The following is a 144,179-nucleotide window of genomic DNA, read 5'->3' on the forward strand; positions in this document are numbered from 1 at the left end:
TCTTTTCATAAATCTTTAAAAGAATACCATGCTCTTTTTATGTATTATAATTTCATATTTCTTTATATGTATTATTGGAATATATATGCAAATGTAAGTCAGTGAATTAATATCTCTTAATATTTAGATTTTTCAGCATGTTAGTATGATGGTTAATCTTAACTGTCAAATTAATAAGCTTTAGAATTACTATAGAAATATATTTGTATGCATCTGTGTGAAGCATTAATAAGAGGATATTAACTGCCGTGGGTAGATCCACTCTAGATGTGGCTTGTAGAATTCCCTGAACTTGAATTTCAGACTGAATAAAAAGGAAAAGGGAGCCGAGTGAGCATTCACTGAGCATTTGACCAGCCTGCAGCCATCGTACCTTCCTGACATGAGGCACTGCAACCCCTGGACCTGTAAGCCCAAAGAAACCCTTCCGTCATTAAGTTGTGAAAAAAGAAGAAAAGAAGGAGGTGGAGGAGGAGGAGGAGGGAGGGGGAGGAGGGGGAGGAGGAGGAGGAGGAGGAGGAGGAGGAGGAAGAAGAAGAAGAAGAAGAAGAAGAAGAAGAAGAAGAAGAAGAAGAAGAAGAAGAAGAAGAAGAAGAAAGAAGAAGAAGAAGAAGAATAAAGAAGAGAGGAGGAGGAGAAGGAGGAGGAAGAGGAGGAGGAGGAGGAGGAGTAGGAGGAAGAAGAAGAAGAAGAAGAAGAAGAAGAAGAAGAAGAAGAAGAAGAAGAAGAAGAAGAAGAAGAAGAAGAAGAAGGGAAGAAGTTGTTGTTAAAAAAGTTAAAACCATTCACTTAAATTTGATTTAACAGATGACTAACAAGTGAAAGACCTATAAATACAACACCTTGTCATCAAGTTCACAAAGCATTGTTCACATGCTCTCAGAACAGACAGCTGCAACAAATGACAGTGACATTTATCAAATACTAAACTCATTTCATTGTAGATTGTGCTTGGGAGGAATAATAAATAAATTGCTAGATTAAGTCTAGGACATTCTTGACTTTTCTTGTAATAGTTCATGAAAGAGAAAGTAAGTGACAGAGGTGAAGGAGGAAACATGTATTAAACTAAGGAAAAATGTTGATGTATTGAATATATATTGGTTAACTATGAAGTCATTTCATCAAATTTATATAAAAACAAAGAATCTACTGGTTAACTGGGTGTTGCATCATTAGTAGAACATTTTTGTTACTAAAGGTAACAGACTATTTCAAATTCTGTAATTTAAAACAAGATATTTATTATTGTTTATCATCATACCAGTACTTTTCTGGCTCTGACTCTGTTGGTCTTGGCCGATCTTACTGGGTAATCTGTGTTTAGGTGATCAGTTTGCTGATTATTGGATATTGGCTAGAAGTTGACTGTAAAAAAAGTTGGTAACTAGATCAGAGAGCATTATCTTCCCTCAGGTGGCCTAGAATTCTAAGAATGAGAGATTAGAAGGCAAAATGTATCTAAGGCTTAGGATGAGAACTACACAGCATCCCCTGCCCTGTACTGAGCGATCCAAAGCAAGACACTAGAATCCACCAGACTCAAGAAGAATATAAACATGGCCATCTTCTTTAGAGGGAATGCTGCTGAAAGACACATGATACCAAGCATAGAGACAAAGGAGTAGCAAATTAAAGCCATTTTACAATCCATCTGCCTAATTGGCCAAGGAGTATAGGTTCAGTCCTGTTACAGTGTGGCTGTGGAAAACAATCAGAATAAACCCAAGGAATATGTAGAACAAAAATCTGTATGTGGATGATTCATGAGATTTGATGATAAGACCAAGATATGGAGATGATCAGGACAGTAATCAAAACAGGTGGAAGGAAGGGTATCAACACTGTTGTGAGAGTCACAGCACAAGTTATTATCAACGCTCATACTTTGTGTGGTATTGTATGTGTGCTATGTCAGAAACTCGGGAGGTCATATTTTGTCTTTCCAAAATGTCAGAATTTATTGAATAATATTAAATTCACAAGCTATATTGGTTTCCTTGGTTGAAATTTGCCAAGGATTCCAGATTTCCCTTGGTGGCTGGCTGTTGGCAAGCACGGGTTTTCTCATTCCAGTGTTAAATACTACTACTCGGATCACACATCACACAGAAATATCAATGTATGTATATTTGTAGGTTACATCGTATCTATACCATTCTTTCAAAGGACATATGGAGGTAAAACAGTTTAAAGGAGCTTACACTTGAAATAGAGACAAAAGGCTGATGAAGATGTAAAGAGCACCTTTCAAGGATTGCATATTGAATACATCGTAGAGTCAAACTGCAGGATCAGAACTGAGACCAGCCTCAAGGTTGAACCAAGCTGTATAAGGGAGGTCCAGCACCATGGAGGCAGCAGAAGTAAAGTGCAGAATCCAATTCAGGTAGACAAATATGTAGCCAGCAACTGGAATGGGCTGCCTCACTCGAGTGACCAAGGAGAGATGAGTCTTTGGGGATAATCAGAAGTTCTGTGCCTACAGTCCCTTGGCACACACACTGAGTGGTCACATGACAATGGTAGCCTTAGCTACTACACTAAGAGATTTCCTCCTCTTTGTGGGCTTCAGATTATGAGAGTGTACTCTTTTCCCAGTCTGGGGTGTTTTATATGGACTCTCTGTAGTTCATTCTATGTGGTTAAGGTATAATGTAATTTCCCCTTTCCCATTAACAACATTTTTGGTATTGCCCTTGTTCAGGTCTTGTTTGTAACAATAATTAAAGAGATAGAGATTATGTTTTGAAAGAGAACAAGGGGGGAAACATGGGGGAAAGTTGAGGGAGGAAAGGGGAGGGGAAATGATATAATTATGTTTAAATTCAAAAATGAAAAAGGGAGTCACCTAGTTCAAGATGAAGCCTGAAAGTCACTGTTTTGTACAATATAGCAAATATAAGAGCAGGACACAGTGTGATATCAGCCAAATGTAACTATACTTGCCAACAGAGTTTAAGGCAGTGCTGCAGCCGAGGTATGTCCCCCTCACGCCCAGTAAGTCAAGCACAATGCCAAGTAATGGTGAAAGCATGGGAAAAAAGATCATCAATGTGCATGTTGGAAAGATAAAAACCATTGAGATGTGGTCTAGGTAGCATCAAGCACATCTTTGAGATCTAGATATTAGCAAGAAGCTTAGGAGGTAGATTTGGGGCACTGAGCAAGAGGTAGAAATAACAAAACAGTTTGTGACAAGCATCGTCTTGATCACTGTCTCAGCTCTGGCTTTGACAGGGGTCCAACCAGAAGTGCTTACTGCTGAAGAAGATAAGCTGACTTCTCCTTGAGGGTGCAGCCTGTCCCCCAGGACAATTGCCCTTCTCGAGGTGTGGTCAGTGGTGTATGCTGCTGCTGCTCCTGAAATCAAAGTGTCTGTCAGCTTAAGATTCTGACAGTAGAACTTTGGGTGCTTTGTATGAGTGTTGGGATGGAGAGGTTGGGGTTTTGGAGGGGGTTTCCTTCTCATCTTATTGCCTTCAATCATGAGAGGAAATGGTGTAGGTTAGATGTCAACAGTTTCTGTGTGGGCATTTCTTGAGGGATTAATATTACTGTATGTAGGTATAAGCAGGTAACCCCAAAGTAATAGAAACAACACAAAATGTAGGTGGAGATGCAGTGTTTTATCTGTTTTTTTTTGTTATTTTATGGGCCCAACTGAGTAGTCAGTGCTTCCTAGCAAAAGCAGTTTCTAAGTGCTTATTATCTTATTTCTAAGGGCATATGAGAAAATGAGTGGCTTCTTGAAAATTAATTTTACAAGATTGTTAGGCTTATTAATTTCTAGGAAGCAGAAATAGAAGGATCTGATTATGTCTCTCTGGTATGTTCCATAGTTGAAGAAAAATACCCTGTATTGTGGTCATCTCTTCATGCAGAGGGGCTTGTGAAACTCAAAGTAAGTCCCAAACGTCTAGTTCTGCCTTACCACGGTCACAATAAGAGCATTGTCCATGGTAAGCCAATCTTGTCCATATTTAGAAGTCAATATGCCATGCCCCCCCCAGTCTTCACCCCACTTCAACTCAACCTCTGTGGCAGCCTGAATGGCTTTCTATGTATTTCTTCACACACAGTAGAACCCAGCAGAAAGAAGACAGTACCCACTGAATTTGAGTTGACCATATTTGTACTCCCTATTTTCTGCATTTGCTGCTATATCAATTCTTCTACTTGATGCAGTTTTTGGACTCCAAGGAGGTCCTGTTAGTGTATCTGAACCAAAAGGATAGGCTTTTGCCTGTCTAGAAACAGAACTTGTTTCTTGTTAAGCTTGAGCTCAACCTTTATCAGCTATTTCACAGGCTTCTGTTTTCTTTTTACTGCACTATCATAAATGTCCTCCTATCATGCCATAGCTGAAGTGATGTCTCCTAAAGGCACTCCTTAACACAGTTGCAAGTTTGGAGACACAACTCACAGGCTTAGCACATTACAGTTTAAGTGTCTCCCCTGACTTGAATGCTGACCCAGGAAGCATGATCTTTCCATGTCCGTTTTCAAAAGGACATTCTCCAGGACAGTACCACAGTCTCCCTTTGAAAGAGTTACTAGATGCCTGGGATTTAAACTAATATTGTGGTTTGTTTGTATTAAAGAGGATGAAAAGGTAGAAGGTTTTGCTTTTAAGGGTACATTGGAGAGGTGGAAGTTAACATTGCAAACCTATTCTACAGAGGTCATAAATCTTAATGGCCCCTGAGGTCAGGGATTGCCTTTTTTCTCCTCTCCTGGGAATAGCCAGACAAGAAATATTTTAAACTTTGCAAGCCAGTATCTCTTGTAGTATGAAATCATCCACAGGCAAAGTATAAGCTAGAGACAGTAACTGTGTTCTAACAGTGCTCTTCTAGATTTGGATTTACAGCCCAACTATCAGTAACCTTCCAGAACCACCCTTTTCAATCTGCATGTTAGGTATGACCTATTTGGGGTTGATTTAGTGGAACAAATGTAGTAGTTTGATTAAATTCATCTCAAAGAAACTGAAATATACTACTACTACTACTACTACTACTACTACTACTACTAATAATAATAATAATAATAATAATAATAATAATAATAAGCATAGAGCTTGACCTTGGTACTCTGTGTCTGCCTCCCACATTCTAGGAGGGCAGGCTTGCTGCCACACCTAACAGGTTTTTATGTGGGTTCCGTGAATTCCAATCTCTGATCTCCAGCTTTAACAGCCAAAAAATTATTCACTTAGATAAGTAGCCAATCCCCTAGTGAAAATTGTTTTTACAGTGGCATGAAAAATAGATATAGAACTCACTTTAACATGCAGGAAAAAATAAAATAAAATAAAAGCATAGAGCCGAAAGATGTTCATCTGACAGAATGTGCATGTGTAATATAGATTTAAATCCATACAAAGAATTCATCTCTAATTGTAGATTTTAGTTAATAAATGTTTGCAGGCTGCTGAACAGGAATGTTAGGGCTGAAATTCTTTGCCGTATATAGTAATGAAATTAACCTTGATCAAATAGAAGCCTGCCTGTTACTCCTGGGGGTTGTCTTCTGTAAGCCCTTTGAATGGCCTGCCCAAAGGTAGTCTCTTTTTACCTGGGGGAATTGAGCCATGCCAGGAAGTCTGATATGCAATATCAACTTGATTGCCACAGTGTGTGAAAAGTTTAGCCAGTGGATCCTACAGCCCCAGCAGACTCCTTTTTAGGAAGGCTTGGGTGAGCTTCTCTTTTGGATATACTCCAAAAGTGTACATTGTGACTCTAAGAGGCTGTCCATGTTTTCCCTGGAGTAGACCAGATGGCGACTTACACTTAGAAGTTTCTCAGACTCTTCCCCATGTATCTGTTTGATCAGCAACTTTTTATTGGTATTCTTTAGTTTTAATAAACTGTGAGTCTACAAACTTTCACTATGTTTTGAGTCCTATGATTTTTGGGACTCTAAGGGTGCCTGGAGGGAATGCTGAACTTGTAATTGGCATCAGAAGTAAAGTCAGTTTTGCAGACTGTGTACACTTGAACTTCTGAAATAGAGGAGGAAATCAGGAGATGGTGACCTTTATAAAGGTCATGCAGCAAATTAATGGCAGAGCCACAATGAGATACAGGGTTTGTAGTCTCCATGTTTAAAGGTTTCTTCCTATGGCGATGCCTCTTCGAGCTGATAGCCAACATTTGCCCAGTGTATCCGACTGAGTGCCAAGGGTCCAGTATACATTAACTTGCTTTAGCCTCACAATGTCTGTACACAATTTGTGCAAGGATTATCTTCCTTTTATAATGACAAAGCTTATGTCTGAAGAACTAAGTCAACTTCTCTCTCTATGAGTTTTAGATGCCTGAGCAAAGATCCAGAGCCAGGGCTTTGATTCAGTCCGAAGTCTTCTATGATTCACCAACTGTATAATGTGCCATTGAGTATTCCACTCTTAAAATAAGTAGATTTGAATTCTTCCACTTCACAGGGCTATTGGTATAGATAATGTGACAGACATTTACATTATTGGGTCTTTTGTTCATGACATAGTCTTTCTAAAGAGGTTAAATTAATCAATGAGGATAAAAGATATAGAGCATAGGTCAAAAGCTTTCTTAAATCAAGACCCATTAACTATACTGTCCTTGAGTAGATTTGAGTTTAAAGAGTTTTCTTAGTTAGGGTTTTATTGATGTGAACAGACACCATGACCAATGAAGATTTATGAAGTACAACATCTAATTAGGGCTGGCTTACAGGTTCAGAGGTTCAGTCCATTATCATCAAGGCGTGAGCATGGTAGCATCCAGGCAGGCATGGTGCAGGAGGAGTTGAGAGTTCTATGTCTTTATCCAACAGAAACCAGAACAGACTGGGCATCCTCAGGCAGCTAGAAGGAGGGTCCCCATGCACACTCCCACAGTGACACACTTCCTCAACAAGGCCACACTATTCCCTGGGCCGAGCATATTCAAACCATGACAGGAGTCAACTAAGTTTCTGAAATATAATTTCTAATATATAGTGTACTCTCTCCCAAAATGCATTCATAAGATAGCCTACCTTTTATCTAATTTTTAATAAAGAAAAAAAGTGGTCTGAATCCTCTACCTTAAGAGGAAATGTGCCTGTGAGTCTTTCCAATTGGCCAGGTATTGATTGCTATGGGCCATTAGTTTGGGTAGTTGCTGTTTCCCTATTAATCTGAGTTGTCAATTTGATGAAATCTAGAATCACTTAAGAGATGGCCTCTGGGCATTCTTGTCAGACATTTTCTTTGGGTAGGTTAATCGAGGTGGAAATGCCCATTCACTGTGGATGGTGTCATCCTGGGCTTGGATCATGGACTGTACCAGAAAGACAGAGTAGGTGAGCACAAGCATCAACCACTTTGCTTGACTGTGGAAACGATGTCCCTGCAATCATAACCAGAGCCTACTGCTGCTTCCGCACCCTTCACTTGATGAGCTGAATGGCTGAGCTACACAGCCTTCACTTGTGAACATATGAAGTTCCTGCTATTGGCTTTGGCCACTCTTGCATCTTTCCTGATCAGACCCATGCTCAGCTCAGAGATTTCTGTACTTCCTTGCTACATATTCCATGTCAACTTGAAGGCCTAAGGGGACAGTCCTTTTACAATTTAACCTTGAATGTACTGATCTCCTTAACTTAAGTAAACAGGCATGTATTAAACTGTACAGTACTAATAGCACCCTTCTACTCCTCCAGCATGTTGTAATATTATAAAGCATCCCAATACTAGTATTTTCAGAGCTGATCACAAGATTGCATAAAGTGACTATCTCTTGAGCTGCCGTAAATAAAGATTATAGTTGCCCTGTAACATGACTGAATGTAAATATAAAGTGGATTCTGGTATATAGATAATACTTTAGCATTGAGTAGGGTCCCTAAAAATAGTTGCAAAAATCACTTATGGTTTATTGCAGTCACTATATATTTAATGTCATTTAAAAGTGTCCTGCCCTCATCTCTCTCATTTAAGTCATTTAGAAGCCTTCTGAGATTTTAAATTTTGATTTCCCTGGTTAATGATGTAGTCAGTGTCCTCTCTAACATTTTAGCCATTCGAACTCCCATAGCCAGTTTGTACTGTGTGTCCTAAGGTTCGTGATAGAATTTTCTTTTAAACTGTGGGAGGAAGGGCACTAAGGAGTTTGGGAGATCTCATGATAGGGGATTATGGGAGTACAAGGAGTCACACAGGGTAGGAGGTCATTGCCTTGTCTCATTCCCATGCCATCTCTGTAGACTGATTAATGATGCACTTTCCTCTTATTCCAAGCCTGACAATTGTCAGGGGCCTGACCCATAGTACTCCTGGATGATTTATTTAAAGCGTGACTTTTCTTTATCAATCATCAGAGTCAGAAGGTCAAAGGCATTGAGGGCCTAGATCCTGACCCTCTTCCGGGAAAGCATCACCTTGGGCAGAATATAGAGTATGATGACAACCATATATTGCTTTATGATAAATTATTAACACAGATATCAAAATGGAATTAGTGTCCTTTTATTTCTGTGTCCAGACACTACTTGGTCTCTTTTATCTTCTTTTCCTCTCTGCCACTCTCAGCACTGGGATGTTTTAAACTTCTGCTTTGATTAAGCTTGGAAATTCCTAAGCCTCCATATTTTTTTTCTTTTCCTTATGCAAGCTTTGTCTGTATCACATTCTTTTTTTTTGTTTTTATTAACTTGAGTATTTCTTATATACATTTCGAGTGTTATTCCCTTTCCCTGTTTCCAGGCAAACATCCCCCTCCCCCCTACCCTTCCTTATGGGTGTCCCCCTCCCAACCCTCCCCCCATTGCCGCCCTCCACCCAACAGTCTAGTTAATTGGGGGTTCAGTCTTAGCAGGACCCAGGGCTTCCCCTTCCACTGGTGCTCTCACTAGGATATTCGTTGCTGCCTATGAGGTCAGAGTCCAGGGTCAGTCCATGTATAGTCTTTGGGTAGTGGCTTAGTCCCTGGAAGCTCTGGTTGCTTGTCATTGGTGTACATATGGGGTCTCGAGCCCCTTCAAGCTCTTCCAGTTCTTTCTCTGATTCCTTCAACGGGGGTCCTATTCTCAGTTCAGTGGTTTGCTGCTGGCATTCGCCTCTGTATTTGCTGTATTCTGGCTGTGTCTCTCAGGAGCAATCTACATCCGGCTCCTGTCAGCCTGCACTTCTTTGCTTTATCCATCTTGTCTAATTGGGTGGGTGTATATGTATGGGTCACAAGTGGGGGAGGCTCTAAATGGGTGTTCCTTCAGTCTCTGTTTTAATCTTTGCCTCTCTCTTCCCTGCCAAGGGTATTCTTGTTCCCCTTTTAAAGAAGGAGTGAAGCATTCACATTTTGATCATCCGTGTTGAGTTTCATTTGTTCTAGGCATCTAGGGTAATTCAAGCATTTGGGCTAATAGCCACTTATCAATGAGTGCATACCATGTATGTCTTTCTGTGACTGGGTTAGCTCACTCAGGATGATATTTTCCAGTTCCAAACATTTGACTACGAATTTCATAAAGTCATTGTTTTTGATAGCTGTGTAATATTCCATTGTGTAGATGTACCATATTTTCTCTATCCATTCCTCTGTTGAAGGGCATCTGGGTTCTTTCCAGCTTCTGGCTATTATAAATAAGGCTGCAATGAACATAGTGGAGCACGTGTCTTTTTTATATGTTGGGGCATCTTTTGGGTATATGCCCAAGAGAGGTATAGCTGGATCCTCAGGCAGTTCAATGTCCAATTTTCGGAGGAACCTCCAGACTGATTTCCAGAATGGTTGTACCAGTCTGCAACCCCACCAACAATGGAGGAGTGTTCCTCTTTCTCCGCATCCTCACCAGCATTTGCTGTCACCTGAGTTTTTGATCATAGCCATTCTCACTGGTATGAGGTGAAATTTCAGGGTTGTTTTGATTTGCATTTCCCTTATGACTAAAGATGTTGAACATTTCTTTAGGTGTTTCTCAGCCATTCGGCATTCCTCAGCTGTGAATTCTTTGTTTAGCTCTGAACCCCATTTTTAATAGGGTTATTTGTCTCCCTGCAGTCTAACTTCTTGAGTTCTTTGTATATTTTGGATATAAGGCCTCTATCTTTTGTAGGATTGGTAAAGATCTTTTCCCAATCTGTTGGTTGCCATTTTGTCCTAACCACAGTGTCCTTTGCCTTACAGAAGCTTTGCAGTTTTATGAGATCCCATTTGTCGATTCTTGATCTTAGAGCATAAGCCATTGGTGTTTTGTTCAGGAAATTTTTTCCAGTGCCCATGTGTTCCAGATGCTTCCCTAGTTTTTCTTCTATTAGTTTGAGTGTGTCTGGTTTGATGTGGAGGTCCTTGATCCACTTGGACTTAAGCTTTGTACAGGGTGATAAGCATGGATCGATCTGCATTCTTCTACATGTTGCCCTCCAGTTGAACCAGCACCATTTGCTGAAAATGTTATCTTTTTTCCATTTGATGGTTTTGGCTCCTTTGTCAAAAATCAAGTGCTCATAGGTGTGTGGGTTCATTTCTGGGTCTTCAATTCTGTTCCATTGGTCTATCTGTCTGTCTCTGTACCAATACCATGCAGTTTTTATCACTATTGCTCTGTAATACTGATTGAGTTCAGGGATAGTGATTCCCCCTGAAGTCCTTTTATTGTTGAGGATAGTTTTAGCTATCCTGGGTTTTTTGTTATTCCAGATGAATTTGCAAATTGTTCTGTCTAACTCTTTGAAGAATTGGATTGGTATTTTGGTGGGGATTGCATTAAATCTGTAGATCGCTTTTAGTAAAATGGCCATTTTTACTATATTAATCCTGCCAATCCATGAGCATGGGAGATCTTTCCATCTTCTGAGGTCTTCTTCAATTTCTTTCTTCAGTGTCTTGAAGTTCTTATTGTACACATCTTTTACTTGCTTGGTTAAAGTCACACCGAGGTACTTTATATTATTTGGGTCTATTATGACGGGGGTCATTTCCCTAATTTCTTTCTTGGCTTGTTTCTCTTTTGTGTAGAGGAAGGCTACTGATTTATTTGAGTTAATTTTATACCCAGACACTTTGCTGAAGTTGTTTATCAGCTTTAGTAGTTCTCTGGTGGAACTTTTGGGATCACTTAAATATACTATCATATCATCTGCAAATAGTGATATTTTGACTTCTTCTTTTCCGATCTGTATCCCCTTGACCTCCTTTTGTTGTCTGATTGCTCTGGCTAGAACTTCAAGAACTATATTGAATAAGTGGGGAGAGAGTGGGCAGCCTTGTCTAGTCCCTGATTTTAGTGGGATTGCTTCAAGTTTCTCTCCATTTAGTTTAATGTTAGCAACTGGTTTGCTGTATATGGCTTTTACTATGTTTAGGTATGGGCCTTGAATTCCTATTCTTTCCAGGACTTTTATCATGAAGGGGTGTTGAATTTTGTCAAATGCTTTCTCAGCATCTAATGAAATGATCATGTGGTTCTGTTCTTTCAGTTTGTTTATATAATGGATCACGTTGATGGTTTTCCGTATATTAACCCATCCCTGCATGCCTGGGATGAAGCCTACTTGATCATGGTGTATGATTGTTTTGATGTGCTCTTGAATTCGGTTTGCCAGAATTTTATTGAGTATTTTTGCGTCGATATTCATAAGGGAAATTGGTCTGAAGTTCTCTTTCTTTGTTGTGTCTTTGTGTGGTTTAGGTATAAGAGTAATTTTGGCTTTGTAGAAGGAATTCAGTAGGGCTCCATCTGTTTCAATTTTGTGGAATAGTTTGGATAATATTGGTATGAGGTCTTCTATGAAGGTTTGATAGAATTCTGCACTAAACCCGTCTGGACCTGGGCTCTTTTTGGTTGGGAGACCTTTAATGCCTGCTTCTATTTCCTTAGGAGTTATGGGGTTGTTTAACTGGTTTATCTGTTCCTGCTTTAACTTCGATACCTGGTATCTGTCTAGGAAATTGTCCATTTCCTGAAGATTTTCAAGTTTTGTTGAATATAGGTTTTTATAGTAAGATCTGATGATTTTTTGAATTTCCTCTGAATCTGTAGTTATGTCTCCCTTTTCATTTCTTATTTTGTTAATTTGGAAGCACTCTCTGTGTCCTTTCGTTAGTCTGGCTAAGGGTTTATCTATCTTGTTGATTTTCTCAAAGAACCAACTTTTGGTTCTGTTGATTCTTTCTATGGTCCTTTTTGTTTCTACTTGGTTGATTTCAGCTCTGAGTTTGATTATTTCCTGCCTTCTACTCCTCCTGGGTGTATTTGCTTCTTTTTGTTCTAGAGCTTTTAGGTGTGCTGTCAAGCTGCTGACATATTCTCTTTCCTGTTTCTTTCTGCAGACACTCAGCGCTATGAGTTTTCCTCTTAGCACAGCTTTCATTGTGCCCCATAAGTTTGGGTATGTTGTACCTTCATTTTCATTAAATTCTAAAAAGTCTTTAATTTCTTTCTTTATTTCTTCCTTGACCAGGTTATCATTGAGTAGAGCATTGTTCAATTTCCACGTATATGTGGGCATTCTTCCCTTATTGTTATTGAAGACCAGTTTTAGGCCGTGGTGGTCCGATAGCAGGCATGGGATTATTTCTATCTTTCTGTACCTGTTGAGGCCCGTTTTTTCACCAATTATATGGTCAATTTTGGAGAAAGTACCATGAGTAGCTGAGAAGAAGGTATATCCTTTTGCTTTAGGATAGAATGTTCTATAAATATCTGTTAAGTCCATTTGGCTCATGACTTCTCTTAGTCTGTCTATGTCTCTGTTTAATTTCTGTTTCCATGATCTGTCCATTGATGAGAGTGGGTTGTTGAAATCTCCTACTATTATTGTGTGAGGTGCAATGTGTGTTTTGAGCTTTAGTAAGGTTTCTTTTACGTATGTAGGTGCCCTTGTATTTGGGGCATAGATATTTAGGATTGAGAGTTCATCTTGGTGGATTTTTCCTTTGATGAATATGAAGTGTCCTTCCTTATCTTTTTTGATGAATTTTATTTGAAAATTGATTTTATTTGATGTTAGAATGGCTACTCCAGCTTGCTTCTTCCGACCATTTGCTTGGAAAGTTGTTTCCAGCCTTTCACTCTGAGGTAGTGTCTGTCTTTGTCTCTGAGTTGTGTTTTCTGTAGGAAGCAGAATGCAGGGTCCTCGTTGCCTATCCAGTTTGTTAATCTATGTCTTTTTATTGGGGAGTTGAGACCATTGATGTTGAGAGATATTAAGGAATAGTGATTATTGCTTCCTGTTATATTCATATTTAGATGTGAGGTTATGTTTGTGTGCTTTTCTTCTCTTTGTTTTGTTGCCAAGACGATTAGTTTCTTGCTTCTTCTAGGGTATAGCTTGACTCCTTATGTTGGGCTTTACCATTTATTATCCTTTGTAGTGCTGGATTTGTAGAAAGATATTGTGTAAATTTGGTTTTGTCATGGAATATCTTGGTTTCTCCATCTATGTTAATTGAGAGTTTTGCAGGATACAGTAACCTGGGCTGGCATTTGTGTTCTCTTAGGGTCTGTATGACATCCGTCCAGAATCTTCTGGCCTTCATAGTTTCTGGCAAAAAGTCTGGTGTGATTCTGATAGGTCTGCCTTTATATGTTACTTGACCTTTTTCCCTTAACGCTTTTAATATTCTTTCTTTATTTTGTGCGTTTGGTGTTTTGACTATTATGTGACGGGAGGTGTTTCTTTTCTGGTCCAGTCTATTTGGAGTTCTGTAGGCTTCTTGTATGCCTATGGGTATCTCTTTTCTTAGGTTAGGGAAGTTTTCTTCTATGATTTTGTTGAAGATATTTACTGGTCCTTTGAGCTGGGAATCTTCACTCTCTTCTATACCTATTATCCTTAGGCTTGATCTTCTCATTGAGTCCTGGATTTCCTGTATGTTTTGGACCAGTAGCTTTTTCTGCTTTACACTATCTTTGACAGTTGAGTCAATGATTTCTATGGAATCTTCTGCTCCTGAGATTCTCTCTTCCATCTCCTGTATTCTGTTGGTGAAGCTCGTATCTATAGCTCCTTGTCTCTTCTTTTGGTTTTCTATATCCAGGGTTGTTTCCATGTGTTCTTTCTTGATTGCTTCTATTTCCATTTTTAATTCCTTCAACTGTTTGATTGTGTTTTCCTGGAATTCTTTCAGGGATTTTTGTGACTCCTCTCTATGGGCTTCTACTTGTTTATTTATGTTTTCCTGGAATTCTTTCAGGGATTTTTGTGACTCCTCTCTATGGGCTTCTACTTGTTTATTTATGTTTTCCTGGAATTCTTTCAGGGATTTTTGTGACTCCTATCTATGGGCTTCTACTTGTTTATTTATCATTTCCTGGAATTCTTTAGGGATTTTTGCGATTCTTCTCTGTAGGCTTCTACTTGTTCTCTAAGGGAGTTCTTCACGTCTTTCTTGAAGTCCTCCAGCATCATGATCAAATATGATTTTAAAACTAGGTCTTGCTTTTCTGGTGTGTTTGGATATTCCATGTTTGTTTTGATGGGAGAATTGGGCTCCGATGGTGCCATGTAGTCTTGGTTTCTGTTGCTTGGATTCCTATGCTTGCCTCTCGCCATCAGATTATCTCTAGTGTTACTTTGTTCTGCTATTTCTGACAGTGGCTAGACTGTCCTATAAGCCTGTGTGTCAGGAGTACTGTAGACCTGTTTTCCTGTTTTCTTTAAGCCAGTTATGGGGACAGAGTGTTCTGCTTTCGGGCAGGTAGTTTTTCCTCTCTACAGGTCTTCAGCTGTTCCTGTGGGCGTGTGTCTTGAGTTCACCAGGCAGGTCACTTGCAGCAAAAAAGTTGGTCTTACCTGTGGTACCGAGACTCAAGTTCGCTCGCGGGGTGCTGCCTTTGAGCTCTCTGGGGCAGCAGCAACCAGGAAGATCTGCGCTGCCGTTTCTGGGAGCTTCAGTGCACCAGGGTTCCAGATGGCGTTTGGTGTTTTCCTCTGGCGTCCGAGATGTGTACAGAGTGCAGTCTCTTTTGGTTTCCCAGGCGTGTCTGCCTCTCTGAAGGTTTAGCTCTCTCTCCCACGGGATTTGGGTGCAGAGAACTGTTTATCCGGTCTGTTTCCTTCAGGTTCCGGCGGTGTCTCAGGTACAGGGGTCCTGCCACTCCTGGGCCCTCCTCCACAGGAACCCAGAGGCCTTTTACAGTTTCCTCTTGGGCCAGGGATGTGGGCAGGGGTGGGCAGTGTTGGTGGTCTCTTCTGCTCTGCAGCTTCAGGAGTGCCCACCTGACCAGGCGGCGAGGCCTCTCTCCCAGGGGGTCTGGGAGCAGAGAGCTGCTGCGGGCCGGGATCCGCTGGTGTGTGACTCCCGGTAAACACAGGAAGTGCCCGGTCCTAGAGGAATTCTGCCTCTGTGTGTCCCGAGTTCACCAGGCAAGTCTCTTGCAGCAGAAAAGTTGGTCTTACCTGTGGTCCCAAGGCTCAAGTTTGCTCGTGGGGTGCTGCCCACGAGTTCTCTGCGGTGGCAGCAACCATGAAGAAGCTCTGTATCACATTCTTTCATCTTTCTACTTCTCCAAACTTCTCCCCATTTTTGATTTCTTTGTACTCCACATCCTACATGATATGGTCAGCCATTTTAATGAAATACAAAGATATCACTTCACTGTCAATTAATAATCACATTGTCATTCAGGATTTATGGATTAACATTCCTAGTTCCCTTCTTGTTCCAAATTCTATTCAAATCCATCCTCTTCCCACTTACCTCTTACATCTCACTTCTGTTCTCCCATGATTCATCCTTGATTCCCCAATGCTGTTTGCATAAGAAGGCTTTATATGTCACAAATAATTTGTGAAAAAGTGCTTATAAGACAGAAGAGGAAATAAAATTAGATTGACTATCAGAGGTATCCGTCTATGGTATTGATGTATCTACAATCTGCCAAGCTATGCTCTTCATTCCAGATACACGTTTCTCTTCCCATCCTTATTTTCTATGGTTTCACTTCCCAGTTACGGTTGATTTTTAATGTAATTCAATCATCTGAAGTAACTTGTTGTCTTTTCCACTCATCTACATTTATGAAGCCATTTTTCTTAAGACTCCTTCCCTAATATGAACCTTTACCCTTTCTGATATACTCATGACCCTTGTTTTTAATCTTAATTTATTTTTCCAAACAAATAATTTTTGATTCTCTTAATTTGTCATTGCTACAAATATATTCCCAAGAAGCATGAGTAAGACAAACTGCTTCAAAATCTAACCTCATATATTCATCTATAATAAATATCTGCATTCAGTTATATACATTATCTTAATTGGAGATAATTCAGTTCTCTGTGACTTTAAATTTCATTGGCAATCCACACCTCTAAGACTGTTTTACACTGGTTTGGTTTGAAAGTCTTCTTAACCCAGCCTTCATCTCAGCTTTGATTATTGGAGTTTCGCTTGAGAATTTCAACTCTTTCAATAGCAAGTCTTTGGCACCAATTTTTTACTGATTGCTGCATTTGTTCTTTGACATTGAGTGGCCTGTTACCGGGATACACTTCTTGGCCCTGCAGCCTGTTTTTCATTCTATCTTCAGCTTCATTTCTTGCTAGATCAGCTCATGTCTAGGAGATTGTCTTTGATGTATTTGGTAGCAGCTCTTCCATAAAGCCAATCCCATACTCACCTCTGCTTTTCATGCCCTTCTATATACCTTCTCTCTATTCTGTAAGTCAAAATATATTGAATGTGAATCATAACCATTAAAATTTCAAAGATAGCAAGATGATTAAGAACACTTCTATTTCTGAGGTAGGTCCTCACAGTTCACTGGAAAAGATATGTAGACAGGTAATTTACAGAGCTGGAAGAAGTCTTCACTGGTTCTGGATAGCAGTGTGCTATTTCCCTGTTCCTTCAACACATTTTTTAATGTCTTTTGCTAATATATATATATATATATATATATATGTATATATATATACTACAATAGTATAAGACACGCACATATATGCATATATGTATTATAATAGCATAAGACATGTATATATGTAAAATCCATTGATTCTACATTAATAATTTTAATCAAATATAAAAAATATAGTCAAATTTTGTTTTATCATAATCTCATACAATAGTTATTTTTATGTTAAGACATTGGAGAAGTCTCACTTCCATTCTAGAACAATGCGACTCCTAAGCAAATTGGTTCAAACCTTCCTGTCAGCTTTGGACACCAATAAGAGTATGAGAGATCATCCTTACATCAAATTTAACTGATCAAATAGAACTTTCCAAAATAAGATAGTTTTGAAGGATATTTGTTTTTGTCTTTTTTGGCAGGAGTCAAGTATGTACTAGTACAAATCACTCATAAATGAGGTACTGTATTAAAGAAGTCATACCTTTCATGCTTCTATTTTTATACTCCTTAGAACATTGCCTGTGTCATTCATTGTCTTCTCTTACTACTAACAAATCTTCAATTCTGTTCTTTGAAATATTAAGATCTGTTTCCATTCCCTTTACCAACGTTCTTCCTATGATTCACCATCTGCCAAGTTCAGTACACTCAGATCGTCTTGCACTAGTTTGTTTTGGAATTCTTTTCAGGGTCTTAAAGGCATGTAACAACCCCTGATATTTATGCTCCTATTCTAAGGGATATCTCCAACCATCCAGTAATATACTTCCTTTATCCTAAACTCATAGTAGCTTTTCTTTTCTCCTAAAATAAAAGCAAACCACTTAGTGTGTGGCTGCATGGTCAACACCACACAGTTTGAACCTACTACTATGCTAGAATTTTCTCCCTTTTTCTTCTGTGTATAAACGTGTGTGTGTGTGTGTGTGTGTGTGTGTGTGTGTGTGTGTGTGTGTGTGCAGCTACAACAGTAATGTTCAGTCAGTCAGAAACCCTGTTTTCTCTCCTCTCATTCCTACTTGTCCTGGTAGTTCTGAGATCAGGTCAGAATACAGACCAATCAAGGGCACAGTAAAAAGTTTTGGATTAATCTAATATGAAAACTATTTACCAGCTGTGATGGTTAATTTTGGACAGCCTGTCATAAGAGACGGTCATCCGGGAATGGGAAACCTCCATTGAGAAAATACCTTCTTCAGATTGGCCTTGAAGCAAGTCGGGGGGGGGTATTTTCTTGATTAATGATTGTTGTGCAAGATCGCAGCCTACTATAGGCAGTGCCACTCCTAGACACGTGGTCCCGGGTAGTATGAACAATCAAGCTTAGCAAGCCATGAGGAAAATTCCATATCAGCTTCTTCATGATCTATGCCTCAGTCTCTGCTTCTACGTTTCTGCCATGATAGACTATACACTATAAGCTATAAGCTAAAGCAAACCCTTTCTTCCCCAAGTTTTTACTGGTTATGGCATCTATCACAGCAACACACAGAAAACTGGAAAAACAGCTAAGATGTTTTGATATGCTGCTATTCTTACCTTCAGTTTTTCTCTCTCTTCCTTTTAATGTTACCTTTTCTTTTTTAGAAAAGAAACAATTAAATTCTACTCTGTAGTGATCTCGTATGATTTTAGAAATGAAGAATGAAAAAGCCGTCATCTACCCTTTTTTTGTGGGAATGGTGAAACGGTGTTAGCTTCTGCCCCACACTTCCTGGTTTCTCTTCTCTTTTATTTGGATCACATGCTTTGCTGTGTTCCGAAGAGCTGCACTCTACATTAGGAAGCCTGTGGGTGGTAGGCTGTTCATGACTGTGGCAGTGCAAGCTCCATCATACTGTTGATAGCTTCAGCTTAGACAGTAGGAAACATCTGGCCATTCTCGGATATTTATCAAGGCAGGGCTGTGTTTCCTTTAAAAACAGTTTTTCACGGACAGTACATTACACAATGGCAGAGGAATTTTATAACGAATATAGAAAGCAATAATGTGATTCTTAAAGACAGAAATTACTTTGGAAATGTTCATTGGAAAGTTACTTATATTCTCAAAAATTTCCATGCATGTATTTCCAGTTTATTTACTAAGGTGACAGGCTTCCTCATTTTTTTTTTTTTGTCATCGAGCAAATGTCTCTCTCCAGTGAATATCTATGTTTTGAAGCAAATGTAGACACCAACTATCTCCTGTCCACATACTCTGATCTCTTCATAGGTGGTTGATATTGGTATTATTGATGGGGCTGGATGCTCTGAAAGATGTTCTCCATGTTGACCTCCTGTGCTCTGCCTCCCTGTACAGGTTCCTTTAGGTAGAGATAATCTCACTCTTCTTTCTCTCCCTTATTATATTCTATTTTAACCTCCTCTGAGAGCTTTAAAATCTAGGCTGCAGTACTTTGCTTCTTCAAAATGAGTTGGAAAAGCATTCTGGGATGGAGAGGATGTTGGTGTTAGCTTCTTAACCTTTAAAGTTCAAGTATATTTACAAGCCAGACTCAAATGAACTTGGGAGGAAAGACTTTGAAACCAGAGCACAGATTGATGAGTAGAATCTGCCTTTTTCTATTTCAAAACTCCACTCCCATCAGTCCCAGCCTTTCAGATAAACATTTTTTAAGGAAGATGCTTCTTTCAGGCTTTTCCACCTTCGTGTAAACTGTGATGAATGTCTAGACAACACCTCGCTTCTGACCTATATATCAGAAAATGTGACTCAATAAATTACAGTTACGGTTTCAGAGTTAGCAAATAGATCAACTCCTTATGCTTGGACCAAAGTAAGACATTACTAATCGATCTCAAGGCTTTCTCCTGCTGCACTAGAAGGGTTTTATAATCCTTCCCAATAGGCCTGCAGAATTCTTATTGATTGAGCTGATATGACATTACATCCATTTGCTCCCCCAGGTTTAGGCTTTTCTGAATATAACAGATAGAAAATCATCTGGTTAATGCAAAATAGTAGTCACTTTCTAACAGGAAAGCTGAAAAGCTACTTTGGCTAATACATGACTCCTTGAGGAGGGCATCCCTGCATGGGATCCGAGTCTTCCCTTATCTCTCTTTTGCAACACTTGCTATAAACATTATCTCACCTGGCCTGCATAGGCCTGAATAGACTTCTCAATGTACCTTTGTTGGGTCTTCACAAGCAATCTATTTCCAACCACATATAACCTCCACTGTCTAGGCTAAGCTGTCCTTCCTTTTCTCTGTGACTTATATTTCCCTCTTCCCTCAGTGCCTTCATCCTCCAGTGTGTCAATCTTTTAATTTTCTGATCTTGTGTTTCCTTTCACTGGTGCTCACCATTCTCAATATCTGAGGTTGGCATCAGTTTTTCTCCTGCATAAGCCATACATAACGTTTTCACCAACTCTGCTCTAGACTTAGTTTAGGATGCTGTCACTCTTTGTGCTCACTAGCCAAAACACTTCGTAACCCTTTCATCCATTTCCTCTTAGCGCCTTGAAAAGATTGGCAAACCCTCAGAATCAGTCAAATGTTTTTCTGTGCCCTTGGTCTCCTGGAAGTATCTAGAACACATTCCCTTTCTTCCGGTTATTTGGTCTTACGTGAATGAAACACCTTCTTTGCTTGCTATGAGTTTCCTTTGGTGACAGTTTGTTTACCCCGTGGATTCTTATCCTTGACTTCTCTTCTCCTGCTTGACATGCGTCTCCTTGGGAATTTGACTTTAGAAAACTCTCTTTTCTTATGACTTTCAAATTAATTTCATCCCCACAGGCTTCTATCTTTGATTCTGGTTTTGTGTTCTTAGCTTCCCATTGAAGTACTAAATAGGGGGTATTTTTTTTCAGTTAGTTTTAACCTTAAAGAACTGTGTGTGTGTGTGTGTGTGTGTGTGTGTGTGTGTGTGTGTGTGTGTGTGTTTAGAGGTCATAACCTGGTGTTAGTCATTAGTAACATTCTTCCTTTTGCTTTTGAGATGGGTTTTCTCACTGGCCTCAGGCTCACGAATTAAGCTAGATTGACTGGACAGCAACTGCTGGGATAAACACCTGTATATACTTCTCCAAAGCTGTACAAATATATGCTAGCACTTTCAGCATGAAATCTCACTTTTCCTGTGAGGTTTGGGAAGGATCAAACTCAGGTCCCTGTGCTTGCAAGGTGAACATGATGGCAGTAGGGTGTTCTCTTTAGCCCCCAAGGAAAACTTTTAGCCCAAATTTTAATCTACGAAGGTTTCTTCACGTCAAACCTAGTTGCTATTTTTAAAGTATGTTTATTGGGGCCATTTCTAGTAAGTAGCATTTCCATGCCATCTTGTAAAGCCATTATCATCTCAAAACAAAACATTTAAAGTAGTTATATTTTAATTTTGTATCTATGATAGTCTTTCTTTAAAAATCCATTATGTAAGCTGCTGTGGTTTGTAATCTGAACAAGACATGTGTCCCTGCTGAAAACTACTATATTACTGTTTTCTCTTGGATGGGTGACTGGGTTACTGATCTGTCAGTTCAGTTTATTTGTTTAGGAGTCAAGTTAAACCTAATCATAAACTAATTACTCCAGGTAATTAGTAAATCTCGTCTATTGCTTCTCTTTCTTCTATTTCACCCCTTTTAATTTCTGTATTGATTCCTCCTACTTATATTCTCTAAACTTTTTTAAATTTTATTTAACTTTTAACACCAAAATAAAATAGTTTTAGCATTTACATTAAAGCAGAGGTGTGGCTAAGTCCACATAAGGAACTAACCAAGGGGGTGGTGGAGGGGAGTAGGCAGCTGTGGAAGATGCCTAAGGTCCAAGTACACAGTACCACAGAGAAGATGGTAATTAAAGTCGTGAGCTGGTAAGAGAAGGATGTAGGAAAACCAGTTCTGCGAGTGCAAGAGTATCAGTACTTAAAGAACATCAAGTAGTTATACCCACATAGAGGAAGAAAATCAGGAAAAATTTGATACTGTCCAATTCCAAAGAAGGAAAGTTTTATAGAAAGACATTAAGTGAGAAAAAAAGGTGAAACTCCCAGTAATCCTGAATGCTCCTTAGAGCAATATGCTTGCCACCATGACCTTGGTGGGGGTGCTTTTGCTGGTGTGCCGAAGTTTCAATACAGATTAGCATGGTGGTTGGAGATTAGGACTGCAGGAATATAGACAAATAAATATGGAAGATGTTTTCGACAGTTTGTCAGAGGTGCAAGGGATGAGGGCTCTCCCTCTTCTTTGGGAGAGGCTACAGACAGCTTCAAGGCTGTTGAAAAACATTCATGTTTAAAAGGGAAAGAAGAAAAATATGCCATGTTTAAAGTTCTCCAATAGACAGGGGAGGAGGAATTGAGAAACCGTAGCTGAGAGCTTTGACCATAGCAAGGAGGAAGACGGCAAATTCTGTTAGAGAGGAAAGCATAGCAGTGGATACAGAGAGAGGGAGAGTGTCTTTGGTGACCTAGAGCAAGCATGAGGAGATTCAGATGTCAACTACTGACAACAGGGAAGTATGAAAAATAAGAAATGTAGGGTAACATGAAACTCTATGGCTCTAACTGTCCAATGAACCTTCTGAGAAATCATAAAAGAATTTGACAATTGTTGGCAGGTTAGAAGAGCAAACAAACAAGGAGAAAACCAATTGATTTATTGCTAGTGTTCTAAAAGACTAAGGTGATCAAAGTACAGGGTCATAAATATATTTAGAATGCTGCTAAAGTACTCTTGGGAGTTAGGGAGGTTAGGAGTAAAATGAAAAGAAAAAATGCAAAACAAATAGGGGGAGGAGCTGTAAGTGGGTGGGACATCCTGAGGAGGTTCAAGACTGTTCTTCATGTCCATCCTCATTATCCAAGAGGAAGTCCTTTCCATCTAGAGCCACCTGCCAAGATCACTGGAGCTGCATGGCATCCAAAAGCCATCTACTCCATACTGTCACATTTCTATATGCTACCCTAGCTTTCTTGGATGGCCTGGTAGCACAGTAGGCATGTTCATATGCATAACTTTGTCTGCTGGGTATTGAGAATCTCAATACATATTTATTAAATGAATCCAGGAAAACAGGAAGGACAGAAACATCCAAACAAGGACACTTGGGAACAATGTACTGCAGTTTCCTTTCTGTTCACAGGTTGTCTAAATGGGTCTTGCTGAGTCCATTTCCTTTTCTTGTTAAGTTTAAAAGTTAGTGGAAGGCGTTTTGGTCTTTTATTGATCAAAAGATTGAAACATTAGATTAGGCCACTCGAACCAGCAAAACAAATGTGTTAGCTGTTCATTAAGCATGCGTTTGTTCCTTCTTTTTATTCACAACATGAGGCAGAAAATTGTGAAATTTTCCAGCAATTACGATTCAATTCAGCAGGCCAGTCTGCAAATGAGTCACCCGCTTGTCTGGGCAGTGAGAGGCCATTATTCATGTGGCTATGTCCTGTGGCTTTGCCTGCAGCTGACCATGAATGGTAGCAAATGTCTGATTTTCCAATTCCTTTTTAATTTCCTCCTTTAAGAAGAAAACAATTTAACGTAATAGGGTAAACTGCTTTGAATATCAGTGCTGATGGTGTTTTTTTTTTTGAGTTAGCTGTTATTCCTATTACAGTAATAATTAGTACTTTAATAATTACTAGTCATCATCATCTATTAGAGTATGATTTTTTTTCAACTCAGCTCTTAATCGGTAAAGAGTCAGAACAAAACTTTCCTGTTCTTACTTCTTGTGGCAAGGTATTAATACCTTTCAGTCAGGTAAGCCTCTCAGAATTTGAAATGAGCTATCCCTCTGCAATTTACAGATTTTCATGATGTGTCAAAGAGATGGTGAAAACTACAAAGTTCAAGAAGTAAAAGAGACAAACAACTGTGAGCTAGACTCTGAAATGCTGCTTTAATGACCGCCCTGAATCAATATGTGTCGTTTTGTAACTGAACTGAGTGGATTTTTCACACAAGAGGCTAATGGCCTAATGGCGCTAAGTAACACCGTGTCCTGTGAGCAGAGCTTTCGTGTTTTTTTTTTTTGTTTTCCTTTTTTCCTTTTGAACACTATTCATCATAAAATCCATCATCGCTCCTCAGTCCTCCTCGTCGTCATCGTTATCTACCCAGGTACTTCAGATCATGGGTGTCACCGACAGATGATGTTGTGTATCTCCTTATAAAAAGTATCCTTTAAAAAATGTAATTAATTTTTTCTAAAAATTCTGCTCAGTGTATCTTGGTATCTTGACCAAATTTATTCCCCCTTCCCATAATCCCCCCAATGCCTCCTTTTTCTCTACCTCACCCTCCACTTTATGTCTTTCTTTATTATATTATTTATCATTTTAGAAGGTGCCATTTTAAGCAGCTGTCCTGGTTCTTTGGATCTTGGGAAATTACATTATTTAACGTTTACTTAGAAAGTACTCTTAAAGGCCTTGTGAAGGCTGTGATGTGATACATAATCCCTGAAGGAGCAAATTTTTTACATTGCTTTCTTTTTCTTTTTGGAATTGTGTTTTTAGAGTCTTGTTTTTAGCCTGACTATACAAGAACTCACTATGGAGCCCAGGCTGGCCTTTAAGTCACAATTCCTTCACATTAATGCTCCAAGCCCAGCAATAACAAGTTGTTATCTACCTCTCAATCTCTCTCTCTCTCTCTCTCTCTCTCTCTCTCTCTCTCTCTCTGTCTGTCTGTCTCTTCCTCTCTCTCCTTCTGTCTCTTTCTGTGTATGTTTCTCTTTTTTCTACCTGTCTCTCTCATTTTTACTTTATTCCTCACTGATTTTCTTCCAATCAGGTTCAAATAATGTGATATAAAAAGGAAAAGAAAAGAAAAGAGAAATTTGGATTCAACGTGGTCTTTTTAAAACCTCGTGCACAAGGTTTATTCTCCTGATTCTGAAAGACCAACCAACGTCTTCTTGTGCCTTTATTTTCCTCAGGTTTGGTTCCTCATCTGTAAATGATTGATGACTACCTGACCTCAGAAGTCATTCCACTTTTGTCTTAGAAACCTGCTGTGTGCTTTTAGGGCTCGCTAACAGGAAATAACTGGTGCTACTAGGAAACCTGCACTTGGAGGGCAACCTTAAGCAAATGACTTTGAGTTGATACTGTTGTTTTTTATTTAACAACTCTACTAGTTCTTATTATGACCCAGCCAGCCCCCCAGTAATCAAGACAGCATCCTAACAGCTTTAGCACAATTATTGGATGATTACCCCTAAAGTATTTTTTTCCCAGCTGAGTTCCCCAAGTTACTTGCCTATAGTTGTCCTGTCTGTGCTGGATTCACTCTGTCAGGCCATTTCTTGGTTCTCCATTGTCTTTCCTTGGACTCAAGGTCCCTACCTGAAACCTCGAGCCTGGGAACTGAAGCCATGCCTACCTTTATTCTCCCCTGTAATTGGCTCTCGGCCACTTTTATTTGAGGAGTCTGTTTTACTTGGGGTTTTACTGCTGTGAGGAGACACCATGACCAAAACAAGTCTTATAAACGACAAGGTTTAACTGGAGGTTAATGGAGGTTCACTCCATTATCATCGAGGTGGGAGCATGGCAGCGTCCAGGCAGATATGGAACTGGAGGAGCTGAGTTCTTGTTTCATCCAAAGGCAGACAGAAGACTAGGAGGAGGGTCTTAAAGCCTACGCCACAGTGACACATTCTCCAACAAGGCTATACTTATTCCAACGAGGCCACACCTCCAAACAGTGCCACTCCTTGTATCAAGCACATACATCCCACCATAGAGTTAGAAAATATTTGGTTAACAAAATTTACACAGCATCATTCAGTGTGTGTGAGAATGATAGACTGAACCAGATCTTGGGGGCCAGTATTTAGCATTTGAGTTCACAGCAACATCAGACCAAACCCCAACATTGTACATCTTTGTTCATATCTCCCCTTTGCTGCTCAACAGCAACACATTTTATACTGGCTAGTCTTCCTGACACCCAGTCTTCTCCTCTGTATGGAAAATATTGGTGTCACGGCAAGGCATTGTGGTGAAGGGCCTATGGATTGTGATGGATGATGGCAGCTTTTCTCTTTCCTTCTGATGAGAAGATTAGAGTCCAAAGAACTGAATAAGAATTTTCAAGAAGCTTAAGACAACTTCATAATGGGGGAGGGGGAGGGGAGGAGTAAGATTAGAATTCCAAAAAGAAGAGGACATCACAATCCTGTCTGTAGAATTTTGAATTTTAAGGTCTGTCATGGGAATTATCACTGGAGCACAAAGGTACAAGTGGGCCTAATGGAGGTGTGTAATCTGAAGTTACATGGGGGAGGACTAAAGGTCCTTGAGAGAGAGAGACACAAACGAGGAAACATTAAGAGAGGTGAATGGATCATTCCACACTCATTCTCTCTCACAGATCACATAGTCACACACAGGCTGGTAGTTTGCTACAACAGGCTTTAGGTTATGAAAAAATATGAAGATAGTATTAATGTTTTAGATAGGAGAAAAAGTGTGATCGTTCTGAAAAGAATTTTGTAATCCCCTCCTATCTTTTATCCCCAAATACTGAAGTAGCCAAATAGCACCAAGTTCTGAAAACCAAACACAAATTTTCATTTTAAAACTGGTAATGGGCCAGAGAAAAATCACTCCGTTGTTAAAAACATTCGCTACTCAAGCCTGGTGCCCTGAGAAGAGTGAGAGGATGGACTTCACGATTTTCTCTTTGAGTTGCCACGTGAATGTCTTGGCGTGCACGCACACACCTCAGCAGTGGCACTGCACCAAACCACACTGTGCCACACTTCACTGCGCCACGTCCCTCCACGCAACACCACCTCAAACCACTCTGCTCTGCTCTTCAGGACACCACTCCATTATGCACGCACACAGACACACATGCATGGGCAGGCACACACATGCCATAGCCGCTATTACTTTCCCCCACTACCATCAACAATAAAAATAAGTCGACAATCTGAAATCACAATCATTCAAAACCAGATCATGATTCACTGAATATCTGACTTTCAGAAAATGCTGTTATTTCATACCATAACATCAGTTTGTACAGGTAGAAATGTTAAGCTTTTATGAGTTCAAAACCATCTCTCTGTTTATGTTCTGAAAGTGCTTCTCGAATTTTTAGTCACTGCATCCTGATAGTTCATTAAAGTTCATGATGCAGATTCTGGGCTGAGTGTTATTTTTGTTAATGAGGGTAAATCCCATTAAAAAAAATATTCTAAGTAAAATGTAGTGCTTTTCTAAGCATCACTGTCACCTGGTAATCATTTCAAACCAGATGTGCTTAAGCCTCTCTCCAATAATTTCCCAGGAGACAATGCTAGTGTTGATTTTCTGTACACACTGTGAAAACTATTGCTTGAACAGTTAGCATCAGGAACATTGTGTCATATGAGATCACTATTGACACCACCTTTCCAAAATTCAGAGATCCCTGGCACAGATCATAAAGTATAATCTAATCTCTTCAGAAAGTGCTGTGTTGTGTCTGGAAACCTGGCCAAAGCCTACATACATCCTGCCTCAGCTTTCCTGATCTTCGGGTTAAAGCATCACTGATTTGTGACTTATACGGTGCCCTGGCTTCAAGAAGATCTTTCTCAGTTATCTTTCTCTTCCAATGATAAGAAATTCTCCTGCATTATACAGGTAGGGATGGGTATGGCACCTTTTGTGGGAACGAATGCTCTTAGCTTTACTCCCAGGAGGAGGGTCATAGACAAGATGATGAATGCATGCATGATTAATTCTTAATGCCTAAGTCATAGCACTATGAGAATATTCCTCTTATTGGGAAGGTCTCTGTACTACTTATTTTCCTAAATATCCTGACACTGTCTTCTTGAAGAAAAGGGTTTATTTGGCTCTCAGTTCAAGGACAATCCATCATGACATGATTGAGGAAGCTAGTCACATTGCATCCACAGAGAGGATGCAGAGAATGATAACGGTCTGCTTAGCTTTCATTCTCATTCTCACAAGCTCACAGAATGGCACCATCCAGAATTACGGTGGCTCTTTCCACCTCAATGAATCTACTCGGGCAATCCCTTTACAATCATGACCAGAAGCCTGTCCTTTAGGTGATTCTGGATTTCCCAATTTGACAAGCAATATTAACTTTCTAGGGACATTCCTTTCCAGGAACAGTTTGAAAATGAAAAATAAAAATATCTTAGAGCTGTATATAGAATTGAGAGCACAAACCAAGGAAGGACTGACTTCATTAAGGCATACATGACTGCTGTTCTATCCAAATGAAGCAAACACTACAAGATGGCCTGGGGAAGAACTTTGATTTTACACAGAAAGGGGGAGGCAATTCTTTATGGGGCACGTAAGCCTTTAAAAAGTACAAACGTACCACATCAGGCAAGCTTTTTCTTTTTGCTTATTACATAGAGGTATGGCCAGGCTGAGGTCCTGGATGATACTGTGCTTAAATCTAGCTCAGTGCTTTGCACTGGTGATCAGGAACTCTGCATCTGGATGGGTAGAATGGATTGGAGCAGCAGACATTAGAGTGCAGCTGATCAACATCACACGACAGGTCAAACACGCCTTCTGTTTAATTACACCTATGAATCTGAGCGTAGGCTAGCCCCCACAACTTCAATCCCAGCTCATTCAAAGTATCACAGCTCATCATATGAAAAGCAGTCAAGCGAACTGGAAAGTGCATCTTCCAGTTACCTGCTATGGGTCATGTGCAAAACAAAAAGGATTTTGCACAAAAACTAGAATCTTTTGAACATCCCCACCTGTCTCCTCCACTGCTTCTCTGTGGACTTGAGATCCTACAATTAGACCTCATCGCCCTGTAAGGCCATTTCTGCTTTCGTGTATTGATTGCTCATTTTCCTTTTGCTTCTTGGAGTATTTTCTTCTGTAAATCGTATCCAACTCTCTTATTACAAAAACAAGCAAAATGATTCTTGGTAGACCAGCCCCATAGAGGTTCATTTGTGCCTATGGAGGGGACCCATAAGTCTTTGATTAGGGTGTTTGCTGAGAGGTACTTACTTTCTCAAGGTTGAGCAGAACAGAGAACACCACTGTTTTCTCCTCTGTCCCTGGCACAATTCTTGTACAAAAGCACAAATAAACCTGCAGTTTTAGCACCAGGGAAACTGAGGCAGGAAGAACTATTGTTCAAGGCCAGCCTTACTTGCACAGTGACTTGGAGGCCAGCCTAGGTTAGTGACACTCTGTCTCCAAAGGCTAAAGAAGCTTAGTCAACTGCCACCATCACCAACAAAGAACACAAGTGAAAATTATTAGAAATATACAGTGTGATTTAAACAGCACAGGTGACTGTGGAAAGATGCTTCATACATGTATAGGCTGGTTTTCTGTATGACACATGCTAGAGTCACCAGAGGGAAAAGATCCTCAGTTGAGGGAATGTCTCCATGAGATCTGGCTCCAAGGATTTTTCTCAATTAGTGATGCATTGGGTAAGGCTTATCCCATTTGGGGTAGCTCCATTCCTGGTCTGCTGGTCCTGGGTTGTATAAAAAGTAAGCTGAACAAGCCAGGTAAATGCAAGCTCATAAATAGCACCCCTCCATGGCCTCTGCATCAATTCCTAACTCCAGGTTCCAGCCCTGCTTCAGTTCCTATCCAGACTTCTTAATGATGGGCTATGATCTGGAAGTGTGAGTCTTTTTCTCCCCAACTTGCTTTTGGTAATGGTATTCTTGGTAATGGTTGCAATAGAAACCCCTAACTATATAAAATATAAGAGATTCCCTGGGAACAAGGTAGGAGAAGCCATGGTAGAAAACAAGATACTCTACAATATAGATAAAATGCATGTAGAAAGTGTGTTCCTTTCTCTAACTCCTTCATTGGGGACCTAGTTCTCAGTTCAATGGTTGGCTACAAACATCTGCCTCTGTATTTGTCATGCTCTGGCAGAGCCTCACAGGAGACGGCTATACCAGGCTCCTGTCAGCTTGTACTTCTTGGCATTAGCAATAAGGATTGAAGGAGCTGAAGGGGTTTGCAATCCCATAAGAACAACAATACCAAACAACCAGAGCTCCCAGGGATTAAACCACCACTCAAAGAATAAACATGGACAGACCCATGGCTCTAGCTGTATATGTAGCAAAAGATGGCTTTGTTGGGCATCAATTGAAGGAGAAGCCCTTGGTCCTGCTACGGCTCCATGCCCCAGTGTAGGAGAATGTCAGGGTGGGGAGGCAGGAATGGGTGGGTGGGTAGTGGGTGGGGGAACACCTTTATAGAATCAGGGTGAGGGGGATGAGATAGGGAGTTTATGGATGGGAAACAGGGATAACATTTGAAACGTAAATTTAAAAAATCCAATTAAACAAAGACACATGCTCCACTATGTTCATAGCAGCCTTATTTATAATAGTCAGAAGCTGGAAAGAACCCAGATGCACTTCAACAGAAGAATGGATTAAAAAAAATGTGGTACATTTGCACAATGGAGTACTACTCAGCAATCAAAAACAATGACTTCATGAAATTCATAAATATCATCCTGAGTGAGGTAACCCAATCACAGAAAAACACACTTGGTATGCATTCATTGATAAGTGGATATTAGCTCAAAAGCTCAAATTACCCAAGATGCAATCCAGAGATCACAGGAAGCTCAAGAAGAGGGATGACCAAAATACAGATGCTCCCACTCCTTCTTAAAAGGGGGAAAAATATCCATAGGAGGGGATATGGAAGCAAAGTTTAGAGCAGAGACTGAAGGAAAGTCCATTCAGAGCCTGCCCCATATGTGACCCATATAATATATATATATAATATATATATATATATATATGTATATATCCACCAAAACTAGATAAGATTGATGAAGCTAAAAAATTTATGCTGAAAGGGGCCGGATATAGATCTCTCCTGAGAGACCATCCAGAGTGGGACGAAACCACTACCGAAAGACTATATACATGGACTGACCCAGGGCTCCAACTGCATATGTAGCAGAGAATAGCCTTGTTGGGGCGCCAGTGGAAGGGGAAGAAGCCCTTGGTCCTCTCAAGTTGGACCCCCAGTGCAGGGGACTATGAGAGAGGCACACTAAGGAGGATGGATGGGGGGAATACCCTTATGGGGGAGGGGGAAGGGATGAGGGTCTACGGACAGGAAACGGGGAAAGGAAATAACATTTGAAATGTAAGTAAAGAAATATATCTAATTAAAAAAATTAAATTTAATTTAAAAAGAAAAAATCCAATTTAAAAAAAGAAAAAAGAAAGTATGTTCCTGGTGGTCAAGAAAAGTGAAATAACCTTTAAGGACTGATGCTCCAAATATATAGTTCTCTACAAGAAAAACAAAAAAAAAAGAAAAAGAAAGAAAGAAAGACAGATAGATAGGCAGATAGATTTGGGCTACACATACATCTTAAAAGGAACTGTTTCCTCTGCTGAAGTTTTCATGCATTTTAATCTTTTGTTTAGTTACAGACTTTAGTCCAAAATTTGCATATGTATTTTGAAAGACTTTTTGCATTCATCTGAATTTTACTGATTATTTGCCACCTCATAATTTCCTCATGACTCAAATTTTTGGTTCTTAATTCAAATGAGTTTTGCCAGTGTTCTCAGATTCCTGATAGAATAATTATGTATTCTGCATCTTAGTGTACTTTCTGTGATAAATTATATTATAATTGTCCCTGCCAGAGCTGCTTTAGTTAAATGCCCAGTAGCATTTTCATTACACAAGTCATTTTCCTCCCCAAGGCTTTGTAACTCTACCCTTCCGAAGTTTATTTTTGTTATTCAGTTGCTAGTAGCATATTCATATTGGAGAAAGGCAAAACAGATCTTCCTAATATCTGGACCTAACCCCAGTGGAGTACTTTGATTAAAATTCCTATAAAGGAAAAGAAGAACGCTCTCTTACCACCTTAAAAGAAAAAAAAAAGAAAAGAAAAGAAAAGAAAGATTTTGTTGATTGTACAGATTGTTGATTTGTAAAACAAGGTTAAGTGTAGAAAGTATCCGGAATGTTCCCTTCCTCACACACAAATGTGAAATGGCTAGACCCCCCAGCTCCTTGTTTTCAAGATAGTTTGATGGAGTTAGAGTAAGGATTAAAAGAACAAACAAGACCTTAGAGGTTGGGCTGCTCATCAGAACAAGTTATTTCATGGACTGTCAGCACAGCGCAAAGACAAACAGCATGACAGCAGAATTGAGCGCAGCCAATGGAACACACAAAAGTGGATGAAGCTCCTGGCATGATAAGAGATAATGGTGGAGGGTGACAGAGCTGTATTTACAGTAATCTCTCTTTGTTTTATATAATTTGCAGGAGAAAAAATTCTGTAGTCACAGACTTTATGGACACATGCTAATATGTAATAGAGCCAGCAGATAGGGCAAGGAGTAATCCCTTGGAACTCTTTTTGTGTGTAAAAGACATCAAATCTACATTTCCATTCACATATAATAATATAGATTGAAGCTGGACTATATCATAAATAAAGTATGTCTAGTGCCCAACAACTTAAATATCAAAATCAAAATAAATCAAACTGGCTTGAAATAAACGCAACGTGATGGCTATGCCTGGTGGTCAACTTGACTACATCTGGAATGAACTACAATCCAGAAATGGAGCGTGCACCTGTGATCCAGATCGTGAGGCTGGAAGACATAGGCTTCCGACCCAGATCTTGGCATAGGTTGGTGAACACTTTTGATCCAGATCTCGAGGCATAATGTGCATGAAAAGCTTAGGCCCAGGCAAGATAATAAATACAACTTTAATCTCAGGAGGCTGAGGCAAACAGATCTCTGAGTTCAAGGCCAGCCTAGAACAGAGCAAGCTTCAGATCTGGGTACGGTGGTACATACCTTTAATCTGGGCCATACCTTCTGCTGGAGGCCTACAGAAGGTCAGTGGAAGAAGGAAGATTCGCTCTTCTTCACCTGGTTGCGTACACTTGCCACCACATCTGTTGGTGCCTATTTCTTCAGGATTCCAGCTTATACAGAAGAAACAACGAGCCTCGTGGGGGTGATCAACTGATAGATTCTTGGACTTCCTATTCACAGCTACCCATTGTTGGATTAGTTGGACTATAGACTGTGAGTCATCAGAATAAATTCCCTTAATACATAAAGACATTCCATAAGTTCTGTGACTCTAGAGAACCCTAAAACACACATTAACAAAATTCTGTTGTGTCCCTTATCACTTCACTTTGCTTTGGTTATACAGTGCAATGTAACACAAGTTCTTTCCTTGGAAATTTGATTTTTTTCATCCATAATATGAATGTAGTACCTGCTCTGGAGGGTTACTATGGCAATTACATGTTAGAAAAAAAATACTTAACTAATCTTTACTATGTCTTTAAAATAATTCTCTATGTATCATAAAAATTATAAATAGGAATCTTTTGCATAAAGTCAACTATTTGCTGCTTCAATTTAAGGAGCATGTTATTTAGAGAGAAAGGAAAGAAGTCTTGAGTTTGGTAATGTATCTGACAATGCTGACTGGGCAAAGAATGGGGACTGAGGGCCTAGGCTTACCTGGATCCACATTGCATACTACTTTTATTTTTAGACTGGTGCAAATTGTCAGATTCACTCCCACTAAAACATGAAATCTAAATTATATCTCAGCGTTATAAATAAAGATCAGGAGGTTCCTCACAGAGGTCATAAGCTGGTAAGAAACACGGCTAGAAACACACTGCATTGTGAAAAGGTACCACAGTGGCTGGTTGAGTACAGAGAGCCAATAGGTAGATCAATAGAAGTAATTAGTTGAAGCTGTCAGTCACTTCAAATGATACACATAGACTTGAAATACTTCATTTAAATTTGAAATATACAGCGTATCTAGTGTGCTCATTTGCTATCGTATCATGACACTTTTTCTTTTTTTTTCAAGAATACAACTGCTGAACAGATTGCCTACATTTTAATCTTCATTTTGAATAAGCCTAATCATGATGCAACGTGGTTTCCACTCTAGCTTTCTGGAAAGTTAAATGACTGTAGAGTCTTGAAAGACAATCTGAGAACCAGCTGAAGTTTTAAAAAGCTCATTAATGTCTTATTCTTACTTCATAAGAGTAGTTTATGAAGAGAATCATTTGTTTCTATAAAGTTGCTTGGAAATTTAATCTGAATTTTGATAAAACATCTTTTCTTTTCTAGCACTTTTACACCATGGATTCATGCAGTACTTAGTTAAATCACATAGGTTAAATAGTATGTATAACTAGAACAAATAAAGAATAAATAGAAACCGACTAAATTAAATACATGTTTCACTTATGACTTTTATGGCTTCAGGGGACTACAAACCACAATGTACAGCAAGATGCTTTAGGTACAGTTAACTTGAGCAGTTGGCAAAATGAAGATTATCCTACCAGTTGGTAAATACTGGTTTGCTTTAAGAGTTTTAGAACATCATACGATTTGATAGCGGCTTAAAAGTAAATTTGATAGTTGTGGTATTTATGAGCTCCTGGATTGTATTTACAGATGAGGGCATCTTTGCCATTTAGTAATTTACATGATCTGAGGGAACTAATTCTAAACTGTGGCATATTCCTTTTCAAGTAATCCTAATAGTGTTGTTGTGAAGCCTGAAGCACATATCAGTGTCTGGCACGAACCATGCTCTCAGGATCATTAGCAATGGTGGTAATGGTGGTAGTACAAACGACTGAAAAGATACAATCACAAATAAATTCATATCAGTCAGCATCAGCATATCTTACCTTCTTGAAGTGTGTGTGTGTGTGTGTGTGTGTGTGTGTGTGTGTGTGTGTGTGTGTGTGTGCCAAGCATGGCAAGTATGTGGAGATTAGAAGACACTTTGTGGAAGTGAGTTCTCTCCTTCCACCAGAGTTCTGGTCAATTAAATTCAGGTCATCAAACTTGATGATAATCACCGTTACCCATGTAGTCATTTCTCTGCCCCTTAATTTTATTTCACTAACAGTTGTTGGTAGTTTGAAATTATTCTGTAGCATGCATAGAACCTTCATATAAACCAACATTCCATGCTTCATGAACTTGCCTTCCTTGGGTTTCCTTAGGAACAAGCATCACCTTGAAAGCAATCAGATATTTGATCATACCCATTCCTGCTAGACATATCAGAAAACAGTATCAGAGGCAAAACTTTTATATGTTATAGGGAGAGCCACCAGGTAGCATCTCCAGGACAGGGCTGGCAGAGTTCAAGAATAAATTCATAAATAGAGCCCCTGCAAGACTGTTTTAATTTCCTTTTATAATGTAGTGTTCTGTTTTGAATTCAGAATAAATACCAGTTATATTCTATTGATATGGTATCAAATACTTCAAAGAATCTGATTTTTTTCTAGTCTATAAGTCTTATCTCTTCGGGTTTCAAATATTGGTTTCTGTAGGCTTCTCTCCCTGACTTCCTCTCATTTTGATTGCTTTGAATAGAAAAAGGGATCAAATTTCATGATGCTACAAAAATCTCTCATATATGAGTCCATGCGGATAGCACTCAGGCAGATTTTATAGAACATGCTTCACGGTGGAACGATTTTAATCCATTATTCCCCTGTGAGGTTTCTTCCCACCCCACACAGGTAATTTGCTCAAGTTGGACACACAGAAACCAAACACAGTCTGCTTAAACTTTCCTAACTCTTAATATCTAAGTCTGTTCCCTAGACTTCTTAGGGTTCTTTGTAGAAAAAGTTTTAAAACACACACACACACACACACACACACACGCACACACACACACACACACAGAGAGAGAGAGAGAGAGAGAGAGAGAGAGAGAGAGAGAGAGAGAGATCTGTGCAGAGTGACCATTGTGGTGGGATTTTATGGATATATAGTGGTGAAAGGGGCCATCACTACTAAAGGAAAGATAAAGCATAAAGCATTGAGAGACAAGGTTTCAACATGGTCAGGTGATGCAGCCTGACTGGATGAGAACTTAACTGAGCCATGGGATGTAGGCTTCAGGGTCTTCTGTGCTTTGAGTCATTGGTATTGGAAGTGAGACTCAGTTGAGAGACAAAATATAAAATCCATACATATTAATGAAAGAAGAAGGGATCTGATGATGAAGATAAAGAGGAAATACAATTGTTACCTGTAGAGGAAGCAGCGCAAAGGAAATCTTTTCTTCAAGGGAAGCTGTTTGAGATGAGTTGAAATGAGAAAGAATATTGACACGAGGCTTAGTTTATGTAGGAAAAAGTGTATAGTTGCATCTGTAGGCGGTAGAGAAACAGTACCTTGGGAAACCATAAGACAATTTTCTTCCCAATTCACAGAAAGAGGAAAAAAAGAAGAGGGATAATGCCAAGTAAATTTGAGGGGGTGGGGAATAGAAAATTGAGAGACCTGTCATGTGGTTTTGATCACAGGAGACAGACAATGGAATGTACAAGTCCAGTGGGTAGCCTCTAAAAACTCCAGTGAGGAATCATTTCTGGGGTCGAATATAAATGGTCTGACACTGAGTCTGTCTATGTAGACTTCTAAGCATTTCTAAATGGTTCTAACACTCAGCCATGATTGGATACCTATATTCCAGAGGTTGCTCTATAGACAGACTTTGAACACCTGTTGAGATGAGCCATGAAAATGTAACCACTTTCACTTGAAATAGCTAGAAGGTGCAATATCCCTTCTACATGTTTTCTCTCCTTAGTTGCCACCAGGTCTTCCACAGTTATTTTCATGTATTTTCCATTTTTTTAATGATTCTACTACGTTGGATGTCTTTTCTATAACTTTAATTTTTTTACTTTTTTCCTTTTCTCTTCAATCTCCCACATTTCAAAACTTCTCTATTTTTTTCTGGTTCATAAATTCTGTTTTATTTTCTTTAGCCAAGTGTGATGGCTTGTATATGCACAGTTCAGGAAGTGGCACTTTTAGAAGATGTGGCCCTGTTGGAGTAGGTTTGCCTCATTGAAGTAGGTTTGTCACTGTGGGTGTGGGCTTTAAGCCCCTCATTCTTGCTGCCTGGAAGTCAGTGCTCTGCTAGCGACCTTCTGATGAAGATGGAGAGCTCTCAGATCTGCCTATACCGTGCCTGCCAGGAGGCTGCCATGTTCCCACCTTGATGATAATAGACTAAACCTCTGAACCTGAAAGCCAACTTCAATTAAATGTTGTCCTTAGAAGACTTGCCTTGGTCATGGTGTCTGTTCCTAGCAGCAAAACTCCAACTAAGACACCAAGGCAGCCAAAAACTGTCCTTTCGCTAGTCAAAGTTGGAAAATGATGAAGTTTTCATAAATAATCCTAACATAAGTTCACAGAAGAATGACACAGTCCTGATTGAGGATTGACACATCCACCCCCAAGGAAGTTAACCAAGCATGGTAATCTTATAGGACCCGGTGCAGAACTGTAACATTTTCATTTAATCCTACAGCTATTGACTTAGTTCCTTTTCATATCACCATGATAAAATACTCAGACAGAGCAAAGGAAAGGAGAGATGGTTTTATTGTGGCTCCTACTTCAAGCATGTAGCCCATCATGGCAGAAAGGTCAGCGTGGCACAAACTCCAAGCAGGTAGTTACATAGCATTCATAATCAGAAATCAGAGAATTACTAATTCATGCAGATCCTCAATTCTCTTCCCTCTTCTGTATATCTAGGGAATGGTGACACCCATAGTGGGCCTGTCTTCCCACCTAAATTAGACCTAACTGGAATTCTCAGAGACACATCTTCCAGAAGGTTCTAGATCTCATCAAGATGACATTAACCATCACAGATACTATCTCAGGTTCTTCTTAGAATCTGTAGTTATACTTTTCCTAAGTATGAACAAAAGCACTCAGTCAGTACATGCCTTCTTTTGCCAATAGATATAACTGGGAGATGCTGTTTGGAATGTACTTAACATGTGAAAAGGCAATATGAGGTAGCTTAAAATGGCTAGGAAAGCATTCCAACAACAACAAAGAACCCTAAGGACTCTCAGAAATGGGTAAAATCTGAAACTGATTAGCTTCAACATTCTCTAGACTCCCACTCTCACTTTTAACACAGCAGAGAATTAAACCAGTTGCTAAACAGGAATTATTCATCAACTGGTGTGTAGTCCTTCAGTATAAAACCTGCAGTGACAATGCAGCTTTCTGAATTAAAGGGCAAATAACACTAAGAATCTGACCACTCAGAGGCATCATTCCACGGGCTAACTATGAACCTTGTTTGGTACATTCTCTTCCATTCTCTCCAAGATTTTATAAAGTAAATAATCAGGAACTTTTCCCTTAACAATGTCTACATTACTGTAACTACACATGTTAGTTTTCTTGAGTTTGAAGTAAAATATACAGTGTGTTATATATTCCAGATATATTCCAGAAAATACTACCAGTATGCTAAGGGCAAAGAAAATGCTGTCAGAAAAATCACAAAAGCAATAATACATTCAGTTAAGTTCCTAATTTTACATGCATTTTGAATATGAAACAAAACGATGTTGTGACCCCCCCACCTCACACGAAAGAGAAAAGATGAATGACTGAGAGATCTAGAATGACCTTTGGTCCAAATGACGTTTTTATCCATTTTACCTATTGTTAACTATAAACCATTAGGCTTTATTTCTTAATTAAAGAATATATGTATATATTCAAAAATATTCAAAAGTATTTTTAATTATAGTAATCATCTAAGTGACATAAAGGAAGGTTTTCCTTTTCATGCATTTTGCATTTTTGCCTGTGTGTCACTGATTGAAAAGTGTGAAATTATAGCTTACAAGGCTTTCTTTTGTTATTTAATTTCATTCTTCAGCAGAATGCTAATAACACTGAAAGTCAGTACTTTTTGACAATAAAGAAGGTAACCAATTCATGAAATAGCAGCAGAGCTAAGGGCAGATTTCATGAACCTTGGTTTTATTCATGTGACGATGGTCCTGAGACGTGCTGACTCACGTAGGCACACATCCTCTCTGGAAGATGTTGCAAATGAATGTGTGAAAACTTCACTAGCACACTCATTTCTGTGAAGTAAGATTATAGACGTCAGAACTCAGGGACGATACTGGGAAAAAGAAAGAGTAAAACCTATAACTGTAGGAGATCAATATGAGCACAGGAAAGCACAAGACATTGAGAAACACACAATGTATATTCAGAAACATCAACAACAGACACAGATATAAAGCCCCTTTTTAAATTGGATATTTTTTAATTCATATTTCAAATGTTACCCCCTTTCCCGGCTTTCCCTCCAGAATCCCCCTATCTCCCACTGCTTCTATGAGGGTATTCCGCCACCCAGCCACCCACTCCCTTCCACATCCCTGCCCTGACATTCCTCCACACTGGGGTACCAAGCTTTGACAGGAACAAGGCCCTCTCCTGTCATTGATGCCCAACAATGCTATCCTCTGAAACAAATGTGGCTGGAACCATAGGTCCATTCTTCTGTACTCTTGGGATGGTGGTTTAGTACCTAGGAGCTGTGGAGGGTTTGGTTGGTTGGTATTGTTGTTCTTTTTATGGAGTTGAAAACCCCTTCAGCTCTTTCAGTTCTTTCTGTAACTTCTCCTTGGGGACCCTGTTCTTAGTTCAATGGTTGGCTGTGAGCATCTGCCTCTGTATTTGTCAGGTTCTGGCAGGGTCTCTCATGAGACAGCTATGTCAGGCTTCTGTCAGCATGCACTTCTTGGCATACACAATATTGTCTGGGCTTGATATCTATATATGGGATGGATCCCCAGGTCAGGCAGTCTCTGAATGACCTTTCCTTCAGTCTTTGCTCCACATTTTGTCTCCATATTTCCTCTGTGAATAATTTTGTTCCCTCTTCTAAGAAGGACTGAAGCATTCACACTTTTATCTTTTTTATTCTTGAGCTTCCTGTCATCTGTGAACTGTATTTTGGGTATTCCAAGATTATGAAAATATCACCCCTGCTCATGGATTGGCAGTATTAATATAGTAAAAATGGCTATCTTGCGTGAAAGCAATCTACAGAATAGATGCAAACCCCATCAAAATTCCAACCCAATCCTTCACAGAGTTAGAAAGAACATTTTGCAAATTCATTTTGAATAACAAAAAACCCAGGATAGCACAAACTATCTTCAAGAATAAAAGAACTTCTGTGGGAATCACCATCCCTGACCTCAATCAGTATTACAGAGACAATTGGTACAGGTAGATCAATAGAATAGAAATGAGCCCACAACTACGACTGGAGTTCAGCATGCAGAAGAATGCAAATTGATCAATTCTTATCTCCTTGTACAAAGCTCAAGTCTAAGTGAATCAAGGATCTCCACATAAAACAAGATACACTGAAATTAATAGAAGAGAAAGTGGGGGAAGAGCCTTGAACACATGGTCACAGGGGAAAATTTCCTGGACAGAACACCAATGGGTATGATCTAAGATCAACAACAGACAAATGGGACCTCATAAAACTACAAAACTTCTGTAAGAAAAAGGACACTGTCATTAGGGTAAAACAGCAACCAACAGATTGGGAAAAGTTCTTTACCAATCCTACATCTGATAGAGGGCTAATATCCAATATGTACAAAGAACTCAAGGAGGTAGACTCCAGAGGATCAAATAACCCTGTTTAAAAATGGGGAATGGGGTACAGAGCTTAAAAAAAAAGAATTCTCAGCTGAGGAATATCGAATGCCGAGAAACACCTAAAGAAATGCTCAACATCATTAGTCTTCATGGAAATGTAAATCAAAACAACCCTGAGATTCCACCTTAGTCAGAAAGGCTAAGATAAAAAACTCAGGTGACAACAGATGCTGGCAAGGATGTGGATAAAGAGGAACACTCCTACATGGTTGGTGGGATTACAAGTTGGTACAACCACTCTGGAAATCAGTCTGGAGGTTCCTCAGAAAATTGGACACTGTGCTACCTGAGGACCCAGCTATACCTCTCCTGGGCATATACCCAAAAGATGCTCCAATGTATAACAAGAACACATGGTCCACTATGTTCATAGCAGCCTTATTTATGATAGTCAGAAGTTGGAAAGAACCCAGATGCCCTTCAACAGAGGAATGGATACAGAAAATGTGGTACATCTATACAATGGAGTACACTACTCAGCTATCAAAAACAATGACTTCATGAAATTCTTAGGCAAATGGATGGAACTAGAAAATCTCATCCTGAGTGAGGTAACCCAATCACAAAAGCACACATATGGTATACACTCACTGATAAGTGGATATTATCCCAAAAATAAATACTTTAATATCCCCTTTCCTGTCTTTTTATTGCTTTGTCACCATGACATAAGGAGCTTTCTTTTTTTAATTAAATCATTTTATTTATTTACATTTCAAATATTGCCCCCTTTAATGGTCTTCCCCCACTCAGAGTTCTTCACCCCATCACTGTTCCCCATTGGTCTGAGAGGGTGCTGTCCTTCCCAAGTGTTTCTGTCATTGTGTTCTGCCTTACCAGATGACCCAAAGCAATGAAGTCAAGTAATCACTGGAACCATCAATCAGTGTAAACCGAAATTTCCCCTTAAGTTGACTGATTATCTCAGAAACAGTGGGCAAAAGATAAATAATATGCCAGTGCCTGTCTCATTGGGTAAGAACAAGTTTCTTGGTTCAAAATATGAGACTTGGAGGTCATTGTGTTATGCAATCAGGTGGAGTCTACTTCTGAGGCAGACACTAAGAATCCCCAGACTATGTCTCATCCCATTTAGAGGCAATTCCACACAGACCTAATGTCTAGTGAACAATCTGTTAAGCTTTTCATTCACAGATTATATGCTACCAGTGTCATATTCAATGTTATTATTGAGCCTTTAGATTTTGCACAGAAGTATACTTTTAATATACTTTTAATAAATTTGACTGAAGGATTATCACCAAAACCATGCACACACACAGACACACACATGCAGACACACACACACACACACACACACACACACACACACATTCACACATAGAAGGGGATTTATGAAAACTCAACCAGATTTCTAGAAAACTCTTGGTTCTTATTTTTATTACCTTTAAAGTTTATCACAGTCTGAAGAAAGAGTTGAGCCATGAGTACCCATTATGACCACAAAATGACAGCTTTGTAAAACAAAGATGAATCCAAGCTAATGTACTTGAGATGTAATAGGATGTGTCAGACAATGTGCAATTCTTTGCACATTGATAAATGAAATCTGGGAATACTCATGTACCAAAGTAAGTACCTCAAAAATGTTATGTTTTAACATATGGTATTGAAAACTTTCATATTTTAATGATAAATTAAACACTTATTTATAAAAAAATCAAACCTCAGCTACATGAAAGTTCAAAATATGTTAATGGAATCCCCACAGTTTACCCCAGAGAATATTTAATCTATTAATAAATATCTCAGATTAAAACTTGTTCTTTAACAACTTCACCACTGTAGGGAAAGTGGAAAATAAATATCTGTGTACATTAAGCTTGGTATTCAAGAGGAAAATCCTCTGTAGTTGACTTGATGTGGTAACAGAAAGATACTAAGTTCAACCTATTTTCAAGTCCACTTGGCTATGATTTTTTTCTAGCCAGTGTTGATATGTTCATCTCTAATTAGTCAAAGGAGCCAGTTCCTTCAAGGAAAAGAAATCAGTGATATTGACATACATAATGTCAATAGCAAGTATGAGATGACAGAAGATGAATTTCCTAAATATCTGAAAAGTTTCCTTCACAGCACTCACCACTACCAGCATTCCTTCATCTTCCCTATCTCTGCACATAGTTCTTGTTTCCTCCACTAAGAGTTAGGTAGGCCCAAAACAAGCCACATTTATGGATTTAATGTCTGTAGACTTTAGGAAACTTTGTGAAATGAACAACTAAATTGATCTTTTATTGTACAACTCCCTGAAAACCTTTTTTGTTGTTTTAAACTAAGAGTTTGATTTAAGGAGTTGGGCAGATAACCTTGTCACTAAAGTGTGCGCTATCCTAACACAAGAACCTGAGTTGTAAGGTGTGACAGTATACGTTAGTCTAGCACTGAAACATCCCCAGAGCTTAACAATTCATTTCACAAAACCAGCATGGACCAATCTCAACAAGAGATCCTTCCTCAAAAAACAAGATGGAACAAGAGTAAAAAAGAAACCCAGCATTGACTTCTGGCTACCACATCTTCACACACCTTCACACAAACCACCACCACCACCACCACCACCACCACCACCATCACCATCACCACCAGCACCACCACCACCAGCACCACCACCACCACCACCATCACCACCACCACCACCACCACCAGCACCACCACCACCACCATCACCACCACCAGCACCACCACCAGCACCACCACCACCACCACCACCATCACCACCACCACCACCACCACCACCACCACCACCACCATCACCACCACCACCATCACCACCACCACCACCATCACCACCATCACCACCACCACCACCACCACCACCACCACCACCACCACCACCACCACCACCACCATCACCATCACCACCATCACCACCACCAGCACCACCACCACCACCAGCACCACCACCACCACCACCACCACCACCACCACCACCATCACCACCACCACCAGCACCACCACCACCACCACCACCACCACCACCACCACCACCACCACCACCACCACCACCACCACCACCACCACCATCACCACCACCACCACCACCACCATCACCACCACCACCACCATCACCACCACCACCACCACCATCACCACCACCACCATCACCACCACCACCACCACCACCACCACCATCACCACCACCACCACCACCATCACCACCACCACCAGCACCACCACTACCACCACCACCACCATCACCACCATCACCACCACCACCACCACCAGCACCACCACCACCACCACCACCACCACCACCACCATCACCACCACCACCAGCACCACCACCATCACCACCGCCACCATCACCACCACCACCACCACCACCACCATCACCACCACCACCACCACCACCACCACCATCACCACCACCACCACCACCATCACCACCACCACCACCACCACCATCACCACCATCACCACCACCATTCAACACATATACAAACTTTAACTTAAAAGCTCTTCTCTATGGTAAAGGAAAGGCAGCAGAATGTGATTGTTTTTAGTAGCAAGTTACTTCCTTTGGGTCTCTGAAATCTTATGAAAGACTTTTAATCTTCTCAACCAAAGTGGGAATTATAAAAGCAGCCAGTCCAGGTAAGAACACGTTGAAGGAGTAAGACATCATGGCTGATTACCTGTGACTTGTGGTCATTCTCCAACTACTCTCACTTCTGGTACTTTATTTCTGGTTTGCTGAAGCCTACATGTTGTTCTATGTACTTCGGTGAATCATAGATTTGAAGCGTAATATTTGTGGGATCTTCAGTGATTTTTAAAGTATTGAGGAGTAAGAATCTAATGTTAGTAATGATAAATGTTTATTATAAACTAGTTCCTTAGAATAAATGTGGATAAGAACTAGTATTTATCATTTTATGCATGCTGTTTTCCCAAAATAAGCATTCAAGTGGTTTTTGTATTGACAGACTTAAACTCACTCAAGTTCTACTTCTTCATTTTTATAATGATATATAATATAGATATATTATCTACTCATCATTTTATATGTTACACACAGTAAAGAAATATTTATGTATAATAATTATCACAGGAATAATGGGCTGGACAGATACAATCTCTTACCTAACAACCTTGAGAACTGAACCATCATAAATATATTCCTGGGTCAAATGTCTATGACTACATATTTAACTACATGCTCTCTGAATTTAATGTGTCAAGTATAGTGTTTTTTAAGGGGTAAATATTAAAATGAGTTACTTTGGCTCTTGCTTCTCTCTTGCTCTCTTGCTCTTCCCCTCTTCCCCTTTTGTCCCCTCTCTCCCAATTCCCTTACCCACTTCTCTTCATGTGCTAATGGCAGGCCTCTACTCTACTCTTCTATTTCTTTACTTCTCTCTTTCTCTCTGTCTGTCCCTACTACCCTCTAAACTCTCCCACTGATAGCCTGAATAAACTCTATTCCATACTAAAAAAGGAGATGAGTTATTTTGAAACTTAAAATATAGTACTGAAAATCAGTGGTAACCCATACATTTTGGAAGATAGACTAATAAAATATTTTTATAGTTTCTCTGTCAACATTGTTTTAAAACTTTGATAGGTGCGATATTAAAACAAGACCATTCTTTACTTTGTTTTACTATCACTTTTAAGTTCTTCATAGGCCCTGTCAACTCTTATTCCCTGCACTTAGAGAGTGGACTGCATCTGCTCCCCTAGCTTTCCAAGCTATTAATGAATGAACACATCCCTGTGATAAACAAAATCAATCTGCTTTAAAAGAGTAACCACAGTTAGAACAGCCAAAGAAGGCAATCTTGGCTTGAGAACTTACTCATGCTGCCAAGAAAGTCTGAATCCAGGTAAATCAAATCCTGGAAATGATTCTAATCTGTGCAAAGGTTCTCCTTTGCTATGGAGAACTCATTGAAAAGATAGTAAAGGACAGAGAGAATGAGATGCCCCTCAACTCTCCATCATGTACTTTTCTTTCCTATGTAGTGAAAATTTAGAATCTTCATGTAAGTTCGAAATGTAAAACTCTGAAGGAAGATGAACTGAGAGATGGTAATTTGTATCTTATGAATGTAAATTTTACTTCACAGTGAAAACTATTTCTGCTGAACTTCAGGATTTCAAAATGGCTGCTCTTTAACTGTTCCGTTGTGAATCCACATTGCTTTCAGGAGCCTTAGCATCTCTTCACCTGCTGGATAACATCTTGATGTTGTCAGACTGTTCCCTTTCCGATGCTTGTTTTAGAAATACATGCTAAGGAATGATGGCAGAAAAATATCAAACATCTGTTTCTGTGATTTACTCATTATGCAACTATAAGACAAGAAGATGACATACAGTAAAGGCTACAGTTTCTAAAATGACAAAAACGGCCTTTGATCTGAGTCAAGGTGCTTCAGTAATGTTTGTTGGTACTCTGTGGGGTGTGGACATGCTCAGGATGAAGAGCATATGTTTTGTGTTCAGAACCAAAGCTGCAGTGAAGTCTAATGATACAACAGTGCATTTTCCAGAGGCAACTCTGATTACTGACATTTAATCTTTAAATATTTTTTTTCTGTTGTCACTTTTTTTATCTCCCACATTCAAGGAAGCAACCTTGTATGACTTGCAGTTCAATGAGACAAGTGCTGGTCCCTTCATCCCTTTGGATAGTCTCAGGATTTGTTGGTGCAACCTTCTTTAGGGAACCTCAGTCTTATATAGATATGAAAGCTATAAATCTAAGATCTTGGCACTTTGGCAATATTGAAAACAAACCCAAACAACAAAATAACATTTGGCCCTTGGTGACATCAGTCTACCAGTGAGTCAACCAAATTTAGCATTTCTCTGTTCTGGACTTTGGGTTACAATTGGTCCATTTGGCATTGTGATTTTTTCATTTGCTTGGTTTTTATTGTATTCAAAAGTCCTCTAACTGACATATCTCTCATGGTCCCATTTCAGTATTCACTTAAAATGGTAATACAGCTTTAATAAATCAGTAATGTATAATAAATCAGGAAGTGCTACTCAGTGGGAAATAACTTCCCACTCAGAGCCATCACACTACAGCAGGAGAACCTCACACAGTATTCTTCCTAGTAATAAGAATCAGTCATATGGCTCTGCAAGCTACTTTTACATCAGTGTCTCCAATCCGTACAGTGACTCTAGAATATAATCTTCATAGTGCCTTAGGAATTTCTTTTATTTCCATGTTCCATATTCCATCAGGCTTTTTTCACAGACTGGAACATTTTTCTCTAATAGCAAATGAGTTGATGGGCATGTGTATGTGCAGTAGTTGACAATTTATTTTATATTATTTTTATTATTATATATTCTAATAACACTACTGGAAATGCTTACTATATGCACTTCTATATTACTTTATTTCTGAGATAATTTTATGACACTATATTGTTGGACATTCATAGAAACCATTCTAAAAATGAAAGGCACAAAATGTGAAGTTGAATATTTCAAGGAAATAGTTAAAAAATTGGGCTTTGTTAAAATAGATCACTAAACCCTCAAATTTCTGTTATCTTACTTAAATAATTTCTAATTAATTATCTTGCATTGGAGAAAAGTAACAGTGCTATTCAGAGTTAATGAACCAGTGAGGGTTTTTTGTTTTTATTCTTGTTTTGTTTATTTGTGTTTTTAAGCTTAATACATTTCCTTCTGCAGATTTTGTTACAAAAGCAACCAGAATAAATAATGCACACAAATTTCATTTGCGGCACCTTCGTGGTTATCACAGCTTGTTTTGAAAAGCTGAATTAAAATTAACCATTGTCACAGAGAGTTTCTTTGCCCGAGAGAAGCACTACCAACTTGAATTCTGACAGAAACTCTTTTGACACAAACTGACTAGAAGACGTTAACTGTATTGTTCGCTTTCCTAGAGACATTGAAACGACTGTCCATTTGATCTTTCTATTTCTGCAGCATGAAAATGAGCACGTTCTATTCATGGACATTTCACTTTCGTTATGAGCTCACTTCTCCCATTTTACTTTCACCACACTGACTTTGAATTTAATGTAATTACTCTTGGTAATTCATGGAATCTAAAAATAATAGTAAATACAACCGACCAAATACAATTTCCTAATAACCTTTCATTTGTGTTTATGTAGGAACGACTGCAGATGCATTACCACAACTTTGCAGAAATCTTCCTAATCTGAAAAACAAATCACATTTAATTTATCAGGTAAGAATACAAATCTTTCAAACCAATGCACCCAAGTATATTTCCTGTTTAGACACAATTGGCCATGGTAGAACGGAGAATATTCATTGTCATGTAATATTCTCTTTAAGGCTCAGAAAATCTTGCTGATTTTAAAAGATAGAGTGAATGCCTTTTGTAGGGAAATATGGATGTCAGCTTGTCTGAAGCACAGCTCAGTAGATATTTTGAAGGGATATTTGTGTTTATGCATCTTAATAATCTTCAGAGTTAGGAACATTCTACACACAAGACTATCTAGACTCAGAAGGGTTAGTAATTGAATCAAGGTAGTACAGGGAGTGTGTTGTAAAACCAAAATTTGCACCCATTTCTCTCTGGAACTCTGCCCACCTTCTTTCCCTATCGTCTTCTGGCTTCCTTTAGTAACTTAAAATGTAAGAACGGGAGAAGGAAGACACGCATATGAAACAATTAATAAAACCTACAAGCCTAATATGATTTCGGAGCAGAATGAGTGGTCTTGGAGAGTGTAAAAGTATGCATGTGAAATTTCAGAGAACATGATGAGATAACTAAACAAAGAAAACTAATGTTAAGGAGGTCTTTTGTTTCTGCTCCCTATCATATTACATAGGGAGCCTTCATGTTCCTCCATCTTTTTTAGGGTAGGGAGAAAATAGAGCCAGAAAGGCGCCCCTGTCATTAGAACCATGCTATGCTCCACTCCAAGAAGACTGAACACCAGTTGCTTGACCATTGTTCAGCTCTTAAGATCATAAAAGTTTGTTCACAGTTACTGGAGGAGGGCTGTATGAACAGGTAACAGTGGATTCTAACCCTGAACAGTTCTTGGAAGGGCTTCACACTCTGAAGACATCCTTCTTTCCCTAGGGACTATTCCTTGCTTTACAATAATCTGCAATGAATCTGTGTGTTGCAGAACATGCTATATGCGATAAGAAGGATACATAGATTCTGGCTTTTGCAATCTGAATGAAAAAAAATGTCAAATATCCCTTACAATTTTTTTGGGAAAGCATAAGAAACTTAAATCGTAGATCCTAAATAGGCCAGGAATACATTAATTTCATGTTAGTATTTCCAGTTCTCTTCAGTTCACAGCCCTCTGAAATCTCATGCAGCAGACTTTGGTGTTTAGATTTGTAGCTATTGTAACTATCTACAAGTTTAATTTTTATATTTAAAAATCTGTCCATGAGTTCTTATTATGATGGTTTTATTTCTGTTTTTTTCAAATTCTCTAGTCAGCCTCTCTGAATTTACCTGTACTCATAAACACTGAAGTGCAGAAAAGTTAATATACGAATAATCTAAAACCACATTGAGATAAGTAACAATTATCTAAATATTTAGGAATTTTGTGTATTTCTACTTGCTTTATTTGTCTTGGGGGTCTTCACAGAGAATAAGTCTCTATTAAGAATTTCAGTAAGTGACTCTTTGTAAATTAATCTGTGAATTCATAATCAACCAGTTGTACAAAAATTGCATTGTCCAGGGGTGCTGTATTAAAATGATGTAAGATTTTGTCTGAAGTAACATTTGTGAAAGAAAGCAGGCAGAGTTAGGAAAGAACACTCACAAAGACCTCTGAATGATAGAAAGAAAGAAGTAAATACTACCAGATAGCAGGCTGCTCCTTAAAAATGCAGTTAGCAAGCATCCCAGGTAGTCCCATAATCACCTCCTCCTGGACAAGATGTGGACATGTATAGAAGCTAATGAATGCAGAAACAAATTGAACCTCTTTGCCTGGTGTACTTTGTTCCACCTCTGTTACCTCTGGGGAAAAATAAACACAGCTTTTAAACCTTTTACATGATTAGACTTCAAAACAATTTTTTGAATTTATTATTTTCTTAAGTGAACCCTGAGCATTTGTAGCACACATTTGTAAGATCATCATAATCCTCACTGTTATATTATTCTAAATAGTAAAAACTCACATGGCCTCATGAGATAGGTCACAAGTCCTACGTACTTGAAAACCTAACCGTCACAGTAGTTGTTAACAGGATAAGCTTTATATACTGTTTGCATATAAAATGAATGAACCATATAAAGAACATATCTTGTCTGTTTACAAACACAACAGGAAGACACTTGTTTATTGTATAGCATTTTGTTTAGCACATATCCAACTTGTTAATTTGATTTAAATCTTTTAGTCTCTCCACCAATATACTAACTAAAAGATAAATCTATGTGGTAAATTGTCAGATGAACATAGAGAGCTTAGAAAAATAATGAGAGCATTAATAGACCTTCCCTACTGTCTGCAAGATGGAAATTGTGTTACCAGATCACTATACAACTGCAAGTTAATTATAATCACAATTATTGAAGACACTTATGTTATAGATCAATTATCTGACAGATAATACTCACAATATTAAGACAACTCCCCCTGAACCACAACAAGGTGAGCCCAAGTGCATCTAACTGATAAACCCAGTATAGCACATATCTACCACTGAAGCTGCCAAGAACCCCAAACAAAAATGCTATGCAAAGCCCTTCCTTAGATTCTTCCATTGTGTAGATCACATTTTCATTTGGATGCCTAGACATGTCTCTAAATCACAGACTTTGCAGAAAATAGTGAGTTCCCTTTTGGTTGAAGGGATAACATAAAATGAGATTCAAATCTAATAACCACAAAATTACCATGTTGTCTGTGTTACATTAAAAAGCATAAGCCAAGGCCAAGGCCACCAAAGCAGGAATCTATTCCTGTTTTGACTCTTGAGGGTAATTAAGAGATAGAGATATCTTCTTGGAATAATGTCAGGACTAAAACAGGGATCACACGAAACTCTTGCAATTTAGGAAGAATAGAGTAACCGTAAGCCTTTCGCTGAATCTAAACAGCCTAGCTTTGTTGCCCAGTCCCTTGGGATGAACTCCCTTAGAGATCAATGATCAGACAAGCAAACCATTCTCTCTCTGAATTGTCTCACTGATGGTCCCAGAGAAATTATTAATAAAGCTCATTTTTCACACCTCAACGTGTGTCTGTCTAGGTAATAAGCTACCAAGCTATCATCATGTAGTCAAAGGCAAGAAATGTAAGATTTTATTAGTGATACAGATTTATTGCTAACGAGACTTGACTAAGAAAGTTTTAATTATTTTTGAAACAGTTCTTGAAATAAGCTGCCTCCAAAGGAGCTGATAAATGCTTTAGTAAATGAATCGTGCTGATATTCTGTTACTCTTCCCAGTAGCTGGCCTTAAATAAATGGTAACTGGGATAGAAATAGAAAAGTACTCTGAAGGAAATTTTCTCCAGAGGTTTCATAGCCTATGTCTTCTTAGGCAGCATTAAGCTTTCATTGCAATTCTTCTTACCCAAAGAATGACTGTCTTCACTAAATAATTTGTAAGATTCTTCTGCAAAAGCTTCATGCCATTCCGCTCATGAGTGAGACTTGAGGAAAGTTAGCTCTGAGGTACCAAATGCTGTCCATTGGGAATGTCGTAGCATCTCCAACAATGCCTATGTAGGCAGGCAATGAAACCAATAACATGTAAAATGCTACTGCTGATGTTGACTGAAATGCAAAATTTTGGACCATGGTTATTATCTGAGTCAATTAGCATATATTGAAAACTACTATGTGGCAAGCATTTTTTTTCATTTTTTATCTTTATTAACTTGAGTATTTCTTATTTACATTTTGATTATTATTCCCCTTCCCGGTTTCTGGGCCAACATTCCCCTAACCTTTCCCCCTCCCCTTCTATATGGGCTTCTCCTCCCCATCCTCCTCCCACTATCACCCTCCCCCCAATAATCACGTTCACTGGGGGTTCAGTCTTGGCAGGACCAAGGGCTTCCCCTTCCACTGGTGCTCTTACTAGGATATTCAATGCTACCTATGAGGTTGGAGCCCAGGGTCAGTCCATGTATAGTCTTTGGGTAGTGGCTTAGTCCCTGGAAGCTCTGGTTGGTTGGCATTGTTGTTCATATGGGGTCTCGAGCCTCTTCAAGCTCTTCCAGTCCTTTCTCTGATTCCTTCAACCGGGGTCCCATTCTCAGTTCAGTGGTTTGCTGCTGGCATTCGCCTATGTATTTGCTGTATTCTGGCTGTGTCGCTCAGGAGAGTTCTACATCCGGCTCCTGTCAGCCTTGTGGCAAGCATTTTTATGCAAACTTTTTCATTTGGTCCTAAGTACAGCCTGTGAGAAATGCGTGGCTTTCTAGATGGAGAATAGAGACGCAGAGATATTAAGCGACTTTTTAAATACCATTTAATGGGTAATTATGAAAGGTTGGTCAATTGAGACTGATTCATTCAATATTAGCTCTTTCTATTCCATTTCTACATACCTCTATCTTCTATCTTTGATGACTGCCTGAGAAAAGAACTTCCAGAGATGTAGAAAGCCCTTTCCTATTAGTGTAAGTGGAACAAAACCTGTAGAGACCCCCTCCAGCAGATGGGCAAGGCCCCTGTAGCGGGATGTGGCCATTTTAACCCATATTGTTCCTGTCTAAAGGAAGTGCAGGGACAACGAATGGAGCAGAGACTGAGGAAAGGCCATTCAGAGACCTTTCCACCTTGGGATCCATCCCAATATGCAGACATGAAACCCTGACACTATTGCTGATGCCAAAAATTGCTCACAGACAGGAACCTAGCATGGTTGCCCTCGGAGAGGCTCAGACAAAGGCATGTACTCATAGCCAACCATTGGACTGAGCTCGGGGAACCCAATGGAAGAGTTGGGGGAAGGACTGAAGGAGCTGAAGAGGATTGCAATCCCACAGGAAGAACAACAATATCCACTAACCGGACCCCAGGACTAAACCACCAACCAAAGAGTATACATAGATGGGTCTATGGCTCCAGCTACATATATAGCAGAGGATGGCCTTATCTGGCATCAATGGGAGGGGAGGTCCTTGGTCCTGTGAAGGTTCGATGTCCCAGTGTAGGGGGACGCTAAAGGGGTGAGGTGGGAGTGGGTGGGTAGGTGGGAGAACACCTCTTAGAGGCAAAGAGGAGATGGATGGGATGGAGGGTTTGTGGAGGGAAGACTGGGAAAGATGATAACATTTGAAATGTAAATAAATAAAATAAGCAATTAAAAAGGAATCTCTGTGTGAAGCCAAAATTGAATATATCTAGCCTCCTTTAAGCATCTTTAATACGTTCATTCTCTAGGACCAAGAGATGACATCATCATTCTTATTCCTTTCTCTACAGTCTAACCTTAACAACATTGTGAAGAAGACTATGTATTCTAGAGGTAGGACATTCACTACTGCCTTGAGAAAAGAAGTTATATTGTTTCCAACTTGTTTATGCTTCAAAGTTTTAAATAAGCTAAATTCATTAGACTTTTCAAACTTTTAAAACCAGAGATTTAACTCCAGAATCAAGGCTTATCAAGAAAATCTCTCATTATTTCCTTTAGATTCCAAGAACCAATAAGTATTTGGCTATACAGCTCTCTGAGGTGTAATTAATAGATCAAAATCCCCAGGACATGTGCAGCCATGGATGCCACTGGTACCAATACTCCACTTGTGAGTTTAAAAATCATCCCCAATACAGGAATGATTGTAGACATCTTTTTTTAAAAAAAAATGCCATAGTCTGCTTAATCATGCATCCCTAAGCAGGTCTGCAGAGAAGATAGTCCTTCTAGGTTCCTTTCCATTGCTCATTCCCACAGTCCTAGCTGGTGATTCTGACCTCTTCTATGTCTATGGTTGTTTAGGGAGCTATCTCTAAAGTAGAACTCTACCCCCACCACAGCAGAACCTGTCCATGAGAAACAAACTATACAAAAGAGGTTTATTAAAATGCATTTTCAGTGTTAATTACTTTAAATGTCTTAACAAGTGTTCAAAGGAGTGAAAAGTTTAATACACAGATAAAACCCTGTTTTATAAAGCTTCTTGACTCTTATTCATGAAGAATTCAGTAGCAAAACCATGAAGAGATGGGACATTTTTGCAGGATTCCCCATTATAGGCATCTGCTTGGGAACTCTGTATTCAGGCAGCAGAAAAGCAAGTAAAGCTGAACAGAGATTTTTTTTAAATAAAACTTTATTGTTTCTATTGTTTATGTTTTAGTGAGACTGCTTTAGGGAGACCCTCAGCTTTTTATCGAGGATGGATGTGAAGGGTACACGTGTGTCCTGTTCTATCACCGCGGTGATGGACACAAACTGCGAATTTGTCAAAAGCTTTGGAGTTCTACTTTTAAAAGAGTCATTTGTGCATTATGTAATTTACCTTAAAAAGTTCTAATGGAGTCAAAATTGTAGAAAATGAATATAGTTATTATAAATGAATAATACAACACTGTAGGAGGTATAAAAGGAAAATATCTAGCCTAACCTACTTTGGAAAACAGTACTCTGAATAGAGACAAATTACAAATGATGCATCTTACAAAATAAATATGTTTTTCACAGAGGAATGATTCATGTTTGAGCAACAATTTTCTTTGCACACTGGGTGACTAAGACATCCAGTTTTCTCAGTGTCTGAAATATAAAAAAAATACAAATTTGGGAAGAGACATGGACATAACAAAGCCTGTATCAGTGTACTAGGATTACAAGTGTCTCTGTGAACTGAGGGGGGACAGAGATTTAGGGAAGTACATATGGGCAAATACCCACGCAGATGATCTCAGGGTCTATTGGCTGTGTGGAGTTTTCAGCAGTGACACTCTGAAAACAAAAACCAGAATCGCCGTTTAGATCTTGATTTGTAGGGCCATTCTAACGAACGATGCCAGGGTCTCTTGGAAGGATAATTAAGTTCAAAGCTGGGACAAAAAAAATAAGCAAGATGAAGAAAATCTATGCTATTTTTGCCGAACATTTTTCAGAAAGCAACATGATTTAAAACAAAACAAAAACACAGGAAACCAAACAAAAAAATATCTCAGGGCAAAAACCTAGAACACAGGGAAGCTAGTGGGCAAACTATTTCAGGAGATAGGCCTGTAAGGGTCATAATTAATAAGATAAAGAAAGATGGGCAAAATTATTGTCCAAAGAATGAAACCAATTTCCACATAACATAATAAAATTAAATAAATATTGGAGTATAAAAAGGATTCTTTGGCTGTATTGGTTGGTTACACTCTAATTGCTGTGTCAAAATACCTGACCAAGCTAACAGACATGAGAGTAAAGCGTTTGCTTTGGCTAACAGTTTGAGGACACAGTTCATCATTGCAGGAGAGACAAGATGGTAGGTGCTTGAGGCAGTTGAAACATTTTGTCTTCAGTCAAGAAAGAGAGAATAAAGAATGTTTATACTCATCTTGCTTCTTTCTTTATGCTCAGTTCAGGACTCCTGACTGTGGAATGGAACTACCAGCATTTGGCTAGGTTTCTTTCATCTCAGTTAATTTAATCTAGAATACAACATTAATCTTTCTCAGCTTGAGACCCAAAATATCACTTTGTCTTCATAGGCTCATGGCCATTCCATACTGTAAAAAGCATTCAATCCAACTTTAAGAGCCCTGTACTCTTCAATAATTCCAACACAAATATAAAAACCAAAGTCCAGGTTCCTTCTGAAACTACAGGGAAAATCTCCAATGTGAGTCCCTATATAATCGAAAGCAAGTTATATACTTTAATATATAATGAAACAGCATTGCAAGGAACCAAGATTTGATAGTTATAGTGGCAATTTGTCACAACCAATAATTAATGGACAAGATAATTGCAGTGAAGAAATATCTACATCACGTATGTCTGTAGGGGATTGTCTTGGCTACCAATTGATTCAGGAAGGCCCACCCTGAATATCGGAGGTAGTATTTCATATGTTCTTAATCGAATGAGTGTTTTCAGCTGATCTCTGGAACCAGTGTATGTAAAACTCCATGAAGTCCACAATCTTGTATCTTTCTTCCATGACTAAAACAGCAGTACCATATGGACAGTGTTGACAAGTTCTAATTCCAGTTTAGGATGAAATCTGACCCTTTGGATGACAAGTTAGATTGGCTTTTGTGTGCTGACCATAAGAAAACAATTTCCTAGGTGTTCTTTTTAGTCCTTTCTAAATCGTACCAAGTTAAGAATCAAGATTAATCAGCATATTAATCCACTTTTAAAATGTTAGAGGCCCATCTAAGGATAACCAAAGGAGATGACTATCTTTTAGAACAAGATTCCCATTGGTAAATAAAAGTTGACTATTTTGCACCATTAGAAAAGTCTAGTAAAAAATATTTCACTCAAGATTGACTGATGAACACTAAAATTAGTGGGTAAAAGTTTGCATAAAATGTGAATTGGTTTGGAAAGTGCCTCTCCTAACATATTTATTATTTACAAAAATCAGTAACAAGGATTTTGGAGTAGAGAGAGACTTGATACCCTCCACTTGGAAAGTATTGTAGGATAATATAAGCAATAACTGGATGTATTGACATTGTGTACTTGCTAGTATGATGTCCTGAGGATATAACCCATATACAAAGTGACAGTCAAAATGGCAGGGTACCAAAACATTGATAAAATACCAAATATCACTAAAATAGTGAAAGTTATATCAAGTTGCCTGTCAATACTCCTCCAAGAACTCACTTTTCATCAGAGGAGACCATGACACCAGAACAGCATTAGCTCCTGAACAGGATCACGGACAGAACAGAATATGGTAGAAAACCTTGAAGAACCTAAGCGAAGAAAAACTGTTGTTGAATCAATGGCATTACACCAAGATTAGAGCTTTTGTTTTGTAATTGTACCATGGTTATACACTGTATTCACATGAAGGAGAATTGTATGAAAAATATAAGGAAGCTGCCTGTGTGATATTTAGATAAGTTAGAATTCTTTTAGAAATTAATTTTAAAAACTAAAGCAAACTGTACCAGGCTAGTAATAATAATTATCTTTTTGAGGGTGAAAATATAGATATTTTAATTTCCTTCCCTAATTCTGGCCTCTAAAATAACTGAAGTGACCTTGTAATATACAGAACAAATATATAGTCATTGTTTTATGCTTCAGTCAGGAAAGCCATCATATGTAGTTTTGAAAAACAATGAATTGTTTTTCAGTTGAGAAATAATATAGAAAAGTCAGGTCATAGTTGGCAGGGTACATGAAGGTCTTCATAGTAAAATGGAGGTTGGCCTTTTGGTAACCACAGACATTCCAGGATGGGTTGTTCTGTGCAGACACTCAAGCCATCACTCAGTCATGCTTTTTGCTTTAATTATAAACCATATTTGAAAGCTGAGGTGTTCCTAGATGTAATAATCTTCTGCAGAAAATAAGTTGCTTTCTCTTGAATAATTGAAGAATACAGTATCTTTTAATATTCTGATCACCCATACATACCTGGTACTGATTTGCAGCATTTAGATATTAAAGCCTACAAAAGCTATATCTTTCTTAGAAGATTTGGAATGGACTTTGAAACTTCACAAAGACTCAGAGTCACAAATCCTACATACTGTCATGTATCTCTGTGCCTAGAAGAGACAGAAGGAAGTCTGCGATCTTTTAGGCTTTGGATGAACACGTAGGAATAACTGGAGTCCTCTTAGGCAGTTGCCGCTCTCATTTCTTGGAGCCCAAAGGATCTGCTTATATTAACACTGATAATATAACTTGAAAATAGTAACTTGAAAAAAGTTTGTTTAAAGGTAGAAGTAAAAATACTTTCAAGAGCTTGAGGGAAATTGAGTAGTCTCTGGATCCACGGAAGGCTGACATGATAGAAACAAACTTTCTTAGTTGTTTTTCATTGATGTCCCTTTTTCTTTAAATGCAGAAATGTGTTCTGGGTGTGAACCAGAAAATGCCATAAAGCAAAGCGACTAAAGTTAAGGAGTACAAATCAGAGATTATTCTTATCTTTTCTTTTATTGAATTTTAAAAAACATTTTAAATGTTATCCCTTTCCCGGTTTCCCCTCCAGAAACCTGCTATGGCATCTTCCCTCCTGCTTCTACGAAGGTGCTCCCTCACTCACCCACCCACCTCCTCCCACCTCCCTGCCCTGACATTTCCCTACACTGGGACATCAAGCCTCTACCCGACCAAGGGTCTCTCCTCGAATTGATGGCCAACAAGGCTATCCTCTGCTACATATGCGGATGGAGCCATCCATAGGTCCATCCCTTTGTTATCTTGGGATGGTGGTTTAGTCCCTGAGAACTCTGGAGGGTCTGGTTAGTTGATATTGTTGTTCTTCTTATGGGTTTGCGAGCCCCTTCAGTTCCTTCAGTCCTTTCTCTAACTCCTCTATTGGGGGCTCCATTCTCAGTTCAATGGTTGCTTTCCAGCATCTGCCTCCGTATTTGTCAGGCTCTGGCAGGGCCTCTCAGGAGACAGCTACATTAGGTTCTTGTCAGCATGCACTTCTTGGCATCTGCAATATTGTCTGGGTTTGGTGTCTGTATATAAGATGGATCCCCCGGGTAAGGCAGTCTCTGGACAGCATTTCCTCCAGTGTCTGCTTCATACTTTGTCTCTGTATTTCCTCCTATGAATATTTTTGTTCCTCCTTCTAAGAAGGTCTGAAGCACCCACACTTTGGTCTTCCTTCTTCTTGAGTTTCATGTGGTTTGTGAATTGTGTTATTCTAAGAGCCATACCAGAATGGATACATTTAATGCATTTACATATCCTAGGCATATATACATTATTTTATATATCTAATGTATAATCTAAATGTAAGAATGTTTTGCGTACCAATTTTATATATACCAGATGAACTTAAAAGTTTGAAGGCTCTCTGAAATACTATTTTCTAGGTAATCATAAATGGGAACCGCTTACTGTAACAGTACTCTTTGGCTATTTGTTTCTTATTTGTATATTCTGGATTATTGTAGCTACTTGAAATGCATTCCTCAGTGATGGGCATCTTGGTACTTAGTCTAACCTGTATCTTTTAAAATCTATCATTATATTAGGAGACTATGGGGTTTTGATCCAAAGTAATGAAGCAATTCTCTCAAACCATGCTTTCAGATATGCTCTACTCTACAAATGAAGCTACTGCCCAGAATGCTTCTGATGTTTAATGTGGCTTGATGTCTGTAAGCTTGAATTTTATGTATGTTGAGCCAAGAGGTCATGGCCAGCACTTCATAGCACTTTTTGAAACAAGTATCCTGTAAAGCCATGAGTGGTTCTTCAATCCCACATACTACGTGGATCTTTATTTGATGGTCTGTGTCGTTGCTTTTCTTCAGAGCAAATTTTCCATAACTCCCACAAAGCATGTAAAAAGTATTAACTCTTTGAAGGGCATCAAACTTGAAATGTTTGTAAGCAAGAGTCATTTGTTCATCTCAGTGTGGATAATACAAGTTTGGTGACCTAACTCTCTAAGATCAACAAACTAGACTATTATTTTGTATAGAAGGAATCCATTGTTAAATAACTTATTTCAGGAAAAAAAGTTGATGCAATTAAGTTGTGCATAAAATTATACAAATACAAATAGATTTGGTTTTTTTGTTTTGTTTTGTTTTGTTTTGTATGATTCAACTGCTGATGACACATGGCAAGATCACACATTCTAGGGTAATTGTAGTCAAGAATTTTGTTTGTTTATTTGTCTCATTTTTGTTTTAAAGTGTTTCAGGCAGTTAAGCTTAAATGATTATTTTAAACTTTAATAATGAATTTGCCAAAAAGCCTCTTATATGTTGTTATTTAACATGAATAAAACTCCCTACAACTGTTACCCCATATCTGAGGAGAGGAGATGTTTTTCCAATGCAAATAAGCACCTGGCGGGGGTGGGGGGTGGAGTGTTTGATGCCAGGATGTCCCATGTCACAGAGACTCCCTCCTTACCACTCCACCTCCTACATACCATGAGGAGCAGGGCCTTTCCTGGCATCGTCTTGGGCTGGATCATCTCCACTCATACAATCTCAGCTGCTCACAAGGCTTTCTCTGAGTAAACCATGGGAAAGACCTGCCCTGGTAGGTAGCATTCACTCTCATGACCCTGCCTGTTTGCTTCTTTTTAAAGGTGCTATTTGATTTACACATTCGTTTAGCTTCTCTTGTGGCTTTCTGGAATCTGAGAATACTGAAGAGTATTGTGCCTGGGAAAGCTATCTGTTAAATAGTCTCACCGATGAGCAAAGGAGTGGTTCTCCAAAGTGTCTTGTGTAGGGAGGGAAGCATTGCCAGGTTAGAGAAGAAAAGAGAGAGAGAGAGAGAGAGAGAGAGAGAGAGGCTACAGAAACAGAGCTTGCAGATATGTGTGCCAACACTAAAGTTTATCTTTAGCATTTCTAACTCAAAATTGTTTCTAGACAGGTAATTCTCCTTATACATCAGAAAATAAATGTCACCGAGCTTACATTCTAAGCAATAAGCTGCAATTTGTGTAGCTTCGAAATCTGCCTCCTCCTCCCATAAAAAGCATTTCAGATTTTTAGCTAGGTCCTTGACACTTTCAGCCCAAAGTTTGAATCTTCTATAAAATTGGGTAACTTGTCCTTTCTCTAGTTTCTTCTCCCAAACCATGGTAGTTTTGCAATAAAGCAAAACAAAACATTTCTTTTTTTTAATCTTTATTAACTTGAGTATTTCTTATTTACATTTCGATTGCCATTCCCTTTCCCAGTTTCCAGGCCAACATCCCCCTAGCCCCTCCCCCTCCCCCTCTATATGGGTGTTTCCCTCCCCATCCTCCCCCCATTGCCGCCCATCCCCCAAAAATTCCGTTCACTGGGGGTTCAGTCTTGGCAGGACCAAGGGCTTCCCCTTCCACTGGTGCTCTTACTAGGCTATTCATTGCTACCTATGAGGTTCCTGCAGACTTCATTATCATAGGGGGTAAAATGAAATTGAAGCTAAAAATAGAATTACTTAATAAATAAATGAATCTTTGAAGATATTTTTATCTGAAAACAGTAGTGGATAATTTTTAAATGTAGCTTTAAAGTCTAGGTTTCTTTTATTTGGGGAGTTCCCAATTACAGTCTTGTTTTATAATACCTTTTATGAATCTATGTGTATAAGCAGACACTGTCACGTTTTGATGTATTCGTTGTGTGTTCCTCTGCTGGTAGCCCTCCCTTGGACAGTCAGCCTGTCCAACTTTCAGAATTCCAGTCCTCATTGGAAGAACTAAGTCATTTGGAAGCGTGTTTTAAAGATTATCTCTACACAGGCCCCTTGTATCAGCTCATTCGGCTCCTTTTTATCACCTCCTAAGGACAAATTTCCCCCTGCTTCCCTAGCACAAATAGCAAGACACAGTTCCCTCCAAGATGATTGAAATCCTCAGAATCCATGAGCAGAAATAAACGTCTGTTTCTTCCCTGAAGTGGTTTCTGTTAAGCACTTGGATCACCGTGTTTCAAACTAGCAACAAACTAACAAAACAATTCCATTAGCCTTTTGTTTCTGGTGACATTCTCCCAGATCTATATTCATTACTCAATGACTGCATAGTGAGAGGCATCGGGCACACTGAAGTTCAGTGTTTTTAGTAAGATGTCTCCATCATGAATATCACTTATAGACAGTTGCCGCTCCCTCTATCTAGAACAGGATAAGACTCCATTCCTTACTGTCTTGAAGTATATAAGCCCATGAACCAGGATCTGGTAGTGAAGAGTTAACAGAGTGTCCTGTGTTACTTTGAAGCAAAAACTATTAAAAAAAACATTTGCAACAATATGCGTTTCCTCCCTTAATTACAAAGCTCAGAGATGGGGCAGGTTTTTCAACATAAGTCATCAAGGTGACATGAAGCAGAACTTACCATCCATCGTGGGACGGGCATGAAACGAAAGGCAGAAAGAGACTGGAGAATTCTGAGGTTGGTCACAAGGCTTTGTTACCTCATTTACATTGCTGATAGTTTCAAAATTAATTTGCAGTACTACAGAATTGATGTGGTTGGTAAAGCATCTGCTGTGGACGCTTGAGGACTTGGGTTTAGATTCCAGTGTCCAAATAAAAAGCTATGAAAACTCTTTGGAAATGTCAGGGCTGGTGGACACAGACACAGAAGGATCCCTGGAATTCAATGGCTGCCCATGTGACCTCCATACAAATGGATGCAATCGCACACACGTACACACACACACACACACACACACACACACACACACACACACACTGTGTTTTCAACTCTATTCCTCCAAATAATATTTATGACAAATGTCATTGCAAAGCACACAGTTGGGATGGAATCTCAGTAAAATGATAGATACTAGCACTTGACAGAGCAACCAGGTAGGTTTCAGGTTTTCAGCGCACACTTGCGTAACATTCTTATTCCAAGTCACATGATTCTAATTCATCATTCCTAGAAACAGTACCTTGAATTGTATTGCCTTCGAAATCTCTTCTCTAATCATAAACTTTTATTACTGTGCTTGCTTTACTACTTTTTGTACTAAGAGCACGTAGCTGTTAGAAATTATGTTTAAATTTACCTCTTGATTCAGTTGTTAATAATTTCACTGTAGTTTTAATTTTTAGGAGACATCTTTTAAGAGAAGTATATGGTGACAGGTTTAATTTTTTAAAATGTTATAAAATATATGTATAAAATAGTATCTTATGATTAAGAAGATACTTCAGTTCGACAGCCCATGCCTTACACTTTTTAACTATTAGGCAGCAATTTGCCCAGAGAGTTATCTGTGCAGGCTTATCATTATTATTTTGTTGAGTACTGGGAATCAAAGGCTTAGTATACTTTAGAATTTGAAAACACCCATCTACCTATCTAGAGCTGCATTAATTCTGCATTTCCCCACTCTCCAAAACAGATCTTTACACGTTATTTATATAATTTTATATTTATATTACATCTATAAAATAGCTATACATAATTAATAGATAAGAGTAGTTGCATGTCCAGAAAATGAGTAACTCATAGCCACTAAATGGTAATTAAAGGTGACTCAAGACAGAATGCTTTGTTCTTTGGATAGAGTATTGTCATCGGACAATGAACTCTTCCTTAATTAAGGAAACAGTACACACCTTTCTTTCTCACTATTTTTAATTACAAATTAATAAAAATGCTTGATATACCATTAACAATTTTTCTTCTTTTGAAATAAAGTAGCAGGATGAAATATTGTTGATTTATTATCTAGACTTGAACAAGATTATCCAGGATACCTCTCAAAAATAAAACATTAGTCTGAATAGTTTGCATACTCAAAGCTTTCATTAAGACAGAAAGCTTATTTCTTTACAAATATGAATAATAGCAAATGTTTTACAATTGGGCTTTGGAAAAATAATCATTTTCTTTATTGTATCTTCTACCATTTAAGGTAGGAAATACTTAAATTTTGTATTTTTTGTATTAAAGTCTAAATTTCTTTTTTTTTTTTGGTTCTTTTTTTCGGAGCTGGGGACCGAACCCAGGGCCTTGCGCTTCCTAGGCAAGCTCTCTACCACTGAGCTAAATCCCCAGCCCCTAAAGTCTAAATTTCTAACTTGCAGTGTTTCTGAATTAACAAATGAAATGAAACAGGGTGTGTATAGAAACATAAGAATTGATATAATAGTATATGTAATATTCTATTAAAACTTATGATATCATAATTCACTTGGAACAGTATTAAGCTTCTTTTCACTAAAGAAGGTGTGACACAAACTCCTAAATTACTTAAAGTATACAAGTTATTCTGGTTGAATACTATGTATGACTCAAAAGTATTTTTTATGTTTTATTTATTTTTGAGGATTTCAATGTTTACAGTGAAATATGACTATTTCTACTTCCCATCAACTCCCTTCAACTTCTCCCATATCTACCTCATCCAACTTTATGCCTGTTTTTTTCCATTTAGAATTTTTTCTTAGTAATTGCATAATTCTAGTTAGACACATGTGCACACCTATAAGACCATCCAAGAGCATGAGAAACTAACCTTTGGACATTTCCTCAATGAAGAATGAGTCCCTCTCCCCCAGCAACCATGCACTGCCAATGGCATGTTAGAACTATGCTGTGATTCGGGTAGGATTTGAGGTTAATTAATCTTAGCATGTCCTTAATCAGCTGCTACTGATTAACTACAAGGCAAGGTTGCTCTTTGGATGGACCACAAACATTATCACTGCAATGCACTCAGGAGATAAGTTACCTACATAAGCCAAACACATACCTCTCTGTAATTGGGTGCTTTTTCTGAAAGGCAGGCAATGTGGAATAGTCAGTTACCCACAGCTATTAGGATCTGCTGTGCTGTGTCCACTGTAATTACTTACTTGGCGTCAAGACTGGTGAAGAATATTTCTTTTTAACAAAGTAATTAGTTCCTCCTGCAATTCTTTGTACCTTATCTCCTCTCTGTGACAAGTATGCATGAGCACTATAGACATATTTGCTATTTAATCCATTTTCTGTAATCATGAGCAAAACTCCAACATTTCCAATAGTGAATAATATTTTGTGTTAATAGGTCTGTGTCTATGGTGCGAAGCTAACCAAAAGCCACATTTTTGGAAAACTACATATATTGCTATTTAAAAAAAATCTAATTGCAGATCGATCCATGCTTATCACCCTGTACAAAGCTTAAGTCCAAGTGGATCAAGGACCTCCACATCAAACCAGACACACTCAAACTAATAGAAGAAAAACTAGGGAAGCATCTGGAACACATGGGCACTGGAAAAAATTTCCTGAACAAAACACCAATGGCTTATGCTCTAAGATCAAGAATCGACAAATGGGATCTCATAAAACTGCAAAGCTTCTGTAAGGCAAAGGACACTGTGGTTAGGACAAAACGGCAACCAACAGATTGGGAAAAGATCTTTACCAATCCTACAACAGATAGAGGCCTTATATCCAAAATATACAAAGAACTCAAGAAGTTAGACCGCAGGGAAACAAATAACCCTATTAAAAAATGGGGTTCAGAGCTAAACAAAGAATTCACAGCTGAGGAATGCCGAATGGCTGAGAAACACCTAAAGAAATGTTCAACATCTTTAGTCATAAGGGAAATGCAAATCAAAACAACCCTGAGATTTCACCTCACACCAGTGCAATTGGCTAAGATCAAAAACTCAGGTGACAGCAGATGCTGGCGAGGATGTGGAGAAAGAGGAACACTCCTCCATTGCTGGTGGGATTGCAGACTGGTACAACCATTCTGGAAATCAGTCTGGAGGTTCCTCAGAAAATTGGACATTGAACCGCCTGAGGATCCAGCTATACCTCTCTTGGGCATATACCCAAAAGATGCCTCAACATATAAAAGAGACACGTGCTCCACTATGTTCATCGCAGCCTTATTTATAATAGCCAGAAAATGGAAAGAACCCAGATGCCCTTCAACAGAGGAATGGATACAGAAAATGTGGTACATCTACACAATGGAATATTACTCAGCTATCAAAAACAACGAGTTTATGAAATTCGTAGGCAAATGGTTGGAACTGGAAAATATCATCCTGAGTGAGCTAACCCAATCACAGAAAGACATACATGGTATGCACTCATTGATAAGTGGCTATTAGCCCAAATGCTTGAATTACCCTAGATCCCTAGAACAAACGAAACTCAAGACGGATTATCAAAATGTGAATGCTTCACTCCTTCTTTAAATGAGGAAAAAGAATACCCTTGGCAGGGAAGGGAGAGGCAAAGATTAAAACAGAGACTGAAGGAACACCCATTCAGAGCCTGCCCCACATGTGGCCCATACATATACAGCCACCCAATTAGACAAGATGGATGAAGCAAAGAAGTGCAGACCGACAGGAGCCGGATGTAGATCGCTCCTGAGAGACACAGCCAGAATACAGCAAATACAGAGGCGAATGCCAGCAGCAAACCACTGAACTGAGAATAGGTCCCCTATTGAAGGAATCAGAGAAAGAACTGGAAGAGCTTGAAGGGGCTCGAGACCCCAAAAGTACAACAATGCCAAGCAACCAGAGCTTCCAGGGACTAAGCCACTACCTAAAGACTATACATGGACTGACCCTGGACTCTGACCCCATAGGTAGCAATGAATATCCTAGTAAGAGCACCAGTGGAAGGGGAAGCCCTGGGTCCTGCTAAGACTGAACCCCCAGTGAACTAGTCTATGGGGGGAGGGCGGCAATGGGGGGAGGGTTGGGAGGGGAACACCCATAAGGAAGGGGAGGGGGGAGGGGGATGTTTGCCCGGAAACCGGGAAAGGGAATAACACTCGAAATGTATATAAGAAATACTCAAGTTAATAAAAAAAATGTTAAAAAAAAAAGAAATACTCAAGTTAATAAAAAAAATTAAAAAAAATCTAATGAGGGTCGCACTCCACATAGAATGTTTATAAGCTGAATTTGGCATAAATAATGCCTACAATATGCCCATGTGATCAGCGATTTCAGGTTTTAGCTCAAGATTTTAGATAAACTGCTGTCTGCTGGAATAAAGAAAAATATAAGAGCTCATTGCTGCATGGTACCAGACATTTCTCCAAGAGCTATGCAATGAGTACACCATGGATTAAATCTTTACAGAAGGCTCTATATTTTCTTTAACAGTTGTTGGAAAGTGTTGATTTAAATTTTTTCACTTTAACTGTTCTTCACTTTAAATGTAAAACATTCATTTAAGTGTTGATTTAAATGTTACCTTAAATTATTTATCCCATAAAAACTATTCTGGTTTTGTTTGTTTCTAGGTTTTTAAGTATAAAAATCAGTATTTGTGCCCCAACAGATCTCTAAAGATGTCTCCATGGAAAGGTCAAAGGGCAGGTGTCTGATCGGAAAGAAGGGCTGGCCAAGGGTGGACAGTGCATTCACAGGGCTTTAAACAAAACTAAAGGAGGCAGTTTTAGAATCCAAAGTACATTTCTCATCATATTCAGAAAACTTCAGTAACCTGTGCAAGACCAAATCTTACTCTGTCTCTTTCTTATTTCTCAAACATGTGCATTTATGTTCACAGCAGGGTGTAAAGTGCATGTTGGCTTAGGAAATACTTTTTAAAGATCCTGGATATTCTAGTCTCCTACTAAGTTCTTTCTGGTGCTGGATTCAGACTCCAGCTCTAGGCTCTCTAGAACTCAGCCCTGACCATGAGACCATCCTTTCCATGATCTTGTACATAGAAACTTCTCTCTGAAGATGTGTCTCCAGCTTGGGGAAATACAAAGAAATCTTAACTTTACATGTCATCCTAGAAACCATATTATCTCTGTTAAACTATTGATTCCTCCAGATTTCAAACCATTCTCCTGCCTTTTATTGGTTACCTTACACAATTTCTTTTCCACTACTTGCTGGACTGTCCTTTGTGGTGATTCCATTTACTTAGTTATGGGAGCATTCCACCAGGACAGAGGTGGAGTTAGACATGAAATGAGTCATGGAATCAAATCATAGGAAGAGTGGAAGAATGTTAGGATGCTCCCACCCTGTAAGTAAGGAATAGGGTGAAGGACCATAGTGAGAATAGGGAGGGAAGGGTGAAAGTCTGCAGTGTAATGTGGTTTCAGAACCAATTTTGGATCCAAAGTATATTAAGAAATGAAATCTCTACATTATCAATCCACTTGCTTTATTGCCTAATAGTAACTCTAAATATAATATTATACAGGTTATTCTATAATCATAAAACTCAGTGTAAGACTTCTTAGTAAACAAAAGGTATGCTACCAGCAAACCAGCTGTCCATAGACCTTCTCTTTCTTTCTACTCCCATAGACCCAATCTCTTATTCTCATGCCTAGTGCTACAACTGATCCCAAGCTTTAGCCTCCCTCCTTCCATGCCCATATCTCTTGTGGATTCCACAGACCATCCCCTCGCAGCCTCCCTTACCCAACTCATCTCTGATCCTAGACTCCGACATTAACAGGTATCACCTATGAGAACAGCAGCTGAGCAGACCAGTAAAGCAGGTTAACACAGAGCCATTGTGCTCTCCCAAAAGATAGAGAGGAAACAGAAACCAAGGAACATCCACCGAAGAAAAACAATTCCAGAATCAGCAACGAGACCTATAGGCATCCCTAGGTGCCACAATAAGAACAGAATAACAGCCAAGGCAATATGTCTCCACTAGAGCCCAGCTATTCTACCACAGGAGGCCATGAACTCCAACATTACTGAAATAAAAGAAAAAAGATGTAAATATCAACTATATGAAAATGGCAGAGATCCTTAAAGAGGAAATGAATGAATTCCTTAAAGAAATCCAGAAAAACACAATAAAAGGAAATGAATAAAACTCTTATTAAGAAAAACAAAGTAAGAAAATGCAAAAAAAAAAAGTGGAAGAAAATGAACCAAACTGTCTGTGACCAAAACAAAACTAAACAAAAAAATAGAGGCAATAAAGAAACACAAACTGAAATGGATGGAACTCCTCCTCCTCCTCCTCCTCCTCCTCCTCCTCCTCCTCCTCCTCCTCCTCCTCCTCCTCCTCCTTTTTTCTTTAGAGGGAATTCTTAACATGAAAACTAAGGAACTTGAACAGTCAAGTTTCAGCAACAGAATATAAGAGATGGAAAAGAGAATCTTAGATATTTAAGTTATTGTTGAAGAATAGAAGAAATGAATTCATTGGTCACAGAAAGGTTAAATCTAAAAAACTTCGGATGCAAAACATCCAGGAACTTTGAAACACTATGGAAAAAAACTATTCTAATAGGAATAGAGCCCAGAGGGCCAGAAATTATTTTCAACAAAATCCAAGAAGAAAATTTTTGTAACCTGAAGAAAATGCCTATAAAGGTACAAAGAAATAGATTGGATCAGAAAACAAAGTTCCCTTACCACATAATAACTAAAACACTACATATACAGAAAAAAGGATTGAAATAATTGAAAGCTTCAAGGCGAAAAGATGAAGTAATATACAATGGGAAGCCTATTAGAATGGCAATAAAATTCTCAATGTAGACTCTAAAAGACAGAAGAGCCTAACAGATGACCTGAAGACTCTAAGAGACCACAGGTTCCAGATGAGACTATAACCAGCAAAATTTTCAATCATCATAGAAAGGGAAAAACATATTCCATGCTAAAGTCAAACTGAAGCACTGTCTATCTACAAATTCAAGCATACAGAAGGTGCTAGAGGGAAGCTCCAACCTAGGGAGGTTAACTTCACCTATGAAAACACAGGAAGTACATAATCTCACACCAGCACACACACACACACACACACACACACACACACACACACACACACACAGACACTCACAGACCACCCTAACAAGAAAACATGAGTCAACAGTCATTGGTCATTTATATTCCTCAATATCAATGGTCTCAAATGCCCAATAAAAAGACACAAACTAACAGGATAGATGTGAAATCAGGATCATTCCATCTGCTGCATCCAATGTACAGATTTCAATATGAAGGATAGATATTATCTCAGGGTAAAAGGATGGAAAAATATACTTCAAGTAAATGAACCTAGAAAAGCAAGCTGTTGTAGCCATTTCAATAGCTAACAAAACAGACTTCAAAACAAATCTAATTAAAGAGATAGAAAAGAATACTACAGACTCATCGAAGGAAAAATTCTTGGTTGTCAGCTTGACTCCACCTGGAATGAACTACAATCCGGAAATGAAGGGCAACCTTCAAGAAATTGTTTTTTCTTGGTTTGAAGTGGATGAATCCACTTCTAGTCTGGAACTTTGAAGTAGGAAGACACACCTCTGGGTAACATCTCCTGCTGATAAGAATATGGAAGAAGGAAATTTTCGCCTGCTTGCCCTTGCCTTACTGAAATATCCATTCCTTCATCGTCAGTGGAGCCTACTTATTTGGGATTCCACCATGGAAATCCCCAAACAACCCAGACTGATTCTACAATAGAAAAGGTTGCTCTCTGTAGTCTCTACAGGGAGACTGCATTGCTGAGGACAACATCCACACAACTCATTGAACATGGAAAAGCTATACCTACATGGAGCCTTCCCTACAATGTTTCAGTGTCTTTGGTGTGGGAAGGTACTCTGAAGGCTACTGGAAGAGAAATATATACAACAAACCTGGAGCAAAACCTTTGACCTACAATGTGTTCTGCCTACAAAATATGCTAGGAAAATTTGTGGAGTAGCCAACCAATGTCTAATTTAACTTAAAGTCCACTCAATAAGAAGGAAGCCATATCCAGCATTGCTTGTGTAAACAAGAATCAGAGACTAGATAGCCCAAAGACCATGTGTAAAACCAAACATGACTTAGCAGGATGGGGGAAGAGACCTACACTCAGATATCATGCAAAGAGAGTCTAAATTGGAGGTGTCCATAAAATCCTGTCCCTCAGAAAAGTAAGTAACCCCAGAAAAGAAGATACAGAAAGATTGTAAGAGTCAGAGGGGATAGATGATACCAGAAAAACACAGCTCTCGGAATCAACTAAGCAAGATGCATATGAGCTAAGAGACTGAAACAGCAAGCACAGGGGTCTGCACCAAGTCCTCTAGGTATTTATTATAGTTATTAGCTTACTCCTTTATGGGACCTTGGACTATTATAATGGGTGGGGCTCTGACTCTTGTCTACTCTTGGAACTCTTGTCCTCTTGTTAGGTTGCCGTGTTCAACTTCAATATGAAAGTTTTTGTTTCATCTTTTTAATTTTTATTTTGGTTATTTAGATGTTATCTCTTATAAGTCTTCTCTTTTCTAATTAGAGACAAAAGGGAGTGGATATGGAGGGGAGAAGATGTGGGGAGGAAGTGAGAAGAAAAACTGTAACTATGATATATTGTGTGAAAAAGATCTATTTTCAATAAAAAATGAAAAGTGTGAGATGATCTATCCTTTGATGTGGTGAGCACACCGTTAAGTCTATCTCATTTTGGCATTCCATTTGAAATTACATTTTGTCAGCCATCAGCCTATTCATTGATCTTGGCCTTTAGAACTCTATAATTTGGTGCTTCTTGCTCAACGTTCTTTGCTTTGACAAATGCAGTTGTCTTAGTTACTTTTCTACTTTGTAACAACACAGAGACCAAGGCAACTTGTAGAAGAAAGCATTAAACCGGGCTTATAGGTATAGAGGATGAGTCTATGGCTACCATGTCAAGGAACATGGCAGCAGACAGGCCCGCATGACACTGGAGCAGTAGCTGAAAACTTACATGATCAACAAGCACAAGGGAGAAAAGGGGATAACTGGAAACGACATGGGCTTTTGACATCTCAAGGTCCTGCCCCCATTGCCAGGGAAATAAGTTCAGATCTCCTAATCCTTCACAAACAGTTCCACCAAGGGCCTACCAAGCATTCAAATATATGAGTATATGGGGTCCTTTCTCACTTAAACTACCCCAACAAGAAAAGCAACTCTAGTAGGGTGACTTATTTAGACTCACAATTAGAGTACAATGAATCCATCAGGGAGAGGAAGGCATGGCAGCAGGAACATGGAGGTCACACTGCATCCATGGCCAATAAACAGAGAGAGAGATGAACATCACTGCTGCTCTCCCTCCATTCTCTTTTCTTCTTTATGGGGGTGACAAGAACCCAAAGGGTGAAACCACCTATATTCAAAATTAAACATCTCCTACATTCAGGTAAATGCTCTAGAAACTCTCCAGACATACTTAGAAATGTGTGTCCTAAGTGATTGTAGATCTAGGTAAGATGGCAATGAAGATTAATGCTGCACTCATTTATTTATACATTCAGCCCACCCATTTTCTACCCTGTGTCAGGTACTATGTTAATACAAGTAATAGAGACTGGTATAGCAATATTTTTCCTGTCCACAAGAGACTCCAAGAATAATCAGAAAGACAAAAAAGAAATCAAGGCAGAAAAGGTCCCATTTATCATTTCCAGGAGTGAGGAGTAAAGACTGTTGGCATGTTTGTTTACATTATGCTTGATTGTTTAAGCATCTCTCCACATCCCAATAACCACTGTGATCTGTGTCACCTATACATGAGAGAAGGAGAAACTACATTTTTCATAAATATAAAGCTAAGTGAAGAGAAAATGAGATAATCAGGTGTTATATGCTTCAAATAATCCACCTTACAGATACAATGTGTGTTCTGATGCCAATGCTCGCCATTAGAGAAACAGAGTGGGCATGTGCTTGGATCCAAGGGAGAAAGAAGTAGGAGTTTCACTGTTTCACTTTTATCCAATATGTACTGTGGGTTGATGTTTTAGTGGTTGCTTCTCATCTGCCACAGGCTGCATTTCCATCAGTGATGAAATATGCTGCCTAAGCTCATGACTGTCTACAGTTCTAAATGTCATGTGACTGCCCTGAGACTTTATGGAGACTTAATAATTATTCATTTATCTCATGCCAAGTTGACACTTGTGCTTCAAAAGCTTGTGGCCATGGTAGCTTGTTTCCGTATATTGAAAGCCTAGAGGTGACATGAACTGGTCTGAAATTCATGAGTGAAATCTATGAAACTTGTGTCGTGTTTAGGAGGCCAAAAGTCACAAGCACTCGCACATGTGGAAAATATATATTTCATGTATCAAAGGTTAACTTTGATATACATTGGGTTAATGTTTTGCCAATCAATATGAACATGGTTTTTGCAAAACATCAATGGAAAAATGTTTCAGGATTATACTGTATTGATCTGAATGGCTCAGTTTCCTATCAATTCATGTTGGGAAAAATTTTAGAATCTTTTCATTAACTGCAATATTATTTCAGATATTGAATCCACTGACCTGTCTGCATTATTTACCAAATTCAATGTTATATCAAGTGTATGTTTGTAAAGGGGGAAAGAGTAAAATATCAAGGTGAAAATTTGGGAGTAGCTCTCTCTAGAATTTCTATGAGTTGCCTACCTAGGCTCAGGCTGGCACAAAAACACAGGACAGCCAGAGTCCTGCAGTCCTCTCACTGGGTCTCGATGCTGGGCATGGGAGACATCATCCCAGCACTGTTTGGAAACCTATGGATTTGGCAATATATTTGTTTCCTACAGGTAGGGTTTAAATTGTCACAAACCATTAGCTCAAAACAGAACTTCATTCTCTTACATTTTTTGGGGTCAGAGCTTCACAACAAAAGTGTTTGCAGAGCTGGTTTCTTTCGGGAAGGCACACAGGGTGGAGCTTTCCTCCCCGTGTCCAGTTCAAGGTAGCTGTCGGTGATCTATTGCAACTCTCTGTGTAGAAGCATATCTCCCATTCTCTCACTGTCTCCCAAGTCTCCTTACAGACCACCAAACATCCTTCTGGATATCAGGCATTGGCTGTGGCTATCGCAATCTATCTATTCATTGACTTCATAATCTATCTATTCATTGATTATATTAATCTCTGAAGACTTTATTTCCAAATAAATTTTAATAGTCTGAATAGATCTATAGTCATTAGGAGATACCTGTTAACCCAGTAAACCTGAGAACACTTAGTAGCCTGTTAGTAATTGGCAACCTTCTAGTAGTGTTAAATTAGCCTCTGTCAAGAGATACGCAATTTAACCATTACATTCCTTCTTTGAAGTAAGACATTCCCTATTTTAGAGAAAAATACTTCCCTTATTGTATCATAAGCTAAACTAAACGGTGTGCTTTACCAAAAAAAGTATTACTTTAAAGCTTAGTGCTGATCCACATCTTCTTCATAATCATTCCAACAATATGTCTTATGCCTTAGCATTATTGGCCATAGAAAATATCCAGACTATGATTGCAAAGGCCTGATGTGAATTTAAATCAGTGCATTGTATAGTGTTAAACAAATTAGAAAAAGAAAGGAGCTTCCAAGAAAATTCAGACAGAAGTTTGGCTAAAGGAATAAGTATTATTCCTTAGAAATGTCTGTCAGATGCTCTATTGCTGTAGGATTTTATGCCAAGTATTAGATTACACAGGGTTATGCCTATCACATTTGCTCACAAAAGTCAACATCTGACTTTTAAAAATTGGGTTCACAGATCGGCACCTTTAGATAGATTGGGTTTTTCAAAAGATGTGAGGAATTGATTCCTCTACTCTGTATTTTGAAAATTCAGACTTTTTAAACCAGGGCTCAGTTCTCACCAAGACAGCCTTACTATTCCGTTCTCTCATCTCAATAGCTCTGACTTCACCTACACCGTATGCATCCTAACTTCTCCAAACTCCAGAAAGCATGAGTCATGCAGCTGGCAGCTGGCTCCCCTCCCTTCAGCCTATGAAAATGTCTATAAAGTTGTACTGTGAGCAACAGAAGTATTTTTTTTCTGATTATTGCAGGCTTTAGGACCAGACCCCCTAAATTCTAAATTTTATATGTAACTTTGGGGTGCTTATTGGTTCTAGGCAAGAATTTTAAGTGAAAAATAATGCTATTAATAATACTTACCCACAAAATATTAGGAACCTGAGAAAAACCACATTAGAAAATGTTAGAATAGTTCCTGATCCCATAGTTATTATCATTTATGATGCTGACAATAATGACAACAATAATAGTTATTACTATTAATGGGATGCTGGTGTATAAAAGAGTAAACACAGCTGAATTCAACATAAGTAATGGAGAACTCTAGAAAGAAAACATGGTTGGTTTCCCATAGTGAACACACTTAAAATTTGAAGTGACCCAGCTTCATGAATGGCTGATTGAGCTGAGGAGAAAGGGACTCAATGAATAAGGACATATTTCAACTATATTTCAAGCTCAGTGCTCTCCCATAGCAAGAGATGGTCCTGCAAATAACTTCTTCCATGATGGCAAAGAGCAGAGCAAAATAGTGACAACCAAGCTAAGACCTACTAGGACCTCTCTGAGCTTGTGTGTAGGTCTCTTCAGTACAATATACCAGTTCAGTGCCATTGGACTTTCACTCTTTAAAAAATGTTTCTTTTCTTTTAGAGATTCTAATATAACTGCACAATTCTCTGAGTTTCTTTCCAATCCACAAACCTTTGCATATATCAAGTTCTTGCTCTTTCTTTCTTTTTTTTTTCTTTTTTTTCGGAGCTGGGGACCGAGCCCAGGGCCTTGCTAGGGCCTTGCTCTTGCTAGGCAAGCGCTCTACCACTGAGCTAAATCCCCAACCCCAAGTTCTTGCTCTTTCAAACACACACACACACACACACACACACACACACACACACACACACACACGCACTTGGCTCAGTCTATATATAAAAATATATAGGTATATTTTTGGTGTGTGTGTGTGTGTGTGTGTGTGTGTGTGTGTGTGTGTGTGTGTGTGTCATTTGGTGTTGAATACCAACTGGTTTTCTCTTCCCTAGGGATGACTATTCTTCCCTTTTTGAGCATCCCTTAATTGCCGATTTGATCGTTGTGTGGCTGCAGCCTTGTGTACTCTGCCTATCCGTGTCAGTACATCCGAGCATGTCTATCTCATCTGTGCCTGCATCTCAGTTTCTTTCTTTGAAGTGCTGGCTGACAGGCGCCTGACATGGATGTCTCCTGAGAGCCTCTGCCAGAGCCTTACTGATACAGAAACGGATGATCGCAGCCGACCATCAGCATGGGAACCCCAATGGAGGAGTGAAAGAAAGGACTGAAGGAGCTGAAGAGGCTTGCAACCCATAAGAACAACAATATCAACCAACCAGACCCCTCAGAGCTCCCAGGGACTAAAACACCAATCAAAGAGTACACAGGGAGGGACTCATGGTTCCAGCAGGATATGTAGCAGAAGATGGCATTGTTCAGCATCAGTAGGAGGAAAAGCCCTTGGTCCTGCGAAGGCTTGTTTCCCCAGTGTGGGGGAATGCCAGGGTGTTGAGGTGGGAGTGGGTGGATGTGAGGGGACACATCCTCATAGAAGCAGGGGGAGGGGAGATAAAAGAGGAGGGCAAGGGGGTGACATGTGAAATGTAAATATGTAAAATATTCAGTTAAAAAATAACTATGCTTTTATTTACCCAGCTGAAATAAATGGCTAGCATGTTGAGAATGAGATAAAATGGCAGTTCAGCTATAGTTGTCTCTTATTCTATCCCTGAGTACTCTTTGGAATAATTAATCCTCAGATCTTTTTTTTTAATTGATTAGGTTTTTTTAATTGGATATTTTTCTTTATTTACATTTCAAATGTTATTCCCTTTCCCGGTTTCCTATCCATAAGCCCCCTATGCCTTCCCCATCCCCCATAAGGGTGTTTCCTCCCCTCACCCACCGCCTTACCAGCCCCCTCCCCGACATTCCCCTGCACTGGAGGTCCAATCTTGGCTAGACCAAGGTCTTCCCCTTCTACTGGTGCCCCAACAGGGCTATTCTCTGCTATATATGCAGCTAGAACAATGGGTCAGTCTATGCATAGTCTTTGGGGTCGCCAGCCCCTTCAGCTCTTTCAATCCTTCCTCTAATTCCTCCAAAGGGGATCCCGTTCTCAATTCAGTGGTTTGCCTCTATCATTCACCTCTGTATTTGACATGCTCTTTTGATCTTCCCTGTGAAGACATGCAAGCCAGAACTTTGAATTTGTGAAATATATTCTAATTCAATAATATGTCTAATTCAGAGTTCTCTTATAGAAAATTTAAGCTCTCAAAATTCATGGTAGACATAAAGAGTTGATTCTTAAGTTTTTGGTATTCATCTCGTTCCCTTCACAGACTCACTAATGGATCACCTGCTCTGAAACCTGAGAAGGAAGCTTCTATTTTCTCTGGTTCCCATTTGCCAATGAGCGACTGAATTACTCACCAGCCATGGATGCCATGGTGACTAGAAATGCCTAGCTGCTGACTGCAGTGATGGGTCTCACTAACTCACCTAAATATACCCTTATTCAGTGTGCCAGTGAAATGCTCTAGCAAATTAGAGGGCCCAGCTTACTCTGTGGGAAGTTGTTCTCACATCATGCTGTTGGATTTTGAGTAAAATGGAGATAACTTAGTCATGGTCAGGAGTTAAGTTTACTATTTAGAAATAGAACACAAAGGGGCAGGGGCAATTTTAAAAGGAAAAAATTCTAAGTTTTCTGGAATGGAGTATACTAATTAGTCATTGATTTTGATATGTGAATTTTGATCAAAGAGGAAGAATATTTAAAGTTTCCGTTATTTATTCTGCCCCTGGGCTTAAATCACATTCATTTTTTCCCCTACCAATAAGACATTCAATGTAACCCACACTCTCAGCTTCATAAGTGAGAAAAATAAAGGAAAAAAATTTAAATTAGCAAAGATTTTGTACTTCAATTAGTCTAATGGGTATATTATTCTTCCAATATCCAAAGGTTAAAACTCAGCTTGTAAATTTATTTTGTTGACCAAATCACCTTTTAATTACATGCCTACCAGAAACTCAGTACTGGAATTTTAGTAAGAGATAACAAAATAAAAATGTGTTCTCTGGGGGTTGGGGATTTAGCTCAGTGGTAGAGCGCTTACCTAGGAAGCGCAAGGCCCTGGGTTCGGTCCCCAGCTCCGAAAAAAAGAACCAAAAAAAAAAAAAATGTGTTCTCTGGCAGGAACAATTATCCCAACCTTAACTTATTTCTCAAACATGTGTCGGCTTCTCCCATGGCACTGAATACTTGACAGAAAGCACGGGTATTCAATGTAAGGTCCCTTTACTGGTATGAGCCAAAGATTTTATTCTGAAGCTAATTCAACAAAAACATTTTCAAACGTTTGTTATTTTAAATTGTGTCTTACAGAAATGTACATATGAATACAAGTGCCCTCAGGAGTAGAGGCATCAAATCCTCATTGGAGTTAACGTGAGTGGGGAGACCTGAACTAGGTCTTCTAGAACAGCAGTGTATACTTTTACTGCTAAGCAATTTCTTCAGCCCCAACAACTAAGTAACAAGGATGGCAAAAGGCAGGGGTGAAGGATGCATGAATCCTGGGGAGGGGAAATATCATGGGAGGGCTGGAAGCAGGTGGGAATGGAAACAGGAGGCTTTAAGGGCAGGGAGGATGGAGGGGAGCACTGGCAGAGACAACTGGAATTGGGGGCATCTTAGGGATGAGGTAGAAACCTAGTGCAATAGAAATTCCCAAAAATCTGAGGGTGTGTGTAGGTTGATGTCAAGGCAGTACATGATTGGACAGTAGAGAGTGGGGCGGGGAAAGGGATTTTGTAAGGCAAGAGAGAGGAGGAAGGAGAGAGAGCAAGATGGAGTCTACGGAGGATGGTTCAGATTTAGGTGAACGAGATTGATTTTATCTTGTCTAGGTGGGCGGTTTACATCTTTATCAATTGGCAGTGAATTTATTGTGTCAATGAATTGTGGATTGAGAATTTAACATGTAAATCTAATTGCTAAATTAGAAGTTTCTGGAACTTTGAACACAGTATGTGAAAGAAATGGCGGAGAGGCAGTTGGAGCATCTGGTTCGGTTGCCGAGGTGAGGGAGAATGCACAGGGCCTGCAGAACAAGATGTGTGTGTGTGTGTGTGTGTGTGTGTGTGTGTGTGTGTGTGTGTGTGTGTGTGTGTGTGTGTGTGCGTCAGACAAGGTAACTACCGCCTAGGGAACCGCACAGAGAGGGCGGCTAAAAGGGAGACAGCTGGAAGAGGGTGGCTGGCAGACCCTCTGGCAGAGTAGCAGCCAGAGTAAATGGATCCGGCTTGCAGGAACTGATAGAAAACATTCGCTTTTTTAATTTTTACCGCAACAGATTCCTAGTAATAGAGGATATGGACGCTGAGTTGGCCATCTTCTATAATATTTATGAAAATATATTTATATTAAGAGGTGATATTATCATCTCCTAATGCTATTGTTCCACCTGTAGACAGGATCCTAGCATAATCATCATCCGAGGCTTCATCCAGCAACTGAGGAAAGCAAATGCAGAAACCCACAGCCAAACATTAGATGGAGTTTAAGAGAATCCTGCAGAAGAGGGAAGGAAGAATTGAAGGAGCCAGTGTTGGAATCAAGGACATCACAAGAAAACCCACAGAATCAACTAACCAGGGCTCATAGGGGCTAACCTAGATCAAACCTACAATCAGGGAGTCTATAGATCTGGCCAAGGTCTTCTGCATATATGTTATGGTTTGGTCTTTTTGTGGGACGCCTAACAGTGGGTGCTGGGCTTTCTCTGATTCTTTTAGGACCCTCCCCCCCCCCAACTGGGTTGGGGGAAAGTGCCTAGTCTTATTGAAGCTTGATATGCCATGTTTGGTTGACATCCATGGGAGGCCTGCCTTTTCTGAAGGGAAAATGAGGATAGGGAAGGTGGGGTGAGGTGGGGGCGAGGTTGAGGTAGGGGGGTGCGAGGAGATGGGAGGTAGGGAGAAAGAGGAAACTGTGGTCAGGATGCAATATATGAGAGAAGAAATAAAAAAATATTTAAAAATCTATTTTAGAAATAACACAATTAAGCCCAAACTATTTAGTCAGGAGAAATAAGTGCAAAGTAAAGAGTTTAATGAAGTTGACTAGCACACAGTGCTCTGAAATTGGCTTGTCTTTAATGCAATAATCCAGAAGACAATCCACTAATTATTGACTTTTAATTTAATAGTATGAGCCTCTTTAGCTGGCTTCTCCACTGTCATACACTTTATAATTGTTTTGTGTGTGTGTAAAGACCAGCAACTTGCCTTTAATATCTTTCAATGTTTAAGTGTGAAATTAAAATGTTAGAAGGGCCTTTAAACATCCAAGCATAAAATCTGCAGGAATCCAATGCACTTTGTTTCAATAATTTTTCTGAAACATGCTATTGCATTTAACACTCATCTAATTTCCTGGAAAGGCAGTTTATCCTGAGTGCTCTAAAGCAAATGGTTACCAAATAATGCAGAAGTCTAATAAGTTATCTACTTCTAGCTCTACTCATTCATTACTGATAAAATTCAGGAGAAAATAATAATTATATTATTTTAAAGTATAAATCAATGACTTAAATCTCTCTATATTAGCAAGTTTTATATAAATTTTGAAAAGATGTTTCTGCTCATTTCTAAATTCATTACAGGCATCAAAGAATCTATATAGAGTCAGCTGTTCATTCTTATGAGACATTACCACAGGATACATGAGAAAGCACAGCAGGAAAAAATACATACGCATACATGCCAACTACATAAAATTGCACAGTACTGACACTTGTTGAGGCCTGCAAGATTGATGTAGTTCATTAAAAACATTAGGTTTCAAGTGCCATAAAATCTGTAGAATATATAATATAATCTTAAAATATACAATGTGCTTACATTTTTAATAGCACTTATACTTTCAAAGGTTATAATTAACTAACCTTACAGAAACTTTAAAGGCAGACCTACTATGTTTGATTTGTTTGCATATTCCTAACTTTCCTCTCATCTTGAAGATTAAACAAAGACTGGCAGGAATTGGCACTGCACGAGTCAGCAACTCTAATTCTCTCAGGCCATCCATGTCTTTGCTTCTAGAATGTTGGAAGATCTCTTCTCACTCTAGTAACTGAAAAGAAGCTGGGGATTAAAACATAATTCCGTCAGATTTCCAGGGATGCAAAGGAACCTCAATGAACTAAATTCCAGAAGAGTCCTAGAAAAGGCACATTTCTTACTGGCAGAAGAATGGAAAGAGAAAGCCCAAATCCATCAGCACATGTGAGGTGGTGTGACACATGAGAATCCCAAGAACCTCCACAAGGATCCAATGCCAAGCACTTAGGCTAGACCATTTCATATGGGATTTCATTCAATTGTCACAGAAAGCTTCTGAGGGAACTACTTCAATATGTGGTTTTGACCTGTTTCACAAATACAGGGGTTAAAGCTTGAAGTCAGAATGAGGGGCAGAGCTGGGCTTCATGTCGAGCCATGTAACTTTGCTGGTTTGGGTTTAGCTGTGAAGCAGTTCAACTTGCCAGGACAGCATTGATGACCAGCTCCATACCAAGCACTATTTCACCTTCTCACTAAGTAAATTCAATACCTATAGAAGCATTAAAGAAGATTAAAAGCCAGCTTTTTAGAACCACAAGCCCTGCATGGATGCAAGTACCAGGGCTCTCACCTTCAAGCCTCTAGCTCTGCCTCAAAACATTGCACAGCAGACATAATTATTCTCAGCTCAAATAGTCTAGAATATGCATAATAATTAACATGACATCAGTAACATATAGCTCACCGCTTTCCACTCATATGCCTATTAGACCTATAAAAATACGTTATTTTTTTAATTTTAATTTAAATGTTATTTATTTACATTTTATTATCTGCAAGTGTTTGGTGTATTTCTAGAGAACAGCACCTAGTGTATTGAGGTGACTACATGTATTAGGAAAAACTGTCATTTGGAACTTTTAGACAATGCTTCTGAATTTATGATGTAAAATAAAGATATGTAGTATCCTACCCACGACCCAGACACTTTCTAGTCTCAGAACATTCAAACAATGTGAATAAAGATTATAATGTGAGTAGTTCATCAATCCCCTGATTACAGCCAAGTTCTCTAAAATAGCACATCTTTTAAAGATACAGATGTTTATAAACTATAAACTGGTGAGTTTATATACTATTACGAAAAAACAGAACTTTTTCATATTTTAGTTTACCCCCAAATCTGATTCACAGGAAGGCTTTTTCCTAAAAGTTTCCAACAATAGGAAGTAGAACACTGGCCAAGGACCCTTAGTGGAGCCTGGCAGGCCAGTACTTCCAGAGGACTTCCTGCCTCTGGTATCTTAGCACATAGAGATAAAGGCTTGATAGGAAATCTCAGGCACAGTTCTCCATGAAAATAAAAGTGTTATATAGACAGATGTTGTAGTTTCTGCTGTTTCCACTCGATAAGTACCAACTACAATCTAAATTACTGATGGTGGCTTCAGAATCTTAAGTGACAATGTCATGTAATTGGCAGAGGACAGCTAAAAATGTCTTGAAACAATGAGTCATTCTAAACTCCTAATGAAAATAACTGCTTAGAGGTTATATGGGCTTCTCAAGATCTGAAACCAGACTACGGTCTGACCTTGAAATGGATGGACAGTTATTGAGTGTGAGCATGGATAACACTTCCTATGGTGGGTCAGGCACTTTCCTTTCTGCAGAGGAAGAAAAAGAGGCTACACACCTCAAGCAGATGCAGAAGGAATGGTGACTATAACTCAGGACATTAAGTGTCATCAGTGCTACACCTCAGCCCCGTTTCTTCAGGTCATTTCACAGCATTCAGATTCAGTGTTTTTAAGCATACACTGAGGCCCAAATGGTGCACCAAAACCAGAACAAACTAACAAACAAATGGTCTAGACCTGATAAAGAAGTACAAATGAGCAAAAAGTGAAAACTCATTCAAGTCCAAAGGGAGAGACTCTTGAGTAGAAATAGAAAGAATTAAAGATTTTAAAGCTACAGCCAAATCTGTCTTACTTGTTCTGATTTAACGCAAATAATAATTCTGATTCACTTTGTTTGGAATCTAAGCTTTTAGGATATTAAATTTTATGCCAAGAATATACAACACTGAAGCCATAAACATATTTTAGTAAAGTTTATTTCTGAACCTAGAAATAGGCAAATGTCTAAAGTAAGAGCAACACAGAATGTTTTACAATATTTTAGTACTTTTTGCTTTTTTACTTAAAACCACCTTGTGTTTTGATTTCTGTAAGTAAATAAAATGGAGCTAAATAACAATCCTATGAACTCTGGGTTCAAAGCCTGAATATTTTCAATACTTATTTGAGCATACAGTAAAACAAAGGCAATTAATTTTCTTGGGCACTCCTTTTCTGCTCAGAGCTTAGCAATCATAAATGTCACATTATTCTGACACAAATAATAATCAAATGGACCACATAAGCAGCTAGAAATCAGAAACTATCATAAAGCAAGCCAGTAGAATTTATCATTAATATAAAACAATGCCTATGTTAATACACATGTGTATTAGGCTCCAGCAGAAATATGTCAATAGCTTTACTCAAGGAAGTCCTAGTACAAAGAATCCATGTGATTAACTTAAGAAAACTGTAGGAGGAAAGAAACGGCCCTACATGGTACTAAGCAAAGGAGCCATTCATTACAAGATGACATCAAACAAACAGAAGTGAGCTTTCTACCAGCATGCAACACTCCTCAAAGGCTGATTCCAAGTTCTCTGGCATTCTTCTGCTCTCCCACTTGCTTTAAAAAGTTACATTTATGTAACAGCAGGGTATGGTAGTCATATTTACTCTGACTGGAAAACACTGGAACAACATAGGTATAGCCACACTGACTTCAAGAAAATTAAATACCCCTTAAAATAGGAGTCATAATGAGTCAGTCAGTAAGGAGCAGTATTCAAAACATTACATGGTATAGTATGATTTCTGAAAGAGGAAAATTCTACTAATCTTCAATGGAGAAGACCATTAGGAATGTTGAGATGCTGGTTATCAAAGTGGTTCCCCAAGACATTAACTGCAATAAATTCAAAGCCCACACTAACTTGCATCACCTCAGTTTAATAATCCAATAAATGACAAAAAAGACAAACAATGAAAACAGCATCATATAGCATAGCAATTTCGTTTGGCTCCCTCTGGACAGAATCTTCAGTCTTCCCATGGTTTTACCTAGAAATCCAGTTGTAGAATCAAATTGTGAATCCTATGAGAAAATAGGGAAAAATGGAATAAATTCTAAGATTCTAAACATGCATATTCAAACAGTTTACACATTGTTACTAGTACATATTTTTAAAGATAACTTGTGCATTTAATCAGTTCAAGTATCTTAGCTTGGAAATCAGCCTGACCGCTTCATGGAGAATAAAGCAGTTCTCTCAGTGGCTCTTTCATTACCCAATAAGCATTTCTCTCAGTTATGCATAGTTAAAAAGCATAAATGATTTAGTTTTTTCTTAGTGCAGTCATATGGATGAAAAGCCATTAACAATGATGGTGAATAATTTGTGTGCTATTAAGCAAGGTTTTGTCCACTTTCTGTTAAGGCACCATTTTTCCCAGGTCAAATGTGTGAGTGTTTACATAGTAGAACTTCATATAAAATTTAATACAGTTAGCACAGAAGATGGCAGAGCCTTTGTTTAGACACATAAGTTTGAAAACTGGTAAAATTTCCCAGTGTTAAGAGCATATAATGTTGATGAAGCAACAAGTAGACAAGATTTAAACACAGATATGAAAATGCCAAATTAAAGCAGAGTCAGGAAAGTCTTTAAGATGAGTAGACTAAGCACAGATTAGAAATAATGCACTTGCATTAAAATTTCAATACCCTGAGATGAGAAAGCAACCAACACAATGGGGCTTTGCAGAGCTTAGTCTCCACACACTCATGCACTTGAAATCTTTGCTTTGTCACAGGAGTCACTGTATCAGAACCACTTGGATGCTTTCACAAAGTATATATGGTGTCTGGGCTCCTCTCCATGAGATTCTGAATGAGCTTATTTGAAGAAAGGAACAGGAATATCCATTTTTCAAAGAACACTGCTTTCAATGTCTTACTTGCTTTCAGTCATTTCTGAATGCATGTGAAGAAACAAAGGAAGGTCTAGAGAAGCTGGGTATCCAAAGTCAGAATTAATGACGGAAGCCCGCGCTGAGGGTAAAAAGCGCATGCTCTTGAGCTTGTTTTAGCCTAGAAATAAAGGGACCCCGGCTACTCAAATTTGTTCAGTAGATTTGCTCAGTAGTAATCCTTAGGAAATAAAGCTGAAGTAAGGGTTTGTTAAGTGAAAAGCATTTAGTTGGTTGGATATAAAGTGCTTTTTGATTGCTTGGTTAATAAATTACTAGTGGTCTACCCATTAAGATTTCTAAGAACACTCAAAATATCCATTAGCCTTCAAACTTTAACAGTGCTTTAAACCCAGGGTTAAATAAAATGCACTGGCTTCAATCTTCACTTTTTATTTATATCTTAGACAAGAACAATGAAAAATTACATCTGATAGAAATTGTAAACTTGTTAGATTAAAATGGAGCGGAATCCATCAGGATGTGTAATGTCTGGGTCTGACTCTAAACAGGACGAAAATAAGGAGTGAGGGGCTGGGGAGCTGGTTGACTCAAAATACATTGTAGGAAATGCTGGAAAATGCAATAAACTATTGTTACAGTATGTAAATATATCCTATAGAGTTGTTAACAAGAATGTTTTTAAAAAGGAAATTCATTATCCCTGGTGAACAATTTTGAAAACATTAGGGAAAATTTCTTAGTTAAAAATTTTAATGACTTACCATTTCAGCTAACAGTTTATTTTGATTTTTGACTTCATGGCCTATCTCAATGGAAAGCTGTGAGGAAGGAAGCATATGCATTACTGCTTATGATCTCTCATGAAGCTGTATTCTGGAAGGAACACTTTCGCCTGATACTGCGTCCAGTGAAATTATTGGAAAATTTCCCACCTTCCAACAATGAACATTTTTCTCTTGTCTTCTTATTGACCCCTGTGTTAACATTCTCTCCCTGTCTCTCTAATTGCAGCATAATTTATTCTGTGTGTGTAGTGTGTGTATTTATTTACTTACTTATGATTATATAAAATATTCGTCTATAGATTCCTTTCTTATACTTTAGCAAATACAAGTGCTCACATGACCAGTTCAAATGCAGATATATACATTTAATAGTCCCCCTAAAAATAAGGCATTTATTTGAATTTCAGTCTAGATTTATTATGTTAAACTTTTAATTTAACATAATAAATTGCAAATTTCTTAAAAGTTAGTATTGTGTATAACCTAATATTATATAGAAAGAGTCTGAGTATGTCAAACAATAGTAAAATTAATTACTGCTGCTATGCAAAATAACTTCATAACTTCATAACTTACATAACAAAGTCACCAAGGTTTCCCTTCTAATGCACACGACTAAATACAATTGCTGAAACCCTTTGTGAGTAACTATAAAGGTCCTTCTAAATTTAATGTGTGTGAAAAGCATACATAATATTTTTATGAAGTTATACTAATATTATGGAGATCAGCTATGAGGTTTTCCTCCACATTCATCACTCAGATGATACAGATGATACAGCAGACACCCCAACCTACCCAACTTGTTCATGCCAAGGACAAAAATCCCTGGAACATCACCTCTTTCCTCTAGCAAAGAATCACACTCGTCAACCACAGAGGGGTTTGCTTGCTTGTTTGTAGTTTAAGACATTCAATTCTATGTTCTTCCCAATGTGTAACTTAACTTTTTAACAGATTTCATCATTAGGTCCATAGATTAAATCATTTTAATTAAGATGACTTTGAAAAATAACACCATATATCAAAAACCAATTTTGAGTACAACCTGAATACAACCTTCCAAAGACTGATATTAAATACCAATTACATGTGACAATGTGGCTTCTACTGAATGCTTAACAAGTGTGTAGTATGTTCATTGCCATGGAAATCAATGACACATACTTTTAAAATCATTTGTATAATTCCTTTAACAGAAGTTTCCTCAGTACTGCCGAGAAGGAACTACACTGAATTCACAAATGATCTTTGTTTTATAGAGAAGAGTTGATACCGGGTGTAGTCCTAAGATAAAGCATGAGGGGCAGATCCAGCACTGGCAATCTTCCTGAAGGGAGGGAGGGAGGGAGGGAGGGAGGGAGGGAGGAAGGAAGGAAGGAAGGAAGGAAGGAAGGAAGGAAGGAAGGAAGGGAGGGAGGAAGGAAGGAAGGAAGGAAGGGAGGGAGGAAGAAGGAAGGAAGGAAGGAAGGAAGGGAGGGAGGGAGGAAGAAGGAAGGAAGGAAGGAAGGAAGGAAGGGAGGGAGGAAGGAAGGAAGGAAGGGAGGGAGGAAGAAGGAAGGAAGGAAGGAAGGAAGGAAGGGAGGGAGGGAGGAAGAAGGAAGGAAGGAAGGAAGGAAGAAAGGGTGGGAGGAAGAAGGAAGGAAGGAAGGAAGGAAGGAAGGAAGAAAGGGTGGGAGGAAGAAGGAAGGAAGGAAGGAAGGAAGGAAGGGAGGAAGAAGGAAGGAAGGAAGGGAGGGAGGAAGAAGGAAGGAAGGAAGGAAGGAAGGAAGGGAGGGAGGAAGAAGGAAGGAAGGAAGGAAGGAAGGAAGGGAGGGAGGAAGAAGGAAGGAAGGAAGGAAGGAAGGAAGGGAGGGAGGGAGGAAGAAGGAAGGAAGGAAGGAAGGAAGGAAGGGAGGGAGGAAGAAGGAAGGAAGGAAGGGAGGGAGGAAGGAAGGGAGGGAGGAAGAAGGAAGGAAGGAAGGGAGGGAGGAAGGAAGGGAGGGAGGAAGAAGGAAGGAAGGAAGGAAGGAAGGAAGGGAGGAAGAAGGAAGGAAGGAAGGGAGGGAGGAAGAAGGAAGGAAGGAAGGAAGGAAGGAAGGGAGGGAGGAAGAAGGAAGGAAGGAAGGAAGGAAGGAAGGGAGGGAGGAAGAAGGAAGGAAGGAAGGAAGGAAGGAAGGGAGGGAGGGAGGAAGAAGGAAGGAAGGAAGGAAGGAAGGAAGGGAGGGAGGAAGAAGGAAGGAAGGAAGGGAGGGAGGAAGGAAGGGAGGGAGGAAGAAGGAAGGAAGGAAGGGAGGGAGGAAGGAAGGGAGGGAGGAAGAAGGAAGGAAGGAAGGGAGGGAGGAAGGAAGGAAGGGAGGGAGGAAGAAGGGAGGAAGGAAGGAAGGAAGGGAGGGAGGAAGAAGGAAGGAAGGAAGGAAGGAAGGAAGGAAGGAAGAAGGAAGGAAGGGAGGGAGGAAGGAAGGAAGGAAGGAAGGGAGGGAGGAAGGGAGGGAGGAAGGGAGGAAGGAAGGGAGGAAGGAAGGGAGGAAGGAAGGGAGGGAGGAAGGGAGGGAGGAAGGGAGGGAGGAAGGGAGGAAGGAAGGGAGGAAGGAAGGAAGGGAGGAAGGAAGGGAGGAAGGGAGGGAGGGAGGAAGAAGGAAGGAAGGAAGGGAGGGAGGAAGGAAGGAAGGGAGGGAGGAAGAAGGGAGGAAGGAAGGAAGGAAGGAAGGGAGGGAGGAAGAAGGAAGGAAGGAAGGGAGGGAGGAAGGAAGGAAGGGAGGGAGGAAGAAGGGAGGAAGGAAGGAAGGAAGGGAGGGAGGAAGAAGGAAGGAAGGAAGGAAGGAAGAAGGAAGGAAGGAAGGGAGGGAGGAAGGAAGGAAGGAAAGAAGGAAGGAAGGAAGGAAGGAAGGTGACAATACCAAAGGCAGTTTGAGCCTTTACAAACATGGAAAAGGGCACAGCGGTATGCAGCGTACAAAGGACACTTCTCGTTTGTCTCGCTGTAAATCCAGGAGAAGCTGGGGAGAAGCTCTGACGGGCGGGCCATTCTCTGAAGAACATAGAGAACAATCAGTCTACAAGAGTTTTATAACAGGAGGATCCAAAGACTTCTGAGAGGGCAGGAGGCACTTTAACCAAATTCTACCAATAGCCATGACAACATTATGAAGACCAGCAGGAGCTGAGACAGGCCCAGGAGTTCTCCCACGGGTCTGAACATAAATGTCAGGGCCATGCTAGGGAAGCATGGGAGGGGCCAAGATTCAAATGAGGCTCAAAGATGGAAGTGAGAAAGACGTCAGTTTTATATTTTAAGCCACTAGCAGACAAGCCGGAAGGGCTATTTCACTGGATCCCCCAATGCTCTGACAAGTGAAATTATTGGAAAATAAATTAAAAATGTCTTGTCCTTCTAACAGTGACATTTTCTTCCTCCCTTCCTTACAATATTCAACCTACTTGTTAACATTCTCTGGTTCTCTTATTCTAGCACATTTTATTTTCTCTTTTATATATTTACTTGTATACTCCTTACATTTCACAACTTACTAGTACCACAGGACCAAGTCAAATACACACATATGCATTTAATATTTCCCAATCAAAATATGACATTTCTTTGATTATAAGTCTAGACTGGTTAAATAATTTTTCTTTATTACAGTAACAAATGAGGGAAAAGAACAAGTTAGAATTGTCTATAGCCTAAAATTATACAGAAAGTATGCCTGGAACTGTTGGAACTACTGCATATAATGGATTTATTTAGATCTTGCTAGGTATGGTTTGAGGAACAAAATTAAGCAAAAGTACCACATCTTTTAACTTGCCACATCTTCTAACTTATTCAATGAATGGTCTGAACTTTTGGTGCACTTTGAGCTCAGTGTACCATTTTGAAATGAATCCCTTCTTGTGATGACAATAAGTTCAAAACTAGGAGTTAAAATGGCACTGGCTCTGTACTTACAGATTTTATAGCTGTTACTTTGCTTCTGAGACTTTCAGTGAGTCTGTCATTCTCTTCTTCACAAGCATTATATCCACTATTGGCATAACCATAGTTCCCATAGCCGCCAGGAGGTGCTCCATCACCTACAAGGTTCAGAGGCACAATGTAGGACTGCAAAAACAGAAGCTACTTTTCAAACCCTAGTAGCTAAAAAATGCTGAAAAAGACCCCCGGACAGCATTGCAGACCACATGTATCTATTATAGCACACTGCAAATCAACTAGTAAAACTCAGAACCAGATATTACAATTCTTTTCACATCCTCTTTTAAGTTGAATATGCATTTTCTTCAACACATATTTATTGACCATGTATTGATTACTTAAAAAAATACTAAAAGAGGCACAGATATACAAGGATATTTGGAAGACATTTGTTGCACACTAGAAATGTTTTAATAAAGGACATAAACATAGCACCATCTACCCATCAGAGAAACTTGGTTATAAGAAGAAAGGGTAAAAGATAATGTGGAGGGAGGGTTCTCATGGCAGAAAGATGGTAGACTTTTCCTAGCACCTTTTACCTATAATACGCAAAGGGTGTAAACCAAAGAACAAAGTGAAGAGAGGGCCATAGGTGAAACCCTGAGGAAGAGACACAATGGCTTGTAGAGACCATTAGCTGAGAGTCTCAAGAAGTTCACTCATCTTCCAAACACTATTTGAGAAGCTACCATATGTGTATCTATTTTCGAGATGATGTGGAAGCCGGAAGAGTCGATTACTGTCTACTATAGTACTTGGCAATCACTGGGAAACAACGGACACAGTACACATTAGGCAACAAATCCATACAGAAATGTTTTGGACTGAGGGCACCTCACCAAGTCTTAATAAATTGATGCCATCATTTTCTCTGTAAAGGAAGAAAGCAGGCTACCTAGTAAAGAAGAATGATCCTTTAGAATAAACAATGAAGAGAAACCATGAAAGAACTGTGACCCAAATCATTCAGTATCACTTGGAGAATAAACATGGCCATGGAAGTATACTGAATTAGCTTCTGTCCTCCTAGATATGAGACTCTCAACAGAACGGCTCCTTGGTCTCCGTCAGCCATTGAGAAGCCACACTGTTGGATGGTTGGATGGTTCTAAAACTGGAAGGTTTAATCAATATTGGGACTGCAGAAGAACGAAGAGTGTAGTATGTATTAAAGGGACTAGATTGTCCATGGTTGGAAGCATATTCTTTAGTGACATAGGAAGCCAGAAGAAAGAGATACCCTTAAAGCTATAGGTGACCATGGGCTCAAACAGAAATGCAGTAGCACTGATACTAAGAACAATCATAGTAACAGTGGACAGAGTAGGTAGCAATAATCTAGTAGCTGAAGGACAGTTAGTTATGTGTGCATGAATAAGAAACTCTTTCAAAGCACAGCACAATTTAATTTTATTGAAGTAGCAAAACTCTTGAATCCTTATAACTCTGACTATATAACATCAACACTGACCTCTACATTGAACTGTAAGAGCATTAACTAGATTTATTCATTGATCATTCTAGATCGCCATAAACACACAGGCACCCCCCCCACACACACAACAGTACTTATGTAAATACTTATAAATGAACTAAAAAGGACAATTTTCCTTTGCTGTTAACCAACTTTGTCTCATGCTTCTCTATGCTCTTGCATATAATGAGCACTCTCTATGTGTCAGATGCCTATATTTCTCCCTGTACAAAAGCCACAACAAAATGTTAAAGATTTCAAACAGAGGGGACTGTTGTACACATACTGGCTAGCATGCTTTCCCTGAATTTCTCCACACATTTTCAAACAGATTAAAAGCTGGCGGACTGGGCATAATCATTTTTTCCCCACTCACCAACTAAAACCAACACTTAAAATATACTGTGTACTAAGATCTTTAACTTGTTTTATGTGACTAAGGATCCAGGTATGACATATTGTCCAGTAAGTAATTCTGGATGAAGTTAATCACTGGACAATTTCATCAATGAATTTGTCCAAAATTAATGGCTATTTTGTTTTATTTCTTTTGTTTTGACTCTCCGGCCTATCTTAAATTTAATTTCAGAGTTCTTCCACTTTGTTCTTTAACAGATTATCTCATTAGGTCCAGAGATTAAATCATTTTAATTAAAGTGACTAAATTTTTTTTTAATTTTCTTTTTTTTCCGGAGCTGGGGACCGAACCCAGAGCCTTGCGCTTGCTAGGCAAGCGCTCTACCACTGAGCTAAATCCCCAACCCTGTGACTAAATTTTGATCCAGAAATTTTTAATGCAGTTGCAAATTTGATCTTTCTTCGCACCATCTTCCACCCACAAACAGAAAAATGAAACAAACTAAGCTAAAATAAAATACTACAGTTACCATTCCTGAGTATGAATGAGACCTAAGTTTTCAGTGAGAATTAATTACTACTATAAAGAACTGTTGAAAGGCAAGTCTTGAAGGTCATCGTCAGCTGACGTAATTTCTGAAAAGTGCTGCTTCCTTGAAGCAGGTTCTATCAATAATCAGGTCGATTCATTTAACAGCTCATGTGTAATGTGGCAGGTTTTACATGTGAACGCCTATCAGACTCACCATTCTTTCAAATTTCAAATTCAGGTCAACACACAATGGTAGTTTTAAAAATCTTCATTATTTAACACCAATTTAAATGATACATACTTAACCAAATAATTACCCCTCTTCTCACTGCATTTCAAGCCTGATGATTCTAATTTAATTGAAAAACTAATTTAACATCTTTCTGAGTAATTCTCACATTCAGTCAGAGGTAGAAACCTACTGTCGAGTCCGTGACTTGCATGTATTAAAAACAGTATGCACAAACAAAATTCCAATAGGTCACTGGCCTGACGAAGTGTAAACTCCTTGAATAGACCAAGACCTCTGGAATGCCTCCGGGTCCTAGCTTCACTCAGGGTGACTTCACTACAATCTCTTGTACACATCATTCACGGCTACTCTGAATCATCCCACCTGGGACTTACTTCTCTCAATCGTCACTGTCACCGGCATCCTTCAAGTTCCCCTGGCTTCAGGAGGTACACAGTGAGCCATTTATAATGAAATTGCTACTGCATTCACTATCTGTTGAACTTAACTTGTACTGAATGAAAAGTTACCACCTTGGATCATAATTTTGTCATCTGCTTCAGAAGCAATTTGTCTTCTTCCCCTTGGTAACACTGGAAGCTTTGGGAAGCACATGGTATATCACAATAAATGTCTAATGTTGTTAGTGATGGAAAAATTTAGGCACAGGTGACTAATCTTGTTTGAAAGTAGTTTGTTAGGTTGAGATGGACTACTTTCTTTCAAAGAATGCAGCTAAATTTACAAATTCCTTCACATGCAACTTGTATATCTATATTATTGACACCTTTCATTGCCCTTATTTTCCAGTGGCTCATTCTATTCCTACAACCAACTTTACTAAAAATACTACTATGTCTTCACACTGTCATGAATATTGTATAACTTCTTATAAAATTAAAAATCCTAACAAGCTGTGAATTGTGAGTTGAAAAAGAGGCTTTATTTATTTTTCTTACCTAATTTCAAGTGTGTGTCCATTTACTGGCTTTAAACACATTACACTTTTTAAAACTGTTTTAATTATTCCAATTTATGACAGAATGGCAACATCCTTTTTAATATTTCATACACTTTTTTCAAGTATTCTGCCCTTTCTTCTTTAAAACATTATTGAGAAAGAACTTCAGAACCAGAAAACAGTAATCTAATTACTTTCTGTAATTACTAGGTTATTCCTTTCCCTGATCCATAAAGGCAAAAACAAGTGTTAAGTCATCAAAACTATCTTCTATTGCCTTAGCAGTAGGGCAAGGTCTAGCTCAGAAACGTTCCAAGTAAATCGCCAGACCTTTCACAACAGGCACTCTAGCAATGCTAGCAATGACACATAACCTTTGTAACTCACTGTTACCATACTAACACATCGTTATTGCTGTGCTTAAAGCTTAATACCCACTCCCCAAATGTCACTTCTTTAAAAAGGAGGAGGAGGAGGAGGAGGAGGAGGAGGAGGAGGAGGAGGAGGAGGAGGAGGAGGAGGAGGAGGTGGTGATGGTAGTAGTAGTAGTAATAGTAGTAGTAGTAGTAGTAGTAGTAGTAATAGTAGTAGTAGTAGTAGTAGTAGTAGTAGTAGTAAGATCCTGAATGAGTAAAGCAAAGGAAACGGCGAGGCTTGGGAAATAGGGCTACTCCCCAAAAACTAGCATATAGAGAAAGAAAAACTTAAGACTATTAACCAACTCACCACTGTGCAACGTATCATATAGGTTTAAACTTTCGTCTAAATTCAACTTAAGGAAACCGCTCGTAACTGGGACAAATGATGTGAACCTTCTCCAAAGAACCCAACAACTCGCTTTGGAACTCCAAAGTCACTGACAGAAGGCCGGTAGTTTTCCTCCCACGCCCCTACTCCCGGTTCAGCAGGTCCTCGGGTCCCCAAACTTCGAACTTCAGCACTGCTCTTACCCAGGCCTGCACGCCTCATCCTGCCACGAGAGGGGAAGGAGGGCAAGGAAGAGTGGGTAGGAAAGGGCCAGGGTCACCCAACCTCGGCTTCAGTCCTAAGGCTCCTCAGAGAAACAACTTTTTGCCTCAGAGCGCCACGACATCAGTAAAGTCTAAACACCGCGCCGGTTTATGTCGTCACCCGGACACATATAGGCGCCCTGCAATGAGATTTTAGTTGCATTCTGGGAAATGTAGTCTTCGGGCTTCTGGGGCACAGGGTAAGAGGGGCGTGGTAGGAACCAAGTCTGAAGCGGGCGGGGTTTCCGGAAGGGCAGAGGCTGCTGCTGTGGCTCTAGTCCTGTGAGTCTGGGTCTTTACCTCTTCCAGAGCTGCCAGTAAGGGACTTTATGATGTTAGTGCCAACTTTAGCCGGGGAGAGTTATTCCTCCCTGGCCTGGATGATGGTGACTCATCTTTCTTGATTTTCCCTTGCACTCCCAAAGTCCGAGGAGAGTAAGTCAGTGCAAACTTGGTTCGAGAGTCTCATCTATACTGTCTGAGCCTCTTAGCATTAAAGGAAGATCAATCCTCTTACTTCCTGATCCTGCCCAGTGGAATAGAAAGGGAAAAAAAAAAAAAATCTGTATCTTCGCAGTAGAACATCTGGTAGGGAAGTGGGGAGTCTCTCATTCCTCATTCCTCGTTTAATGCATTTGCTCTATGTCTGGAAAGAACCGTGATGTTTAGCTTTTAAACACTCCCTCCTACTTAGGGACCTTTTAAATAACGCAAATAACTTGCGTATTTCAAACCCCAAAGTCATTGACAGAAGGCCAGTAGTTTCCTCCCACGCCCCTACTCCTGGCTCAGCAGGTTCTAGGGTCCCCAAACTTCGAACCTCAGCTCTTTCTTACCCAGGCCTGCAGACTTCATCCTGCCAGGAGAGGGAAAGATAGACAAAGAGGAGTGGGTAGATAAAATTAAGTGTTCTAGTGATACTTACAAAACCAAGAACATGGGCAGAAAAAAACCCAAATACACACAAATACCTAATACTTGTTTGGGTGGAGCATGGGGTCCAATTATGGGCTTAAAAGTTTGTTAGGATGCGTGGAAGTATAGTGGTTAATATCAAAGGATCATTACAAGGTTACACAAAAATAATGTTTTTTGAAGCCAATAGTTATTTACTGCCCATGTTAATATAGTTGTGTTGCTACTGTATGGCAGTGATGTGGTATTTATAATAGAGCTTTCTGAAACTACTATACTATTATTATTATAAAGTATACATTATAAACACTGATCATATAAGTCAATTCCCAACTTAAACATTGACTATAATTACAGCTTAAGTCTCTGCCTTAAGACAGTGTCTGTAAAATACACATGAAATGATTTACAATGTGATATATTAACTGGGAAAATAAACTTTAATAGCATTAAAAGAGTCTTCATAAAGATAAAGTAAGCCGCCATTCTCCAAAAGCAATGCGATTAAATGATGATGGATCTGGGGAAGATATAATTCAATGAGAGAAACGATAGACTTCCTTTTTCTGTGACTGTCCATCCTTCTTGCCATACCAAACTCTTGATATTCAAAAAATGAGGCACAAAGTAGATTTAATTTACAGAAAAATAATTACTGATCCTGATCACAGTTGGCAGAGAGTGGAATTATTTTTCCATTTTTTTTGTACTTTTAAAATTCTAAGTTAAAAATCTCTAGCTTGCTTTATTGACTTGGTGATGAATTGCATCAGTAATTTCGTCTCTATTCTCAGAGATAATCATGCAGAAAACATGTAATTCTTGGCTGTCATTGGGAGATTGTTAACTAAAGATGACAAGATAAAATTAAATGTTCTGGTGATACTTACAAAACCAAGAACATGGACAGAAAAATCCCCCAATTTTTTGACTAAAATAGAATTTTGTGTTTCTTCTATTTGGTTGACTTTTGTCCACTACAGTGTCTTTTCCTATCTCGGTCCCACATCCAAACCAAGGGATTGATAAAATACAAAGCTCTTAAAACTTGTTAAATAAACATTAAATTTTTCCATGCAAGTAGCAAATTCAATACCTCAAGCATTACATCTGAACATAAAAATATAGACTAAAAATCAAATAGTTTTTGATTTACCAAGAGAGTATGGGACAAAATATAGTTTGTAAGTTCTTTATTTGGACACTAAACAGATTTCCTAGCAATGAACTATGTATAAGTTTCAAATTCAGTCCAGAAAACACAAAGCCATCCTAGACAATGAAAATCTATATAACATGAGACAGTTGAAACAGTTTGTTTTCCTTATAGAAAATGCAGTTAAAAATGCAGTCCCTCTAATTTAAAATAATGTTTGTGATTAAAACTACTAAAGTTTAACATTTTTCGTCTTTCCAAGATACCTCAACATCATGCTATTTAAACTGCTATTCATACTTCTAATGAGGAAAGTCTAGTTATTAGCATAAATGTAATCTTTATATTATTCAATGGCAGTTTCAAATACAAACAAAAAATGGAATATGTGAAATCACTAAAACTTGTGCTTTATGGCATGCAGGTGAGTACATATTCTATTCCTGTCAGAACACTAGGAACCATTCATCAAATGAACATATAACACTTCAAATTTAATTGCATTTGGTGTGGGGGGTGGTTGTGATTACCTGTGTATGGATGTCAAAGAACAACTATTGGGAGTTGGTGCTTTTCTTCTAAGATGTGGGTCCTGAGGAGATCAACTGAGGTCATTTGCAGTGAGTACACTTAGTTGCTGAACCATCTCACTACCCACACTACATCGTAATAGACACATAATCTACTAATGCCCTGCCTTCAGCTTCCTGTGGTTTGGTGGCTCAAAGGAAAAGGGAGCCTGAGTTCCACAGTCTTTGTTTATATTGCTATGTAATCAGTTTCAATTCAACTAACACGAAATGTGAGAGGAGTAAGGGGGATGTAACAGAGAACATTGGTGATTTACTTCTCTCATCACAAGCTCTGATTCAGGTAGAACAAGTGACTATGGGGACTACACGTGTCCCGACTGGAGTAAAAACTAGCGGTATTTATCTTGTTTCTTTTGTATTTTCCCAAACTTTGACAAATCAGAGGGCTCCTGGAATTCAGAGCACATTAATGAAGAACAATGAAAACACTTATTACAAATATATGCTCTGCACATGAACATGTTCTATTATTCCATTAGACTTCATTTGCATAATACAAGGTCAAAGGCAAAATCATTAAGAATTTCAGAACAATGACTGAGTGAGGCACACCAAACAAGTGTGGTGGCTTGAGTAAGAGCACAGGTTAGCTACCTTGGGTGCATACCCATGAACTTGCACTTGTCTTAGGAAAAAAAATTATTATTCAAGGTCATAATTGGAAGAAGAAAAGGAAATATATGTGTGTGTGTGTGTGTGTGTGTGTGTGTGTGTGTGTGTGTGTGTGTAATTTTAAAAAGCAGTGACATTGAGAGGGGAGAAAGTAGTTGTCAGTTCATAGATATGATATCCAAAGGAAAGGAAAGAAAAGGCAGAATTATATGAGGCACACTCTTCACAAACCACCAACCAAGCTGGTTTGTAAGTAGAATAAGTGGCTTCTATAAGTAAGGATACATATATAAATGAAGTTCCTGTGATTTAATCAATCCAGGTAGTAAAACATGGTCTTCAAGATAGGCATGACCTTAGCAGACCCAAGGGATGGATTGGGATGTTGGAGGATAACACTGCTGCTATACACAGCACTGTTGCTAGGGTAACACTACACCAAGATGTTTCTCTCTTCCATTGCTTCAGGCCCGTTACTAAGTCCTGGTTGTGGTTCCGAAATGACTCCTTCTATGCCAGCTGTCCAGTAGAGCCACATAGTGAGGCTAGATTTCAAAATGGCCTCTCTGACACCTTAACATTTTAGTTTTAAAATTTAAAATTTGTTGACATTTCTAAACATCATTTGAGCCACTCATTCGCTCACATTCAAAGTCATTTCAAGAGCATTTGCTGTTAAAGAAATCTGTTAAACGATCATACTGATAGATTCAAAATGCCAAAGGAAACCTAAAGCATACAGCTTGGTTCTTTTCCTACCCATGTACACAGCACAGTGACACACAAGTAATATTATCAGCATGCTTTGTGGCTTTTTAACCAATGGTGCAGATTAGTCTTCTATACTTAAAAGATAAAAAGAAATGTTCAAAAAGGTTCTTCAGAGGTTGTTGAAGTATGCCTACTATTATTAATTTATAAAACTGATATGTAAATGTGGACTTGAGAGAATAATGTCAACAAAATATACATGTTCATTTCAGATTCGATCCCCTCCCCCAAACCCTATCCCGTGCTAACTTTCTCTTCCCCATTCCCTGCTGCTAGTTTTTATGTAGTGGATATCTATCTTTCCAGTTTTACACAAAATAGGATCTCTTAACTCCTAGTTTCATGGCTGTGTCACCTATGTACCCAAGTGATGTCATCTCAGTTTGTCTTAATGTATGGAAGAGAAGTATTCTGTAACTAGAACCCAAAGCCCCAACTTTATTACCTTGTCAATCACACAGTCTATGTCCTGTGTATCAATATACAACTCACTTCATCCTTGGCTTTAGTTGCTTTGGAATTGTCAATAATGTTAAATTTATTTAATAGCTGTTCCAAGAGTCATCAATAGTTGGCATCCACATTCCAAAATGATCATCTGATATTCCTTTAAAACCCTGTGACTTCAGCAACATTTTCATGAAACAGATTCCTACTGAAGTCATCAAGTGGAGGTTTCTGATCGTGTCACGTGATGCAGACTCATGCGTTGTTTTCTGAGGCAAGTCCCACGAGAGGATAGGTGAGAAGAGTATAAACAGGACTCAATGGACAGTAACGGGGCACTCGTACAGCTACCCTTGCAATGATCCTTTGGTCTAGTGTCTTCACTGATTTTCACTTTGTGGAGAGAGGCATGGCAGAGAACCGTTGCGCATAGTTTTAAATTCACTTTTGCCCAGGACCTCAGCCCTCGCTCTGACCCTTTCTGGCTCCCTTTTGTCCCACCTGGCTTAGCTCCGGAATCGGTTGCATCTAGTCCTAACCCAGCTTCCGTTTGACTCTATGGATAAAAAAACACACCCCGACAGCTTTGTTACCTGAACTTCCCTGCTAGCACAATTGTTGGGCGCAAATATCCCCTGCTTGGAAATGCGTGCCCTTATCCATATATTATTCCTGTCTCTCTGCCACCTCCTTGGTCACTGACCCGTAGTGGAGTCTGTAGGCCCTAACTCTTCCCTAGGCTTTATATGATTCCTGCCCTCCCCTTCCTCCAAAGCATGGCAGAAAAAAAAAAAAAAACAAACTCCTTCTCTCCTTCCCTATATCTCCTTTTCCTCGGCACCTGAAAGGCCTTTTTATTGACAAGTCAAGAACCAATTGGGGAACTAGACCTTATTATCAGAACCTCCCCTTACAGGAGGAGAGCTTCGCCCTATGTGCTGCTGGTTCTGGTTGTTCCTGCTGACTTATGCCTATTCAGCAGAGTCCTGGCTATTTCTGCAGGATTGTGCCACCACTGCTGACTCTTGTTTGGTATCCTGACACTACTGAACTGGACTGCTGGTATCCTGACAACAGAGATTTGAATCTCACCCTTAAAGAACTACTTCTAAATGGGTCCTCATCCCCTTGTCCTAATTACCATCCTCTATCCCTTCGCTTTGGACAGTGGACTAGAAGTAGTGATGACGCATTTGAGAACCCTTATTCAAGTAGGTTTTCAAAAAAATCTAAGCCTACAACTTCTACTCTTGATATTCTTTATGGAATGTCAAAATCAGTAAATATGGCTTGGGCTAATTTGCAATAGTAATCTTGTGATAAAGATAATTTTTATTTGATGTCATCAGGTCAATTGATGTTCAAATATAAGGACATAACTTTTTCTTAGAAAAAAAATATTTGAAGATGAAATATAACTTGAAAGGCACAAAAAAGAGAGGGAAAGGTTGGTATCTTTGTGCTAGAAACAATTTCTTAAACTGCAACAACCATTAACCACAAAAGGAAGTTTTATTTTTTTATAAATTTTACCAGGTTAAAATAACTCCTATAAATTAAACATGATTAAAAGTGTTTCAGTTTGAAGGTGCTAACAGTAGATTCAGAGTCACCAAAGTAGGTTGGTGTTTTGTTGGGGAAAAGAAAGTATAAAGCACTTCCCCTTAGTGTGATTTAACCAGAAGTGTAATCGGATTTGAACTCTCTAATTCTCTCTTTCTGCATCTCCAACCGTTTCTGTCTGTCTATTGTCTGAGTTTAGTCTGTGCTGGCCTACATGCTGTCCTGTGAATCTGTCAGCCCCTGGCTCTGTCTATATTCCTCTAACAAAAGTCTTTACACACTTTTACTGAACAGCCAGGAAGCACCATGTAAGGAAGGAATGAGGAGTATGTCACAGAAATCTTTAACTGAGTTTTACAAGGAATTGAGTCATTGACTCCTGCTGACCCCACCTGACCCAGATAACAAAGAAACACTATCAAGCAATATCCAGATGCTGCTTCCAGCATCTGTGCTGCATATTCACTTTAAAAAGCAACTTATGTTCTGTTTCCAGCAGTTATTAACATAACACGTACGAACACATATGCAGTCCCATCTGGCTAAGGGGCACAAAAGAGCACATGCCTTATGATGACAGTTCTGCATCAGTTTCCGTTGTAAATGCTGATTACATGGGAAGAGCAAAACAAGTAAGATTTCCTATATCATTCTCTTAAAATCAGGTAAAACAACAGGCTGAGTACATAATAGCATAAGTGACCCCAGGATTAACTTTAACTTTGTGATGTCCAGCAACATTTATAATCTGCAAGATTGTATGCAATCTCTCTGCAAGATATTTTTATAATGATGATTTCACCAGAAAGAGATAAAAAGCTGCTAGGTAGATGTCTTTGAAATACATGTTTCAGACACAGGGTTCTGTGAAAGTCATATTAAAAATCTGTAAACGGACAAGCAAAAGACAGGCAAATCAATGCATGGTCAAACAAAACAAACAAAAGAAATATGGGAAAGTTTCTTCAGAAAAGAGAATATCTAAATGTTTGATATGTTATTAGCCTCACCAGACACAGGAAATGCAAGTGACATTACAATAGGAAAGAATGTCTGTAATATATACATGCATATAAAACAGGTAATGTTGATAGAGATGTGGAAGGACTGGGATGTTCAAATATGGCTGAGGTGCTGATTGACAGAACCCTCTCGGATTTATGTTCAACAGTATCATCTACTAAATTCCAACGAGGATATGCCTATTCACTGTGAGTCTCCACTTTGTCTCCTAGGCATAGATCACAGAAAGGTACACATACTAACTGGAAGAACAGTCATAGTTTCCTACTTGCAAAAAATGCAGCAACTCCTCGGCAGAAAAAAGAATATGACTAAAAGAATTTTGGTAAATATATGCATCAGAGAGCAAAAACTTGCAGGACTTGTGGCAGCATAAAAGATTCCTACAAACATAATTATCAAGGAATGAAATGATATGAGTGTGCATTTAGAATGTATGACATTATTAACATAAATTTCATGGATTCCAAGTCAGCTCCTGATGTCAGAACTCTGGGTTACCTTTCCAGTGGGTAAACGGAGGTAGAGGGGGTTTAGTGATGCAGATAGTACACTAATATTTTCAGTTAGTCATCTAGAATATTAATCCCATAAAAGTATAAAATATATACAATATTTTACCAAAATGAAAGTCAGAATTAAATTTCTTCTGTCAGTATGTAATATATGTAACTACATATAATAAGATAATTACATATATTATATGTATATTTATATACAATATAATTGTGTGTGTGTGTGTGTGTGTGTATCAACAATTGCCATAACCCAAATACAATTATATGGGCAAATAAATGGCACAGATGCCAACCCTCTTTAGGAATGACAGAGGACATGTTGCATATGAACAGCATGCAGAGCAGACTCACTGTGAGATGACAGTCAAAATATGGTGAACTCAGACCACAATCAGTCTTATTTTATTTGTAAGACATTCCCAATATGCTCTACAACTGATGCCAAGTGGTATTTCAGCTTATGTATGCTCCTTGTTATGTCTCTTAGGACATCATCACTGGGATGTGGAGGACCACACAGAAAGCGCTTTGTATTAACCTACGGTGGATAAGAGAAGAGAAGAGCCAGCAGAAAGGGAAAGTTAGGCCATTGAACAGCCCTGGTGGTGGCACAGTGAGATCTGAAATGGAAATGACTCATTAAGAAGTTTTGCAATGTAGCAACTCTCACTGAGGAGTAATTAGGAAAACCAGTCCGACCTTAGGCTAGAAGACTCTGGCACTGGAAGCAGGCCTTTAACAAAAGATGGTATTCCTCTTACTCCCAAGAGCTGGGGCAAGAAGTCTTCAGTATGGGGGCAAATGGCTATTATGGTGTTCTTTCTATAAACTACACTAGGCTGTATGACATGCAAATTCTCATGCAGATGTCTTAGAAACATTCATTATCATTTAACTTGAAGAAATAATAGACTGATTAGCCATGAATCAAATAAAGTTAATTAAAGAGATTTTTCTCAATTCTTGATGTGAAGAAATGATTTACCTTGATAAAGGAAAACAAAGAGTCCATACTGGAACATGAATTGGAGATCAGTAATTCCTCCTGAGAAAGTGAGTGAAGACTATAATTTCATGATATTTTTAAGAGAGGTGTGTGTGTGTGTGTGTGTGTGTGTGTGTGTGTGTGTGTGTGTGTATGTTGCTAGGTAGTTTTACAGATGGAATGAATATATGACCTCATATGTGATAAACAAGGCTCTAATATTGATCTTCCTTGTTCATTTACTTTAAATATAAGAGGAAGGTATAAGAGACATAAATGGTATGGAACATTTGTGTATAGATTTGTGGTACTTGTCAATTTTACTTAACTTTATCATCTTCAACAATAGGGCTCGATTTAAGTAAACTCATTTTAGAGATAGTGGCCCAGCTGTAAGTGGAGGATTGGGCTTATAACATTGTGATAAATGATTTCAAAATTATCATGTTTCCCAATACTGAAAAAATAAATATTGAAAATCCATTTAATCTAATATTTGGGGATCTGGAATTTTCCATATCCATGTAAATTAAAAAGACTTATTTCTATCTTTGTCTAGCATCCAAATAAATGAGACTCAGATTATAATTTATTGATTTAGCTTTGTGGTAATTTTTAAATGTGGCATTTTTATTTAGCCATTGGTTTTAAATTGGGGAGAAAGGTTTGCTCACCAAAAGCTGATCTACATGGGAATTTGTACATCTTGCAGCAACTAGATCTTGGGATACAGAATTTAGCATTTGGATACATAGTAGCATCAGACCAACTCCCAACATATCAGCTTACCCTGTCTTCTAGTGCTGAAAGATTAAAGAATACACGATAAAGAAGATGCCTGAAAATTTGGCCATTGTGTGGATGAATTTAATTCCACAATTAGATATCCTTCCATGAACAGGACTTTTCCTGTACTGTATGAACACTGATAAGTCATTGAAACAGGAAAGTTTAGAGAGTATCGTAGGTCTGAGATGTCTACTTCTGTAGACTATCATCAACTCAGAAATTACAACCCACCCATATTTTAAGAATTTATGATTCTACCAAAATTTAATGGGCTTTGGCATTGTTTCAGCAATAATTACTCAAGAGTAACCCTGTAAATGAGTATATCTAATCTACAGATTTATTTCTATAGTGATTTAAAATGAGCATTGAAATCAATAGTCTGTGAGTATTGTTGACAAAATGTTATATTTCTGCAAATTATTTTTTGGTTTTTACACTTTGCAGTAACCAGTAGATGGGAGAAAAGGGGAGGCTAGATTACATGTTGCTTAAATGGATACAGATAGATGATAGGTAGGTGGGTAGACAGATGATAAATAGATAGATGTAGATTGTATAAGTATAGATGATATCAATATAGACAGATATGTAGATAGACATATAGATAATGTACATATAGATATGTAGACTAGATAGATATATAGATGTATAGATATAGATAGATTGGAATATTGATGTAGAGATATATAAATAATATGTAGATATGTAGCTATATATAGAGATAGAGATGATATATAGTAAAAAGGGAAGGCTAGATTACTGCTGGCTGCAGTATGTTTAAATTATAGAGATTATTATCTATCAATAAATATAAACATATTTACATATATCTATCTACTCTATATATCTATATGTCTATAATCTATATATCTAACTACATATGTATCTATATCATTTATATCTAAATCTATATATGGTTTATTGATCTATAGATATATAGATGATATAGCTATATGTGGTATATTGATCTATATATAGATGTTGATGTGTAGATATATAGATTAGATGTATATGTATTTATTTATGTATATTATGTAAATTATATAAATTATATAGATATATGGATATATAGATAGGACATATAGATACGTAAGTCTAGATAGGAAGATAGGTAGATAAATAGATATACCAAGGGAGCCAGCCAAGTAAATATAGATTTTAAAGTGAATATTCTGGAAGTCAGTTGCACAAAGCAGTGCTATACTCTTGGAGAAGCCCTGCTACAGCCAATCCTTTTGCTTCTTTTGGACATTTTAGGTCCATGTCAAGTCACTCCCATCACTCTTATAGCTTCCCCCAGTGAACACTTCAGATCCCTGTCTCTCTAGCCCTCCAATGTGATTCATGTCAGAATCTTTGTTAGATAGTGTCTTAATCCCTGGGAGGAAAAGGTCAGATTGGTCAGGTACAAGTAAGGTATCTACGTCTGGTCAATCTAATTGACTGGCACAAATGCTGAGGTGTTTATGTGTAGATGTGAGGGGTGTGTGTAGATGTGAGGGGTGTGTAACTGAGCCCACAGATACTTTTAGAGAGCACAGTGGATAGGAGAAAGCTTGTTATGCATTTATGAAATGTGGAGAATTTGCCTAATGCTCTTGATTACTGAAGAATAAACAGATTCTACAGGATAGGCTGGGGAAATGTATAATTTTAACCTCACTAAGTCTGGCCATGCACTTTCCCTTTGTGTTATTGACATTTCTTTACTGGAATGAGGTGACCACCTTTTTTTTCTAGAAGAAAGGAAGTAGACTTTGATCTCGTTTGAAGCACACCCAACTTTGGGGTACTCTGTGCCAAGCTTGTACCCTGTGCAGTAGAGGTAGAGTTTCACATTCTGGCTTCCACAGGGTCTTCACAAATGGAGTCTACAGGATTTTCAATAGAGAGTGATTCTGACATCAAATACAAGCCTCAAAATTTTAATAAAAAGTAGAATTTCATGATCATAAATTTTTCTCTAGCAAAATGTTTATTTTTCCCTTTTTAATAAGATCATTTCTGACACAAAATTAGTGTCAATATAGAAATTTCTAAACAAATATCATCCTTGTTTTATTGTCTGTTCACCTATAAAAATTGTTTGCTGCTAGATAGAATATACAAATTATTTTCTTTTTCCATATCAGGGTAGTTTTCCTCAAAACTCTGATATTACAGCCTCAAGATCAGAAAAATGGTATAGATTGCTAATGATTATCAGAGTTGTGCAAAAATTAGACTTGCTACAGAAAGAAATTCAGGGTGCTGGATGACAAAGGATTAGGCACAAATGTCCAAGTCCCTCAAATTGTGCTAAAGTATTAACATTATACTTCTGATACAACATTGAGGCTACATTCTAGGTTAGCACAAACACACAAGCAGACTTTCTAAAGATAAAGAGTTTTAGATGAAAATTTATGACATAAATATCCATGTCGAGACACCCTCTTAAGTTGTTCATTTCTAGCTTCCTTCCATTAGAAAATAACAGATTTTTTCCTTTATTTATTTTCAAGTGTCTTTCGTTAGAGGAGGACAACGAACATTGACATTCTGCAGCATGCTTAAACATCTTCCGAAGGCTTTGTGAAAATGGACAGTTTTACTCAATATTCTATGACTTAAACAGTCCTCAGTAGGAGTGTTATGGGTCAGAACTTATCCTTTTCCCTTCATTCCAGATCCAGTGTAGTGATCTCCCTGTGTAGATGACCTAGCATTTGAAACAGGAGGAATCTCTGTATGAGAGAGGGTAGACAACACGTGTGCGTCACTTTGCCATAGATGATCGCAACATCCCGTTTGACACTAATTCTGGCCCCTCTCTTCATCTGGTAACTTATTCCCACCATTCTTTTGAACATTTCTGCTTGACTGTGTTAGCATGACACCTTCCTGCCATATTTCATTCTGTAATGCTCTTTAATATTGCTAAGACTGGAAATGCTGGGCTGGGTTCAGTTTTCCTGCTTTGCCTTCCAACAAGACCTATTTAAGGACCATTTGGTATTTTTTTCTTAATTTCTCCCCTTTTGTTCTGTTCCCAAATAACAGTATCAATATGGAGTTCAGACACCTCTACTTGACTGGCACTTTTCAACTGCTTCTCATTTCTGCTGTCTCCAGATTCTGCTTCCTGCCACAATAGAATTTTGTAAACTATAACGGAGTTCAGTGAACTCTCTAGGACATGTTTGGCGAAATGGTGAAGAGTTCATTACATTTTAATTCTGAAGCTCCCCCAAGGGCCTAGATCCTGTAATTTTCCTGGTAAAAAAATCTATAAAAGGCCAAAGTAGACATGCCAGGTGGCAAAAGTCAGCCTCAAACTCACACTTCCTTTCTTTGGGGGTCAAGACTTGCTGGCTGACCTTTCTGTTATGCACCTGCCATCAAAGCATTTGTTTGTTTCAAAACCATCTCCAGTTTCACCTCATTAGGGTCTCTCATCTTCTCTAGGCAACACATTGTGTCATTATTTTTTGCTTTTTCAGACAAGGAATCAGGAGAAAATGAAGTCGTTCCAATTCCCATGAGTCAAAGCATGGCATGGGAGTCTTGGTTTCCTTAGATTCCACTGGAGACGGTGTCTGCAATAACTACAGAACAACTAATAATGATTTCTTCCTTCCTGCCTATAAATTTTACCTAATCCATATCCTGATTTACCTTTTGATTCAGTAAGTTTTTTTTTCTATTTTTCCAGCTTTATCATAGTAGGAAGGGTCAGAGAGGAGCACAGAGGAAGAGAGTGGTCAATGACCAAAAAGTTATTAAAATAGCCCGAAATGTTTCACTTCATTTCACAGGAAACTTGCGCTTACCTGTCCACCTTATTGGTGGATAGAACCAGGTGGGAATTTGATGTCCTTTTTCTAACTGTCCTCAAGAGAATTTATGAGGTCCAGGTTGCATGAAAGGAAGCCTGAAATAAGGAAATGAATGTCATCTTTGAACTGGGCCCTTGTTCTGGTCTTGTAAGCCAACTTCTATTTTTTTAAAAAAAATATCTATCTACCTATCTATCTATCTATCTATCTATCTATCTATCTATCTATCATCTATCTATCTTTACACTCCAGATTTTATTCCCTCCCAGTCCACACCTCCTCTGACAGTTCCACATCCCATACCTACTCCAGCCAACCCCCTTAATGTGTCTCCACAAGGATATCCCCACCCCAGCCACCCCACCAGACCTCTACACTCCCTGGGGCCTCCAATCTCTTGAGAGTTAGGTGCATCTTCTCTGACTGAACCCAGACCTGGGAGTCCTCTGCTGTATATGTGTTAGAGACTTCGTTTCAGCTGGTGTATGCTGCCTGGTTGGTGATCCAGTGTTTGAGAGATCTCAGGGGTCCAGGTTAATTGAGACTGCTGGTCCTCCTACAGGGTTGCCCCTCAGCTTCCTTCAGCTTCTCCCTAATGCAACTGGAGGGGTCAGCAGCTTCTGTTCCTTGGTTGGGTGCACATATGTGTATCTGAGTCCTTCAGCTGCTTGTTGGGTCTTTTGGAGGCCAGTCATGATAGGTCCCTTTTTGTAACTGCCCCATAGTCTCAGTAATGGTGTCAGATCTTGGGGCCTCCCCTTGAGCCTGCACTTTGGGCCTGTCATTGGACCTTCTTTGCCTCAAGCTCTTCTCCATTTTCATCTCTGCATTATGAATTATGGATCAGAGCTTTGACTCTGGGATATCAACCTCATCCCTCACTCGAGGCCCTGTCTTTCTGCTGGAAGTGGGTTCAATAAATTCCCTCTCCCCATTGCAGGGCATTTCATCTAGCCCTCTAACTTTGAATCCTGAGTTTCTCATTTCCCAGGTCTCTGGTATATTCTAGAGGGTCCTCCCAACCTCCTTCTTCCTAAGGTGGCCTGTTTCCATTCTTTCTGCTGGCCCTCAGGGCTTCAGTCATTTTCCCCCACCCAGTACCAAATCATGTTCCCCTCTTCCCTACCTCCATTCCCTTTCCTTCCCCTCTCCCCTCCTCCCTCTGACCCCCTTGTGGTTGCTTTTTTCTCCCTCCCAAGTGGGACTGAGGCATCCTCTCTTGGGCCCTTCAGTTTGTTGACCTTTTTGAGTTCTGTGTACTGTATATTGAGTATTCTGTACTTTATTTATTTATTTATTTATTTATTTAGCTAATATCCACAAACTAGTGAGTACATACCATGCATGTCCTTTTGGGTCTGAGTTACCTCACTCAGGTTGATATTTTCTAGTTCCATCCATTTGCCTGCAAAACTCAGGATGTCCTTGTTCACAAGAGCTGAGTAGAACTCCATTGTGTAAATGAACCACATTTTCTGTTTGCATTCTTCTGTCATGGGACATCTGGGTTGTTTCCAGCTTCTGCCTATCACAAAGAAGGCTGCTATGAACATAGTTGAGCATGTGCCCCTGTGGCATGGCCGGGCATCTTTTGGGCATATTCCCAACAGTGGTATTTCTGTGTCTTTAGATAGTTCTATTTCCAATTTTCTGAGGAATCTCCAAATTGATTTCCAAAGTGGTTGTACCAGTTTGCAGTCCCATCAGCAATGGAGAAGTGTTCCTTTTTCTCCACATCCTTGCCAACATGTGCTGTCACCTGAGGTTTTAATCTTAGCCATTCTGACTGGTGTGAGATGGAATCTCAGGGTTGTTTTGATTTGCATTTCCCTGATCACTACTAAGGACTTTGAGCATTTCTTTAGGTGCTTCTCAGCCATTCGAGATTCCTCTGTTGTGAATTCTCTATTTAGTTCTATACCCCATTTTTTGACTGGGTTATTTGGGGTTTTTTTTTTTTTTTTGGTGGTTAGCTTCTTGAGTTCTTTATATATTTTTGATATTAGCCCTCTATCAGATTTGGGGTTAGTGAAAAATTTCCCCAATCTGTAAGTTGCTGATTTGTCTTATTGACTATGTTCTTTGCCTTACAGAAGCTTTCCAGTTTCATGAGGTCCTATTTATCAATTCTTGATCTTAGAGCATGAGCCATTGGAGTTCTGTTTAGGAAATTTCCCCCTGTGCCAATGAGTTCAAGGCTCTTTTCCATTTTCTCTTCTATTAGATTCTATGTATTTGGTTTTATATTGAGGCCCATTATCCACTTGGATTGAGCTTGTGCGTTGTGACAAATATGGGTTTATTTTCATTTTTCTACATACAGACAGCCAGTTAGACAAGCACCATTTATTGAAGATGCTTCTTTTTTCCATTGTATAATTTTGACTTCTTCATTAAAAATCAAGAGTGTGTGGTTTCATTTTTGGGTCTTCAGTTCTATTCCAGTGATCAATCTGTCTGTCTTTGTACCAATACCATGCAGGTTTTTTTTTATCACTATTGCCCTATAGAGCTTCAGGTCAGAGAGAGTGATTCCCCCAGCTGTTCTTTTATTGTTAAGAATTGTTTTAGATATTCTGGGTTTTTTACTTTTCTGATGAACTTGAGAATTGCTCTTTCCATGTCTTTGAAGAATTGTGTTGAGATTTTGATGGGGATTGCACTGAATATGTAGATTGCCTTTGGTAGGATGGTTATTTATACTATGTTAATTCTGCCAATCAATTTTGTGAGATATTCCTTGATTTCTTTCTTGAGAGACTTGGAGTTCTTATCAAAAAGATTTGTATTTATTTGGTTAGAGTTACCCCAAGACATTTTTATATTATCTGTGACTATTGTGAAGGGAGTTGTTTCCCTAATTTCTTTGTTAGCCAACCTACTTATCATTTGTAGAAAGGAAGGCTACTGATTTACTTGAATTAATTTCATATCTGCCCACTTTGCTGAAGTTGTTTATCAGCTGAAGAAGTTCTCTAGTAGATGTTTGGTGCCACTTATGTATACTATCATGTCATCTGCAGTAGTGATACCTTTATTTCTTCTTTGCCAATTTGTATCCTCTTGATCTCTTTTTGTTGTCTTATTGTTCTAGCTAGATAGATATGGGGAGAGTGGGCATCCTTGTCTTTTCCCTGATTTTAGTGGGATTGCTTCAAGTATCTCTCCATTCAATTGGATTTTGGCAGTTGGTCTGCAGTAAATTGTTTTTATTATGTTTAGGTACAGGTCTTGAATCCTGATCTCTCCAATATTTTTAACATGAAGGGGTGTTTTATTTGGTCAAATGCTTTTTCTGCATCTAAGGAGATGATCATCACTTCTAACATTCAATTTCTAAATCATAATTGATCAACCTAAACTGTCATTCTTGTTACTCACATTCACTCAAGATGGAGTACAGTAATCCATTCTAAAATGTCCTAGTGGGGTTATCCTTTGTGCACCTATTCTCTACAACCATTACCCAAAAGCCTTTAGTCATTTTCTAATTTCCAAAGGATTACTCTGTGATTTTAAATCTTTAGGCCTAACCCCTTAAATATCTAGTGATGGATAAATTAATAAATAAAATGTGGTCTAGCCATACAGTGACAGCCTTCTCTGGTAGGGACTGTCTAATTCCAGCATTTTCCAATTGGGCCAAAATGATAAGTAGGCTATTTCTTTTGATTTGGAAGAAATGATTATGATTGTCACTCGTCACACTACTAAGGAGCTGGATAGTCCATGTTAAGTCTCTAGCACTTAATTTCAGAGTCACCTTCCCACTTCACATACCTTTAGTGGTTGCTTCTTCCTGTCTGCTCTCTACAGATATAAGTCATGCCATTGAGACTGCTCCTCCCTCTGTGCAGACAAATAACCTAGGCAAGTCTATTCAAGTGCCATGGAGTGGGAGAGAGTGTGCCTACTCCTTTTATCTCATAAGCAATAAAGGTGCATGGCGAAGACCACAACAGATGCCTTTCCTAAATTAAGGAGAAACACTCTAGAGATGAGGACAACTAAGAGAAACCATGACTGTATCAATGGAATTGTGATGGAGATATGGATAAAGACGGAGATAGAAGTAGCAACAGGGAGATGTGGTAGAGAGCTTGGAAAACACTGGCTGGCTCTGTGTGTAAATACATCAAGTCAAAATGCACCATTTAATTTCTTCATTTATCATCCCTAGATCTCATTTTGTCTCCTAGTTTTGTTTCTATGGCACTGTCAAGAACCTCCAATAGAATGAATAGTGATAATTTCATTTTCTAATTCTAAAGAAAACCTTCAATAGCATATCAAGCATCCTGTTTTCTTAGATATTTTGACAAATATTTTGTCACATCAAAAACATTCTAGTGTGCCAAGAGAGTTTTAAACATTATTTTTTCTTACGTTTTATTTTACTTCCTTCACTTATTGATATGATCTGCTTCCATTTTCTTTTAATATAGTGAATTGCACTGATTTTCAAGTGTTAAATCAACTCTGAATATATTGTTCTTTTGGAGATGTTTGATAATGATTTACATTCATTAGAGACTTTGCCTGCAATGTTCCCTTCTAGTAATGCCTCTTAAGCTTTTAGAATTAAGGGTATTACAGCCTAATTACTTATATACTTGGAAGAATTCACTGGCAATGCCAACATTTCTTGATGTTTTTCACATATTTTCCTGACAATATTACTTGTTTTTGTTTTAACAACACACATAGATCTGCACCTATTGGCTTTTCTCCTTTGTTTTCACTCAGGGAACCCCCCCCCCAATATATCTGTTGTTAACCCAGCTGTACTGTAGAGTATTGTAAACATTGAAACATTTTTATGATAAAATGGAGCAGATTCAGCTTGTTCTCTTACTATATACAGTTCATTGCATTTTCTGGTTAATTTAGTTACTTTAAAGCTGAAAATGGGTTCTACTTTGAACTATAAGAGCTAAGCAGAAGTGTTAGTAAAGGTTAAATGGAGGGACTGAAGAGACGCTCAAGATTAGGAACACTTGCTCTTCCATAGGTGCAAGTTCAGCTCCAGCACCCACATCAGGTAGCTCACAGCCTTCGTTACTGCAGCTCCAGGAGCTCTGGTGTCTCTAGTTGCTCTGGCTACCAGCACTCATGTACACAAACCCACATGCCGACATATGCATCAATACACATTTTCAAATATCATCATCATAATAAAATATTCTAAAGGTTAAAATGAGAACAACTTAGTACAAAGTCAAACCATATTTTTTATTAAAATTTTTATTAAATTTTTATTAAAAGCAAAATGCCTGCAAGATGAAGTCTGCTCAGATATAAAGGAACTTCTCTGACTCTAGTCTGCTCCAAATCACTGTTTTAAAAAAAGAACTAAGTAGAATTAGGAAACTACAAACATGAAAATTATGAAATGACTGATAACCAAAGCTTAAGAATGTGTTTATCTCAAATGATGTTTTTAAAGTTCTTTTATGAGCCAATTGTGAAACATTTCAAATAATTACAGAATAAGAAACACCTCCCATGAATATCTTTAAGTTAAGTTAAGGAACCAAAGTAGTTCATTTCTCTCCTATTATTCTAGAGAATTTTGTCTACTTTTACAGAAAATATTTTTATGCTTAGATAAATGCCCAGAGATTATAAATTGTATTTAACATTTTCTAGTACTTGTATGGAGCAAGTCAGGATTTCATGTTAAATAAGAATCATGGCTTGATGTTAGTAGTGAGGTAAGACTATATATTGGACCTTGACTTTCTCTACACAGACACAGACACAGACACACAGACAGACAGACAGACAGACAGACAGACAGACAGACACACACACACACACACACACACACACACACACACACACACACCCCTAAAGGGGCTAAAAGGGTTTTGTTCTCTATCTGGTTGAGGACTTCATTTTCAGAGTCTCACATTCTATTTCTCAAAAGTTAATTAATATTTACACAATATGTACTATTTATAAGATATGGTTAAAATTAATATTTTAAAAAGCACCATCTACGAGTCATTTCTATATTTGAATTAGCATTCTACATGTTTCTGTTTTTAATTTTCATAAAACTTTAAATGGGAAATATTTGCAGAAAATACCAAAACTACTTTACTTCAAATGTGATTTTAAACAAGAAAATTAGCACATTTAGTTAATGAGAAGAGTTGGCAATGAATATATATCTCTCCTTATCCCAGATACCCAGCAAAGGTAGAAATCTGTTTAAATAATGGTTTGAGACTACCTTTTCAAATTAGTATGTGAAGAAATAATTGCATCTTTAATTGGGTCTCAGTAATATTTAATATTTGAAAAATTTCCAGTCTGCAACCAAAGAAAAATAAAATCGAAACCACCATTTCAGAATTTTCATGATCAACAAAAGATAAAAAGAAGGGAAAAAGCATTTTTTGAAACACCCTGCCGAGTCTGTCTACCTCATGGTAAGACAAGCAAATTATATTCTATGAGGGAGGAACAGCAAAGTGAAGAAAATTTCAGCCAATCTTACAGCTCCGAGGGAGTTCACCAGCATGGTCACCGCAAAACCAAGGGCTGTGGGGGAGGAAGCAAGGAATCACTGAATCATCCAGAGCCCTGTTACTCCTCATCAACAGCCACCAACGCAGATGAATACGTTTAAGGTGGAATTGCCAGAAAGTTTTTCAAGGAACTTAACTTTATTCGGAAAGTTACATGAGGCAAACTCCTTCAGACTGTTAACAAAAATCAGGGCTGATTCTTACTCTCTTACTATCACCTAATTATTGTGTGGATGGGTCTGGATGAGAGGGGAGGCAGGGAAGAAATGGGAGGGATTGAAACTAGGGAAAACTAATCAGGACATATTGTGTGAGAAAACCACAAAACTGCTATGACTTGACATATAATGTGGAAAAACTCATATAATGTGGAAATGAACTCTTTCCATATGTTATGTGCCCTTCAAAAAGAGTAAATGCCATATATGATCAAGCCTTTAATCCCAGCACTCAAGAGATAGAGGTATAGTTCTGTGGCTGGGGCTAACTTGAGCTACATTAACAGTTTTGGGCCAGCCAGGACTATTTTGTGAGACTCTTCTCAAACAAAACATAACTAAAATTATTAAGCTTTCCTGTATAGTTATGTTTGGCTAAAACTAGGAAAGTTAAGTACACTTTTATGCATCATCATAAAAATGTTCCTTTCAGAGGCCTCCTCTTAGTTGTCACCTCTCCTTACCCCTGTTCCTCTTGATGAATGTCTCGTGATCCCCTAAGACCACACACTGAAGTTTGTGATAAAATTGATTCCCTTTCTTCATTCAACTCTGTTCAACTAATGTCATCTACTGAATACTGACAGAGTACTATTCCAATAACATGTACATTTTCTAATGTCAGAAACCTATAAACATGTACAGGGTAGTCACCTTTGTGAATGGTACAAAGTTGTTCATTAGCTGACCTCAACCTAGGGAGCACAGTCTAGACTGTGACCTGATCATTAACAGAAGGCTCCTTGGCAGTAGAAGTAGGTAGAAGATAATCAGAAGATCATAAGGCAATGGGGGAAAAATAAGGCTGCGGAAGATACAATAAAGGAAGCATTGAAGGCAGAACAGGTCTAAAGTTGAAGTAAGGAAGCAGACTTCTAGAAGCTGGAAATGGTAACACAGCACATTCTATCCTTGGACTTGCAAGAATTTTAACTCATGTCTGTCTCAGAATTGTAGCCTGCATAGGCCTTGCATAGGCCACTGTGTGTGTGCAGTTTGTTATGGCAACGATTTCACAGACGCATCACTCTTCACATTTCAGCTTAGCTACTTCTCACTTTTCCCTGTTAGACTTTTCATTTGCACAACACTTATCCCTTTTACATATAACAAGGCACGGTAAAGAACACCCACAGCTCAAAGGATCCATTTACAGGTTTTTTTTTCCCTCAATGGTATGTAAGCTCCCAGAACCTCTTCCCAACCTGTAGTTCTGTTGGAAAGACTTTAGTTAACTGAAGGGATGGGTGTCCTAAATAAGGATATTAGGAGGCCTGACTCGTTTCTATGTGTCTCAGTCACCATTACGTAGAGTAAACAGTTCTCCTGCTTCATGCATCATGAAGTACTACACTTTGATACCCACTAAGGACCAAGGCAAGGACACTTTGGAAGTGAACCTTTGAAACTGTGAGGTGAAATAAGCCTTCCCTGCAAGATGACTGTGTTGGCTATTTATAGAATACTTAGCAATACATAGAAACTTGTATGGTACATTGCTAGGTGGATCATGTGTCGTCCTTTCCCAGAAGTCTACTTATCTCTGGAACAAAATAAAGCTCTGGTTTAAGAACAAAACTCACGGGGCTGGGGATTTAGCTCAGTGGTAGAGCGCTTACCTAGGAAGCGCAAGGCCCTGGGTTCGGTCCTCAGCTCCGAAAAAAAAGAACCCAAAAAAAAAAAAAAAAGAACAAAACTCACAGTAAGTGGCAACTAAGTGAAACAATTTAATTAATGTGTTTAAAGATCTAATTTTTAGGTGCATTCATTTAAAGTTGTACGATTCTTTACCACAGCAATAATCCTTGATAAAATTGAATAGTAATGGTTGTAAACTAGTTCTGTCTGATGTGCAATGTACAATGTGCTGTCTGATTTTTCTTTCTCTAAGAAACAACAGCAAATTCTCAGATGACCTCTATTTTGAATGTTGACCAACAATTGCTCTTAAATGACCTCATTGATGGCTTTTTAAAACTAAGATTAATAAACTACCATGTTGAAAGTCACAACATGACTTTGTGCAAGACTAATAGCATATATGTTTTTATAAATTAGTCTTTATTTAAGTGCTTCTGTAACTAATAATTATGGCTCCAGTGTTGTGGAGGGAGGGTCCTCACAGAAAGAAACCTTCTTAAATCAGCATCTTGGCAGCTGTGTGAATGGAGAAGCAATTCTTCAGCACTCTCAGTGGCCCTCTGAGCAGATTTCCAGGTGTAAATAGGCTCTCCGTGTTTTTATCTACCTGTTCCTAAGGGAACCAGTCCTTACATTTCACAGTTAAGGGAGCTAGCAATTGATGTGTCAATGACTTGGAACAAGTATCCTGCTGCTTTCTATCTGAGATGGTGCATTCAGTTTCCCAGGAGGACAAAGAATCAAAGCCAACTATGAGAAAAGAACTTCCAGAGAAGCCAGAAGGCAGCAGAGAGGAGAATAGAGACATCTCTGGCTTGGAAAATGGGAGGACTTATGCAACAAATCTGAGCTCTTGAAATTTACTGGGTGGTCATTGTGACACGAATGGGGTTATTAGGGTGTGGATATTAAGAATTGGTTTACAAAATCATATGAAGGTTAAAATGAGGTAGTTATTAACTTGAGAACACACACAAGCATAACATAAATATCTGTCCCTAATAAACAGTATTTATAAAGTTCAATTATTGTGTAAGATGATTTCCTTTTATCTGATATCATGTTGTAATTAAATTGGGTGGGATGAGAGGATGTGATTGTGAAATATTGGTCTCTCTCCACCATAAAGGAAAGCAACAGATATTCAAAAATTGGAAGGTAAAAAATTGTGGCATGTGTTGAGAAATATGAAAATAAATCCACAAACCTAGCTAAGAGCTATCAGGGAGTTAGAAGTAATTTGTCTTTGGTGCACAAATAGGGTAGGGATGCAGGAGGGCTTAGTCACTCTCTGAAATAACCCTGGAGACATGTTCATGCATAACCAATAACGTGAGACAGAACAACCGAAGATGACTGCTTTCTTTAAAAAAAAAACTCAAGAGTCCCACACCCGCGGATCCCGGCCCGCAGCAGCTCTCTGCTCCCAGACCCGGTGAGAGAGAGACCCAACCGCCTGGTCAGGTGGGCACTCCTGAGGCTGCAGAGCGGAAGAGACCACCAACACTGCTCACCCCTGCCCACATCCCTGGCCCAAGAGGAAACTGTATAAGGCCTCTGGGCTCCCGTGGGGAAGGGCCCAGGAGCGGCAGGACACCTGCCTGAGACACCGCCGGAACCTGAAAGAAACAGACCGGATAAACAGTTCTCTGCACCCAAATCCCGTGGGAGGGAGAGCTAAACCTTCAGAGAGGCAGACAAGCCTGGGAAACCAGAAGAGACTGCTCCCTGCACACACATCTCGGACGCCAGAGGAAAAAGCCAAAGACCATCTGGAACCCTGGTGCACTGAAGCTCCCGGAAGGGGCGGCACAGGTCTTCCTGGTTGCTGCCGCTGCAGAGAGCCCCTGGACAGCACCCCACGAGCAAATCTGAGCCTCGGGACCACAGGTAAGACCAAATTTTCTGCTGCAAGAAAGCTGCCTGGTGAACTCAAGACACAGGCCCACAGGAACAGCTGAAGACCTGTAGAGAGGAAAAACTACACGCCCGAAAGCAGAACACTCTGTCCCCATAACTGACTGAAAGAGAGGAAAACAGGTCTACAGCACTCCTGACACACAGGCTTATAGGACAGTCTAGCCACTGTCAGAAATAGCAGAACAAAGTAACACTAGAGATAATCTGATGGCGAGAGGCAAGCGCAGGAACCCAAGCAACAGAAACCAAGACTACATGCCATCATCGGAGCCCAATTCTCCCACCAAAACAAACATGGAATATCCAAACACACCAGAAAAGCAAGATCTAGTTTCAAAATCATATTTAATCATGATGCTGGAGGACTTCAGGAAAGACCTGAACACACTTAGGGAAGCACAGGAAAACATTAATAAACAAGTAAAAGCCTACAGAGAGGAATCGCAAAAATCCCTGAAAGAATTCCAGGAAAACACAATCAAACAGTTGAAGGAATTAAAAATGGAAATAGAAGCAATCAAGAAAGAACACATGGAAACAACCCTGGATATAGAAAACCAAAAGAAGAGACAAGGAGCTGTAGATACAAGCTTCACCAACAGAATACAAGAGATGGAAGAGAGAATCTCAGGAGCAGAAGATTCCATAGAAATCATTGACTCAACTGTCAAAGATAATGTAAAGCGGAAAAAGCTACTGGTCCAAAACATACAGGAAATCCAGGACTCAATGAGAAGATCAAACCTAAGGATAATAGGTATAGAAGAGAGTGAAGACTCCCAGCTCAAAGGACCAGTAAATATCTTCAACAAAATCATAGAAGAAAACTTCCCTAACCTAAAAAAAGAGATACCCATAGGCATACAAGAAGCCTACAGAACTCCAAATAGATTGGACCAGAAAAGAAACACCTCCCGTCACATAATTGTCAAAACACCAAACGCACAAAATAAAGAAAGAATATTAAAAGCAGTAAGGGAAAAAGGTCAAGTAACATATAAAGGGAGACCTATCAGAATCACACCAGACTTCTCGCCAGAAACTATGAAGGCCAGAAGATCCTGGACTGATGTTATACAGACCCTAAGAGAACACAAATGCCAGCCCAGATTACTGTATCCAGCAAAACTCTCAATTAACATTGATGGAGAAACCAAGATATTCCATGACAAAACCAAATTTACACAATATCTTTCTACAAATCCAGCACTACAAAGGATAATAAATGGTAAAGCCCAACATAAGGAGGCAAGCTATACCCTAGAAGAAGCAAGAAACTAATCGTCTTGGCAACAAAACAAAGAGAATGAAAGCACACAAACATAACCTCACATCAAATATGAATATAACGGGAAGCAATAATCACTATTCCTTAATATCTCTCAATATCAATGGCCTCAACTCCCCAATAAAAAGACATAGATTAACAAACTGGATACGCAACGAGGACCCTGCATTCTGCTGCCTACAGGAAACACACCTCAGAGACAAAGACAGATACTACCTCAGAGTGAAAGGCTGGAAAACAACTTTCCAAGCAAATGGTCAGAAGAAGCAAGCTGGGGTAGCCATTCTAATATCAAATAAAATCAATTTCCAACTAAAAGTCATCAAAAAAGATAAGGAAGGACACTTCATATTCATCAAAGGAAAAATCAACCAAGATGAACTCTCAATCCTAAATATCTATGCCCCAAATACAAGGGCACCTACATACGTAAAAGAAACCTTACTAAAGCTCAAAACACACATTGCACCTCACACAATAATAGTGGGAGATTTCAACACCCCACTCTCATCAATGGACAGATCATGGAAACAGAAATTAAACAGTGATGTAGACAGACTAAGAGAAGTCATGAGCCAAATGGACTTTACGGATATTTATAGAACATTCTATCCTAAAGCAAAAGGATATACCTTCTTCTCAGCTCCTCATGGTACTTTCTCCAAAATTGACCATATAATTGGTCAAAAAACGGGCCTCAACAGGTACAGAAAGATAGAAATAATCCCATGCGTGCTATCGGACCACCACGGCCTAAAACTGGTCTTCAATAACAATAAGGGAAGAATGCCCACATATACGTGGAAATTGAACAATGCTCTACTCAATGATAACCTGGTCAAGGAAGAAATAAAGAAAGAAATTAAAAACTTTTTAGAATTTAATGAAAATGAAGATACAACATACTCAAACTTATGGGACACAATGAAAGCTGTGCTAAGAGGAAAACTCATAGCGCTGAGTGCCTGCAGAAAGAAACAGGAAAGAGCATATGTCAGCAGCTTGACAGCACACCTAAAAGCTCTAGAACAAAAAGAAGCAAATACACCCAGGAGGAGTAGAAGGCAGGAAATAATCAAACTCAGAGCTGAAATCAACCAAGTAGAAACAAAAAGGACCATAGAAAGAATCAACAGAACCAAAAGTTGGTTCTTTGAGAAAATCAACAAGATAGATGAACCCTTAGCCAGACTAACGAGAGGACACAGAGAGTGTGTCCAAATTAACAAAATCAGAAATGAAAAGGGAGACATAACTACAGATTCGGAGGAAATTCAAAAAATCATCAGATCTTACTATAAAAACCTATATTCAACAAAATTTGAAAATCTTCAGGAAATGGACAATTTCCTAGACAGATACCAGGTATCGAAGTTAAATCAGGAACAGATAAACCAGTTAAACAACCCCATAACTCCTAAGGAAATAGAAGCAGTCATTAAAGGTCTCCCAACCAAAAAGAGCCCAGGTCCAGACGGGTTTAGTGCAGAATTCTATCAAACCTTCATAGAAGACCTCATACCAATATTATCCAAACTATTCCACAAAATTGAAACAGATGGAGCCCTACCGAATTCCTTCTACGAAGCCACAATTACTCTTATACCTAAACCACACAAAGACACAACAAAGAAAGAGAACTTCAGACCAATTTCCCTTATGAATATCGACGCAAAAATACTCAATAAAATTCTGGCAAACCGAATTCAAGAGCACATCAAAACAATCATCCACCATGATCAAGTAGGCTTCATCCCAGGCATGCAGGGATGGTTTAATATACGGAAAACCATCAACGTGATCCATTATATAAACAAACTGAAAGAACAGAACCACATGATCATTTCATTAGATGCTGAGAAATCATTTGACAAAATTCAACACCCCTTCATGATAAAAGTCCTGGAAAGAATAGGAATTCAAGGCCCATACCTAAACACAGTAAAAGCCATATACAGCAAACCAGTTGCTAACATTAAACTAAATGGAGAGAAACTTGAAGCAATCCCACTAAAATCAGGGACTAGACAAGGCTGCCCACTCTCTCCCTACTTATTCAATATAGTTCTTGAAGTTCTAGCCAGAGCAATCAGACAACAAAAGGAGATCAAAGGGATACAGATCGGAAAAGAAGAGGTCAAAATATCACTATTTGCAGATGACATGATAGTATATTTAAGTGATCCCAAAAGTTCCACCAGAGAACTACTAAAGCTGATAAACAACTTCAGCAAAGTGGCTGGGTATAAAATTAACTCAAATAAATCAGTTGCCTTCCTCTATACAAAAGAGAAACAAGCCGAGAAAGAAATTAGGGAAACGACACCCTTCATAATAGACCCAAATAATATAAAGTACCTCGGTGTGACTTTAACCAAGCAAGTAAAAGATCTGTACAATAAGAACTTCAAGACACTGAGGAAAGAAATTGAAGAAGACCTCAGAAGATGGAAAGATCTCCCATGCTCATGGATTGGCAGGATTAATATGGTAAAAATGGCCATTTTACCAAAAGCAATCTACAGATTCAATGCAATCCCCATCAAAATACCAATCCAATTCTTCAAAGAGTTAGACAGAACAATTTGCAAATTCATCTGGAATAACAAAAAACCCAGGATAGCTAAAGCTATCCTCAACAATAAAAGGACTTCAGGGGGAATCAGTATCCCTGAACTCAAGCAGTATTACAGAGCAATAGTGATAAAAACTGCATGGTATTGGTACAGAGACAGACAGATAGACCAATGGAATAGAATTGAAGACCCAGAAATGAACCCACACACCTATGGTCACTTGATTTTTGACAAAGGAGCCAAAACCATCCAATGGAAAAAAGATAGCATTTTCAGCAAATGGTGCTGGTTCAACTGGAGGGCAACATGTAGAAGAATGCAGATCGATCCATGCTTATCACCCTGTACAAAGCTTAAGTCCAAGTGGATCAAGGACCTCCACATCAAACCAGACACACTCAAACTAATAGAAGAAAAACTAGGGAAGCATCTGGAACACATGGGCACTGGAAAAAATTTCCTGAACAAAACACCAATGGCTTATGCTCTAAGATCAAGAATCGACAAATGGGATCTCATAAAACTGCAAAGCTTCTGTAAGGCAAAGGACACTGTGGTTAGGACAAAACGGCAACCAACAGATTGGGAAAAGATCTTTACCAATCCTACAACAGATAGAGGCCTTATTTCCAAAATATACAAAGAACTCAAGAAGTTAGACCGCAGGGAAACAAATAACCCTATTAAAAAATGGGGTTCAGAGCTAAACAAAGAATTCACAGCTGAGGAATGCCGAATGGCTGAGAAACACCTAAAGAAATGTTCAACATCTTTAGTCATAAGGGAAATGCAAATCAAAACAACCCTGAGATTTCACCTCACACCAGTGCGATTGGCTAAGATCAAAAACTCAGGTGACAGCAGATGCTGGCGAGGATGTGGAGAAAGAGGAACACTCCTCCATTGTTGGTGGGATTGCAGACTGGTAAAACCACTCTGGAAATCAGTCTGGAGGTTCCTCAGAAAATTGGACATTGAACTGCCTGAGGATCCAGCTATACCTCTCTTGGGCATATACCCAAAAGATGCCTCAACATATAAAAGAGACACGTGCTCCACTATGTTCATCGCAGCCTTATTTATAATAGCCAGAAAATGGAAAGAACCCAGATGCCCTTCAACAGAGGAATGGATACAGAAAATGTGGTACATCTACACAATGGAATATTACTCAGCTATCAAAAACAACGAGTTTATGAAATTCGTAGGCAAATGGTTGGAACTGGAAAATATCATCCTGAGTGAGCTAACCCAATCACAGAAAGACATACATGGTATGCACTCATTGATAAGTGGCTATTAGCCCAAATGCTTGAATTACCCTAGATCCCTAGAACAAACGAAACTCAAGACGGATGATCAAAATGTGAATGCTTCACTCCTTCTTTAAATGAGGAAAAAGAATACCCTTGGCAGGGAAGGGAGAGGCAAAGATTAAAACAGAGACTGAAGGAACACCCATTCAGAGCCTGCCCCACATGTGGCCCATACATATACAGCCACCCAATTAGACAAGATGGATGAAGCAAAGAAGTGCAGACCGACAGGAGCCGGATGTAGATCGCTCCTGAGAGACACAGCCAGAATACAGCAAATATAGTGGCGAATGCCAGCAGCAAACCACTGAACTGAGAATAGGTCCCCTATTGAAGGAATCAGAGAAAGAACTGGAAGAGCTTGAAGGGGCTCGAGACCCCAAAAGTACAACAATGCCAAGCAACCAGAGCTTCCAGGGACTAAGCCACTACCTAAAGACTATACATGGACTGACCCTGGACTCTGACCCCATAGGTAGCAATGAATATCCTAGTAAGAGCACCAGTGGAAGGGGAAGCCCTGGGTCCTGCTAAGACTGAACCCCCAGTGAACTAGTCTATGGGGGGAGGGCGGCAATGGGGGGAGGGTTGGGAGGGGAACACCCATAAGGAAGGGGAGGGGGGAGGGGGATGTTTGCCCGGAAACCGGGAAAGGGAATAACACTCGAAATGTATATAAGAAATACTCAAGTTAATAAAAAAAAAAAAATTAAAAAAAAAAAAAAAGAAATACTCAAGTTAATAAAAAAAAAAAAAAACTCAAAAGTGATTTCAGATTTCTTCCATCTTCATTTTGCCGAAGCATTTTAGCAATAATTTTAAAAAATATTATTGTGTTAGGCCCCACCTTCGCTGCTCAACAGGCATCTGTGAACTTGAACCTTTTTTATACGAACTGGTCTTGTTTTTATGAGAGTCAGAGGAGATTAAGGAAGACTGCGTGGTAAGTTTTGGGGCTGCCTGGTATATGAGTGCTGTAGCCTCTTCACTGCAACTTCTGATCTTTCTATTCTGATATTTATGTCACCAAAACCAAAAGAATTTTAAGTCACATGTATATGTACATACATACATACATACATACATACATACATACATACATACATACATACATGAACTTACATATATCTTCTTGGTGAACCCTATGCTTAGAGTGTGTGTTTTATCACAGTCTTTTGTGAGGTCTATTGGCTCTTTAATCATGTCTCCCCAGTCCCTTTTGGCATTTTCTTCTCCTAAAGGCAGCTCCCTCAGGACTTCTACTGCCTCCTGTACTATCATTTTTTTTCATGTTAACAGTTCAGGCTGGTATCTCTCCCTTTGTAGACCTATCCCAGACCTCTGCTCTGACCTCCTTACCAAAACTCCCACCGCACAGCCCATGCCTTTTCTAATTTGTGTTCCTCATATTTCTTTTCCCTATCTCATGTGGCTTTCTCTATATTACTTTGGATTCTTCAAATAATTCAGTTTAATGCATTTAATGTCATGAAAAATAATTTGTCTTCTTGGATGAAAGAAAAAAACCCACTTGTTTCTTAGTTTTATTCTGGAAAGAAGTCCATGATGCATTGGTGGCCTGGCAAATGGTCAGGATACACAGTGCAGTGTAAGGACAGATTCGAATGGAGAAAGATCTGGTATTCATAAGGGGACTTGGGGCATATGTGCCTGTTGTGTGGGAGGAAGGCAAGAAGGACTCTTAGAGCCTGGGTGAGCTGTATCGGGAAGGGCAGAGGTTAGGGGACCTATTTGAAAGCAGAGCTCGTGGGAAACAGCTATTCCATTAGGACGCACTTTGAACAGACGTAGAATATGTTGCTTTCCAAAACAGACAGGATGTGGGAAATGTGGAAGTAACCAAGGCAGTTTAAAGGAATGCCATAAATATGAATAAACGCTGAGATCATTAAATGTCCATGTGGAGGATTTCCACATAAAGGGTCTGAGAAAGTTGAGCAGCAGAAGACCATCTATTGTGTCTTGGACCTTCCTCTTAGTGAAGAACCTTTAGACATGTTCACATCTAAAAAGACTTTGTTGCATGTCGCAGTCTGGTTGGTCACACAGGGTAGTAGGGATCTGTGATTTGTGAAGAAACTGCATTAGAATGACTAGTGCCATGATTCTGCACTGTATATGAGGGACTCTAGTAAAAGGTGTTCAGCATGGTGACTTGCACAGGCCTTTGACTCCCATTAGCCCACAGAAGGGGAATCTTCATTGTTTTGGTTGTAAACACTTTAAACATGGCTGAGGAATAATAATCTAGCTAGTTATTCTGTGGATCCAAAGCAACCAAACATTTATGTGAATAACAGAAAGGACACTTAGTTCACCAAAATCTTCCTTTGATATTTGAAGGCTAGTGTATTCTACTGGGACAGCCTTGACTTCCTAATCTTCCAGTCACATACTTCCTAAGCAGAGAAAGAGTTTGTTTGTTTGTTTATAAAAGAGTTTATCATGAGTTTATCACTTCATCAGACAAGGCTCCTCATTTTCTTTTCTCTTTTTTGATATTGATCATATTTTCAGTTTTTATATGACACTGTAGAATAAGAATTTCCATAGATTATGCAACTATGATTGTCTTCTCATATCCATTGCTCTGTACAGATACAATTCACCACCATCCGTAGGACTTTGCAATGGGTGATATTATGAGAGAACACTAGGAAGCCTTCCTCATGATGAATGACTTTCCTGAGATGTAGCTTGTGCAGAGCAGAGGTCACGAGGAAGGACCCATTCCATGACCCAGATGTCAGCCATGCCACTTGGATCTTCATTTTATTTCTTCATTAGGAAGATGACTTTCATGGTAGCTCTTCTCTGGGTCAAAGTTCATAGGATCTTCCTTTACAGAACCGTACAGGTTCTTTGTTTCAGATCCCATCTTGCATTTTACCCCTTGCTGCATTTTATAGAAGTTTTGCAGTGGTTTCATGGACTTCTTACATGGAAGGGTCTTACTGGAAAATCTGAGAAATAGTTTGTGTCTTAGAACTGCTATTCACATGGTATGATTCTGTAACTTCCCTATTGTAGATTGTATATAATATCCATTGACTTATGATTCATATTTATTTGTATATTGAGTCAGGGTCCATCCACTTAGACCTGGATATCACTATGTAGCACCATCTTCCTGGGATTGTAGGACTACACTGCCATTTTTACCATTATTGTTCTCTTAAGAGGATCTGCTTCATGCTGTTTTAGACTTAGCCTTCCCAGTTTTGTTGCATTTTTCTAACAAAAATCTTCTCATGAAAACATTGCCACCCCACTGTTCCTCAAGTCAGGTTCTGCTGAAAATCAGCTAGTTAAGCCTCCTCTGGTGCTCTGTGTTTTCTTTTCCAAAGCTGTACCACTTGGTCAATAAAAACAAACCATCCAGAGGCCAAAGGGCTTTGGTACAAAACCAAGGACAGCAGTACAAAGCAATGTTTATTAACACAGAAGATGTGCAACCTTTGATAATCAGAATTCTCTTGGTTACAATTCAAATAAGATTTAAATCTCATTTAACCAGGAAGCTGAAGGAAATTTCTTAGGACATGAGTGAACATTCTCTCTCTCTCTCTCTCTCTCTCTCTCTCTCTCTCTCTCTCTCTCTCTCTCTCTCTCTCTCTCACACACACACACACACACACACATCTCTGTTTTACTTCCATTCATCTATCTTTATTTTTTATATCCAGCAGCTTCTGACATGTGATCAGGTAAGACAATCACATGCAAACATAGTTTCCCACTATCTTGGCCTGATTGCCATAAGAAATAATACAGCATGTATCTCTATAACTCTATATTAAACCCAAGCAAGATTCTTCCATTCTTTTGGTTTCCTGTGTGTATCCCTGACCTACTCCACGTTAGCATTTGAGGGAATGGAGTTCTGCGATGATAGAGCTAGGCGACCTCTCAGCACTGTTCCAGCAACCTCAGCAAGTGCGTACAGGATGCTCAAAGATACATTCTAAAATATCATAGGACAGGAGAATGAGAGTATGCCACACAGCAGAGATTGCAAATGCTAGAGATTCACACAGAAATTATCTCGAATCACCAAGTCTTCTGAGATTGAAGATACTGCTCTATTCTGTTATGGTTGGAGTCTTCATTTCCCTACAAAGGTCCTGCCCTAAAAGCTTAGTTCTGAGTCTTTGGCTGAGAGATGGTGGGGTCTTTTCTGTATAAGGAAGAAGTTGTGTCACGGGGCGTGACCTTGCTAAGGTACTGGAACCCTGGATCTTTTTTCTAGTTCTCTCTTCTTTCTTTCCAACAGTGAGGTAAGGAGTTTTGCGTACTGCTCCCTCTTTATGGTGATGTTCTACCTGGACGCTGTTCTGAGGCAATGGATCCATGCAAGGGAAACACTTAAACTTGTGAGACAGAGTAAACTTTTCTAAGGTTGAATACTCTTTTAAGACATTTTTCTCAGGCATTTTCTCACAGTGGTCAGATACTAATACACATTCTAAGTTTGTGTGTCACCCTGAAATCCATATATTGAATTCTAATTGCCAACGTGGGGGTGTTAGTAGGGAAGGACTTTACAAAGCACCCACTTAGAAATGATTAGCTTCTTTAAATAAACGATACCCCCTTGCCATGTAATGTTACATTGGTAAGATACCAATTCAGTTGGCTTCTTAGTTTTGGTGTTTGTAGCTTCCAGACTGTGAGAAACAAAGTTCTGTTTTGTATAAACTAATTAGTCCAAGGCATTTTATTACAGCAGCAGTGATACAACTGAGGCAAATATTTACATCTCTTGTGAGTAACTTGGCAACCATCATCCTGTCCTGATTAGGCAGGGATATTTCCATGGCAGAGGAGGCAAACATACATAGATCAGAAGAGAGAGGTCGATGGCTTACATGTCAGCTTCGCGTTTTATTGTTATTTCTTTTCCCACCTTTGTCTGTTCACCATCAAAAATCAAAGTAAGAGATTTTGGGGGTGTGAGTTTATTATACCTTATAAATGCAATTTGAGATATTATGCTAGGAAAAAGATTAAACTCTATCAAATAAGATAAAATGCTGAAAAATTGTCCAGACTCCTATATGATGTGATCTGATTAAAATTCACATTTCTTCCTGAAGAACTCAGGAGAAAATCCAATACATTAATATTTCATGAATACTGGGGATAAGTAAATCTAGCAATTTCCTTTGAACTATATGCTAGGAATGGAATGAGAAAGACAATTCTGGTTCATATATATAACCCATGAAAACTAATAGATTATAAACTTGGGAAACTCCATTTTCCAGTTTTGAAAAAAAAAACATGTTTATAAATGAATTCAAAAGGACATCAGTAGAAAAGCAGAGGAAGACTCTTACCAGTGACAAAACCTGAGATAGATGACAATTGTATGGTCACAGCACCACATTAGAAAAATCTCTTTTGTGACATTAGTTAACATTTTATACTGAACACATTGTCTAAAGATTACTGTAGGCTTAAGATCTGGGGATCAGATGTCATTCATACCTTTATCCAGAAACCAGTGAAGCTCCAAAGTTCTGTTTCATTTTTTCAGACGGGCTGAATCAATCTTTTTTTAATTTCTTCCCTTTCAGAGGAAGAAGTATACATTTTGGAGCTCTTGTAATGGAGTGACCCATTTACCCAGAATGTAAGGTTATAATGGTTTTTTTCTCCAGTTTCTAGACTGGATTGTGTAGTGAAATATTGGTGAAATTTTGGTTTAAAATACTAATTATAATATATGTTAGGGCATGCTATTTATAGTTCTATTTAATTGAAAGAATACTGCATAGAACATTGGGTTTTATTTTTTTATCATGAAAGCTTAGATAATGAATTAGAATCAGATAAACAAGCTTTAAACTTTCTGAACCATAATGAAAATAGTATCTGATGCAATGTCTGGAGATTAAGCAAAGAAATCCACCAATCAGGAACTATTGTAAACCCTTCTGAGGGTGGAGTGAATGCTGGGTTCTGGTCTAACCTTCTCATGCCAGATTCCCCTTTCCTGATTCTTCCTGAACCTGGCTCATAAGGTCTCTGGAGGACATATACTCACCCCTCATTTTCAACTCCATGATGACAGTATTTTTCTGTGAACACACTTTATGGTAGGTGAAAGAAAAGCCATTGTTTTAAAGAAAAGACATTTTTAAATGTGTGCCAGCCACTTGGACTGCTAGACTGATTGAGTTTGGCATATTGGAAAATGTTCTGTCTCCTCCTTCATGAAGGAAAGTTAAATTAAAACAAACAGAATAGGAAAGTTCCTCGGGGACTGCCTGGGGAAAACTTCTTTGACCAAAACATCCACCAGGAGGAAGAGCGAAAGAGTCATTTTGTTAACCCAGTACCATTGTGTCTGACCTGCATTCCATTGATTGAGACAGAGAGGAACTTGCAACAACCCAGTTCATCTAAAAATGTCTGCCTCTCTTTTCCTTCCACCAAATCTCACAGTTTATTCCTAATAATAAACATCACCCATGCCAACAGAGTGTAGTTATTTAATATTTTTTTCAAAGAGTAACTAAAAGTCCTGATCTTTAGAAATCTCAGTGAACAGTGTACAACACAACACAGCACATGAACTTGTGATGTTCTATTATGAGAATCCAGAAAGTATGTTGTCAGTAGGTATGTCAATTTTCACATAAGTCCTGAATGTAACACAGTGGATATATAGATAGATAAATTGATAAGTACTGGGGAAAAGATACTTAGAGATTTCTCAGAGTTGGAAATTATATTTTGATTTTAAATTTCCCAGGAGATCCCAGACTGGATCTCCTCAAGTTTGCAGGAAGCCCTGGGAGGCTCTGTTTGGAGCAGTCCCTTAGCAAAGCAAGCCCTGAACGCAAGGGTTCTGTGTAGAAAATCAAATGTTCTGTGACCCTTCCAGATAACAAGACATGGGAAATCTAAATAGATTTACACTTGGAGACAGAATTTTTCCCCATACATTTTTCAGTTATTTTCCCCTAATGTTAACGTTTTGTAATCATAGTATGGTCTCAACAGTAAGAAGTTAACATTGCTGCGATCAAATTTATTAGACTCAGACTTCATTCAAATTCCCCAAGTTATAACATGAACAGCCTTCATTGGTTTGGAATCTAATTGGACATAAGTTTTATTTTGTGTTTTTTTTCCATTTTCCTTTTTATCTTCAAATAATGCAATAAAGAAAACTACATTATTGAAGAGCTTTGATCCTTCAAGATTATCCAAGGATAGTAAAAGTTACATCTTATTTTCTTTAAAGTAGTGTTAAACTCTCACATTAAATTGCCTAGCTCCCTTTAGTAAATAAGAAAATTTAAACTTGAGCATAACAGGAATAGAACAACCATTTCAGAGCAATATGCAATTTCTTGCCTTTAAGCAAAATCCTTCCACCTAGGAAATGATTTTATTATAAGCTATATTTGATTTATTACAACAAAGCACTGAACAGTTTCTATTAGGATTTTTCCAACCCACTTCTATCTAAACGATCACTCTCTTAAAACAGATACATTCTGAGATGCTGGGAGGCAAGGACCTATTTTTTTTAAATTCTGAACATTGCCTTAGACTTGATAAATATTTGTGGAATTAATGAACATTTGAAATTGCCTAGAATCTTCAGGCTAGAGTGAGATTGAAAACTTGACACTTGCAGGTTAATTAGACTCCAGAGTTTTCACCTCTGACTACCTTTGGGATGTTTCTGTGTAGGTAGTGTCAAAGAGGTTGAAAAGTGATGTGTTATATAGACAGCTTCATGGAAATGTCATGAACCTGTATAGAATATCACCAGAACCCTTGCCAGGTTTTAAATATCTAATGCTGTTTTTCCTGAAAGAACTTACAAAATCTTTAGCTTATTATTGTCTAGTCGTCATTAGAGACATGTGTCTGTCGTATGATGATAAATGTCAAATAAACTAGGTGGACCTGGCTGGGTATAATCAATTTCCTAGTACTGCTGTGTCACTCAGACAAAAATTGTTCTAGGGTTTGAATATCAATATAAGAAGTAGATTACGTCAAAATGAACCTAATGATCATCCTACTGTTTCCAACATGCTAGTGTTTTGTTAAAAGTTGAGTTTTAGGGGTTGGAGAGGAGGCTCAGTGGTTAAGATCCAGTTTTGATTCTTCAGAGGACTTGAGTTTGGTTCCTAGCACACACCTTGGCTGGTTCATAACTACCTACGACTCCACCTCCAGGGGGATTTGGTCCCTTTATCTGGACTCTACAGACCTAAACTCGTGTGTATACTAACACACACACACACACACACACACACACACACACACACACACACACACACCACAAGACTCTTAAAGAAAAAGAATGTTTTTATGTCAAATTTCAGTGTCCTTCACCCAAGTTTGTCATCTTTATGCCTGGGTTCTGGAACCCTTGCTGATAGATGAGCCCAAACATATTTCTCTATACCCCCTTAACATAATATCCAGTATCCATGAGATCTTCAGTCATCAATTAAACAAAGGGAAGATTGCAAATATTCAGGCAAAGTAGCATCTGGACCAGATGTTTTTACTTGTTATTATTCTCTAAGCCACACAGTACAACTACTTATAAAGCTTTTATATTGTCTCTTGAGATGATTTAAAGTACATAAGAGGATATGTGTAGGCAATATGCTAACATTGCATTATTTTATATGAGGCATAAGCAGATTTTAATATCTGAAGGGTAGGGGCTCCCTGAAGCCTGTCTCTTATGTATACCAAGGGGGAACTATAATTGTTTATGCCTTATGTCTGCTTTATTAATGTTTTGTTCTCTTTCATTTTTAAGGCTAAATTCTTCGTAAGTTCAGATAGAATTTTATGGTTGATTAGGACTAAAGTCTATAAGTGTTCATGTCTCATTTTCCTATTCTTCTCAGGTAGAACTTCAGCTTCTCTGATGCAATCTAGACTTCTGGTGTGTTCTGAATGCATCTCTCCCAGTTTCATCTATGAAAAGCTTAATTATCACCACCACGGTGTGAGGGGTGCATCCTTTTGGGAAATATTTAGATAATAAGAGTTCCACCTCAGCAAAGGGAACACTTCTCCATTGTTGGTGAAAATGCAAACTTATACACTAACTATGGAAATCAATATGGTAATTCCTCAAAAAAATTGGGACTTGATCTACCTCAAGACTCAGCTATAGCTTTCTTAGGTATATATCCAAAAGATGTTTCATCTCACCACAAAGACTCTTGATCCATAATGTTCATTAAGGCTTTATTCATAATATCAAAAAACTGGAAGCAAACTAGATCTCCCTCAAAAAGAATGGATAAACAAATGTGGTGTATCACACAATGGAGTATTACTCATCAGTTTTTTTAAAAGACATCATGAAATGCACAAGCAATAGATGCAACTAGAAAAAAAATCATCCAGAGCCAGAAGGACAAACATGGTGTGTATTCACTTATATGTGAATATCAGCCATTGAGTAACTAGTAACTACACTGCAATCTAACCCAGAGAGGTTAGACATAGAGGAAGGGACTAGGGTAAGTTATATAGATCTCCCTTGGAGGAAGAAATAAAATAGATTTTATGGGTAGACTGGGGCCAAGCTGTGGAATGGGAAATGGAGGATCAGATGGGGGTCAGTGGGGGAGGAGATGAGGTTGAAGGAGGGAATGCAGGGAGAGACATCGAGAACTGAGCGGGCATTTGAAGGGTTGTAGCGAAACCTAGTGTAATGGAAACCTCTTAAAATATATGAAGATTTTAATGAAGTCTTCAAATAACAAAGGAAACAGAATCCCACCTTCTCTTGACACCAAATGAAGCTTCCAGTGCTGGAACTGGCTTACATCCAATTGTAGTTTTTACAAAAGGGATTTCATAGAAATTTCCAAACAGCCCAGTCTGTTGGAAAGACAATAGGTTGCTCTCCACAAATTGCCTGCACAGCCCCATGCCTGAAGACAACACTCACACCACTCAGTGAGCATGGAGAGGTAGAGTTGTGGCCTATATAGAACCTTCACCCCATATTCTGCTGTGTTGATTTGAGAAGATCCAACCTACACACAAACTCTGATTTATAATCTGTCCTGTCTACAAAAGTATGGAGGAACCATAGTGGCACAAAGATTATGGGAAAAGGACCACTCCACTAGATGGAACCCATACCCAACACAGCCTGGGTGATCAAAAACCAGAGGCTAGATAGTGGAGATAACTACAGCAAAACTCAATACTCCTGGTCTAAGAAAAAAGTAACAATAAAATGACCCCCAGTGATATTCTGCTGTACTCATAGATTAGTTCCTCATTCACCCATCATCAGTAAGGTTTCCCTCCAGTAGCAGATGGGAACAAATACGGAGATCCACAGTCAGACCTTAGAATGAGACTTTGGAACACGCATCTCTAAATGGGATGTCTCCAAGTCTCAAAGTTCAGGGAATGCCATAGAAGAGGAGGGGTAAGGAGTGTGGGAGCCTAAGGGAATGAAGTACTCCCAGAACAAAACATGGAGAGGTACAGCTGTTCACTATATAAAACCTTCACTTTACTCTAAAACAAGTGAGCAAAGATCATATGAACTCATGAAGACAGAAGCAGCAAGCACAGGACCTACATGGTCCTGCACCACATCCTCTGTGTATATATTATAAATTTCAGTTTAGTACATTTATGGGACTCCTGAATGTGTGAATGAGTAGGTCTCTAGTTTTCGTGCCTTTTCTTTGTTGTCCCTTTCCTTCTGTTGGTTTGCCTTGTACAACTTTGATCTAATAATACACACACACACACACACACACACACACACACACACACACACACACACACCATTAAGGCAAAAAAAATCATAGCACTTGAGTACCCGAAAAATGAAAACTACAGATTCCATATTGGACAATTAGTTGTTTTTTTTACCAAGAGAAAAAAAATGAGTTCTACCCAGCTACAAGGATTAATCCGGCCATATAAACCACTCACTGCTCTGCATCTGGATAATTTCTTCTCTCCTGGCATTGTTTTACATTCAGATGTGGCTGTAGATGTTGTGGGTAATCAACTGAGATTTTGCTCTCAACCTTAAGTGACTTAAAAGTATGACTTAAAACTAAGACTGAATCTACAGGGGAAAATTCACTTTGAGACATCAGTACAGACAATAAAAATTTTTTCCCTACAAGACTCACGAAGTACAGGAAACATAAGCAAAATGGATTAATGGGATCTTATCTAATGAAGAAGCTACTGCAGGTATAGAAAAGACAACTTTTAAAGTAGGAGGAAATGCTCTCAAACTATTCACAGATAAGAGATTAGTCCCACAGTATAGGAGAATATTTTAAACAAGCAATAACAAAGACATATGTGTAGCAAAAAATATTCAGCCATAAAAAGAACAAACCTGTCATCTGCAGACAGACAGAACTGCAGGAAATAACAGTGAGTTAAAGCAGACAGATACAGACAAGCAAAGACTTCATGCTCTCCCTTAGATATACAGCATAGGAACGAATGTTGGTTTCACAGAAGTAAAAGGTAAAATAGTGGACACTAGAAGCCTTAAAGAACAGAGGGGGAGGGACAGAGGGCTGCCACATAGCAGGTACTAAGTAAAATTAGGAGAAAGGAATTTGGTGTTCTGTAACAACATATGGCAGTAACTTATAGTTATTTATTATATTTTATAAAGAACCAGAAAAAATGGATCTTAAATGTTTCAACCCAAAGACATTGTAAATGTTCAAGACATTGTAAATACTAATTACTCTGATATGATCATTATACTCTCTCTATCAGGTATGTATCAACTTGCCATACTTTCCTTACACGTGTACAATTTAAAAATTTAAATTGAAAAGTATATTTATATAGAACACAAGTCTATAGACAACCCAAAACAGCCTCAAACCAGTGATAGAATAGGAGATATATATATATATCTCCTCCTGTCTCAGGTATTCTGTGGCAGCAATTTAAAAAGTGGACTAAAACAGATTTGAATGTTCTCCATTTGACAAAACAATGAGAAAAAAATCACGGTGCAGGAGTGGAGAATGTATATTTGTTGCTAAAGGGATTGAAGAGTTAACATTGATTCCACAGCTTGGGCTGTGCACACAGCCAGTGGCACTGTCAGCCTATTGCTAGTGATATTCCCAGGGAAGTTTTGCTTGGGATTATTTGAAAGAGGCAAGATAACACCTTCACTCACAATCACATTTTAATAAGCATTATTGATTTTTCTGGGTTTGTGGATAATGGGCATGATTTGGAACAAGAATAAAGAAGCTTTTTCCATAAAGGGCGTGGAGTGAATATTTCAGGTTCATGGGTCTGTCTACACTGCTCAGTTCTGTTTTGTAACTTGTAAACAGATCTTGACACCACACAAACAACTCTGTCTCTCTGTTTTTCAGTAAGACAAGTTACAAAAGTGGGGGAGGGGCTGCACTTGGTCTCTGCACTGTAATTAATCAACTTTAATACATTTTGCTGTGTCTTTCCTAAGGTCAGTTTATATTTGGAACATGCTTATACAGATTTGAACTCCTTAAAATTACATCCATCTCATAATACCTCACGAATTCACTTTGTATTAACTGCATCTCCAAGATCTATATCTTTGAATGAAGAGATGGTCAGATAGCTATAGTTGGCCTCTTCATATTCATTGAGAGTTCTGGGTATGAGAGGGATTACTTTGGCTACGAGTATAATTATAGGCAAATAAATAACATATGGTCATGATTAACTAAACAGAAACAGCATGAAAAGTCCCACTTCAACTTAACTATACATATTAGAGGAATAGTTTCTACCTCACAAAATTGGAAGTCTATATGGAGTTTATACAACACTCATGTCTTACATTTTACCTTTCTCGTAAAACCTCTCTTAGGTGGCATGTTCCTTAGATGTCTCCAGAAGCACAATCAAGATGTCTCACAGGAGCACATGCTGTGCTCTCTTGCATCTAATTCCCCTCCCACTTGAACACTTAGTGTATGCATATTCTGTAACTGAGGACAGAAAAAGGGTCAGAAGAGTATGTAAATGAGTCACCTTTAAGTATGGTATCCAAAAGGGTAGTTGTATTAAATATAGTGACAGAGTATGCCCATGGGTGCTGGGAAATGCTTGTTCTGGGCAGAAATGATATTTCTTTAAAATATTCCAATACTTTTCAGGCAGCTTCCATGACTGGTCAATTACATGATGGCTTCCATTCATCAATCCAGTCAGCTTGAACATGAAGCCACATACTATTTCGTGTTGTCTCCTGACAGTAGATATTTGGTATCAACTATGAGAAAGTTTCTATTTGCCTTCTGGCAGGAATATATATTAATTTGTTTCTGCTCACTTATCCTTGTGGAATATTAGTCTCTCTTAGTTCTTGACATATTGGCCACTTGATGCATAACATGTTCAGAGCTCTCTGTCTGAGCAGTCAAGCTAATTACCAATGAAGGATTTAACCCAGGAAGCTGAAGCAGCAAACAACTGGAATCAGTAGCAGATAGGCTATGCCTTCATTCTTTTTCCCATATTTTGTTCGGAGAGGCTCCTACACAAGCTGTATGCCATAATTTAAGATGTTGTGTGGAAATGAGAGGTGTGAGTTTAGAGATCCAGTTTTAATTTTGACTCCACCTCTTACTTGCGTGACCTTGTGTAGCTACTCTAGTAGGAAAGATATTATGAAGACAGAAGCTTGGGCTCCATGCTTTGACTGTCAGACTATTGATATAATCGACTTTTAAAAATTAAAATTCCCCCAGGTATCTTATGCTGGGAGTGAGGAAAGGCTGTAGACCTTGTATCAACCTGAAGAGGAGCTTGGCACCCCAGAAGAATGTTTACATTGATTCCAAGTTCTAGTAACTTTTCAAACCATACAGGACAGTGGAGCAGGGACAGTGGGGTGTGAATGATAGGCAGAACCACACCTTCAGAGTGTATCACCCTCGTTTTAAGCCTAAACCTCATGCCAGTATGCTGAGGTATTGGTGTCAATGAATACCTTACCAATGTGGTCACATTGGAAGAAATAAATCCGTTTCTACTTTCTACTCTTAATGATCTCTTTAATTAGACTATAATGACCCAACCTACCTTGCTAGGAGGGACAAAGCCCAGGTTATGATTCTTTTTAAAACTCTACAGCATTGAGACAAGTCATTTAATCTTTACCTCACTGCAACACAAAAAGTTACATCCACTGCAAAAATAAGATAATCGTGCATACAGTTGTCTGTGTACACAGAAAGAAACTTGCATGCACACACACAAGATACATAACTATGTATAGATACATACATGTGTACATACCTACATACAATAAATACACACATATATGTGTATTTATATGCATATACAATATATAGTAATTATACTATATAATATATATTATGTACTTAATAAATTCATTCTTTGAAAGGATATTTTCTCTTTCTGTTTCTGCCTGTCTCTCTCTGAATCTTTTCTGTGTGATTCTCTCTCTGTCTCTCTGTCTGTCTCTGTCTCTGTCTCTGTCTCTGTCTCTCTCTGTCTCTCTCTCTCTCTCTCTCTCTCTCTCTCTGTGTGTGTGTGTGTGTGTGTGTGTGTGTGTGTGTGTCTGTTTCTCTTTGTATGTCTCTATCTCTGTCTATCTGTCTTTATCAAACCAGGGCCTTGCACCAAGATCATGCCGCTCTACCCATAGACTACATGTACATCTTCAGCCTCTTTTAAGGGCTCTTAACTCATCTAACCTGGCTGGGTGAAGGGACAGCTTTCATAGATCCTCACTGGGTCTCTTATTAGCAATGCTCTCCAGCTTGGGACAGCACGTGCTCACACTTGACCCACAGCTTATGGAGACCTTAGTAGTTGCTGAGACTTTTGTGTAATGAGGTTTGTACAATGCTATTAAGATATGAACACTTCTCTGTAAACATCCTCTATGTGAACCCCTGAGGCTGCAGTACTGATGAGTTTATGCCTGGATGCAAATTAAGATGAACCACAAGCCCCCAATTAAATGGGGCTCACTGAGATCACTGGAGGCTTTCTGGACAAGATATAACAGAAAAGATTTTTAAGGAGCTCAAGAAAGAGGAACCATAACAGCAGATTCTCTTTCATTCCAGGCAACAGCATTATCTGTGTTCTCTCTTGGGACAGTGCTATACTTCTGAGACTGAATTTATTTCTCACAAACTATTCATGTTCCTTACTTACAGTGAGCTGGGAAGGCAAGTTTAAATGCAGGTGTCTTTGGTTCTGTGAGCACAGGAGCTGAGCAGCACTGGGCAATTCTTAACCTTCACCTAGATGTCCACTACTGTTGGGAAAGACATTTCAAGTCCAGGAATGGTTCTGGTCTATCATCCCTATCCCCGTATAATGTTAACACAGAGAAGACTCAGAAAGTTATCCATTTTAGACAGTACCATTGTCTAGGAGCTTTGTGCACTTTTAAGGTCAGTTTGTGCATGATGGATTTGCAGGCAGCTGATGGAGCAAACCATCAGAATAAAACTTCTCCACATAATTGAGTGTCCTGCCTGCAGAGCCACCCTGATGAGCAAATGTACTCTCAAGTTTCAGACCTCCAGCAGTTCCCATTTAACACATTAAGCAATATTGGACTCTCTCTCCTCCCTGGGCCACCAGATTCAGCACAGTAGTAGTGTTCTGTCTGTAGAATCCCTTCCTTGCCTTTCATTATCTCCCCTCAACCCCTGCTGATGTTCCTATTATGGGTAGATCCATTTGGTTTGATTCTTTTTGGGTCTTTATATAAAATTAGAGCTAACAAACGTATTTGCTTGTCAACGTAGTTCTGGAAACAGACATATCTGTTCCATCAACCCATCTTCTCTGACTAATAGTCTATTTGGTACAGACATGCTTTCTGAACATGAATAGCAGATGTACTCTGTACTATGCATTAGGAATCAATGGTGAGGAGGCCAGATACAGTCTCACAGCCATAACAAGAAATGCAGGGGAATGAGTCACTGTGATTTCTGTGGCTCCAGTGAGAACTTGTAGCTGGCAGCTTCTGAAAGCTACAGTGTTGGAAGCACATCCTGAGGATGTGGGAGATAAGCAAACAAGGAAGGAGACGATCCTGTGCAAAGGCCCTGAAACAAAGGGAATTTTGCAGACTAGAAGGACTCTAAGCTAAAGATCCCAAGAGGAAAGAGAAGTAGTACTGGCAGGGATGGCCAGCAGTGGCCACATCTGATAAGAACAAAGTCATGGGATTTTTACTCTTTTAAATCTTCAAACCAGTGGCTTGAAAAGGTTTGGGAGACCTTTGTAAAAAAACAAATGTAGCTATAATAAGGAGAAATGTAAATGTGAACAGGGAGTGGTTCTCAAGTATGTCTCCAAATTGTTTGATATGACTTGCTTTCAGGGCCGGAACACAATTCTTTTGAGAGTATGGTATTCTCAGTAACTTGTTCCTGCTAATAGTGTGTGGTGAAGGTGGCAGTGGGCACCTTCTGAAATGGGGTCAACACATAGTAGTCTATCCAGTAGCTCTTTAACCAGCTGGAGGAATGCATCTCCTTCAACATGAGAAATTAAGCCAAGAATCTAGGAACTACTGTTAAAGGCCTGTTGAGGAAGCCAACTGGGACATGTCCTGTAGCCACAGCCTAGCCCATAGCCCCTCTATCCAAGTCAGAATCAGTCAATATAGTGACCCCTTACCTCCAGACTCTCATAAACAATGAAATAATGTTATCTAAACAGGTAGATGTTTGAGTGAGTGATGACACAGCAATACATATTTGCTATTAGAAGAGAGGGTCTGACATTAAAGCAAGTAGATGATAGCATCTTGGCCTTATTTTTTCTTCCTGTGGACATTAAAACTGGACAACTCCAAATATGTAGATGTGCTTTCAATCCAGGCCTTGTTATATAGTCTTAGGTTGCTTTCACACCACATTTCTTTTGAATAGTCCTGTGGTAAAACGTATATTACTTTCCTTTTGGGTCCTATGAGGAAATGCTTGCAAAGTCCATAGACATCTCATACCTGTCAGTTTTTCTTATACCCTGATACCTGTCAGTTTTTCTTATTACAATGCAGTGTCTGCTTATGTAGATTGCCATTCATTTCTTCCTGTCTTGTTCTCTGCTGTTGATGCTAGCCTCCATGAAGCTGCTCTTTGCTGCTTCTGTCAGATTGTCTCTGTGCAGTCTCACAGCTTTCAAAATAAACCTCTGACGTTTTGACCATGCATTTCAGTTTCTCTACCTTGTGTGAACCTCTCAGCTCCATTGGAAATTCATCTTCTCCTCAATTAGTTCCATATGTTGATTTCTTGATTGTTTTTTGACATTTGGTTGAGTCACTTAATTCCTGTTATCCACAGATTTCTCATTTGTTTATTGAGTGTGTTAATAAATATCTATGCCTCTTCATGTGCAGGGAAGCATAATAAAAGTCTAGTTTCCACATTATAACAAATTCAATAGAATTAGAAAAATCTAAGCCACTAGTGTTTCACGTCCTGGAGACACACACACACACACACACACACCTAAAATGGCACAACTAATTATATTAGCTGATAGACTTCTTCCCTGGGCTGGTGGTCAGTCATCCAGTGTCAGGACATGGAGCATGTCATACCTCTGTCTTGCTTCCCAGCAAAGGCATAAGCTCCAATCAATCATTGCTGATAAACACTCAGTCCAGTTTAGTCAATGAATTATTCTGTGGCAGTCTCCTGCATTCGCATACAACCCAGAGCACCATTGCTCTACCGATATGAGGATAGAAAGGAAACTTCCTTACATACCTGAGCAAAAATGATAACACTGTAAGCTACAGATGTGACCTCATATCTTCAAATAACTAAAGACCCCAATAGCCAAAGGAGTCTGAGCATTGAAGATGCTTGACCTACACTAAATGCACCCCAAGTTTGAAATAGAACACATTTATGATAACACCATTTTTATAGCTCTGTAGATTTGCTCAGAATCAGGACTGGACATCATTCCACTTTCTGGTGAGAACCTCCAGTTTTGTAAGAGTTCACTATGTCTGGTAGAATTTCCTTCAGAGGCTGGAAGTAGGGCCTAGAATATTATACGTAGATTTATTTCCCCTCTCGAAGCCTCCTTTAAAAGACTCAGATATTTCCACAAGAGAGACTTATTTGCCAAGGACTTATCACAAAGTGCTTCCAAATTTTAATTTTAGTTGCCCGAGTTAGTCTGACCATAGAGCCATTTCCTATGCTCTAGTTAATAGTTTTCCCTCTGCTCCCAGAGTATTTGTTGACTCATCCTGGGATCATGTACATACAAGGAACACTAAAGGGACTGAGCAGGTTGAATTCATATATCCATGTGTTTATTTGATATCAATTAAATTAACACATTAATTTGACATTGATATTGTGTTTCAATTAAATATACATAGAGTCAATTGATATATGTCCATATACAAATATATATGATACATATATGAAATATATATGATATATATGAAATATATATATGAAATATATATGCTGAAAAGGGCATGAATAAAAGAGAGATCAGGTAGGGTGTGGATGGAAGCAGGAAGGGAAATGGAGACTATTATGTCATTACCTAATTACAACTAAATTTAAAGGCATAAGTTTTGGAGAGGTATTCCTGAGATGGATTGGGAAGAGCCAGGGGAGAAAATGGAGGGGGCTGGGAATTATCTAGTTTTATTATTTACATAATAATAAATACATGTAATATTAAATACAAATAATATTTACATGTATGAAATTCTCAGGAATAAAGAAAAATTATTAAAACAAAGGAACTAAAATTGAGCTATTTCACATGTATGCTTTGCAATTCATAAAGATCGTTTCCTGTTGAAATCATGGCAATGACTTTTAAAAGATGACTTATAATAGGGATTTTATAGAAATATTTTCAAGTGTATGTAATGTTCATGTCTTCAGTAGCCAAACTCTAAACACTACAAACACTATCATTTTACATATAAAATGTAAGTGTGTGGAGTAAGTTCAGATATTTATGCTAAGTAAAATCCAAAACACTGGCATTTTATTCTCAGTTCTTGACGTAATAGCTGATGAATGGAATTCTTGTGAAATTTATGTCTTTTGTATACAGGCTCTGGTTTGGACTGTAAAACGTTACAGCAGTAGGCAACCCAAAGAGAGTTCTCAACACCTGCAGAAACAATCTCCTGCGTTTGAATTGGTAGCCCATGGCAACCCAGTATTTTGAAGGTCGTCCAAGGCTCTCCCTCCTCTTACATAATTACTCTTTCCAAGTCACTCAATCCAAATGTTCCATTAAGTGTTCTTTCTGCAATAGAGGAAAAGTCAGCCATTTTGCTACCACTGCTGGAAAAGAAATAATATTCTACAGTAAGAATGGGTCTCAAATGCACCTGGCAAGTCCTCATTCTCTACACTTCCAGCAGTGGCTCTCAACCTTTCGAATGTTACCTCTCTCTAACACAGTTCCTCATGGTGTGGTGGCCCATAACCATAAAAGTAATTACTCCTTCATAACTGTAGTTTTGCTCCTGTTATGAATTTTAATGTAAACATTTTCAGGAGATAGAAGTTTGCCAAAGAGGTTGAAACTCATAGTTGAGAACCTCTGACTTAGACAGGCTTAGATGATGCTTCTTTTTAAACAAATCAATGCTATTGGAAGCATGCCAGGAAGAAAACAAAACAAAAACCAATTCCAAATGCAAGATTATTTTGCTTCTATTTAAATAGCCTAAAGGATATTTTGGCTAAGTATTCAAAATGGCCAAATCCCATGGGGAAGAGAGCAGACCATCCAGGAGTGCAGAAATCCTGAGGCTGCAGGACAGACTGCCACCTTTGCACACCTTGCCCCACATCCCTGGTCCAAGGGGAAACTGCATAGTGCCTCTGGACACAGGGATATAGGAACAGACAGCCACCAGTACCCATGGTTCTGGTCTGCGCCCAGGACCGGACTGAACTGGCCAAGCAGCTCCCTGAACCCAAATCCCGCCGGGGAGAGAGCTGGACACTCAGAAATGTGGATACACATGAGAAGTCAGGGGAGAATACCCTCTGCCAACATTCCAGAACCAAGAGGGAATTGCATAGTGCCAACTGTGCCCATGGGGAGCAAGGACCTACATGAGCAAACAGGGGCAGGACTCTTTGCTACCTGCCTGCACCTAGAGCTGGAAGACAGTCTCCAGGAGGGCTGTCACACCTGAAATCAGAACACTTGTTCTCAGGAAAGGCCGAAAGAAAACAGGAAAACAGTTCTACAGGAGTGCTGACACAGAGGCCTACAGCAGGGCCAAGTCACTCCTACAAACAGCAAGACAAGGAAACACCAGAGACAACCCAGTGGCTAGAGGCAAGAGCAGAAACCTAAGCAACAGGAACCAAGACTACTTGGCATCATCAGAGCCCAGTTCTTCCACCAAAGAAAATACTGGATATCCAAACACACGAGAAAAGCAAGATTTAGATTTGAAATCACATTTTTTTGATGAGGATAGAGGACTTTAAGAAAGACATAAAGAACTCCCTTAAAGACATGCAGGAAAATACAAGTAAACAAGTAGAAGCACTTAGAGAGGAAACACAAAACTCCCTGAAAGAATTACAGGAAAACATAACCAAACAGGTGAACAAATTGAAAATAGAAATAGAAACAATAAAGAAAACATGAATGGAGACAACCATGGACATAGGAAACCTAAGGAAGAGACAAGTAGCCATAGATATAAGCATCACCAACATAATACAAGAGATAGAAGAGAGAATCTCAGGGACAGAAGATACCATAGAAAACATAGACATAACTGTCAAAGATAATGTAAAACGCAAAAAGCTCCTAGCCCAAAACATACAGGGAATCCAGGACACAATGAGAAGATCATACTTAAAGGGCCAGTAAATACATTCAACAAAATTATAGAAGAAAACGTCCCTAACCTAAAAAAAGAGATGCCCATAAACATACAAGAAGTCCACAGAACTCCAAATAGATTGGACCAGAAGAGAAATTCCCCCATCACATAACAGTTAAAACACCAAATGCACAAAACAAAGAAAGAATATTTAAAATAGTAAGGGAAAAAGTCAAGTGACATATAGACGAAGACCTATAAGAATTACACCAGACTTCTCACCAGAGACTAGGAAAGCCAGAAGATCCTGGACAGATGTTGTACAGACCTTAAGAGAAAACAAATGCCAGCCCAACTTACTGTATCAAGCAAAACTCTCAATTAACATAGATGGAGAAACCACGATATTCCATGAAAAAAACAAATATATGCAATATCTTTCTACAAATCCAGCCCTATAAAGGATAATAGATGGAAAACTCTGACACAAGGAGAGAAACTATATCGTACAGAAAGCAAGAATATAATTTCCTTGCAATGAAACCAAAAGAGAGACAAACAAACACAATTCCACCTCTAACAACAAAAATAACAGGAAGCGACAATCACTATTCTTTAATATATCTCAACTTCAACGGACTCAATTACCCAATAAAAAGACATAGACTAGCAGACTGGATACATAAAGAGGACCCAGCATTTTGCTGCATGCAGAAAACACACCTCAGAGACAAACACAGACACTACCTCAGAGTAAATGTTGAGAAAACAACTTTCCAAGCAAATGGTGCAAAGAAAAAGTGGGAGTTGCCATTCTAATATTAAATAAAATAAACTTTCAACCAAAAGTCATTAAAAAAGGTAAGGAAGGAAACTTCATATTCATCAAAGGAAAAATCCACCAAGTTGAACTCTCAATCCTAAATATCTATGCTCCAAATGCAAGGGCACCTACATTCATAAAAGAAATCTTACGAAAGCTCAAAACACACATTGCACCTCACACAATAATAGTAGGAGATTTCAACACCCCACTCTCATGAATGGACAGATCATGGAAACAGAAATTAAACAAAGATGTAGAGAAACTAACAGAACTTATGAACCAAATGGATTTAACAGATATTTATAGAACATTCCATCCGAAAACAAAAGGATATACCTTCTTCTTAGCACCTCATGGAACCTTCTCCAAAATCGACCATATCATCAGTCACAAAACAGGCCTTAACAGATACAGGAAGATAGAAATAATCCCATGCATCCTATCAGATCAACATGCACTAAAACTGGTCTTCAATAACAACAATAATGACAAAAAGCCCACATATACATGGAAGTTGAACAATGCTCTACTCAATGAGAACTTGGTCAAGGAAGAAATAAAGAAAGAAATTA

The 144,179-nt window shown here is 38.8% G+C and overlaps 1 protein-coding gene and 1 long non-coding RNA gene across 4 annotated transcripts; one reads left to right on the forward strand and one right to left on the reverse strand.

Annotated features, from left to right (window-relative positions):
- The first annotated feature begins 26,006 nt into the window (after positions 1 to 26,006).
- Positions 26,007 to 78,490, forward strand: LOC108350669 (uncharacterized). The gene is made up of 5 exons (XR_015685930.1): positions 26,007 to 26,035; positions 27,256 to 27,433; positions 47,526 to 47,602; positions 77,159 to 77,221; positions 78,250 to 78,490. It is a non-coding gene; the product is annotated as an uncharacterized LOC108350669 (long non-coding RNA).
- A 3,450-nt stretch (positions 78,491 to 81,940) lies between these two features.
- On the reverse strand, positions 81,941 to 93,312 carry Bet1 (Bet1 golgi vesicular membrane trafficking protein). Of its 3 annotated transcripts, none has more exons than XM_087656339.1 (5): positions 93,150 to 93,312; positions 88,614 to 88,738; positions 87,619 to 87,692; positions 84,659 to 84,715; positions 81,941 to 83,058 (listed from the first exon to the last, which is right to left on the reverse strand). In XM_087656339.1, exons 1-4 carry the CDS (start codon positions 93,166 to 93,168, stop codon positions 84,700 to 84,702), a joined length of 234 nt encoding a protein of 77 aa, XP_087512465.1. In that variant the 5' UTR covers positions 93,169 to 93,312; the 3' UTR covers positions 81,941 to 83,058; positions 84,659 to 84,699.
- Between the last annotated feature and the right edge of the window lie 50,867 nt (positions 93,313 to 144,179).

The sequence above is a fragment of the Rattus norvegicus genome, chromosome 4 (assembly GCF_021556685.1).
Source record: "Rattus norvegicus strain SHRSP/BbbUtx chromosome 4, alternate assembly SHRSP_T2T, whole genome shotgun sequence".
NCBI lineage: Eukaryota > Metazoa > Chordata > Mammalia > Rodentia > Muridae > Rattus > Rattus norvegicus.

Coding starts and splice junctions, on each gene's coding strand:
- Bet1 (XM_087656338.1), bottom strand. Junction 87,693..88,613: donor AAGTAACAGCTATAAAATCT/GTAAGTACAGAG, acceptor TATGTTCTTCAG/AGAATGGCCCGCCCGTCAGA.